At 47.1% G+C, this 143,120-nt stretch overlaps 2 protein-coding genes across 4 annotated transcripts; one reads left to right on the forward strand and one right to left on the reverse strand.

Annotated features, from left to right (window-relative positions):
- Positions 1–9,534: 9,534 nt before the first annotated feature.
- USP42 (ubiquitin specific peptidase 42) lies at positions 9,535–60,580 on the forward strand. 3 transcript variants are annotated; one of them, XM_032872702.1, is made up of 18 exons: positions 9,535–9,665; positions 14,013–14,262; positions 16,915–17,115; positions 39,686–39,796; positions 42,414–42,516; positions 43,357–43,424; positions 44,106–44,176; positions 45,062–45,144; positions 46,222–46,333; positions 47,128–47,268; positions 47,446–47,546; positions 48,619–48,772; positions 50,544–51,260; positions 51,403–51,497; positions 53,291–54,799; positions 55,820–56,121; positions 58,355–58,398; positions 59,569–60,580. In XM_032872702.1, exons 2-17 carry the CDS (start codon positions 14,022–14,024, stop codon positions 58,360–58,362), a joined length of 4,017 nt encoding a protein of 1,338 aa, XP_032728593.1. In that variant the 5' UTR covers positions 9,535–9,665; positions 14,013–14,021; the 3' UTR covers positions 58,363–58,398; positions 59,569–60,580. The 3 variants fall into 3 exon arrangements, with proteins under 3 accessions (XP_032728593.1, XP_032728595.1, XP_032728594.1); XM_032872704.1 differs by having other exon boundaries at positions 53,303–54,799; XM_032872703.1 differs by lacking the exon at positions 9,535–9,665 and adding an exon at positions 12,434–12,890 and having other exon boundaries at positions 14,008–14,262.
- Positions 60,581–62,366: 1,786 nt separating this feature from the next.
- On the reverse strand, positions 62,367–85,906 carry CYTH3 (cytohesin 3). Its single transcript, XM_032872728.1, has 13 exons — positions 85,870–85,906; positions 84,225–84,289; positions 83,630–83,696; positions 75,720–75,838; positions 70,124–70,204; positions 69,626–69,738; positions 69,398–69,546; positions 69,165–69,276; positions 64,303–64,379; positions 64,133–64,204; positions 63,899–64,053; positions 63,544–63,636; positions 62,367–62,612 (listed from the first exon to the last, which is right to left on the reverse strand). Exons 2-12 carry the CDS (start codon positions 84,260–84,262, stop codon positions 63,564–63,566), a joined length of 1,056 nt encoding a protein of 351 aa, XP_032728619.1. The 5' UTR covers positions 84,263–84,289; positions 85,870–85,906; the 3' UTR covers positions 62,367–62,612; positions 63,544–63,563.
- Positions 85,907–143,120: the final 57,214 nt, after the last annotated feature.

The following is a 143,120-nucleotide window of genomic DNA, read 5'->3' on the forward strand; positions in this document are numbered from 1 at the left end:
GCACCTGGGTGGCTCTGTGGGTTAAGTCTCTGCCTTGGCTCAGGTCATGGTCTCAGGGTCCTGGGATCGAGCCCCAAATTGGGCTCTCTGCTCGGCGGGAACCTGCTTCCCCCTCTCTCTCTGCCTGCCTCTCTGCCTACTTGTGATCACTCTCTCTCTGCCAAATAAATAAATAAAATCATTAAAAAAATAAAGAACTCTTACAACTCAACAATAAAAAGGCAAAAAACCCAATTTAAAAATTGGCAAACTTGGGACGCCTGGGTGGCTCAGTCAGTTAAGCGGCTGCCTTCAGCTCAGGTCATGATCCCAGCGTCCTGGGATCAAGTCCCACATCGGGCTCCTTGCTGTGTAGGGAGCCTGATTCTCCCTCTGCCTGCCACTCTGCCTGCCTGTGCTTTCTCTCTCTGACAAAAAAAAAAAAAAAAAAAAAGGAATTTAAAAACTGGCAAACTAGTTGAATAGAGATTTCTCCAAAAGGTGAATGGCTAATGAGCATGTGAAAAGATGCTCGAAACCATTAGTCATCAGGGAAACACAAAACCACAATGAGATATCACTTCACACTCACCAGGAAAAGGAAAAAGGAAATAATAGATGTTGGCAAGGATGTGAAGAAATTGGGATCCTCAACATTGCAGGTGGAAATGCAAAATGGTGGGAATGCAAAATGGAGCAGTCACTGGAAAATAGTACAGTGGTTGCTCAATTAAGTTAAACATACATTGACCATATGACCTAGCGATTCCACTCCTAGGTACCTACCTCTAAGAACTGAAAACAGGTAATCAAACTAAAACTTGTACAAAATGTTCATACTTTCTCTGTTCATCTGCTGCTCTGTTCAGCAAAATATTATCATAATATTACCCATAAAAGGGAATGAAATACCAGTCTATCCTACAATGTGGATAGATCTTGAAAGCGTGCTATGTGAAAAAAAGCCAGACATAAGACCATAAGACACCTCATGGCATGCAATTCTTTTATTTATTTTATTTTATTTTATTTTATTTTATTTTATTTTATTTTATTTTATTTATTTTTAACTTGACAGAGATCACAAGTAGGCAGAGAGGCAGTTACAGAAAGAGGAAGAAGCAGGCTCCCTGCTGAGCAGAGAGCCCAATGCGGGGCCCTATCTCAGGACCCTGAGATCATGACCTGAGCTGAAGGCAGAGGCTTTAACCCACTGAGACACCCAGGCATCCTATGTAATTCTTTTTAGATAAAATACCTAGAATAATTGAGTCCATAGATAGAGAAACCAGATTAATTATTGCCAGGGGCTGGTGGGCTGGTAGATTTCCACTATAGGGTAGTGAAAAAGTTCTGGAACTAGTTAGTGCTGATAGTTGCAGAAGATTGTGAATGTACTTAATGCTACTAAATTGCACACTTTGAGCGGCACTGGGCTGGCTCAGTCAGTAGGAGTATGCTACTCTTGATCTTGGGATTGTGAGTTCAAGACCCACATTGGGTAGAGAGATTACTTAAAAATTAAAAATGCTTAAAATGGTCAAAAAGAAATTTTATGTTGTGTTTTACTGCACTTAAAAGAAAAGGCAATGAGATAAAAATTGTTAGATATGTTCTATAAAGACCATGATAATCTTCAGTAGAAGGATCTCTAAGGAATTTCTGTGACGTAAGTTACTAAATACCATAGAAACTCAAAATGTCATGCTTAAAGAGTTTTGAGTTTTTAAAAAAGATTTATTCATTTATTTGAGGGAGAGAGAGTGAGCAGAGGGAGGGGCAGAAGGAGAAAGAGAGAATCCTGTAGCAGACTCCGCACTGAGTGTGGAGCCTGATGTGGGGGCTCAATCCCAGGACCCTGAGATCATGACCTGAACCGAAATCAAGGGTTGGACACTTAATTGACTGAGCCACCTGGTGCCCTTGGGTTTGTTTGTTTGTTTGTTCTTGTTTTTTTTTTTTTCTAAGATTTTATTTATTTATTTGACAGAGAGAGAGAGAGAGAGATCACAAGTAGGCAGAGAGGCAGGCAGAGGGAGAGGGGGGGAAGCAGACTCCCCGCTGAGCAGAGAGCCTGATGCAGGGCTCGATCCCAGAACCCTGAGATCATGACCTGAGCCAAAGGCAGAGGCTTAACCCACTGAGCCACCCAGGCACCCAGCTTTTTTTTTTTTTTTAAGATTTTATTTATTTATTTGACAGAGATCACCAGTAGGCAGAGAGGCAGGCAGAGAGAGAGGGGGAAGCAGGCACCCTGCTGAGCAGAGAGCCTGATGTGGGGCTCGATCCCAGGACCCTGGGACCATGAACCGAGCCAAAGGCAGAGGCCCCAACCCACTGAGCCACCCAGGCGTTCCCCCCCGACCTTTTTTTTAATGTGCTGTTCTGCCACTTGCTTTTATCACTCGATAATGTACTTTATGGAACTTTTGCCCCCAAGTAGATATAGAATAGTTTCTTCTCTGATGATTAGTATTCTACAGATCCTTATTATCCAATAGGCTAGTGGCAGGTGAGCGACCTTCTGTGTGGTTCGTACCACGTGTTTAAATTATAATATTTTGGGTATATTAGATTAAATCCAGAATATTATTAAGAGTTATCTCACTTTCAAAAAACCTTTTTTTTTTTAAAGATTTTATTTATTTATTTATTTGACAGACAGAGATCACAAGTAGGCAGAGAGGCGGGCAGAGAGAGAGGAGGAAGCAGGCTCTTTGCTGAGCAGACAGCCGGATGCGGGACTTGATCCCAAGATCCCGGGATCATGACCTGAGCTGAAGGCAGAGGCTTTAACCCACTGAGCCACTCAGGCGTCCCTACATTATATTTTTATTAGATGATATTACTAGAAACTGCTTATTCAGGACCTACAAGAGTTGGGTGAAGAACAGAAAAAATATCAGGGATCCCAGACATTGTGGGTCTGTATCATATGAAACACATATTGTCCCGAACCTCATCCCGGAGTTCAGATTTTGTAATTCTTACCAGATTTCTCCATATCCCACATTCGAGTTGTGTATATTTCATAGTTTGTCTTAGGCTTTCTCCCATTTGTTTCTTTCAATATTATAAACAATTCTACAGTGAACATCCTCTAATCAGAATAACTTAGAGCTTTGTGTCCAGTACAGTAGCCCCATGTGGACGTTTGAATGCAAATTAGTTAAAATTATATTTGAAACCTAGTTCTTCAGGCATACCATGCCACATTTCAAGGCGGAGACAGCTGCGTGTGACTCGTGCCTACTGTGTTAGCACAGGACTTTATCATCATTGCAGAAAGTTCTCCAGGACAGTGTTGACTTAGAGCTTTAAGAATATGGGTTCTGCCACTTACTAGCTGGTATGACCTTGCCCAGGTTAGTTAACGTCTCCTTGCCTCCGTTAACTCATCTGTAGAATGGAAATGCCCTATAGTGCCTACTTCCTGAGACTGTTGCAAGAACGTGTATAAATCTTTACAAGTAATGTCTGGCCCATAATAACCTCTAACCATTAACAATCACTAATATAGGGATGCCTGGGTGGCTCAGTTGGTTAAGCGGCTGCCTTTGGCTCAGGTCATGATCCCAGCGTCCTGGGATGGAGTCCCACATCGCGCTCCTTGCTCGGCGGGGAGCCTGCTTCTCCCTCTCCCTCTGCCTCTGCCTACCACTCTGCCTGCCTATGTTCTCTCTCTCTCTCTCCCTCTCTCTAACAAATAAATAAAATCTTTAAAAAATCACTAATACATTCTTAAAAACTGTCGAGACTTGAGTCTAATATCAGACATCGATTGTCACTCTGAGAAACTCTGAGCACTGAGGTAGCCTCTTCCTTTGGCATCCTTTGCTGTGTTCTGCCCTGTGCTGAGAAATTTTTCTGATACAGTTCTGATCAAGTTTCCTTCAGATACTCACCAAGGTGAATTACACATCGAGTTCTCCTTTCCTCTCTTGACTTGCTCTCCCCATCTCTGTTTCTGTGCTTCTTCACCTCCGAGGGGACCCTCCTAATTTCACCTTGCGCTTCGCTTCGCTACTCAGTCTGCAGGGTTCAGTTTCAGTGAGCCCACTGTGAAATTCCCCTCCTTTGGATCTGCCCCCTCCCATTATATTGTTTTCTCCCACACTTCCTTCCTGCAAAATTGGCTCTCAGGGCTCAACCGCTTCATGTAAACATCCTAAAAGCTCACTGAAGGCAGGCACTAACACATGAATTCTCTCCGTGACTTTCAGAGTAGATGCTAGGTGGGTATTTGCTCTATGAAAGTGTGAACTGTTTCAAGAGAAAGGAGCTATGTGTGGTTAAGCGTGGAGAGTATTAACGAATGGCTTTACTGCCCAGGGGAATATTCAAACATCTTAAGTGCCACAGGAGTCCTTTCAGGACTAACTGCGTTGCATTTGTAAATTTATTTTAATCTCCATACTATAGGCATTTTATTGAGTTCTGGAAAAAATTTCTTTGGGATCAGTTATAGTGTACTTAAAATCTTTACAAAGCAAAGTACAGGGGTGCCTGGGTGGCCCAATGGGTTAAGCCTCTGGCTTCAGCCCAGCTCATGATCTCAGGGTCCTGGGATCGAGCCCCGAATCTTAAAAAAAAAACAAAAAGGGAAGTATAATCCTTTATTCAGAAAAATCTTAAAAAAAAAAAAAAGAAAGTCCTTTTTAGGGCCCTTAGTTATGAGTTTTGGGCCCTGCACATTTTTTCAAATTTGTTACCTATTCCTTGTGTTTTGTTTTAATTCTTGTTATTGTTATTTTTCTAGTTAGATATTGCTAGCATATAGATCTCAATTGGCTTTACTGGTGTGTGATAAAATGTATATAAGACTAATTATTTTAACCATTTTCCAGTGTATAGTTTTATGGCATTAAATAAATTCACATTCAGTTGACTTTTTTATATTCATGTTTTAATCAGCCACTTACCTGAAAGCTCTTAACGGGTCTCACATATTTTCGTTTTTCAAATTGAGGTATACAGACGAAGATAAATTTTGTCCATTTTGGTAGAAATATCTTGTGCGGTTTTTGTGGGGGGTGGGGTGGCAGAGAGAGCAAACTTCCAGAGCCACGTTTAATCATTGTGTGGGTAGCATGCATTCATGTTCATGAATTGGACAGGTATTGATTTTCATTATAAATCTAGGAAGTGATATTTTTCCTTATAGTCTCAACCAGCCAGTTAGACCTCTCAGAGTTTCTCCTTTGAAACCCCAAGCCTGCTGAATCAAGTTACATGCTGAACTTTTTCCTTGCTATCAACAGTATTATCAGTGTTCATTTTTGCATATTTCCAAGGACAATAGAGTTCTAAGGGTGACAAGTTTACTTGCTTCCAAATAGCATTTGCTCCTGAAATCCTGGCTTCCTTTTCTTATCTTTTATTTGCCTAGAAAAAAATATTCTACTTCCTCCTCAAAGACCAATTTCAAGTGTCACCACCTTCATAAAACTTTTCCTTAATATCATCCACTGGGAGGGTTATTCCCAGCGCCTCCCAAGCTTTACCTTCTTGATTTGGAGCATTGTCATGATGTGGGGTAACTAATTGTGTAGAACTCTTTATTCTAAACAAAATGGTCTCTGGAAAATAGATACAGTATCTCCAATGCATGGTTTATTCTGGGTTTTATATTTTATTTTATTTAAAGATTTTATTTATTTATTTGACAGAGACAGCGAGAGAGGGAACACAAGCAGGGGGAGTGGGAGAGGGAGAAGCAGGGAGCCTGATTCGGGGCTCAATCCCAAGACCCTGGGACCAGGACCTGAGCCGAAGGCAGAACCTAACAACTGAGGCACCCCTATTCTTGGTTTTAAATTAATATCTTGGCAATACATAAAGGAGTGACTTGGGAGCTGTCACCTAAAAATAAACCAGGTCTAAGAATTGGTAAGCCATAGTCTCGGATTTCCTTCATTGGAGACAGTGATCCTCAGAAAAATCAAATGTATCTTTCCTTGAAAACGTTGGGGCTCTAATGTCTTATGTTGGATTGGGAAGAAGGGGGGGTGTTAATTATCCATTAGGATAAAGTTGACTTTGATAAATTAAACCTTTCATTTCACGAGAGTCCAAAGCAAGACCAAAGAATGCAATTAATAAATAAAAACCAGATTTATATCTAGTGTGTCTGTCCCCAGACAGCACTCTGTGATGACTGTGTCTCAGCCCAGGCTGCCAGGACAAGTCTATTGATGGTGTCATCTGAGCACTCTTAATAGTGAAAGATAGGTACTCTTTTTCTTTTCCCTTTTTTTTTCCCTTTGGTACTCTTTCTTTCTTCTTGTTTTGTGGCAAAATATGGTAGGCATCTCTTTCCAATATACTTTATGACTAATCCATTTTTTGGTGTTTCTGTGATTTCTTCTTTGTTCACAGTGATTCTGAGTAAAAGCTGTAAGTGATAAAGGGTCTGGTTTTGCTTGTTCTGAGGGGCTTACTTAGAGCAAGGATTGACTGAGGGATTCTAAGTACTACTCTGTTGTGGCTGTACTCTCAGGGACAGGGCAGACAGTGGTGGAATTAAGATGGTACTAGAGAAGTCCTTGATGGTTATGCTCACAGTAGTTGATCGTCACCCTCTCTGACCCATCCAGTGTTTTCAGGAGCCAGAACTGGTGAATTAAATCGGGATGCGATGGAGACCAATAGCCTTGCACCTTTTATAAGCATAAGGTACAACACTAATATTCTCAGCCATTCTAAGAGTGACTCTTTTGGCTCTTTTCCCCAATGTTCACAAGTACCAGAGAGATTGAATAAGCCAAAGGATGCCCTTCTACTCATTTCCCATCCCACTTTCCCCTGGGAGTCTTATAAAATGGCATGGAGACCAGTGCCTCCCACATCACCTGGGATCTTAGCATTAAAGACTGCTTCCTATGACCTTTTCTGATACCCATTGTCTTAAGCCAGGCTACCTAGAAGCAGGGCTTGAAACAGAATTCAGATGCCCATGCTATATATGCACTGTGCTCTGGGGAGAAAGGGAAGGGAGAAAGAGGACAGGGAAAGGCGTCAAGCCAGGATATCATGGAAGATGAACTTCTCTCTGATCCCACTGGAACTTTGGAGCCCTCGCTGTACCACAAGGCTGGTCACAAGTTGAGGCAAGGCCTTTCTGAACCCCTTTGTCAGTGGGTCACTGGTGTAGGCTGTAAGGAGGTGATAGGCATGGTTAACCTCCCTGTGAAGCAACTTGAGCCTTCCTTCAGCCAAGAACAGCTGTCAGGAGAAGGGGCAGCTGTGAGTTATTAGCAGCTAACACTCATAGCAGCTGGGAAGGGAATGGGGGCACAAGCCAGTAAAGGGGATCTGGTAAGGCATTTACAGCATCCGTTAGGGGCTCCATAAGAGTGTGGAGGTTCTCAGAAAATCTAACATCACTCTTAACACTTTTTGTTCTTTGTCTGTATTGGGAGGTAGGGCCCCTGGGGTGAGTTTGCCTTCAGCATAAAGGCAATGGGCTAAGTAATCTGTGGAGGTCACAAAATGTGTAAGAACAGAGGCAAACTAAAATCTCCAAACAGCATTCCCTTTGGATTAAGCGCCGGTCTGGAAGAAAAGAAGTTTCTGGGGCAAGCTGGCTTATCCCTTCAGCTAAAGCCCCAGCTGTTTGAAGTCGGGGACTTCCTAACATCCTTTGTAATTTCTCCACGTATGTTGTCAGTTTGTTAAAATAAGCAACACTGAGATTCTTTAGAGGAAAAGCCCCTCTGTGTGCTTTCAAGGCACAGAGTGGGGTGGAGGGGGTGAGTAATCCCGCCCCCAAGAGCCTGTTCTGGTGGAGAATGCTAAGGGATGGTTAAAAAACAAAACAAAGCAGAACAACTCCCAAACCCTCTTCCTACGTAAGTTGCTCAGGTGCTGTATTAAGAGGCAGACTGCGGGGGTACTTTGTTAATAGAATACTGAATGGAAAATGAAATTAGAAGGCAAACATCTAGTGTGGCTTCCAAGGGAAGCATTTTGAAAAACCACAAGACTCGGGTGAATATTAAGAATCTGGCTCTTCAGTTCCTTCTCATTTTCTAATCATCTCAAAGTTGTTTGGGGGAAAGGCAAGTAAATTACTGAGTCCATCCCTCTGGCCCTGCTGATCTCGAAGATCTCTTACTAGTGTTCTAAGGGCCACAAAGGTGAAATTCCATAACCATTCTTCATCCGGAAGTGAGTTGTGTTAATCCCAAAAGTGAGCACTGAATTTTGGAGGTTTGGAATTCACCTTTTCCCTCTTTGTTTTCTCAGAGTACTTCAACGTTGTGCTCCAAACCCACAACTGATATTGTAATCACACAGGTGATTCTTTCCCCATAACAATAGTGAAATGAGTGCCACCATAAAGATATGCGGTCTTGTAGGGGGAGTAGTAAGATTCTGATGGGGGATTCAAGCAGGGATCCATGAAGAAGAGGCACGGGCAGGGCTTCTATAAGCAGATGTTTTGGGGTGTTTGTACGAAAAAAAGCCTGTTATGGCTGGTGATACAAAGAAGAAGAAAGGGAGCTGAGGCTTCAATGTCAGGTGAAGGAGTTTAGACTATTCTGTGGACCACTAAGAGGCTGAAGGCTCCGAGGGGAGCAACGCTTGACCTGTGTTACCGAAAGATCAAGAAAACCAGGGAGATCACAGAAAAGTAAGGGTGGAACGGAAGTTGAGATTAGGAGAGCCTCAGAAAAGAGAATGAGGGAATGGATGTGGTGAGGAGATTGCCTCGGGGAGGGCCGGGCGTGACTTGGTGTTAGGGATTAGACGGCCGGAAGGGCTCAGGTTAGTGTAGCAGAGTGCGTTGTCCTTAAAGCAGAGAACCCATCAGGGAGGAGCAGGGTCGCGGAGGAGGGGAAATGCAGCGATGAACTAATTAGCTTTCGGCTCAGTCTCGCTGCGGAGACGTCCAGTAAGTGGCTGGGCGTGTGGATGTGACACTGGGGAGCCAGAGCTGGTCTAGTTGCCCTCAAAGACCGTGGAAGGCTTGGATCTCAGGTGCTATCATGACGAGTTGGACAGGGCCCTGCCCTCCTCGGGCGCCAGGTTTCAAATTCTCCCCTTCCCGTCGCGCAGTCTGTTAAGTCTGAGCGCGAGTTGGCGCCCCATGGCTCCGGCGTCCTTAAAGGCTGGGTCGCTAGGCCAAGGGACGAACGCCGCAGTCACAGTACCGCAGCGCGCGAGGGAGGCTCTCCCCGGAGTCGCGTCCGTTTGAGGGACGCAGTTCCGCCGCGTCCCGGTGCAGGCCGGTCGGGCGCGGCAAGGACGGCGAGGGCTTGGTTCGGGGCCGTACGGTCCGCTCCCGCCGACCGCCTGGAGGAAAGACCGCCCCGGCCCGCGCCGCGCGGCTCGGCTCCGCCAATCAGCGCGGCCTTTCCGCGGCGCCCCGGCGCTCCAGTGACGCGCGCGCTAGCTTGCGCCCGCGGCGCTTTGACGACGGCCCCTCCCGCGCTCGCCCGGCCCGTTAGCTGCGTGCCGCGCCTCTTGTGCGACGGCCCCTGGGCGGCGGCGCGTGCGGGCGCGGCCCTGGCGCGCCCCCTGGCGGCCCGGCGGGGCGCTGCGGGCGCGGCGCTGACCCGGAGGCGGCGGCGGCGGTGCCCGGATGGAGGCACGTCATTGTCCCCCGCCGGGCGGCTGGGCTGTGTGCGGCGGCGGCGGCGGCGGCGGCCGAGGGGGATGGAGCGAGCGCCGAGCCGGGTCAGGTAAGCTCCCGCCTCCTTCCCGCCCGCCGCTGGCCGGCGTGGGGCCCGCGGAGCGCCCCGCTCGCCTCGACCGCAGCTGGCCGGGCCGCCCCTGAGCCGGCGCGGCCCGCGGGGGACTGGCGCGGCCCCTCGCCCGCCGCCCCCTCCGCAGCCGCGGGCCGCCCGAGACCCCGCGGCGCCGGTGGCAGCGCCGCTACCGCCGGCCGGGCCAGGCCGCTGGGGAGGGGGCGGCGGCCGGGGCGGTAGGGCGCCCCGAGAGCCGGGCTGCGCGGGGAGGCCAGACCCCCCTGGTTGCCATGGACACTGCCCTCCCACCCCCACCCGGCCCCAGCCCGCCCCCTCGGCCCGTGGGCCGGGCCGGGCGGGCGGCTCCGGGGCGGCCTGGCCCGCACGGGTCTGCCAGCGGTGGGCGTGTGCCGGCCGCCGGCCGCGGAGTCCGGCGTCCCTGGCCCGCCCGCCGCCCCCCGCGTGGCTGCCACCTCCCGCCCCCAAGCGGCCCTCGGAGCCTGGGGCTCGCCTCCCCACCCCCACCGCACCCCCCAGAGAGACAAACTTTCCCACCCCGCCGCCCCTCCGCGGCACGCCGGTCCCCCTCGCGGGGCCGTCCACCTGGCTCCTCCGCCGAGTGTCCGGGTTCCCCACGCCGGCCGCTGGGGCGGAGCGGGCACCCTCGGGGGGGAGAGGAGGGGCCAGCCGGCCCCGGCGGCGCGTCCCCAAAAGCGTGTGCGCCTCGGTCCAGTTCTTTATCTTCCGGGCAGGAAGAGCCAACTTACCTGGAGGGGGTCGGGGGAGAGGGTGATCAGTTTCAGATGTTTGAAATGAAAATTTGACGGGACAGAAGTTTTACAATCTAGGACTTTAACCTTGTTCTAATGAATGCAGTTGAGATTACTTTTGTTGAATAGCGCTTTTATATTCAGGGAGGCCTTAGCGTTTACTTGTTTATGGGAAAACACGTTAGTTATTTGAAGTAAATATACTCAGATAACAGTAAAACGTGTTGAGAAACTGTTCAGTTAACACCTCTTTTTCAAGGTAGCAACAGTATTACAGGTTCTCATATGTTTTTGTGGCGTCTCAAAAATTTTTAAGAGTGCTAAATTTTAAAGATAATTTCACTCTTGGCTCATTCAAAGTGCATAGGGGATATGAATAATCAGTTTTACTTATTTGTTTTTATCTAAGTTTCACTTTCTTTTCCTATCATTGAATCAAGTCCGCACTGTTTGGTTTGTAAAGGTTTAAGGCTAGTCGTTTTCGTTTTATTTACTTAAAAATAATTGAAATCAAGGCTGTATCTTTTTAACGCTTGTGTGTTTTCCACTTAAACAAATGTTGCAAGAACATGGATTACATTGTTTATGAAGAAGCAGAGTGTATCAGCTTCTTTTCTACAGGCACTGATACTATTACCTTTATGTGCAGTGCCACAATGTTTAAAACAGCTATATGCTTATTTTTAAAATGAGAAAGAATAATGCATTCTGGTATTTGATAGAACTATAAGGGACTAAAAATCGTAAGACTTCTGAATAAAAGATTGCAGTTAAAGCAAACATTTGTGAAGTCCATTAGTCTCATTCCTCCACACACCTCCAGCCTTGATACATGTACTCATTTTTTTAAACATGTTTTTGTAACTTTTTGTGTATCATTAGAAGATGCTGAGAGAAATTTTAACTTTTCATTGAAGTAGTTGATTCAAAGCCAAATATAATCATAACTGTGATGTTTAGAAGCTTTACTAACAGTAAAGAACATGTAACTTAAGAATCTAAGGTCCTGTATAATGTTTGGCTTGTAGAAAGGGTATCTCTGTAGCCAATGCAATTTAGTTTGATCCTCAATGGTTTTAGGATAAGTAGTCATTGGCCAAATATACAAATGAAGATGAGTGGATGGTTTTGGTTTGTTTTCTTAGAAGTATAATATTATATGGCTATTGATTGAGTTGTATGCTTTCCTTAATTTTTTTTTTTTTCATTTAAAAGCCCCCCCCCCCCCCAGCAAATGGAACAACTGAAATGGTTTTATTTGGTTGGTTGTTAATGATTGTCCTGAAGAGATGTTTATCCTAGGAAAATTGAGGTTTTTGCTGTTAAATGTTATTGTAGATGAGGCCAAATTAACTTTTCCTGGGGTCTCTGTTTTGGCTTGCTTCTTCCTTTTGCTCCTTCTTCTCTCCCTCCTTCTCTTTTGTTTTCTTATTCTTGCTTACCTCCCCTGTGTTTCATGGTGCAGACTTTATTTGGATAAACAGCTCAAGCTTTCTTCTTGAATGAAGATCCTGTATCTTAAATTGACTTAAAATAGTTTTGTTTTTCCTATTTTATTAAGATCTAATGTCAACTTTTTTTTATTTCTGCATAAGATCCCCCCCAAATTCTCAAGGTTGTGTTTTCAGGGCAGGGGGCTATAATCATGCTGTAATTTAAAATTACAACAAAATTGTGGCTTTTAAAAGAAACTTACTGTGAGCAGACTTTATTATAACATTTGTTGAGGTGACACGAATGTTGGTATTTATTCTCTTACCTATCTGTATTGAATATTTTTTTATTTTTATTTTTCTAAGATTTTATTTATCTATTTGACAGAGAGACAGACAGCAAGAGAGGAAATACAAGCAGGGGCAGTGGGAGAGGGAGAAGCAGGCCTCCTGCTGAGCAGGGAGCCCGATGTGGGGCTCCATCCCAGGACCCTGGGATCATGACCTGAGCCAAAGGCAGTCGCTTAACACTGAGCCACTCAGGCGCCCCTGTATCGAATATTTTTTAAAGCAAGTTTTAAAGGCTGTTCCTACTTCAAAGTAGGAATGAGATACTGTATACAAATGAGATACTGTATATAAATCACTCAGCACAAGTCAGTGCTAAAAGCAAACCCTGGTTACTTCCTGTCTTCGGGATTCATTCATTTGTTCAGCACATGTGTGGCCAGCTTTCTGTGTGCCAGGTCCGGGCGTAGAAATACAAGTGTGCTGGAGAGCAACAAGTGAAACCGGCCGCGGAGTAGGTGCCCCAGCGCTACCATAGAAATCGGTGGCAGGGCGCTGTGGGAGCCTGCGGATGGGTTCTGACCTGGTCTTGGGGGAGGGATGTTGTCAAGGAAAGCGTCCCAGAGGAAATGAATTCTAAACTGAGAAGTGATAATTGTGACTGGCTGGAGGTGGAAGGCTGGAAGAGTGTGAGGTGAAAAAGAACAGCATGTGAAGAGCCCAGAGAGCTCAGGTAGGAACGGAAGCTGGGGAGTGTGTGAAGTGGTTCCTGGGCCAGGCCCTGCCAAGTCTGGGTGTTGAGAAGTTGTCCTGGGGGCAGTCGGGGCATGCCTGAGGGAAAGCTTATCTATAGAGTAGTGGCACATTAGCTTTGGTTTTCACTGGGCAGTTTACATTCCTAAAGGAACCCCGGTGACTAGGTCAGCAGCCAGAAGGAACTCTTGCTGGGAATATTGGGCCTGGTGACTGGTTCCAGTTGCTGACTAGTTTGGGTTATAATTGCTCCATTTTATAGACCCTGTGTATTCTATTCAATTTCTCATAGGTCTGTTAATGAAAATTAAGTAAATTAATCTATGTTCAGTGATTAACACAGTGCCCAGCATATAGAAAATGCTTAATTTTCATAATTAAGCATTTGAGAGAGAGTGATAGCCCCAAGATTTAAAAATAGGATTCTGAGAGAAAATTATAATTACTTTTTTAACACGTATTTATGTTCAAGTTTGGTATCAGTAATGTCTTACGGGCTTCATTTAAAAAATCATATATACCAAATAAATGAGCCTCTTCAGAAAAACTTTTGAAATGTGAGACTTCCTATTTTTTTTTTTAAACAGTCTATTTCAAACAAGTCATTTTGGACTTAAAGCTCAAAATTAAAGCTAGATTTTTCTCTTCATGTAGTTGAGACTTTTCCCTGATGAATTCTGTGTGAATTGAAAATTGAGTCAGATGTATTAGTGCGTTTCATATTCTAATTTTAAGTGATAGGGAGAAGAAAATATATGGGTTCTTCGTAAATGTTATAGAATTGGAAACTGAGGTCCCTGATTATAAACTGAAATATGAGACTTTTGGGGGCTTGGAATAGAATGACAGCATCCAGTCAAAAATTTTTATAATTGCAAGTTTTATAATTAAATATTGTTGACGTGTCAGGTGAGCGTAGTGCTAAATGTTCCAAGGACATGATTTCAAAGTTAAAAAATATGGCTGTTTTTATTTTACAGCAGCTTCTTTGACAGTAATTAAATATGGGTAGGATAATTTTCCAAGATCTAATGGTAGATTAAATAGATTACTTTTCTGAATTTATAAAACAACTGCATGTGTTTTGTCTTTTGCAGAGTTGAACAATGACCATAGTTGACAAACCTTCTGAGTCTTCAGACCCATCAGCCTATCAGAATCAGCCTGGCAGCTCCGAGGCGGTCTCACCTGGAGACATGGATGCAGGTCCTGCCAGCTGGGGAGCTGTGTCTTCGCTAAATGAGGTTTCAAATCACACACTTTCTTTAGGACCAGTACCTGGTGCTGTAGTTTATTCAAGTTCATCTGTACCTGATAAATCAAAACCATCACCACAAAAGGACCAAGGTACTACTTTTTAAAGTTCGAATCACTCCAAGAAACTCTTGTGTAAATGCTGTCAGCGGTTGGCAGTTTTGGGAGGGTGTCGTCTTTTGCGAGATCTATTGACACCCGAGGGACCAGCAGTGACGTTGCCCTGCAGGCTTCATTTTCCTGTGCTGCTTGGTCATGATTAACAAGTGTTATAACAGGGTGGATTACTTTTGGTTATTAAAATATTTGTAGTTTCATTTATTCTTAAGTTTTTGAGGGATGAACTTCATCTTGGTGAGATTTGAGATGGGCATTTGGTTAACTTGTCAGTTAACTGTAGTTCCCTAAGTAGAAGTCTGTCTTTGAAAATTTTGAAGATTCTTTTTTTAGTATTTCATGTGTTTATTTGACAGAGAGAGAGATCACAAGTAGGCAGAGAGGCAGGCAGGAAGCAGGCTCCCTGCCGAGCAGAGAGCCTGACGGGGCTCGATCCCGGGACCCCGAGATCATGACTTGAGCTGAAGGCAGATGCTTTAATCCACTGAGCCACCCAGGTGCCCCTTGAAGATGTTTTTAAAAAACGATTGCCTACGGGGCACCTGGGTGGCTCAGTGGGTTAAGCAACTGTCTTCAGCTCAGGTCATAATCCTGGAGACCAGGGATTGAGTCCCGCATCAGGCTCCCTGCTTGGCAGAGAGTCTGCTTCTCCCTCTGACCCTCCCCCATCTCATGTTCTCTCTCTCTCTCTCATTTTTTCTCTCAAATAAATAAATTATATATATATATCAACAAAAACAAAAACGATGGCCTTTTGACAAATGGCTCTACCCAACTGTGGGTTGTTTTTTTAGGTTTTGGGTTTTACACCAGTTAAAATCAACTGTGGTAATAAAGGTCTTTGAAAGACAGCAGATAATGTAAATGTTACATTTGTTAAAGCTGTGCAAATGTGGTTACATTTTGTTAACTCATCCGGTTAAATGAAACATTGACACTTGAGTTGGTACTTCTGAGATTTTTGGGTTTGAAAGCTTTGAAATGCAAAGAAAATAGATTAGTTCCTACTCAGAACGTCATTTGGCTTAGAATAGTTTGGCCCTCATATTGTTTTGCATCCTCACAGTAAATGTGATATTGTGGTGTGGTGGCAGGTGGTGTGATTCGCTGAAGGTGTTTTGGGTAGGAGGAAAGTTATATCACAAACAATTTAATTGAATGTTACACATGGAGTTTAAAGACCTTCACCACCAAGACTTTCCCACAGGACTTCTTTTCACTGACTCCAACTTCCCGTTACTTGCTGGGGTTCCTTTCTCTCTCCCAGGCCTTAACTCACATCACCCTGCCGTGCCCTTTTTGGAGCCCTTGTCCCATTCTCTGTGCACTCGTTTTTTTTTCCTAATTTTTCTTTCTGCTCCCACTGAGCTGAAGCCTACCTTTGCATACTTAAACCCATTAATTTCTGTTAAAATAGAGAACCATCCATTAAGGCATTTCCATCTCCAGCAGCACCAAGGAACTGGCAAACTTTTGAAAAGATAGTCTTCATATGGATGATTGAACTTTCCTACCTAAGTTGTTTTTGAGCTTCACCTGAGTTCTGTTAGCATAGCTATCATTAATAATCTGTTTATAAGTCTTGAAAATAGACATCTTTTTAGGCAACATAGAAATATGCTTATGAACATGGATAGTGGTGCCCAGCAGCCTGAGTTCAGAGCCGGTTTCCTTTCTGGAAAAATGGGGACCATGTCTCTGCCACCTCTTAGACTGAGACTGGCCGTTAATAAGGACTCTAGACGTGCAGTGCCAGTGAAGAGGGTGGTGAGTGTGGTGGTACTGAGTAGAAGCATCCACAGCAAATGTTCTAGAGAGTGGGCTCAGCCTGCATTTTCTGTAGATTGTGTTGAAAAGGTTTTAAGTAGGTATGAAAGAGTAGTTAGAATGAACTCACATGTAGTCATCAGTGAGCTTTATCGACTCAGAGCTGATTATGCCTTCACCCGGGACTCCCCTGTCCATCATTATAAAGTAAATCTAAGATTTTTTATTTCTTCTATACATATTTTAGTTTGTATAACTAAAAAAACTCTTTTCTAAAAATTTAAGCATCTTTATATTAAAATTCTAGTCAATGTTAAAATTTGTCCACTTGTCAAAAAAATTTTTTTAACAGTTGGTTTGTTGCAGTCAACATCCAGACAAGGTCTGTACTTTGCATTTGGTAGGTGTCTCTAAGTTTCCTTGAACACCCCCTTTGGTCATTGCAGTTTACTTACTGAAGAAACCAGATCTTTTCGATTTCCCACATTCTAGGATCTGTCCTTTAAAATTTCCCTTTCTTCCCTGTAGTTCTTTCTTTTCTTTTCTTTTTTTTTTTTTTTTAAGATTTTATTTATTTGACAGAGATCACAAGCAGGCAGAGAGGCAGGCGGGGGAGGGGGGGACGCAGGCTCCCTTCTGAGCAGAGAGCCTGATGCGGGGCTCCATCCCAGGACCCTGAGATCATGACCTGAGCCGAAGGCAGCAGCTTAACCCACTGAGCCACCCAGGCACCCCTCTTCCCTGTATTTCTGATTACCTGCTAAAAACCTAATTTTGATCAGATTCAGTTTGATGTGTTGCTGTTTATTGAGCTTGAGAAGCGTGCAAAGCTTTGTTTTTAAATATTTCTTGTTTTTCTAGCCCTAGGTGATGGCATTGCTCCTCCACAAAAAGTTCTTTTCCCATCTGAGAAGATTTGTCTTAAGTGGCAGCAAACTCACAGAGTTGGAGCTGGGCTCCAGAATTTGGGCAATACGTGTTTTGCCAACGCAGCACTGCAGTGTTTGACTTACACGCCACCTCTTGCCAATTACATGCTATCTCATGAACACTCCAAGACATGTAAGTGTTCTGCGTTACGTTAACTACTGTAGTGTGCTCTGTGCTAACCCTGCTCTCATTTTCTTTCTCTGCAATGAAGGTGAAGAATGAAGCCAAGAATTCTATGATCACTAGGAAATTGCTTTATTCTTTTAGAAACGATGGAGGAAGGCTCTTAAGATTTGTATTCGGGCTGCATAAAAATCATTTTGCACCTCATTTGACCTGTGAAGTTATTGAAAAAGAAACATATTTTATCAGCATTTGGCATTTCTGAACCCCCTGCTGGCTTTCTATACACTTGCTAAAAAAAAGTGACAGAAGTGTCTGCCGCCAACAGCTTGGGACAAGCAGAGTTAAGAAATCCTCTCTCTCCTGCTTCCATCTTGATTCATTTGCAGGCTTGTAAGTCTTAATGGAGAGGAACCTCTTGTTATGGCCTCTGACCTTCTGAAAATTCATATAGGACTTTCTTTTGAGTGTGTGTGAGCTCCCTTTTCAACCTAAAGGCCAGGAAATCAGTTAAAATATGTCTTTAATAGGTGACAGCCAGCTCAGTGGTTGACTAGTGAAATTCAGAATGCATCTAATTTTTGAGGTTTGAGCTTCTAAATATATTGTAAGTATCCTTCATCCTTATAAATGAAATCTCCCTGTTCTTTGATCTACAGTAACACTGAGGGGTGTATGTGTTTGTGTGTGTGTGTGTTGTGTGTGTGTTTGGGTGCTTTTCATTAATTATCAGGGTGAAAACTCCTTAGGCTTCTTCTTGAATTGTTCTTTACTTAATGGAGAAATTAAACTGGATCTTTTAAAACTGTCCCGTACCCCCTTGCCCACCGAAGAGCAAAATAATGCTTGTAAAGAATTTGGAAAGTACAGAAAAATTTTAAAGAAACCAAAGGAAAATCACCTAGAATCTCACTGTCCGAGGTGTTTGGTATGCCAAGGGCTTTTACATTACAGAATGAACATTTGTTTGCCTTCATTTCCCCCCTAAGTTCATAATTCATTCCCCATAGAAAGCCTTCCTATCACTTTTGTGCTTAATGTAAGTAGGGTGTGGGTGAAAACGCAGTACTGGCACCTGGGCTGTGAGACAAGGGACCAACACAAAAATTCAGAAGCTCCAGGTGCCCAGAATTAGGTATCTATCTTCTATGCTGTTTGTAGCTTTTGTACTTTCTATTTTTCCTTCATTTAGCTATATCAAGGCATAATCATTTATATATGTTAGGTCTCTTTATTATATGTGCGATTTTATATATGTACATAACTTAGGTATATTTCCCTTAGCTTTATTGAGGTATAATTGTTACATAATAAATTGCACATACTTAAAATGTGTGTTTGATGCATTTTGACATTTGTGTACTCCCATGAAACTACTACCACAATTAAGGTAATGAATATATTCATCTCCCCCAAAGTTTTCCAGTGGTCCTTTGAAACCACTTCCTTCTACCCCTCTTGCCCTTCATCTCCTCCACCCCAGACAACAACTGGTGTGCTTTCTGTCTACTATAGATTAGTTTGTATTTTTTAGAATGTCATATAGTGGGATTATACAGGCATATATTCTTATATTGCCTGGCTTCTTTGACTTAGTGCATTTATTTTAACATTATTCCATGTTGCATGTATCAGTAGTTAGGTTTTTGTTTTTGTTTTTTAAGATTTTATTTATTTGTCAGAGAGAGAGAGCACATGCATGAGCATGCACAAGCAGGCAGAGGCAGAGAGAAGCAGGCTCCGCGGGATTCGATCCCAGGACTCTGGGATCATGACCTGAGCTGAAGGCAGTGGCTTAATCAACTGAGCCATTCAGGTGTCCCTCAATAGTTAGTTTTTACTGTTAAGTAGTATTCCATTGTATGAATATACCACATTTTGTTTCTCCATTCACCCATCTATTGATGGACATTTGGGCTTTTCTCATTTGGGGCCATCATAGATGAAGCTACTATGATCATTTTTATATACGTGTTTATAAACAGGTCTTTGTAAGGACATGTATTCTTTTGGGTAAATACTTAAGAGTGGAATGGCTTGGTCCTGTAATACATGTGTGTAAAGTTTAAGGTAAACTTCCAGTCTGTTTCGCAGAGGGATTCTGGTATTTTACATTCCCAGCAGAAGTGACTGAAAGTTCCATTTGTTCCGTATCTCACCATAATGTTTGGTGTGGTCAGTCTTTCCAACTTAGCCATTCTAGTAGGTGTGTGGTATAGCAAGTACTACCCCACTGTGGTTTTAATTTGCAGTTCCCTAATGAGTAATGATGTTGAACATTTTTCCATGTGGTTAATTGCCATCTGTATACTCTCTTGGCTAAAGTGCCTGTTCAAAGCTTTTGCTTGATTTAAAATTGAGTAGTGTTCTTTTGTTTAGTTTTTGAGAGTTTTTATATATTCTGGGTACAAGACCTTTATTGGAGATGTAATTTGCAAATATTATCTTCCAGTCTGGGAAGAATATTCTTTTCACACTGTTTTTTGAAGAGCATGTTTTTAGTTTTGAAGAATTCCATGTTATTAATTTTTTTTAAAAGCTTTTATTTATTTCACAGAAAGAGGGGAGAGAGAGCACAAGCAGGGGGAGCAGTAGGCAGAGTAAGAGGGAGAATCAGGCTCTCCCCTGAGTAGAGAGCCTGATGTGGGGCTCAATCCCAGGACCCTAAGATCATGACCTGAGCTGAAGGCAGAGGCTTAACCCACTCAGCCACCCAGGCGCCCCAAGAATGGGTAAAATCTTTCAAAAAAAGAAAGAAAAGAAAAAGAAATCTTTGCTTCACCAGAAGTCATGAAGATTTTCTCTATATTCTTTTAGAAGTTTTATAGTTGTAGCTTTTATATTGGTCCATGATCCATTTTGAGTTAATTTTTATGTGTGGTGTGAAGAGTGAATTGAAGGTCAGATTTTTCAGCATGGGTATCCAGTTGATCCCGCTCCGTTTGTTCAAAGATAGTCCTTTCTCCACTTAATTGACTTTGTTTCTTTGTCAAAAATCAATTGACCATATCATATGGATCTGTTTCTGGACTCTGTTCTGTTGCACTGATCCATGGTCTATCTTGACACCATAACACAGCGTCTTGATTCCTATACATTAAAAAGTTTTTAAAATCAGGAAAGTCCTCCGGTGTTTCTGTCCTTTTTCAAAGTTGTTTTGGCCATTCTTGGTCTTTGGCATTTCCAAGTGAATGTTGGACTCAGTTTGTCAACATCTATAAAAAAGCTTGCTAGAATTTTGATTAGTATAGTGTTGAAACTATGAATTAATTTGGGATGATTGACATCTAAAGTGTTTTCTGTCCCCCAAACAAGGTACACATCTCCAGTTATTTAGGTTCTCTTTAGTTTTTCTTTGTAGTATTGCTTAATTCTCAAAGCTCTCATATTGTGCACATTTTTTATCAGATTTATCTCTGAGTATTTCCTGTCTTTGGAAGCTATCATAAATGGTAATATTTTTGAATTTGAATTTCTAATTGTTTGTTGCTGGGCTATAAAAATGCAACTGATTTTTGGATATTGATCTTGTATCCTGCAATCTTAGTAAATTTATTAATTCTGGTAGTTTTTTTTTTTTTTTAAGATTTCTTAAGATTTTATATGGAGTCAGTCATGTGATCTGTACATAAGGACAGTTTTACTTCTTCATTTCCAGTCTGCATGCTATTTCTTGCTGTGACACACTGGCCAGGACCTCCATTCTAGTGTTGGATGGATGCGGTGGAAGTAGATATGACAGCTGCGTCTCCTTCACCTGAGGGGGAAGGCATTTTAGTCTTTCACTTTTTTTTTTTTTTAAAGATTTTATTTATTTATTTGACAGACAGAGATCACAATTAGGCAGAGAGGCAGGCAGAGAGAGAGAGGAAGGAAAGCAGGCTCCCTGCTGAGCAGAGAGCCCAACGTGGGGCTCGATCCCAGAACCCTGGGATCATGACCTGAGTCATGGCTTTAACCCGTTGAGCCACCCAGGCTCCCCTAGTCTTTCACTTTTACGTACATTGTTAGCTGGAGAGTTTTCCGAGGTGCCTTTCACCCTGCCGAGTGTTTACTTGAATCCTAAGCCAAATTTGCATGCCAGAGATGAGCCCAGCCTGGTTATGATGCATTATAATTTCCATGTATCATTGGATTTGCTAAGAATTTTAAAAATTTTACGTTGATGACGAATATTAGTTTATAGTTCCTTATGCCTTTTTCTGATTTTGGCATCAGGGTTCATGGTGTCATTATGAACTATGGTGGGAACGATGTTGGGATTATTTTCTTCTATTTCCTGGAAGACCTTTTGTAGAATTGGTGTTATATCTTACTTAAATGTTTGGTAGATTTCAGTGAAGCCATCTGGCCCTTGAAGTTTTCTCATGGGTAGGTTTTTAACTACATATTTAATTTCTTTTTTTTTTTTCATAGGTATGTATATATATATATATATTTTTTAACATATTTAATTTTTTTAATAGATCTAGGCTTCTTCCGGTTCTCCATTTTTTTCATCAGAGCACTTTGGTAGTTTGTGTCTCTCAAGGAATTTGTCTTCCATGTCGAATGTACCAGCATAAAGTTGTTCATAATGTTCTGTTATCCCTTTTTATTCATCTTATTGATCTTCTCAGAAAATCAGCTCTTGGTATCCTTGTTACTTTGTTTTCTGTTTTACTGATGTTTCTTCTTCTTTTTACCACTCTTTTTCTCCTGCCTACTTTGGATTTAACGTGCCCTATTCTAGTTTCTTAAATGGGAAGTGTAGGTCATTTAATTTGAGATTTTCTTTTCCATTTTGTTTAATGCCATAAATTTCCCTTGAATGCTGCTTTACTTGTGTTCCAGACTTTTCAGTATTTCACATACTCATTTTTATTCAGGTCCAAATACTTTCTAATTGCCCTTGTGATTATTTAGAGGTGTGTTGTTTAGTTGCCAAATGTTCTGAGGGCTTTCCAGAAATTGTCCTGTTACTGATTTCTAATTTAATTCTCTTGTGGCCAGAGTCTATTTTTTATTGTTTGAATCCTTTTAAACTTGAGACTTGTGTTAGGCACCAGAACATGGGCTGGTTTGGTAAATGTCCCATGTGTACTTCATAAGGATGTGTGGTCTGCTCTGTGGTTTGGAGTTTCTGTAAATGCCGATGATAGTCAGGTTCTTCATGGCTAATTCTGTAACTAACTACCCAGGTAGTTGTCATTTCATTGAGGCTGTCTTCTGTGTCCTTACTGCTTTTCTCTCCACTTGTCCTATCAAATTTTGAGAGCGATCTGTTGAGATATATTTGTAATTTGTTTTTTCTTTATCAGTTTTGCCTTGTGTTTTGAAGCTCTGTCACGTAAGACTATTGTGATGACCTTATGAAATGACCTATTCATATTGATGAGATAACCCTCTTTATCCCAAATATGCTTTGTTCTGAAATCTACTTTGATATAAATGGAGCCCCTCCAATTTTCTTATGATTTTTTTTCCAGTTTTCTTATGATTAATGTTATCATGGTATATCTTTTTCCATCTTTTTACTTTTAACCTATTTGTGTCTGTACTTAAAGTGGATTTCTTGTATAGATGGCCCATAATGTAATTTTCTTTATTTCTTCTTCTTCTTTTTTTTTTTTTAACGGTCTCTGTGTTTTATTTTGGGGTGTAAGCCCATTTGTATTTAATGAGATTGATTAATTGATATGGTTGGGTTTAAACTTACCATCTTGCTGTTTGTTTTCCCTTTGTCCCATTTATTCCTTACTTCCTTTTTCATCTTTTTCTGCCTTTTTTTTTTTTTTAAGATTTTATTTATTTATTTGACAGAGATTACAAGTAAGCAGAGAGGCAGGCAGAGAGAGAGAAGAGGAAGTAGGCTCCCTGCCCAGCAGAGAGCCCAATGCAGGACTCGATCCCAGGACCCTGAGATCATGACCTGAGCCGAAGGCAGAGGCTTAACTCACTGAGCCACCCAGCGCCCTTCTGCCTTCTTTTGAAGTGAATAATTTTATGATAGTTAATCCTTTTGGCATATTTTCTGTAACTTTGTTTTCTCTTTTCTAATGGTGGCTTTAGGGTTTGGCATACATCTTTTTTTTTTTTTTTAAGATTTTATTTATTCGGCAGAGAGAGATACGGTGAGAGAGGGAACACAAACAGGAGGAATGGGAGAGGAAGAAGCAGGCTTCCCGTGTAGCAGGGAGCCCAATGCGGGGCTCGATCACAGGACCATGGGATCATGACCTGAGCCGAAGGCAGATGCTTAATGACTAAGCCACCCAGGTGCCCCTGGCTTACATCTTTAAATGATCAGTTTGCCTTCAAGTAATATTCCATTTGTGTATCGTATTGTAAGAACTTGGTGACAGTGTACTTTCATCTCCTCTCTCCTGGCATTTATTTGTGACATTGTCATCATCTACCTGTGTTACAATCACACAATATATTGTGTTATTTTTGCCTTAAACAAATTATAAAGGTTTTGCTTTAAATAGTTAAGGTGTGTTTAAAAATCTTTGTTATTTACCTGTTGAGTTATTTCCACTGCTTTCAATTCCTTTAGTGGATTTAGATTTCCATGTGCTCTTTTTCATGATGGCTAAGGGACTTCCCTTAACTTTGCTTGCTAGGGATGAACTCTGCTTTTTGTTTTATTCTCAGTCTGAGATGTCCTTGTTTTGCCTTTTTAAAAGTTAACATTTTGGGGGCGCCTGGGTGGCTAGTGGGTTAAAGCCTCTGCCTTCGGCTCTGGTCATGATCCCAGGGTTCCGGGATCAAGCCCCGCATCGGGCTCTCTGCTCTGCGGGGAGCCTGCTTCCCCTCTCTTTCTCTGCCTGCCTCTCTGCCTACTTGTGATCTCTGTCTGTCAAATAAATAAAATCTTTAAAAAAAATAAATAAAAAATAAAAGTTAACATTTTTGTTTTGAGGTAATCGTAGATTCATATGCGGTTGTAAGAATGACACACAGACCTCCTGTGTTCCTTACCCAGTTTCCCCAGTGGTAAGACTGGTTGTTGACATGAATACAGTCCGATTCAGAACTTTTTCATCATTACGGACTCCCTCATGTTCCCCTTTTATAGCCATGCCTACTTTCTTTGTGCCCTGATGTCCTCCTTTAACCCCTGGCAACCACTAATCTGTTTTTCATTTCTATAATTTTGTAATTTCAGGAATGTTATTTATATATATTAAGTTGTACAATGTGTAATGTTTTGGGATTAGCTTTTTCATTCAGCATAATTCTCTGAGCATTAATTCTCTGAAGATTCATTTAGGTTGTGTGTACTAATAATTTGTGGGCTTTTTTTTTTTTTTTAATTGTTGAGTAGTATTCCATGGTATGGATGGGATGTGCCATGACTTTTTTTAACCAGTCATCCACAGAAGGACATCTGGATTGTGTCCACTTCGGGGATACTCTGATTAGAGCTACTGTAAGCATGAGCGTGTACAACATATGTGTGAACATAATCTTTATTGCTTTGAAGTAAATGCCCAGGATTGCCATCACTGGGTCATATGGTAGTTGCTTTTATAAGAAACTGTCAGTTTTCCAGTATGGCTGACCATTTTACAATCTTACCATCAAGGTATGGGAGTTCTGGTTTTTCTGCATGTTTGCCAGCATTTGGTGTTGTCACTATTTTTCATTTTAACCATACTGATAGGTATATAATGATACCTTGTTGTGGTTTTAATTTTCATTTCCCTAATGCCTAAAGGTCTAGAACATCTTTCCATGTGCTTATTTGCCATCTGTATATCCCGTTTGGTAAAATACCTCTTTGCTATCTTTTGCTCATTCTCTATTGCATTCTTTGTTTTTATGCAGTTGAGTTTTGAGAGTTGTTTATATAGTTAGATAAGGTCTTTGTTGGATATGTAGGCTCTGAAGAATTTCTCCCACCCTGAGGCTTGTCTTTTTATTATTATTATTATTATTTTTTAAGATTTTGTTAGAAAGAGAATACGTGAGAGAGAACACGAGCAGGGGGAGCGGTAAAGGTAGAGGTAGAAGCAGACTCCCTGCTGAGCAGGGAGCCTTATGTGGGGCTGATCCCAGGACCCTGGGATGATGACCTGAGCTGAAGGCAGACGCTTAATCGAGTAAGCCACCCAGGTGCCCCGGGGTTTGTCTTTACATTCCCTTAACAAGGTCTTTCACAAAACAAAGTTTTTAATTTTGGTGAAGTCTGACTTTTCCTTTTATGGATTGTGCTTTTGGTGTCGAGTTTAAGATCTCTGCTTAGCTCTTGATCTTGGAGATTCTCTCGTATTGTTTTCTGAAAGTTTTATAGTTTTACAGTTTACACTTAGGTCTGTGATCCATTTTAATTTTTGTATAGTTTGAGATTTGGGTGAAGTCTGGTTTTTGTCTATAAATGCCTTTTGCTCCAGCACCATTTGTTGAAAAGGCTATCTTTCCTGGGGTGCCTGGGTGGCTCAGTGGGTTAAGCCTCTGCCTTCAGCTCAGGTCATGATCCCAGGGTCCTGGGATCGAGCCTGGCATCGGGCTCTCTGCTCAGTGGGAGGCCTGCTTCCCCCCTCTCTGACTGCCTCTGCCTATTTGTGATCTCTCTCTCTCTCTGTGTCAAATAAATAAATAAAATCTTTAAAAAACAAAAACAAAAAAAAAAAGGGAAGGCTATCTTTCCTGTATTGAATTGCTTTTATACTTTTATTAAAAAAAAAATCATTTGGGGGGCATCTGGGTGGCTCAGTGGGTTAAAGCCTCTGCCATGATCCCAGGGTCCTGAGATCGAGCCCCACATTGGGCTCTCTGCTCAGCGGGAGGCCTGCTTCCCCCTCTCTCTCTGCCTGCTTCTCTGCCTACTTGTGATCTCTGTCTGTCAAGTAAATAAATAAAATCTTTAAAAAAAAAAATCACTTAGGCATTCTTGTGCGCATCTCTTTCTGCATTTCCTGTTCTATTCTGTTGAGGTATGCGTTTGTCCCTCCACACAGTCTTGCTGTTGGTAGTTACGTAATAAGTCTTGATATCAGATAGAATGATTCCAGCCACTTACTGTCTTTCAAAATTATTTGAGCTATTCTTGTTTGTCTGTCTTTCCATATAAACCATAGAATAGTAGTATCAATACCTACAAAAAGTCTTTCTGGGATTTTGTGTTGTGTGAAACCTGAATTTCAGTTTGGAGAGGGAGAATCAATGCCTTTACTGAAGTTGACATTTTCAATCTGTGAACATGGTATGTCTCTCCATTTATTTAAATCTTCGTTATTTTTATCCCTGTTGTGTAATATCATGACGTTTTGTCTTGTTTTGTTAGGTTTACATGTAGTTTTGTTTTTTGAGGTATTGTAAGTGGCATTATATTTTTGATTTTGCTGTCCATATGTTTGTTGCTGGTTGTAAAGATACATTTTATTTTCATATGTTGATCTTATATCCTGTAACGTTGCCAAACTCAGTTATTAGTTGAAGGCTTTTTTTTTTTTTTGGTAGAATCCTTAGATTTTTCTAGTAGACAGTCATGTTATATGCAAGTATGGACAGTTTTACTTATTCCTTACTGATTGGTATGCTTATTTCCTATTCTTATTTCACTGGCTAGAACTTTAAGGAGAGTGGACATTTTTGCCTCATTTCTGGTATTAGGAAGAGGAGCATTCATTTGATATTAGTGGTAGGTTTTTCGGTATATGTTCTTAATAAGTTAAGTTAAAAGATTTAAAAGAGTTTCCTCTTTTTCTTAAGTTAAAAGAGTTTCCTCTATTTCTTTTATTCTGATTTTTGCTTTCTGTCATGAATGAGTGTTGGTTTTTGTTAAATGCCTTTTTGATGTCAAATTGATATGATCATGTGATATTTCTTTAGTCTGTTAATATGGTGGATTATACCGATAGTTTCCAGTACCAAGTCCTCTTTGTAAATTCCATTTGGACATAATGTGTAATTGTTATTTTAAGTTTTTATTTTAATCTGGTGCTCGTCATAACAGGTGCATTCCTTAATCCCCATCATCTGTTTCACATTGCCCCACTCAGCTCCCCTCAAGTAACCATCAGTTTGTTGTTTGTAGCTGAACAGTATTTCTTGGTTTGTGTCTCTCTTTTCCCTTTGGTTGCTCAAATTACACATGTGAGTAAAATCATATGGTGTTTGTCTTTATCTGACTGACTTTTTACACTTAGCATTATGCTCCCTAGGTCCATCCATGTTATTGCAAATGGCAAGATTTCATCCTTTTTTATGGCTGAATAATATTTCCAGTATATATACCACATCTTGTTTATCCATTCATCAACCAGTGGACACTTGGATTGCTTCCATATCCTGGGTATAGTAAATAATGCTGCTACAAACATAGGGGTGCATGTATCCCTTTAAATTAGTGTTTTTGTGTTCTTTGGTGGGTGAATACTCAGTAGTGCAATTGTGGGATTGTAGGGTAGTTCTATTTTTATCTTTTTGAAGAACCTTCATACTGTCTTACAGAGTCACTGTGCTAGTTTGCATTCCTATGAATAGTGCAAGAGGGTTCTTTTTTCTCCACATCCTTGCCAACCCTTGTTGTTCCTTGTGTTGATTTTAGCCATTCTGTGTGAGGTGATACCTCATTGTAGTTTTGATTTGCATTTCCCTGATGATGAGCATTTTTTCATGTGTCTGTTGGCCATCTGTATGTCTTCTTTGGAGAAGTGTCTGTTCATGTCTTCTGCCCATCTTTTAATTGGATTATTTGTTTCTTGGGTGTTGAGTTTTAGAAGTTTTTTGGTTTTTTTTTTTAAGATTTTATTTGTCAGAGAGAGAGAGTAAGAACAAGCAGGGGGAGAGTCAGGCAGAGAGAGAAGCAGGCTCCCCTCTGAGAAAGGAGCCTGATGTGAGACCCGATCCCAGGACTCTGGGATCATGACCCGAGCCAAAGGTAGATGCTTAACCGACTGAGCCACCCAAGCATCCCAAATTTTATAACTTCTTTATAGATTTTGGATTCTAGCCCCTTATTGGATATGTCATTTGCAAATATCTTCTCTCATCTGTAGGTTGGCTTTTAGTTTTGTTGGTTGTTTCCTTCACTGTACAGAAGCTTTTTATTTTGATGTAATCCCAATGGCTTATTTTTTGCTTTTGTTTCCCTTGCCTCAGGGTACCTGTCTAGAAAAAAAGTTGCTATCGCCAGTGTCAGAGAAATTACTACCTGTGTCCTCTTCTAGGATTTTTATGGTTTCAGGACTCATATTTAGGTCCTTTATACATTCTGAATTTATTATCACATATGGTATAAGGAAGTGGTCCAGTTTTATTCTTTTGCTTGTTGCAGTCATGTTTTCCCAATACCCATTTGTTGAAGAGACCATCTTTTTCCGTTCTTTCCTGCTTTGTCAAAGATTAATTGACCATATAGTTGAGGGTCCATTTCCGGGTTCTGCTGTTCCATTGATCTATATGTCTGTTTTTGTGATGGGACCATACTGTTTTAATTATTACAGTTTTGTAATGTAACTCGAAGCCTGGAACTGTGATGCCTCCAGCTTTGCTTTGCTTTTTCAAGACTGCTTTGGCAGTGTCTTCTGTGGTTGCATACGAATTTTGGGATTGTTGATTCTAAATTTGTGAAAAATGCTGTAGGTCTTTTTTTTTTTTTAAGATTTTACTTATTTATCTGACAGGATGAGAGAGATCAGATCACAAGTAATCAGAGAGGAGGTGGGGGGGCGATGCAGGGGAAGCAGGCCCCCTGCTGAGCAGAGACCTTGATGCCGGGCTCGATCCCAGGACCCTGAGCTCATGACCTGAGCCGAAGGCAGTGGCTCAACCCACTAAGCCACCCAGGTCCCCTTTTTTATAGGGATTGCATTAAATATGTAGATTGCTCTGGACAGTGTAGACATTTGAACATATTCGTTCTTCCATTCCATGAGCATGGAATGCCTTTCCATTTCTTTGTGTCCTCTTCAGTGTCTTTCATCAGAGTTTTATAGTTTTAAGAGTACAGGTCTTTTTTTTTTTTTTTTAAGATTTTATTTATTAATTTGACAGAGCGCACGAGCAGGGGGAGCAGGAGAGGAAGAAGCAGGCTCCCTGCTGAGCAGGGAGCCCGGTGCAGGGCTTGCTCCCAGGACCCCGAGATCATGACCTGAGCTGAAGACAGATGCTTGACCGACTGAGCCACAGAGGTGCCCCAGAGTACAGGTCTTTCACCTCTTTGGTTAGGTCTTTTTCCTAGGCATCTTGTGGTTTTTGGTGCAGTTGTAAATGGGTTTGTTTTCTTAATTTCTCTTTCTGCTGCTTCATTATTGGTGTGTAGAAATACAGCATGTTCCTGTAGATTGACTTTATGTCCTGCGGCTTTACTGAATTCATGTATCAGTCCTAGCAGTTTTTTGGTGGAGTCTTTTGGGTTTCCTATATATATAGTATCATGTCATCTGCAAATAGTGAATGTTTTACTTTTTCCTTACTGATTTGGATGCCTTTTATAAATTCTTTTTGTTGTCTGGTCGCTGTGGCTAGCACTTCTAGTACCGTGTTGAATGACAGTGTTGAGAGTGGACATCCCTGGCTTATTCCTGACCGTAGAGGAGAAACTCTCTTTTTCCCCATTAAGGATGGTATTAGCTGTGGGTTTTTCATATGTGGCCTTTATTATGTTGAGTTATGTTTCCTTTAAAGCTACTTTGTCAAAGTGCTTATCGTGAGTGGATGTTGTACTTTGTCAAATGCTTTTTCTGCCTCTATTGAAATGATCATGTGGTGTTCTCATCCTTTCTCTTATTGATGTGATAGGTCACATTGATTTGCAAATATTGAGCCACTCTTACAACCCAGGAATATAACCCACCTGACTGTGGTGAATGAGTCTTTTGATGTATTGTTGGATTTGGTTTTGCTAGTATTTTTTTGAGGATTTTTCCATCTGTGTTCATTAGAGATACTGGCCTGCCATTCTCTCTCTTAGTGGTGTCTTTATCTGGTTTTGGTATCAGGGTAATGCTGGCTTCATGGAAGGAAAACTTCCAACTTCATTCTTTTTCTATGTTTTTGGAATAATTTGAAAAGAATTGGGACTAACTCTTTAAATGTTGGGTAGAATTTGCCTGTGAAGCCATCTGGTCCTGGACTTTGGTTTGGGAGTTTTTCGATTGTAGATTCAATTTCTTTACTGGTAATAAGTCTGTTCAGCCTTTCTGTTTCTTCTTGATTCAGTTTTGGGAGGTTATTAATTCTAGGAACACATCCAGTTCTTCTAGGTTGTCCAATTTATTGGCAAATAGTTTTTCATAATGTTCTCTTATGATTGTTTATATGTCTGTGTTGTTTATTGTTTTTCCTCTGTCATTTGTGATTTTATTGATTTGGGTCCTTCTTTTCTTCTCGATAAGTCAAGCTTAGAGGTTTATCAGTTTTATTGATTTTTTTTTTTTTTCAAAGAAACAGCTTCTGGTTTCATCGATCTGTTTTATTATTAGTTTTAGTTTGTATATAATGTATTTCTGTTCTAATCTTTATTTTCCTTCCTTCTGCTGGTTTTAGGTTTTGGTGGTAGTTCTTTTTCTAATTCCTGTAGGTGCAAGGATAGGTTGTTTGAGATTTTTCTTGCTTGAAGTAGGTCTTTATTGCTAGAATTTTCCCTCTTAGAACTGCTTTTTCTGTATCCCAGAAGTCTTGAACCATCTTTTTTCATTTTCATTCATTTCTGTTATTTTTAAACTTTTTCTTTTATTTCCTTGATGACCCATTCATTTTTAGTAGCATATCATTTACCCTCCATGTATTTGTGGTCTTTTCAGATTTTTTCTTGTGGTTGACTTTACTTGCACAGTGTTGTGGTCATGGTGTAACTTTGGTCTGTTTAAGTTTGCTGAGGCTTATTTTGTGGGCTAATATGTGATCTGTTCCATGTGTTCCATGTGTATTTTGTGTTTCATGTGTTTTCATGTGTTTCATGTATTTTGTTTTAGGATGGAATGTTCTGAATATATCTATTAAATCCATTTATTCCAGTGTGTCATTCAAAGACATTATTTCGCGTTGGTGGTATAGTGGTGAGCATGGATGCCTTCCAAAGACATTGTTTCCTTGTTGATCTTCTGTTTAAATGATCTGTTCATTGATGTAAGTGGGGTGTTAAAGTCTCCTACAATTACTGCTTTATGTTTATTATTGCTTTATGTTTATTATTCTGTTTTATATATTTGGGTGCGCCCATGTTGGGTGTGTAAATATTTACAATTACTATATCTTCTTGTTGGATTGTCCGCTTTATTATTATGTAGCTTATATGTAGCTTCTTTGTCTCTTTTTACAGTCCTTGTTTTAACATCCATTTTGTCTGATATAAATATTGCTACTCTGGCTTTCTTTTGACATCCATTTGCATGATAAATATTTCTCCATCCCCCCATTTTCAATCTTTAGGTGTCTTTAGGTCTAAAATGAGTCTTTTGTAGGCAGCATAAGATGAGTCTTGTTTTTTTATCCATTTTGTCACCCTCTGTTTTTTGATTCAAGTGTTTAGTCCCTTTACATTCAAAGTCATTATTGATAGGTGTGTGTCAATTTTATTGCTTGTTGTTTCTGAAGACTTTTCCTGATTCTTTCTTGTCTTTCTCTCTTTCCTAGTTTTCTGGTTTTCTTTAGTGATATATTTGGATTTTTTTTCTTTATTCTTTGCATAATTATTAGTGGTTTTTGATTTATGATTACATTTAGGTTTGTATATAATGTCTTCTACATATAGCATTCTATATTAAGTGGGTGATTGTTTAAGTTTAAACCCATTCTTACCCCTCCCCATGTTTTAGGTGTATGGTGTCATATTTTACATCCTTTGTTTTGTTAGATCTTTGACTGATTTTTTTAATAGAAATATTCATTTTTGCTGCTTTTATGTTTCCTAACTTCATATTGTCATTTTTGGTCTTTCTTTTCCACTCAAAAAGTCCCCTTTCAATATTTCTTGCAGGACTGGTTTAGTGGCCACAAACTCCTTTAGTTTTTGTTGGGGAAACTCTTTGTTTCTCCTATTCTGAATGATATCCTTGCTGGATAGAGTATTCTCGGCCGCAGGTTTTTCCCGTTCAACGCTTTGAATATATTATGCCGCCCTTTTCCAGCTTGAAAAATTTCTGCTGAAAAATCTGCTGATAACCTTAAGGGGTTTCCTTTGTATGTAACTGTCTTCTTTTGTCTTGCTGCTTGTAATGTTTTTTCTTTATGACTATATTTTGCCATTTTAATTATAATATGTTTTGGTATGTATCTGCTTTTGTGGGTTTTTTGGGGGGCTCTATGTGCCTCCTAGATCTCTCTATCTGTTTACTTCCCCAGATTAGGGAAGTGTTCAGCTATTATTTCTTCATATAAATTCTCTGCCCCCTTTTCTCTCTCTCCTTCTTCTGGGATCCCTATAAATATGAAAGTTACTATGTTTGATGGAGTCACTGAGTTCTCCAAGTCTATTCTTGTTTTGGATAATTCTTTTTTCTCTCTTTTGTTCAGCTTGATTACTTTCCATTACTCTGTCTTCTAGGCCATTAATTTGTTCGTCTGCTTCTTCTAGCTTGCTATTCATTCCATTGAGTGTGTTTCTCATTTCATTTATTGAGTCCTTTATCTCTGCTTTTATTCCTTATCTCTATGTTAATGGTCTCACTGATGTCCCCCACTCTTTTTTCAAATCCAGTCAGTATCCTTAAGATCATTGCTTTAAATTCTCCATCAGCCATGTTACTTAGAACTGTTTTGCCTAGATCTCTGGCCTGTGGCCTTCCTCTTCTTTCATAGGCTATAAATTCCTCTGTCTTCTCATTTGTCTAAGTCTCTGTGCCTGTTTCTGTGTATTAGGAAAGTCACTTATGGCTCCCGGTTCCAGAGGGTAAGCTTTATGAAGAAGAGGTCTTGTAGTGCCTGTGCCCTGCAGTGTAGTGTCTTTTGGTCCCCAAGGCCCGGTGCTTCTGGGATATATCCAGTGCGTGCTACGTGCACTCTGCTGTTGTACTTTGGTTCCTTTTTTTTCATCCAATTGTCTGCAGAGGCTCTCTTTGCCTGTGTTGGGCAGTGTTTGGTCCTGGCTGGACTGTGGCGACTTTTAACTAGCTGTGCTCTGGTCTGCTAGTAAAGTGAGACCTGTTACTGCTGACACATGGAACCAAGGCCTCGCAGAACACCCTGTGGGGAGACAGGTGTTGTCAGGGGTTTGGGGCCAATCTTCTTGGGGAAGGACCTGCTGTAGTGGGACTGAGGCAAGTGTGACTGGGAATGGTGGTTCCAGAGCACAGGGGAGCTTGGCGTTGTCGGTGCTGCACTGGTTCTCGCAGGTAGCTCTGTGTTTATGCTGAGGTTGGGAGAGGGAAATGGCACCAGCCAGTTCCTTTGTTTCTCGGGGGGGCGGGGGGGGTCTCTCCGTGAATGCTGTTTCTCTGGAACACTCTTCGAGATGAGCAGCTAACCTCCCCATTGTGTGCCCTAGCTCCTCTTCAGATGACTGTTTCCATGCTGTGTGTCTGGAGGCTGTTTGCCCTGCGGTTTTTCCAAGAGCAACACCAGTGTCTTCTGAGCTCTACCAGAGCCAAACTCTCCGACCTTTAAAACTTCAGGCTTTAAGTATTCCTGATTGTGAGAACTCATGAAACTTGGACCCTTTCACTTTCCAAGCCAGTTGCTACAGGGATTCATCTTCCCTGTGCGCTGGCCTGTGTGCTAGTTTGTCTTGAACCCTTTTCTGTGACTGCAGCTCCCTCCCCACTGCAGTTGCCACATTTTCTCTTCCAGTCTGTATCTGTGCACTTCCTGTTGCCTTCATTTGGCCTCTTCTGTACCTTCAGTTGTGGAGTTTGTTATGCCAGTCCTCAGATCGATTCTAGGATACTTAGGATGATTTGATAGTTACCTTCTTGTATTCAAGGAACGAGGTGAGCCTAGGCCCCTCCTGCTTGGCCACCATCTTTTCTTCTCTCCTCTAATGTGTAATTATTTTTGTATTTTGTTGAGTTTTATTTGAATATTTATTAAAGGTTTTTGCATATCCACGAGAGATGTTTGTCTATAATTTTCTGGTTTTATACCATTTTTGTTTGGTATCAGGGTAATACTAGTTTTACAAAATGAATTTGGGATATATTAATTCCTTTTCTGTGTTTTTGAAGAGATTGTATAGTATTGATGAAAATTCTTATTTAAAAATTTGGTAGACTTTATCAGTGAAACTATATTGGCCTAGAGATTTCTTTTTTGTGAGTTTTTAAATTACAAATTCAATTTTTGGTATCTGCAGGGTCTGTATTGTTATCCTTGGTTTTGTTTCTGATATTGATAATTGCTGTAAATTTCTCTTTCAGCACTTTTTTAGCTGTGTCTTCACATTTTTAATATGTTGTCTTTTCATTTTCATTCAGTTCAGTGCATTTTTTAATTTCCCTTGAGACTTATTCTTTGATCCGTGGATTATATAGAAGCATGTTACTTAGTTTCCAGGTGTTTATTGTTTTTCTTGTTATCTCTCTCTAATCTCCAGTATGATTCCAGTGTGGCAGAAAACACACCTTTTATTATTTCAATTCTCTTAAATTTTTTGACGTTTGTTTTGTGGGCCAGGATATGGTCTGTCTTAGTGTATGTTCCACAAATGTCTGAAATGAATTTGTATTCCACTGTTGTGTGAAGTGTTCTATAAACTGCCCATATCCCATGGGCTGATGATACTGCTCAGTTTTATACCCTTGTTGATTTTCTAGTTCTTCATTTATTGACAGAAGGATGTTGAGGTTCCCAGCTTGTGATTGTGGATTTCTCTGTCTGTTTTTAGTTCTGTTAGAATTTGGTTTATGTATATTGCAGCTTGGTTGTTTGGTACAAACACATTTAGTATCGCTACACACATACACACACACACACACGTACATCATGGATATGTAAAAACCCTTAATAATTATTACAAATAAAACTCAACAAAATATAAAAATAATTACACATCAGAGGAGAGAAGAAAAGATGGCGGCCAAGTAGGAGGGGCCTAGGCTTGCCTCATTCCTTGAATACAGCAAGATAACTATCAATATCTATATATGGATTTTTGATAATGTCCCTATGTCTTGTAGCTGTCTTTCTTCTGAAGTGTGCTTTATCTGCTATTAGTGGAGCTGTTTTTACTTTCTTTGAATTAATGTTTGCATGACATATCTTTTCTCATCCTTCTTTCAGCCTGCTTATACTGTTAACATTTGCAGTGAGTTTCTTGTAGATATCATATGGTTGAGTCATGTTTTCAATCTACATTGTTAATATGGGTTTTTAATTGGTGTATTAGAAAATTCAGCAGATCAGGACTTAAGTCTGGTTTCTTTTCTTTTCTTTCTTTCTTTCTTTCTTTTTTTTTTAAGATTTTATTTACTTACTTTATAGAGTACAAGTGGGGAGAGGGAGAGGGGTGAGCAGACTCCACACTAGTGTGGAGCCTGATGTGGGGCTCAATCCCACGACCCCAAAATCACAACCTGAGTTAAAACTAAGAGTGATGCTCAACTGATTGAGCCACTCAGGTCCCCCTTTTCTTCCTTTTCAGTGTTCTAGGGTTTCTTTCTTTTTTTCTTTCTTTCTTTCTTTTTTTTTTTTTTTAAGATTTTATTTATTTATTTGAAAGAGTCAGACAGTGAGAGAGGGAACACAAGCAAGGGAAGTGTGAGAGAGAGAAGCAGGCTTCCTGCCGAGCAGGGAGCCTGATGCAGGATTCAATCCCAGGATCCCGGGATCATGCCCTGAGCTGAAGGCAGGTGCCTAACTGACTGAGCCACCCAGGTGCCCCTAGGGTTTCTTTTTAAAACAAATCATTTCCTTCTTGTTGAGAGAACTTCCCTTAGTCATTCTTTTAGGGTATGTCTCCTGGTGACAGATTTTCCTAGTTTTGCTTCATCTGAGGAGGTCTTGATTTTGCTTTCATTCCTGAAGAGTATTTCCACTGTGCATAGGATTCTGGCTTCAGTCTTTTTCTTTCAGACCTTGAAAATTGTTTTGCCACTTCCTCTGGCCTCCATGGTTTTTGATCTGAAATCTCTCGTTTTTTCTTTTCTTTATTTCATTCACTTTCTTCATATCTTCTAATACTTTTTCAGCCTAGCTTAGTCTCTCCTTTCCTTCTGGGACTCTGCTGACAGGTGTGCTAGATGTTTTGTTAGAGTCCCATAGGTCCCTGGTGCCCTGTTCATTTTCCCTCTGTTTTCTGTCTGTTCAGAGTACGTAATTTCTGTTGTTCTGTCTTCATGTTTATTGCGCCTTTCTTCTGTAATCTCTATTCTTCTGTCTAGCTTATGCACTGAGCTTATTTTGATTATTGTATTTTTTATTTCTAGTGTTCCCATTTGGTTCTTTTTATCTCCTGTTTCTTTGTTGAGTCTCTCTGTTTTTCATTTGTTTCTAGTGTGTTCATAACTATCTGTTGAGCCATTTTTATCACGGTTTTTAAAAATTCTTTGTTAGATAATGCTAACATCTCTGTCATCTTAGTGTTGGCCTCTCTCTCTATATATATATTTTTTAAAGATTTTATTTATTTGACAGAGATCACAAGGAGAGAGGCAGGCAGAGAGAGAGAGGGGGAAGCAGGCTCCCCGTTGAGCAGAGAGGCTGATGTGGGGCTCGATCCCAGGACCCCGAGATCATGACCTGAGCCAACCGCAGAGGCTTAACCCACTGAACCACCCAAGCACCCCTTTTGTTGCCCTTTATTTATTGTCTTTTTTTTTTACCCAGTTGAGAAGTTCTTGGTGTGATGAGTGATTTTTCAGTTGAAACCTGGATATTTTAGTGTTAGAAATTTTATGTGGCTATTATCTAATGATTGTTTCAGCTGGCTTTCTATGATACCGCTCTGGCAGAGGAAATTGTATTAGATTGAGGTAGAAGTCCAGCTTCCCTCCTCAGTCTCCATTGACACTCATGGATGAGGCAGGGGATTGGGGCTCCTCATTCCTGCTCTCCATCTGGTCTCCACTGACACTGCAGTGGCTTTGTACTACAGGGTGATGGTGAGAGTCTTGATTCTGAAATTACCCCAGTGGAGAATTGGGGGAATTCATCCTTACTACCAGGCGGTGGGGTAGAAGTCCAGGCTCCTGACTTGATCTTGACTGTGGGATGGGGTGTGTGGTTTGTTACCACCCAGCGTGGATGAAAGTCCCACCTCCTAATCCATCTTCTCTAACACTGCTCTAGTGGGTGGCTTGGTATGCCTCATTACAGCCTGGCAAGTGGAAGTTTAGGCTACCCGGTTGGCCTTTGCTGACCTAGGGGTCAGTGGGGGTGGGTCATAGTTTTTCTGAAGCTTATAGCCAGTGGTATAGAGAATTACTATCTAAAAGTTTTCTGTCTCGCCATGTTCCCTTTTCTTGGTCTTTTGGCTAGCAAGAGCAGGCTTTTCACTGGGGCTTTGTTCTGTTTGGTGTTTACAGGTTCCTGGCTTCTTTGGCTCTGGACTATATGAGGCGCAAAGAAAACCCAGGGAATTCACCACAGTGTCATCCCTTGGGTTCCAGAGTTGTTGGGTTGTCTTTTACGCTTATCTTGCACAGCGTTCTTATGTTTGCTTTATATATGGTGTCCAGGGCTTTTTTACTTAGTGGAAGGAATAAGGAAAGGAACTTCTACATCATCTTCCCAGAAGTGAAAGTCTTGTCTTTGTTTTCGAAAGATGTTTTTATGGGGTATGGAACTCTGTGTTGACATTTTTATTCTAATACCCCAAAGATGTGACTGCATTGTCTTGTGTTGTTTCTGACAAGAAGTCTGTTGTCAGTTTTACCTTTGTTTCTATGTATATGTTTTTATTACTGCTTTTTTTTAAGATTTTATTTATTTATTTGACAGATCACAAGCAGGCAGAGAGGCAGGCAGGCAGAGAGAGAGAGAGAGGAGGAAGCAGGCTCCCTGCCGAGCAGAGAGCCCGATGTGGGACTTGATCCCAGGACCCTGAGATCATGACCTGAGCCAAAGGCAGAGGCTTAACCCACTGAGCCACCCAGGCGCCCTTACTTACTGGTTTTATGATGCTCTCTTTATCACTGTTCTCAGCAGTCTGACTGCGTGATTCTTTGTGTAGTTGTTGCTTGTCTTCTGTTTGGGATTTGTTGAGGTTCTTAAATCTGTAAATATACTGTTTCAAATTTATGTGGCTTCTAGTCATTAAAAAAACTTTTATGTTTGTAACTGGAGCACCATTATTAACATTTTCTGGTGTATAGTTCTATGAATTTTAACAGTCTAGATGCATGCACACCACCACCTCCTCAGGACAAAAAACTGTAGAATCACTCTAAAGTCTCCCTTGTGCGCTCTGTACACAGTCACTATTCCTGACGTATTTGTTGTGTCCCTTCGGACTCCAATTCCGTGTGTGTTTAGGGACTACCTTGGAGTCCTGCTGCTCACTGCTAAGCATACCTGTTGTTGTTGTTGTTGTTTTGAGTTTGTGTGTGTATGATTCATTATGGAAGATTTCTGTTGCTAAGTCTTCAAGTTCACTGATCTTCCCTCCCCTCCTGTCTAATCCATTGTTAATCTTGCCTGGTGTGTTTTTCATCTCAGAGATTCTACTTTTCACCTGTAAAATACGTTTGCCTCTGTTTCCATGACTCTCCCTAACATGCTCTTGTTCTCTTCTACCTCCTTAAAAATGTGATTGATTATATGTACAATGTCACTGTCTTTTGATTCTATTATTTGCGCCATCTCTGGGTCTGTTTCTATTTATTTTCTCCTTGTTGTTGGTTATTCCTGCGTCTTTGTGTGCCTTGTGGTCTTTGATGAGAACTTTATGTTTTGGGGATGCTGGAGGCTTTTTTTTAACCCCTATAAATATTTTTGAGCTTTATTCTGGGACACAGTTATATCATTTGGAAATGGTTTGAGCTTTTCAATGCTTTTAAAGCTTTGTTAGGCAGGTTCTGAGTGGCCTTTATTTTAAAGCAGAGTTTCTCAATCTCAGCACTATTGATGTTCAGAGCCAGATAATGCTTTGTTGTGGGGGCCTGGCCTGGGCTGCTTGTAGGATGTTTAGTGGCATTTGTGGCCTCTGCTCACAGGATACCAGTAGAACCAGTTAGTCATGAGCTAAGAATGGTTTTCACATTTTTCTAAAGTTGTAAAAAGGAAGAAGAAAAGAAGAAGAATATGCAGCAGAGACCCCATATGTGGCCAACAAGACCAGAATATATATGGAGAGGCTTTCGGACTCTTGTAGAGTGACTTTTTTTTTTTTTTTTTTTTAACATTTGAGACACATGCTAGTATAAGAGAAAACTTCTTTTTCCAGTATAAAGAGTAGTTAAGAGCACAGGCTTTGAATATGAAGGAAATATTTGAGTCCAGGATGTGTCTTCCACTTAGTGCTATTTGACATTGGGCAAAATTTTAACTCTCTGAGCCTCAGTTTATTCTCTTATAAAATTGAACCAGTACATACTTATCACTTGGGTTTGTTAGGGAATTAAATGAGAATGAATGAAAGTATGTAGCTCAAGGTGTGGCCTGCAGTAGCTGTTATTACTTCACTTCAGGCGTGGGGCCCGTATTTAAAATATTCTGTGATATCTGTGTGGAGTCCTATTTTGCTAATTTGGTGGGTTGTGGTCTTATCTTTCAGGTCATGCAGAAGGATTTTGTATGATGTGTACAATGCAAGCACATATCACCCAGGCACTCAGTAATCCTGGGGATGTTATTAAGCCAATGTTCGTCATTAATGAGATGCGGCGTAAGTATCATCTGTAGTAGTTTATGTTAGTATTTATTAGGTAATTGGTCTTAATGGCCTAACTGATAAAAGATGAGCTCCTAGTATATTATGGAAAACAAACGTGTTTTATCATACCTGGGTACGGGTTTAATTAGTAACAAGTCTTTAGTAAAACATTTAGTATAGAAACACACTTTGAAACCACAAAAGATAACAGTGTAATAAGGTATTCAGTTTAATATAAGCAAATTAATTTTTTTTTTTAAAGTAGGCTCCACGCCCAGCGTGGAGCCCAACATGGGGCTTCAAACTCACAACTGTGAGAGCAAGACCTGAGCCAAGATCGGGAGTCAGATATTCAACTGACAGAGCACCCAGGCGCCCCACAAATTTAAAAATTTTAAAAACTCACTTTGTTAATAAAATCATTGATAAGTTTTACAGTGATTTCCACCCCCCAGATATTTGGATTACTATGCTGAGTAATATTACAATATTGTCCCACAGGTTTTGGTTTTTGTTTTTTTTTTAAGATTTTATCTATTTGACAGAGACAGAGATCACAAGTAGGCAGAGAGGCAGGCATCGAGAGACGAAGGGAAGCAGGCTCCCTGCTGACCAGAGAGCCCGATGTGGGGCTTGATCCCAGGACCCCGATATCATGACATGGGCCGAAGGCAGAGGCTTAACCCACTGAGCCACCAGGCGCCTGTGTCCCACAGGTTTCTTTAAATAGTTTTGAATTGGTTTTAATTCAGTGAATGAGTATTATGCTATGTATAGCATCAGATATTATCAAACTAAAATTAATTATACTCTTAAAGCAACATTTAAACTCATAGCAACAAATTTGTGGATAAATTTCACTTTTTCTATTTCATTTTTAAATGACTTGAAAATTTTCTTTTGCATTATAATGACCCCGATAGGGTATGTGAACTGCTTTAATGCACTCTCTGTGTTTTTGTAATAAACTTTTACATCATCTTAATTGAGTTAGAAGGAAAAAATGTGTGCAAATAAAAAAGAGACCCTAACTGTTAATCTGGAATCTAGCGGGGTAATTACAGGGCTGGATAATTATACAGCAACAATCTATAATCCCTTTGCCTAAAAAGCTGCTGAAGTTTAAGAGGTGTTCTATTGGCCCTCAGCAGTATTAACAGGTTGGAGGAGACAACACACACATTTTTTTTTTTTTTTTAAGATTTTATTTATTTGTCGGAGAGAGAGAGAGAACAAGCACAAGCAGGGGGAGCAGCAGGCAGAGAGAGAAGCAGGCTCCCCGATGAGCAGGAAGCCTGATGTGGAACTCTATCCCAGGGCTCTGGGATCATGATCTGAGCCGAAGGCAGACTCCTAACCGACTGAGCCGCCCGGGCTTCCCAATGCAAACTTTTTTTTTTTTTAAGATTTTATTTATTTATCTGACAGAGATCACAAGTAGGCAGAGAGGCAGGCAGAGAGAGAGGAGGAAGCAGACTCCCTGCTGAGCAGAGAGCCCGACTCGGGGCTCAATCCCAGGACCCTGAGATCATGACCTGAGCCGAAGGCAGAGGCTTAACCCACTGAGCCACCCAGGCGCCCCTCAACACAAACATTTTTTTAAACAGTTTTGGATCCTGGCAGAATTTCAGCCAGGGGAAATTTTGTTTGTTTAATTTTGTATATATAAAGAATGATTAATTATTTTTAAACCTAGCCTTTAAGAAAAGGTCATTGCTGTTTGTGTGCATGTATATTCTCAAGCTCACATAACCCCCGCACACGTGGCGGGAGCACGAGATTGCCATTTTTGTAGGCAGAACTGCAGAATACTGGCAGTTTCGTACGGCTCAAGCTAATATATGTTTCTGTATATTCATGTATAGAAATTGGTCTATTCATGTTTTAGTGTGACATTGTCTAGGCACTTGTTTTTTATTCTCATTTTGTTTTGTAACCATTTAGTCCATTAGAAACAAGGCTGCTGGGCACCTGGGTGGCTCAGCTGGTTAAGCGACTGCCTTGGGCTCAGGTCATGATCCCGGAGTCCCGGGATCAAGTCCTGCATCAGGCTCCCAGCTTCATGGGGAGTCTGCTTGTCCCTCTGACCTCCTCCCCTCTCGTGCTTTCTCTCTGTCTCTGTCTCAAATAAATAAATAAAATCTCTTAAAAAAAAAAAAAAAAAGAAAGAAACAAGGCTGGAGAGATTCTGGGGACACAGTGTGTTCTGTGGGTTGTTAAGACAGAACCAAGATGCATTCAGACATTTATGTTTGCTGTGGGGTCTCTTAGGGAGACCTGGCACTGAATTTAAGATTGTGTGCACCAACATCTCATCTCAAACAAACGTTAACGTTTTGAACAAAGTTTTGAGACAGTGCAGCTGAAGTTGAATTTATTCAAGTATAGTTTTGTTAGCTGCAGACCTGGAGCCTCTGGGCTCTCAGCAGCTCTAGGCCACGTGGACTTGTAGTGGTCTACGGGGCATGGGCCTTGCTGTTCTCAGGGAAGTGTGTGTGAGTGCTGCGTCCTCATAAAACAGTCCCCTGCTTCCTAGCTGACAGATGGCCATTAGGTGGAATGTCTGGGGGGTATAGCTGGGGCGTATCCTGTGTGAAGATAAAACTTTGTCTTTGCTGAAATTTCACAGGTATAGCTAGGCACTTCCGCTTTGGAAACCAAGAAGATGCCCACGAATTCCTTCAGTACACTGTTGATGCTATGCAAAAAGCATGCTTGAATGGCAGCAATAAGTGAGTACAGCAGAGCATGGGTCCCTTCTTCCCTTGGCATCACTGGCTTACTGGAGTTCAGTTGTGCCTTTTACATGAACGTACCGAGCTCTGTGTTTGCTTCCCTTTGACTTTGCACTGATGGAAAAATTCTGAGGGTATGCTTACTATAACAATGTGGATTTAATGACGGAAGTCAGGAATTGGGGGTCGATTTTGCCATTACTCAGTTTCTCAGCATCAGCATCCCTTTGCAGATCTAAAACTATCCACTTTTCCTTTCTGGTTGTGCCCAGCATGTTTTCTGCTCCTCTCCAGCCTCTGAACTCTTTGTGTGTTCCCTGCATCTTTCTTACTCTGGTCAGTTACCAATTCTTACATTTTCTTCCTTAAAATCTAAATGTAGACTCAAGAGGAAGATTGCAGGTACAACTAGATACCAAATCCCAATCCACTTGCATTTCCCAAACACACCTGGTAGATCTCCTGTTCGGCTCCCACTGTTGCTGTCCCTTGGCTGGGCTCTGCTCACTTGAATGAAAGACCCCAGGGCAGAGGAGAACGCCTCGCGCTCCCTGCCTTCAGCAGCTGGTCCCCACGTCCAGTGTCACGGCCTTGCTGCTCGCTTCCTGGCCAAATTCCTGCTTCAGTGTCCGTTCCCTTCTCAGTACTGTCCTTTCTCTTTCTGCCTCTCCCCAAACCCTCACTGTGCTTTGGTCCAGGTGAGATGACTCTCTGGTGCCAAGCATACTGGTGTCTTTTATTTCGTGGCTTCCGATTTGAATTCTTGTTCTTTTAGAGATGTCACAGCATCTGTAATTATTGTAGAACTCTTGTCTCATGTCACCGTTTATTTTTCAGATTAGACAGACACACCCAGGCTACCACCCTCGTTTGTCAGATATTTGGAGGATACCTAAGATCGAGAGGTAAAGTTTTATTTAAGGTTGATAAAGAGGTACATGCATGTGGTTAAAGAAGTGCAGTAGGAAAGGGTTAGCAATGGACAGTGTGTCTCCCTTCCCCCCAGTTTAGAGTATAGCCTTCCAGTACTTTCCTATGCACGAGCAGACTGAGAGTGTGTTAGATGGATCTCTTCCGTTTTTCTCTTAACATGAGAAATCTTTTTACATCTCGGTACATGCAGGTAACACAGTCTCTCACGGCTGAAGTAGAATTCCATTCATTTAAGTCCCCTAACAATGGATATTGAAGCTGTTTGTAATTCTTCGGTGTTACTACCATTAGTCATTCATGGAACATCCTTCTACAATGCCTTTCTGTTCACGGAGAAGTGTCTTAAGTAGGATGAGTTCTTAGTTATTAGAGTTTCTGCATTGAAGGGTGGTGTGTGTATTTTAAATTCTGATACTCCAGATCGTTCTTCCAAGAGGCTATCCCTGTTCACATTCCAGCCAGTAGCACCCGTGGGCCGCACTCACGACACCTTGGCTCGCACTGTGGGTCATATTAACACTCTTGTGCAATCTGAAAAATGTACTTTAAGTTTTTTATTTGCAAATAATATTTTTGTGTTCTTTTGTGTCAGTAGTTGATATCGCCATAAGAGTTACACTTTGCTTATTCTTTGCATTTTATTTTCATTTCAGTCAAGTGTTTAAATTGCAAAGGTGTCTCGGATACGTTCGACCCATATCTCGATATAACGTTGGAGATAAAGGTACGTTTGCTAGTTGTGGCAGTGAGGTTAGAAAAAAAAAGACTTTGTGTGATTTTATCTGTGGTTCATTTATAACTTCACTACACTTGCTAGAGAATACGAATTGAAACTGTTCACATGCCGAGACTGTATTTAAAGGAAATAATGTAACATTTGTAGCAGTGAGCGTAGAGACTTTTCTTGCCCTTTGACTTTTCACTTAATTGTGATAAAATCAGAATCTGTTGCCTGCATTAGCTTAATTTAGATGATTGTCACTGTTTAGAAACTCTCTTGTTTCTTGCGTTCTCTAAGCTCCTATTTTCTGTTAAGCTCTTGCTTTTCCGATTACAAATGTAATACGTGCTTAGGATGGGAATGAGGCACGTTGCAGATGTCTAGAGGGTCCCGTCCCTCAGGATGAACCTTTTAACAATCTGATATAAACTGTTCCAGAACCTGTTATTTACCGACTCTAACAACGCGATTACACCTTAGGCCTGTTCGGCCACTGGCCACCTTCACGTACTTCCGCTCGGCGGCCTCTCCGAGGGCATGTGCCTCGGGGGTGCTGCGGCCCCCTGAGCACGGGCACCACCAGGCACAGGCCCTCTTCCTTGCTGGTGTGTGTTGGTTTTTTTTTTTTTTTTTTTCCCCGTTTTATGCTCTTCGGAATAACGCTGCAGCAAGCAGCTTCTTTACACGTCGTTCACTTTGATGTGCGCGGCGTTTAACGAAGGGAAAGTCATGGGATGGGCACACGTGTAAAAGTCAGTGTCTAATAAAAGAGCAATTTCTTCATAAAAATTCACATTGGCTTTTTAGACCTTTGAGTCGTGTTGTTTCTCTCTTCTGTCGAGTGGCGGAGAGCGGTCCCGTGTGCTAATGCTGTTCTTCTCTTCCCAGGCCGCTCAGAGTGTGAACAAGGCATTGGAGCAGTTTGTGAAGCCGGAGCAGCTCGACGGGGAGAACTCTTACAAGTGCAGCAAGTACGCGGGTGTGGCGGCGGGGCGGCTTGCGGTGCGGATGGGGGAGCCCTGTGAGCTTCCGTGCTGTCGGGGAGGACGTCGGGTCTCCGTGCTCTCAGGGCCGGAGCGCTCGGTGTCTGCCTGCACCTCTGGCCCTGGGAGGGTCCGTGCCCCATGACTGGGCGGGTTTGCGGGGGGCCATCCACGGTAGCTGCTCGGCCTGGTGCGGCCCTGCTGACGCGTCTGTGGTGAGCGGCGTTTTCGTGGACTCCCTGTTAGAGGCGCCGATGGAGTGGGGCTCGCCTTCTCTGAGAGCAGTTAAGGCTCTTGCTCTCTCCTCTGCTTCTCACCCAGGATTCAGGGTGGTAACTGCTGGAAACGTCCAGCGTTGATGATTCATTGCTGTGTTGCCCTGTGAAGTCAAGAGAGCCTCTATTTGAAGAAAGTCCTGTTTCACGTGTTTCAGTAGATTTTCATTTTTTTAGAAGCTGGTACTATGGGGTGATCGTTACCAAACACTCATGTCTTGGGGGAAAAGCTCCCCACAGCCACAGGCACCTCTCCTATTCTAAGTTCCACGGATGTTCAGTTTGAGTTGAGAGAATTCTGTATTTAACCTAATTTTAAAATTATCAGTGACTCTGGGACTTCTCAGAATCTGTCCTAGCTTCCTTTTTTCTTTCATGCTAATTGAGCATTCTCCCCCTGTCGTAAATTTTAGTGGTTTTTTTGTTTTTGTTTTTGTTTTTTAAAGATTTTTTTAATTTATTTGACAGAGATCACAAGTAGGCAGAGAGGCAGGCAGAGGGAGAGGAGGAAGCAGGCTCCCTGCTGAGCAGAGAGCCGGATGCGGGACTCAATCCCAAGACCCTGAGATCATGACCTGAGCGGAAGGCAGAGGCTTAACCTGCTGAGCCACCCAGGCGCCCCAAATTTTAGTGTTTTCACTGTTGGTTGAGAGGAGGGGTGGTGTTTTTTACTAGTAGCTTTCTTTTGGTTTGGTGGGAAATGTTTCAGAAAAATAACAAGGGAAAGACTTAAAAAATACATATATACTTACATACATCTTCTTAATCCTTTGTTTCTGTTTATTTCAAGGTGTAAAAAGATGGTTCCAGCTTCAAAGAGGTTCACTATACACAGATCCTCTAATGTTCTTACACTTTCTCTGAAACGTTTTGCAAATTTTACTGGTGGAAAAATTGCTAAGGTAGGTGGATAGTATTAATAACCTTTTATGTGGTCTTTCTCAAGGCTTATGTGTCAGTAACTATCAAGGGTTATATGCGACTTAACTGAACAGTCTGTTACCTTGATTTCCTGGGTTGTTCTAGTACTTAGTGGGGAGAAACTTGTGCGAGCATTGAGCTGGTGTAGTGTGCCGTGTGCGTTCCTGAGTGCAGTTTCTCTGTCCTTTAGCTGGTTGGACTCTTCTGATGACAGAATTGGTAACTGTGGTCTGCACTTGGGCATCGTGGTCAGGGAAAGCGGGGAGACACAGGGAGAGCTGGTGTCATTCGCAATCCAAAGAGGGCGGCCCTGCTGGATCTCACACTCTTTTGTCAGAGTTGGCTCTCTTTGTCGAGGTTTTCTCAGGGTAGCACACTGAATTTTCATATTTTCTTTCCACTTCCTGAAGACTGGATGTATCAGAAATCAGTAGTATGCAAGAGATCTAAACGGTCCCTTCCCAAAGTAGTAAAGCCATGTGCGACCGACGTCCAGAATTAGCGTTCCAGCCCGTGGCCAATTCAGAGGGTTTGCTTAATGCAGAGCCTTGTCTGCTTCAGGGAAATCAGGAAGGGTGGGAGCGCACAAAGGACGTGCGGGCTCAGGGTGGCTCCAGGCTGATTGTGCCTTTTGAAGTGTGGTTTAGCGTGCTGGGTTTCTGCTGGGACATCCGAGGGCACAGAGCCCGGTGGCGCGCGGGCCTCCGTGGGGATATGCGGAATGATCTGGGCCTTCAGAAGCGACATTCCTAATCCTCTCCCCGTTTCTGTGTAGGATGTGAAATATCCTGAATATCTTGATATCCGACCGTACATGTCTCAGCCGAATGGAGAACCGATTATCTATGTTCTGTACGCAGTGCTGGTGCACACAGGCTTTAACTGCCACGCCGGCCACTACTTCTGCTACATCAAAGTAAGCCGTGCAGGTTTTGCTGTCTTAAAATAGCCTCTATGGTAGCACTGGCTCTTGGGCGGCAAGGTGGGGCTTTGCCAGTGAAAATACGAAGGCCCATTTTTCTTACTTTCCTGTTTGGTGTTCCATCTTCATCCGATAGTATCTAATTCCTCCTTTGTTGCCTTTCTCTTGCAGGCGAGCAATGGCCTCTGGTACCAAATGAATGACTCCATCGTATCTACCAGTGATATTAGATCGGTACTCAGTCAGCAAGCTTACGTTCTCTTTTATATCAGGTACCAGCAGGAAAACGGATTTTCACATTTTCTGTTATGTCCTTTCTCTTCATCTCAGCGGCATATTTAAATTCCGTATTCGGTTATTGAAACATCAGCTTACTGGGGCCAGCAGAGTAAGGGAGGTAGTTTTTGGGTTTGGATTAGGAGTTGGATTTAGCTTCCAGCCCCGTGGCCAGCTGACAGGGAAGCACGCAGAGAAAGCGCCCAGTGGTGGTGGAGGAGGGTGGGCTGCTGAAGGCAGCACATGGTAGGGGCCTGGGGCCGGGGAGGCAGGGTGTGGAGGCCTCAGGAAGGGGCCTCTGAGGACCTGGGTGTGGTTACCTCTCAACCACTGAGCATAGGCAACTAGTCACGTTCCTGGCCGGGCCTGGCTGGGCACCGGCTCACCGCTCCCTGTTGCTGCTGCGTGCTCCGACTCGCTAATTCCATTTCTGGAAATGCGTGGTCTTAGAGAAACTCTGATGTGTGCTCTAAGGTGTTCATTTATAGTAGCTGAAAATTAAGAACAAATTAAGGAGAATGAGTGTGTACCTTGTAGCATATCCATGTGTTGGACTATGATGCAGCTGTTAAAAATGATTTTTAGGACGAGCTTTTTTTTCCCTAAATGATACAAGAGAGTCTTCTATATATATGGAGAAAAAGCAGTTTGAAATCTTTCACAGTGGAATTGAAAAAAAACAGTACAGGCTAAAGCCTGGAGGATATTCCAGTAAATCGGAACAGTAGAAGCCTCTCATGGGTGCGATGAGGCATAGTGTTTGTGTGTTTAACTTCTGGATACAGACTTTCTATAAGAGCATGTACTTACATTTAGAAAAATAAAAGTAAACAGAAAAGAATTGCTTTCAGGTAGTGGCATCTCTGGAACATACAATCAAAAATACCACTTGCACGGTTACCTTTGTGCCTCCCCGTGGGGGCACCTGCCACTAACCTTGACCCAGAGGGGATCCTGTGCGAAGCTCCATGCACTAGAGCTTCTCCTTCTGGTCCCTGGGGGGCTCCAGATGAATCTCTCCTAAGGACGTGCCCTGTGAAGCCTTAACTGCTGTCACTCTGTCCCCAGGTCCCACGATGTGAAAAATGGAGGTGAACTCACTCATTCCACTCACAGCCCCGGCCAGTCCTCACCCCGACCTGTGATCAGCCAGCGCGTTGTCAACAACAAACAGGCTGCGTCAGGGTTTATCGGACCACAGCTCCCCTCTCACATGATAAAGGTAACATTCCAGAGGTGGGATGTAATCTCTGTGGTAACTTGGGTATTGTTCAGAGCCTCTGGTTAGCACAGCAGGAGCCACCATGTCCTCGTACAACTGAGTGCCTTGTCAAAAAAGTTTATACAAGCCATTAATTATAAAATATTTCAAATATACAGAATATCTCAGGGTATGACTGTAACGAACAAGAAAAAGGTCTGGGTATGGGTGTATATTTAAACGCAAGAGCATAAGTGAGAGAGCACAAGAGCACAGGAAGAGAGAGAAGCAGATTGCCCGCTGAGCAGGGAGCCCGACGTGGGCCTTGAGCCGAGGACCCCAGGTCATGATGTGAGCTGAAAGCAGCTGCTTAACTGACTGAGACACCCAGGCGCCCCAACACTAGAGATTTTAGCTCTCACTTTGGACTTTCATTCAGAGTGGACTTAATATTTGGGGATTCTTTTGTTGTTGTTGTTTTTTTTTTTTTTTTAAGATTTCATTTATTTGACAGAGCAAACACGAGAGGGAATACAAATAGCAGGAGTGGGAGAGGGAGAAGCAGGCTTCCCGCCGAGCAGGGAGCCTGATGTGGGGCTCAATCCCAGGACCCTGGGATCATGACCTGAGCTGAAGGCAGATGCTTAATGACTGAGCCATCCAGACGCCCCAATATTTGGGGATTCTTGATGAATGCTAGAAACAGGAAAGTGACTCACAAAAAGTTTATTTTCAGTGTATCCGTGTAGCCCTTTCAGGAGTGTGGTGTGTCCTATCTGCCGTCCAGCGGCTCAGACACACCCCCTGGTGGTCAATGCCTATGTCACGTGACACACAGACCTTCAGGAGGGAAGGCCTGGCGTTTGCTGGCCTGATGCAGTGATTATGGTCACCGTCTGTGTGTGGAAGCAAACCCCCCCCATACCATAGTGCTGTGACAGCCTTTCCATTTGAGTGTGATTTGTTTGAATCAGCAGATGGTCTAGTTGTGTACTGTATTTTATGGACATTGGATAGTGTTTGGATTGTAGCCGGAGTCACAAATCCAGTGCCTCTGGGAGCTGGGCAGGGGCTGGGCTCCTGCCTTGGCTCTGCTTAATAGTGACACCAGCACCCTGGTCAGCTAGAACACGTGTGCTGGGTGGAAGGGTGGCGAATACTGATTTTTTTCAAAGTTTTTTGTTTTCCTTCATGTGAAACCTTCAAATGTTAAGATAGCAACTAATTCAGGTATTTGACAAAACTCTGTGAAGGCCACGCAGAACACTTCTTGAATTGCGGTCTCACCCACGGCCACCAGTTTGCCCCCCTAGGATAGAGCAGCATAGGGGGAGTATGGAGCAGAACAGCTCAAGAGTAGGACTCAGAGGGGACATGGAGGGAGGGGACGGTGCCCCAAGCCGTTCTCTGTGTCTGTCCATGCCACCCATCTCCCTGCTAGCTGGCACTTCCTTCTCCCTGTATGGCAGCGGGCTTCCAGGAAACCCAGCCAAGGGAAGCATGCATGACTCTGTGCCCAAAGGGGCTTCTTCATTTCCGTCAGATTGGAGCAGAAAGAACTGGGGCTGGGGTTTGTTCTGGACAGAAATAGTTGTTGATTACTTACCAGAAAACAGGGACCCATGGAAGGTTTATGGTCAAAGCAGACAGGAGGAGGAGGTGATTCCAGGTGTGGGAAACTTGATATTCTAATAAAGAAGATGAAGAGCAGAAAGGGAAGGGCCTCTAGCCAGACTGGATTCTTTGTGACCCTTCCTGGGGCTCTCACCGCCTGGGGTCTTCTTTCTTCCAGAATCCACCTCACTTAAATGGGACCGGGCCACTGAAGGAAGCACCGAGCAGTTCCATGTCGAGTCCCAGTGGAAATTCCAGTGTCAGCCGGGCTGGTTCTGTTAATGCTTCGACTTCTGTTCAAAACTGGTCTGTTAACAGGCCATCCGTGATTCCAGAACACCCCAAGAAACAAAAAATCACGATCAGTATTCACAACAAGTTACCTGTTCGCCAAGGCCAGTCTCAGCCCAGCCTTCACAGCGGTTCTTTGGAGAACCCAACCAAGCCTGCTCCCTCTTCTACTATTACCAATTCTTCTGCAATACAGCCTACCTCGAGCGCGCCGACGACGGCGGTTGCTAGTAAAGTCACAAAGCAGATGACCCCGAGCGAGTCCTGTTCTCAGCCCGTGATGAACGGCAAGTCCAAGCTGAGCTCCAGTGTCCTGGTGCCCTATGGCGCCGAGTCGTCCGAAGAATCTGACGAGGAGGCAAAGGGCCTAGGCAAGGAGAACGGTCTCGGTGTGATCGAGAGCTCGAACTCTTCTGTGCAGGATGCAGAAGATGACGAGGCCTCTCCACTCGAGCTTCGAGAGTCCCTTGCTCTAAATGGTGCTGATAGTACGGACAGCGACCTGAAGGAAAACGGTCTGCCTTGTGATGGTGCCAGTTGCCAAGTCCCGCCTACTCTACACTCAGAAAATCCCTTTTCTAAGGCGAATGGTCTGCCGGGAAAGGTGAGCGTCTTGGGGTGACCCGTGGGGTAGGGAGGGGGGCTTTGCTTCGATTCTCACGTCCAGCCGCTCACTGGCTGCAGGTCAGAGATCGGGAGGCGCCCGGTGGCAGTAAGGGCTGAAAGAGCTTTGTGTTTTATCGTAGTTGACGCCGGCTCCTCTGCCGCCTCTCCCAGAAGACAAAATCTTAGAGACCTTCAAACTCAGCAGCAAGGTGAAAGGTTCGACAGAAGAAACCAGGTAAGATGATGACGGGTGAGGAGACCGCGATGGTGTCCATGTGCCGTGCGCCGCTGTCAGCTGCGCACGTCTCATCGTGAACCTCTTGAGTCCCGTGAATCTATTTGTGAGCTAGAGAAGTTGTTAAGTGCCTCTTAGAAAAGGAAAGAAAAAACTTACCAGACGAATTGCCATTTTTCTGTGAAAACGACGTCCTTGAGCTAACGCTTTGTTCAGCCTAGCCCCATCTCTGGCTTAGGGACGCTACGGGCTGCTTCCAGGTCTGACACCTAGCCTTCCAGCAACAAACGTGAAGACTCGATAAGGTTGTAGGGCAGGGCTTCTCAACTCCCATCAAGTTACAGATATTCTGCTCCTTCTAGAATCCTGAAATTTCATTCATAGATAAGACAATCTATCTCCACATTGAATGCTTTGTTTGCTTTTTTAAATCGGTACAGTTCCTGAGTGTAATGTAACGGGAGTGAAAGGAGGAATATACCAGCTGGTGGCCTTTTGGTTTGCCCACGAGTGCACGACGACGCCCCAAGTGGGTTTGCTGTGAGCCTTGCCATGTGGGACGTGGCCTGGTGTCCTGAGCGCAGTCCCACGCACACATTTCACCATTAGGGGTGTGATGTCCTCATAAGGGACAACTTTTGGTGACATTCTGGTTGTCTCTGGATTTACACAGTAGTTGTATCCCTGGAAAATGTCACGTCCATGAAGATGGCCAATAATCTCATAGCCGGGGTGTTCGCCCACATGGACGTCGGCTTGTGGGACGTGGGACCCTTCCTTACTCCCTGCATGCCACTGCCTGCCTTGTCCCTGGGCTCCCCCATCTCTGTGACAACCAGAATGCACCCCGCATTTCCGAGTGGCCCCGGACAGGGGTCTGCCCTTATCGAACAGTGGTCTGGAAGGTTTAATTATTAAAATGGAGTGGAGCCAATCTGTAGGCAAAGAACACTCCCTTCAGATTACCTTCAAGAGGGGATGGCGTGACTCCCCAGTCACTCTGTAATGGCTTTCTTTTATCCCTTCCCCAGTCTAGCTTAGTTTCTCCTCAAATGTCACATGTGTGAGGATGACCATAGACGGTTATGTAGACAGAACCACGCATGTGTTGTGACCCAGTGGGTGTTGCTCTCACATGCTGGCACGAGACTCTCGGCCGTGCCCGAGGTGACTTGTCTGCACTGATCTCATCTGTGCTCTCTCCCCCAGGGATTTTCCCACTAAAAAGTGGGGCCCCTGGAGGGTTGTTAATGTTGGCTGGCAGTTTTCATTAACCTCAAGCAGACCTTGGGGACCCTGTAGCAGACAAGGGCAGACAGAATTCATGTCCTCCAGGAAGGTTTTCTAAAGCCTCACTGTTCCTACTAGAGCCTCCCGGTTCCTACATTCTGAAGGGGCTGTTGGCTGGGTTTGGAGGCAGGGATTCTGTTGGAGGCTCGGGAGAAACGTGGAGGAAAAGTTAGAGCCTCTGGTCACCAATCTGACTTTTCTGATCATTCACAGTTATTAAGAATTAGAAGTATATCTGAAAACAGAAAGAGCCTACGACTGCGGGATTATTGTAGCTGAAAAATGGGATAGTAGATACTAAGCCTGATAGAGAATTTCATGTTTTTGTTTAATGAGGGAAAGAGAATGTTAGAGTTTCCAAAAATGATAAACCCAGTATTCAGCTCCACCCAGAAATGTTAAAGGCACAGATTATTTAAAGTAAAGGAATGTTTTGAAGTTTTTGTCCTTGTGAGCCATAATGCGATCAAGCCACTGACTGATTTATTGATTTCTTTGTTTTGATGGGGCTGCAGTGCTCCTGGAACAGAGGAAGGTCCTGCAGAGGATCCTGGCGCGGAGCTGGAGGCCGGCAGTCCCTCTCCCGAGTCCCATGAGAAACCGGAGACCCTCATGAGCCTTAGCAGCAAGTTAAAGAAGGCTTTGCCACCCTTAGACCCCAGCATCATATCTACCAAAGAAGAAGTCTCCGAAAACATTTTAGCAAAACCCGAGGAGTCTTTGCCCAGTGCCAACACCCTTTGCAGCAGCACTAAGAATACCGTGGGCGATGATCCACTCCCTAAACTGTGCAGCCCTGGGGACTTAACAGATGACCAGAGCAGACCACCCCAGGCCGTATCGGGGGCGTTACTAGAGAGCCCCCGGGCCTCGGCCGCAGTGGAGGCTGCGGGGAGTTCCAGCCCGAGTGCCCCGGTACACTCCGAGGGTGCCTGTGAGCACGAACTCTTAGTCTACATCAGTCGAGACACGTGCTCGGACTTGGAGGACCCTCCTCGGAGCGCAGGCACAGTGGCCGAGGGCTTGCCCTCTCCTCAAGCAGACAAGATCACAGAAAATCATTCAGAAGGGGGCCCCGAACAAAGTAGCGGGGAGAAATGTGAAGAAAACACGGTTGGACAAAAAGTTCCAGATCATTCTCCAGTTAAGGAAAAAATCAGTATCCTCAGAAAAGTTGATCGAGGACATTATCGCAACCGAAGAGATCGTTCCTCCAGCGGAGAGCGTGCGCGGGAGAGCAGGAGCAAAACCGAGGAGCGCTACCACAAAAAGCGGCGCTCGTCTGTGCGGGAGCGGGGCCCCAAGCAGGACCGCTACAGGACGGAGCACAGCAGCGGGGGCCAGCACCACCCCTGTCACGGCGAGAGGCTCAGCCCTGGCGAGCACCGCTCCCTGGGCAGGTACGGCCACCACCACTCCCGCGGCAGAGGTGGCTCGGACCAGGAGTGGAGCAGGTACCACCACCCCGAAAGCGAGCACTCCTGGGCCCGGGAGAAGTACTACCCCGACAGACTGCGGTGGGACAAGTGCAGGCATTACCACGACAGGTACGCCCTGTACGCGGCCCGGGAGGTGCGCGAGTGGAGGCCCTTCCCCGGCGCCCGCGAGTACGCCAAGGCGGGCCCGTCCAGCGGCCGGCCCTACAAGGACTACTACAGGGGGCGGAAGGGCCACGAGCTGCTCGCCAAGGGGAAGGACCGGCACCGCTTCGGCAGCCCCCGGGCAGGCCCGCCGCACGCCCTCCTCCCGTACCCCGACAAGTACCCCCATGAGAAAATTGCACTTGTAGCCGAAGACACCAATTGTAACCTCGCCGATCGCTTCCGCGAACACGAGAATGCCAAGTCCCGGAAACGGAGATACGACAGCATGGAGAACAGTGACGGTCACGTCGAGAGAAAGGCCTGGAGGGGCTTCCAGAAGGATCCCTTGGAAGAGCCTAAAGTGAAGAAGCACAAAAAATCAAAGAAGAAAAAGAAATCCAAAGACAAACACCGAGGCCGAGATTCCAGGTGAGGGTGAGGCCCAGTTCCGGTTCCGTGCCCGGGAGCCGGGTCTGGCCCCCCACCCCAGCGCGGGGCTGGCCGCGGCGCTGACGGCTGGATTCTTGCGGCCCGCTCTACGGTGCATGAGCCGCTGTTGCGGTCGATTTCCGAACCGCAGCTCCGAGCCGCCGCTCCGGCGCTCTTCATGGTGCCGCAGAGCGGCAAGTGCCGCCGCAGAACCCCGCGCTGCAGGACGGTGATGCCGCTGCGGCCCGTGCTGCGGGATCTCTGGGAGCGTGTGTGCCACGGCCCGTACTGAGAACTCGAGTTCTGGACTGTGTAACTGGTGTTCTTCCTCTCCCTCGTCAGATGTGGTTATGTTTTCGTGCCTGTTTGTGTTTTCTTGCACCTCAGGGCCCGCTGGCGGGCGGGCACGGGGAGGCCGCCGTCCCTGTGCTGCTGGCCGGCCCGCCGGTGGCGCGGGTCCGAGACGACCACGGGTTGCCTCAGCCTTGTCTGTTCCTCTGGCTCCATTTCCCAGTTTGAGATCTAGTGGGGAAGTTTGTTTTTGTATTTCTAAAAAGCTAAATTGGGCAGAAATCGATTATCTTGAAAATGACTTCTCCACGATGAGGTGCCTGACATCTGACATGTCTTGAGATGGAAACCCTGGGGAACGGTTACAAAAGCCGATGGGACACAGACACGGTTACCCGAGGGGGAACCTCCTTCCCTCCCGTGTTCCTGAGTCTCCTGGCGAAAGCATTCTGTCCCTCAGCCCCTCATTTTCCTTCTTCTGGACGTGGGGCCAGCAGTCTTCGCTCCCGAGCTCTGGAGTGGCGGGGCGGGGGGGGGGGTCCAAGTGGGTGACCTCACACCCTGGACCCAGGCACCTCCTCCGGCGAGCACGTGCACTGGCGCCCAGGTGGGGCCTTCCCAGGCGCGTGCGAGCTGAGTGTCTGCCGGGGGGGGTGGAAGCCGAGGACCAGGCCGCTCGGAGGCGAGTTTGGTTTGTTGGTGGTTTGAGTTCTGGCTTCTTCTCCGCAGGCATCAGCAGGACTCCGATCTTTCAGTAGCATGCTCTGATGCTGATCTCCACAGACACAAAAAAAAGAAGAAGAAAAAGAAGAGGCACTCCAGGAAGTCCGAGGACTTTGTTAAAGACTCAGAGCCGCACCTGCCCAAGGCCGTCAGCCATGAGACTGTTGACCGTTTCCGGAGAACGGACGGCGCTTTCCCCCTCACCGATGGCCTGCCTCTGGAAGGTGCTGGGCCTTTCCGTGAGAAGAGAAAACACTTAAGGATGGGAAGCAGGGATGACAGGGGTCCTCTGTCTGAGTGTGGCCAGGGTAAGAGGAGACACTTGGAATTAAGACTATAGAAATGATTCTTGTTAACACCGGGGAAGAAACCCTCACTTGGCGTCGAAGGGGGTGCGTGATCGCGGGAGCCCGTGCGCCCCGTCAGCTCCAGCCTCGGCTCCCAGGTGTGGCGCGGGCTTCAGCTGCCTGGTGGGGCGCTGCAGGCCGCCCCCGTGCACGTGTGTGAAACCGCAGGGACTCAGACCTGGGCTCCGCAGAGCCTCTGTGGCGAGACCTGTGGTCTGGGGCCCTGGCTGTGTGTGAGTCTCCTGAAGGACGGGGGCTTTTATTCTTAAGCCATTTCTGATTGAAGTACTTAACACAGCGTGTGCTTTCCCTCCGGAGTCGTTCTCTGGCGTTCTGAGTGGAAGCTGAAGCTCCATGGGCGGGATGTCCCCTGTCGGCCCCTGGCCGGGCCGAGGCCTTGCGGGCACCTGTGTTATGGGGCCTTGGCTCCCGCTGAGCGAACCCCTCCAGGCTGGGGGGTGGGGGCTTGGATTCTTACCCACTTGGCACCGCTGTCTTCCCATGTCACCTTTTAGCCCTTTCTGCTCTGACTGCACTTGAAGCAGCCCCTTGGCGCCGTCTGCTCTTCGCCCGGGCCGCAGAGTGCGGGCCTGGAGCGGGGTGGCGGGAGCGGGGTGGCGGGCTCGGCAGCCTCTGTGCCCGGTGGGGTCAGCCTGCTGCAGCCCGCGGGTGTCGCCCGTCTCCACCGGGCCTGCCGGTGAAGAAGGCCAAGGCCTTCGCGGGTTTGAAATGGCTGGTGGAGCCCGAAGGAGATGTCGCGGCCGGTGAGACTCGCCCGCGTCCGGAGCCGTGCACGGGGTGAGCCCAGCCTTCCCGCTTGCATGGCGCCGCGCTGCCCTGGCGAGTCGGTGCCGAGAGCCTGCGTGGCCCCACAGAGGGACGGGGTGGTCCTCTGGCCTTTCGCACGACGAACTCGCTGAGCCCTGCCCTAGATGCCCGAGGGGCGCTTTTGTGACTTGGATACGGCATCTTGGTTGCCCACAGGCCCTTTGTGTCGTGAACTTGGGGGAGACGCACATGTTTTGGGGGCAGGCCAGTCCGCCTCGTGGCCCGCTGTCAGCGCGGCTGTGGACGGAGGAGGGCCGGACGGGCCCGAAGCATAGGCATTAGAGGAGCAGACGCCGTGAGGGAGGCGCTGTCCCGGCGGGTGGGGCCGTGCAGTGTGACGCGCTCTGGGGAGCCCGGGTGGCACAGGGTAGAGGACGAGGGTGGCCGTGGCCGGCTGGAAAGTGACATTGGCTGTTGTCTGCTCTGGGTTTTTTAGATTAACCATGTGAATCTTTGGTCTGTTTCCCACGAGCATTTTGGTGATTTAGGGAAGGGCTTGGCTTGGTGCGGATCGAGTCCCTTCTCCCTCTGCTTGGTGCTTGGGAGGAAGCAGTGGGCAGCATCGGAGGGGATTCTGCTCTGTTGCTAGAATGTTCCCCGCCCGGCTGCAGTCCCATAAGGAGCACCCTCAGAGGCAGCCAGAGCACAGTGGAGGGCAGCTCCCCCACAAACGCGGCTCTGGAGGGAAAGCAGGCTGCCGTGACCCTCGGTGGTTGGCCTGTGGGGGCCCAGACACGTGCCTCTAAGGGCCGCAGTCAGGCTTTGGGTCGAGCGGTGGCCATTGTCTGTCCTGTCCGATTGTGCTCGATGAGTGGTGTGCAGCCGGCGTTGCCGAGGGGAGCAGGTTGAGGAACCCGTGTGTCTGTACCCTCCTGTCCTCGAGGACAAGGGGCCACCTGCTTAGGCTTCCGTGCTAAGCCCCCCTATCTTCTTGCTAAGGATGCCAGACCCCTTTGCCTGCCTGCCACATGTCCCCTATTTCTGATGCCTTGACCACTCACCTCTGAGACTCCTGTCCTCTGGCTGCATGAGACCCTCACATCAGTGTCTTTGGCTTGAGTTCTGTTCTGTCCTGCTGTTAAAATGCTGATCAGTTTGATGGGCTGGGAGCGAACTGTTCCCGCAGGCTATGGCTTTTCGCTGTGTCGCAGGCATCGCATAAAGTCTTGTTTTCAGTCAGACGCTGGGAGCGATCGCCGTGCGACAGGGTACACGTGCCCAGTCTGTGCGGGACGGGTTTCAGGCCGCGAGCATCCGGCCAAGAACGGGTCCTAAGTGTAATCACGCGATGCCCATGCACAGCACAGGCATGAAAAATGCTGCAAAACTATCATTAAAATTTCTTTCCTGATTCTTTGCTTTCTAGGTGATTGAAAACTTGGCCTCAAAACAAAAATTTCACTAGTTATGGTAAGCAGTTTTCCTATCTGTATGTTTCATACTCGTCCATAGAGGCACCGAGGGGACCCAGATGAAGGAGTTTGGGGCCTCGGGGAGACAGGCGGTGCTGCGGGGAGCCAGGTGTGGGAGGCCCCCCGGCAAGGGTGGCAGACTCCCTCCTCCTCCGTTCTGGCTTGGGCACATGGTGGCCCTTACTTCAGGCGTCGCCACCCTGCTCCCTCCCCTCCCCTTCTTATAAGAAGGGGAGGGAAAGCTGCAGGCCCCAGACACGGCCAGGACTCACACAGAAGGAAAAGCCCCTTTCCTCCACCCAGACCTACCCAACTGGCCTAGGAGAGGAGCCCCCGGCAGTCCCATTCCCACACACAGCCACGGGTCCCCACGCTGGGAGAACAAGGGGTTCACGTGCCCCAGGCCTGACCGGTTCACCTGCAGGCCTGGCGGCCAGGCCGGGAGCCCCGGGTCCCTGTGCAGCCCTAGAGAACACATCGACTTCTACTTCTGACAGAAAGGACTCGGCCTTCCTGGAATGAGGTGTGGGTGCCTTAGGGCAGATCCCGACTTTGACGGAGTCTGGTGACTTACTGCTGGCATTTGCTCCCGTGGCCCTGGAGCTAGTGCCTCACGTTTGGGGCCCGCGTTTGCCGAGGTAGACAGGAGAGTGTGCCGTCGTGGTCTTGAAGGGACTTGTGTCCAGTGTGTGACTTGTAGGCAGCCGGGGGGATTTGAAACGGATTTCCCCGAATTGTCTGCGGAAGGTTAACGTGCAGCTAACTAACCTTTCTCGGTGTGTCTTAAGGAAAACTCCGAAGCCTAAGTAAGGACTTAGATTCTCTAGCGAAAGGGAATTAAAGGATTGAGCCGATTAGCAGCGGCCGGCCCGAGCTGGCGGCCCGCGCCCAGCAGGTGGCCCCCTCCGCACACGCGGCCTGCCTGGCGGAGCAAGCAGCCCCTTCCTTTCCTGCCCTTCCGGAAGGCAGAGTGATCGCAAAGGGACCTTTGTAAGGAAGAAGAGCTGCCCCCAGAGATCGGGTGGAACCGTGCCGAAAGGAAGTCCACGACTGATTTGTCGATGTTAGGGACGGCCAGGCCCCGCCTGGGGCCCCCCAGCCCAGCGGCGCCCACTTGCCTGCCTCGGGAGGTACTAATGCCTGCTGCTTGCTGCCTCTTGTCTTTCAGATTCAACGTGTTCAACAGAAGCCATCCCCAACCCAGCTTAAATTATAAATCTAGAAAATAACTTTGTTCAAATCTGCGTGGTGCTTCTTTAGTAAATACTGTACAGATTTTACCATGGAGAACTTTTTTTTAGTTTTTACCTTTTCTTAATTACCCTTATTCCAAATGGACGAACACTTTCTACAACTGCTGACCATTGTAAAACACCGTGTATATAAATCCCACGGACAGTGACGCCCTGGACTGGAACATCTCAAATGCTGCTTAATCAGACTCAGGTGGACCGCTCGCATTCCATGGGAAGCTCCTCCACGGCAGACATCCGGTGCAAGACCCGCCGGGAAACCATGGAATTATTAAAAGTACAAACAAAACTGACAGTATGTATATTTAATTTAAAGACTTATTTAAAGATTCACGAGCTCTCAACTAGACTTGAGAGCAGTCTGTTTTCTGTAATGTCTGATACTAGAAACTAATTTGCTTCATATTTTAGTTGTATTCAAGATTTGAAAATGTATTTTATAGACAAGTTCTGTTTTTGAACTTTGTGGAACTATTCCAATCAATTTACCAGTTATGATGAGTATTTACATTATGAATGTATAATCCAAACATTATTTGTAAAGCCTACAGTATGTTTTTATTACTTAACACTTTTTTATACAGTGTCTCTTGTCTTGACTATGATATTGGAGTCTGAGTTGTCAGCTTGGTCCCTTAAAGTTTCTAGTTACAGACAAAATCATACTGTGATTTTATTTTTAATATGGATATGCTATCAAACTGTGATACACTTATAATTCACTGGTCCTGCATCAGGAGATGGAGTGGGGAAAACTGTATTTAATACAGTTTGTATCTGAATAATCTGTATGGTTTATACAGTTTGTGTTGTTCAGAGATGTCTAAAGTTTGATCTTTGTTTTTTTAAAGATTAAAAAAGCACTTGCCCCACTGTAAATATACAGCATGTAAAATTTATATAGTATATAAATGGCAGCAAATTAAATGTTTTGTGTCTTATTCTTTACTGCTGGTTTTCTCCCTTTGCTTACCAGACCTTTCTCACCAACTTCTTCGTGCTGCCTTCACCGTCTTAGAATCTGCGAAAGCCCAAGCCACAGGCTCCCCTTCGGCCCGGAGGTTGAGCCTGGGACCGGGGAGGGACAGGGAGCAAGTTCCTGGACACGACAATCTATTTTAAAGAACCACGTCCTAGACAATCTTCTTTGAACAATGCATTTTTTTATTTTGTGAACACAGTTATTTGCAATTTGATGGCCATACACCTTCCAATTTTGCTATTCATTTTAACAACAAAATATCAATAGATAATAGGATATTTCTTCATGCAGCTCGTGGGAGTATATACAGTGAATAACAAACACTCCAGAAATCTCTTTGTACATTATTTACATATTAACTATATTTGCTGTAAATAGAAATGTCTAAGAAAAAATAAGAAAATGTGAAATCACAACATGTGGTTTCGGGTCTACAACAGACCTAACTTCTCAGCAAAGCACATCTATGTAGATAATATGCATTTTAACTTTTAAAAATATGCATTGCTTTATATGAAGCATTAAATGCTGCTTCATCTATAAATAGCTCCTATCTTGATTCAGTTTGGTACCACATTAAACTGTTGAAAGTTGCTCCGTGATCCTGAAGACACTGTTGCCTGCCTGGGTCCAGGGTCGTCCAATTAAACCTCAAGTGTTAAGTGAGGCTGGCAGGGCCGGGGCCGCCCGCCCAACGCAGCCCTCCCGTTGCCTCCTGCCATTGGCCTCCAAAGGAAAGCTTGTCTTTGGCCAGAGTTGGGACTAAATTCAAGCACTGAGTGCAGATGGGGCGCCGGGGGGTCGGGGGAGGAGGAACATGGCCGTGTTGAGGTCCAGGCAGGGCTGGGCCTCCCGGACAGGCCGGCCTGAGGTGGAGCGGGGGTGACGGCGCGTGCGCCCGTCGTGTTAATACTGTCACAACAAAACCTGGAATTAGAAGATCTCACAGAACACGGACAGCAGGTTACAGAGTCTAAGCACCACGGCCTCTACCTCGCTCCAGGGAAATAGCCAGCACGGGAGGCGCCTTCGCCCACAGAAACCACTCCTGCGGGGCCTGCCCTAAGCTCGCTTCTCCCGACCCCACTGAGGCCAAACCCCAACAACCAAAAGCCCGGGCTCCCCAGGGGCCTACCTGGGGCAGACAAAGGAGAGAGGGAAGGTCCCCCCGTGTGCGACACGGACGTGGCGGGCGCTGCGGGGGTGCTCGGGCGCAGTGCTGGGCTGCGGACTCCGGGCGCCCTCTGCTCGTGGAAGACTGGAGGCCAGAGTTGCATATATACCAGCCGGGCATTTTGCGAATGCCGACTTGCCTTTCTCAAAAACTAAAAGTTTCGATTTTGAGGTATCAATACAGTAACAAAGCCTAAAAGCTTGGGAATGAAACAAAAACTCAGTTTGATGCAAGGTGGAGAGCCCTGGGCTCAGACCCCTTTGCATCTAGCGTGACTTAAAGCTACGTCAAGGTCAGCGGTGCTGAGGCCAGGGGCCCGCAGCCGGTCAGTTCCAGCACCAAGGCAACTCACAGGAACAGTCACTTGTACTTAACATCTTCACACAGGTGCCGACGCTCTGAAGCCTGCTTTCTGGGACTTTCCTCTTGCAGGGGACAGTCTGTGACCTCCAAAGGCCGCAGAGGCAGGGCGCGCCCACGCAGTGTGGGAGAGGGTCCGTCCCGGCAGCCTCCGTTCCCAGGGCCCGTCCTGAAGAACCAGCAGCAACGACCCAACACACAGCACCCCAGCCTCGGCCCGCGGCAGCCCTGTGCTGCCCTGAGAGCCATCCTCCCTCCGGCAGACGTCCTGAGCACCTACTATTAGATCAACAGCAACCTGACAGCCGCCCGGTGGGGGATCGTCTCAGGGTCCACCACCTGCACGTATCCGGGGCTTTACACTATTTACAGGAAACCCTAAGTGCCCGGCGCCTCCATCCCACAGCGCGCGCTCTCCCTGCTCACGGCGAGAGAGTAAGTCTCTGAAAACATGGAATGAGATCTGTTCTAGTTACTGGTCTATGTGTTACGTCAAGAGATTGGGTCCAACTACCATCAGGTCAGCAAAAGAAACACTGGTTTTCCAACAGGTTTGAAAGAGCGAGGACTGGTCGGAAGCCTGGTTCCGCTGAACCACATGGAACTGCCGCTTGGGGTCCGCACAGGCCAACAGCAGCCGTTTCATGGGGCTCCACCCCCAGACGGTGCCGGGACCACAGGTACAAGAGAAACACCCAGAACTGTCGCTTGTATTTTAACGATCTGCCTTTTTAGAAAGTTATCTGAGCTGAAGAGCAGCCCTAGGGGACCTGGCCACCTGGAGCCTGGCCCTGCCCAGGGAAGCGGGGGACTCTGCGGCACACCCGCACCCCCTGCCACCGGCGCCGCCCACCGCCCCCATTTGGTGTTGCGCGTGTCTTGTAGACAGAATTTTTCTTCAGTGCACAGTAGAGACTTGTGTCCGGGAGTTATTTATAGCTGCCATTCTAAAAATACTACTGTTAGAAAGTATCTTTCATTATAATTTCAGAATATAAAAAGGCATATAAAAGCTATAATCCTATATATCTGAGAAAAAACTCTGAATAAAAAAGTGGTAGCTTTTCCTTCCTCATTCTGATAGAAAACAGCGGCTTCTAGGACGGTGAACGCAGCCCCCGGTGAGCACGTGCGGCACGACGGGCCCAAGGTCCCCTTGGCCACGACAGCAGGTGCAGCCGGGCCGGAGCCGGGAAGAGGGCATTGGGACACCAGCGGCGGGGCCTCAGCGACCACCTCCCAAAGGCGCCAAGCGGCCAGGGCGAGGCAGGCACTGCCTCCTCCGGGGAGGCGGCGGGAGAGCGAGGCGGGGCCCAGGGTGTCGGGGAGGCTCCCAGTCACTTTCTGCTGTGGGGTTTTGGTTTCTACTGTCACCTGTTGAGGCCGGGAGAGATCTATTTCTTATTGGCAATCCTCCTCTTCCTCGTGGCCAGCATGTCATAGAAAGGATCCCTGCTGATGCTCGCTCTGCGGAGAGAGGACAAGTCTGAGGTCCGGCGGCACCTGCATTGCCCCCAAGCAGAGAGCTTAGGGCCTGTCTCCGCAGCCAGGGGCGGGTCCCGCACGCAGAAGTGCGCCTGAGCTCAGGTGCTGTCAGGTGCACGCATTCCCCCACGTGCAGGTGCGCACGCTCGCACGCACGCGCCCTCCCGCAGCGGCACGCACTCCCACGCACGCGCACAGGGAGGCCCCGGGGCCCTCAGGGCTCCGAGCCGGGGCTGGGGCGCACCTGATGGACTTCATCCACTCCTCCTTCTCCTCGGGGCTCGGGGCGGAGATGCGGTACACCACGTGGTTCCCCTCCACCACCCGGCCGTCTGCCTCTGTTTTGCAGGCCTTGATGACCTGGCCCTTGTGGCTCGGGTTATAAAGCTCGAAACAGTTCTGGCAGAGACAGACAGACATCCGTCACCGGGCGCGGCGGCCGCCGGAGGGCAGGGGCGGCGAGAAGGGGCCAGCTTACCGGTTTGCGCGGGTCCTCCACCTCCCTGATGCTCAGGTTCTCCAAGGGGATGATCCCCCTGGGCTCCTTGTCCTGCGAGAGGAGCGCACGGCCAGCCTGGCTGGGGCCCGCAGTCCCCGCCCCCCCAACCCCCAGGGGCCCTGCGCTCCCCGAAGCCCCGCCGCCCTTACTGTCGTGTACTCGAAGTAGTAGAGGCAGTTGTCGGTGAGGATGAACCAGCGGCGCTTCCAGGTCTTCACCCGCCCTCCTGGAAGCAGAAGAGCTCATGAGTCCGCGCCCGCATGCGCTGGGAACCCGCGGCCCGGAAGGGGGGGCCGGGACCGACAGAAATGACTATTTTCAGAAATGCCACCAGGAGCCAAGCTCGGCCTTAAGCTCCCTTCCTCTTGGAAAGGTGGGACATTCTGCCCACACTGAGCCAAGTCCCCGCCGAGCCCTGGGGCCTGGCGCCTGGCCCCGAGTGGGCGCAGGGTGCTGCCAGGGGGCCCCCCATGCACCCCCACCCGGGCCGGCACCGGCGCCCCCGCCACGGCCGCCTGGGCCGCCTACTGAATTCCACCTTTCTGGAAATGTTAGTCGTGATGAATGGGCTTAATCCCCCCCCACCATGGAAATGACCACAGGATGAAGTCAGTGCCGATCCCCGGCCTGTCCGCCACCTAATCCTGTCACCGCAGGGCTCCGCGTGGCCCTGCGATCCGTCACCATCAATCACTCCTGGGTCCGGGAATTACTCAATTGAATTAATCTCTTAATAAGATCAGGGACACACATATAAACACACACATGCACACACACAGCTCATCTGCGTCTCCTTTCACTACAGAAAAGGAAATCTTTTACCCTTAGCTATTCAGCACAAATGGGCTTCAACTTCCCGCCTTTGCTTCTGACATGAAGTTTAAAAAAAAACAGAATCAAGCAATCCGTGGCCACAAGCAGCAGCTGGCCCTGCTCTGTCACTCCCCGACATGACATTCGGGGCGGAGCTCACCCGCCTGGCTCTAAGACACGGAGGGACCAGGGTGTGGGAGGAAAGGTCGTGGGAGTCACGTGGGGGCAGGGGTCACGGAGGGACAGAAAGGCACGCTCCCCGGCGTCCCATGTCCCCCTGGGACTGAGGTAAGAGGGCCACCCGGCAGGGAGTCTGCAGGAGTCCAGGCAAGGAAGACATCCCACTTCCGGGGGAGAGTCACAACCACTGGGATTCGGAGCCACCGGCCAGGTCCTCAGGTGACCCCGCTGGGACCCCTCACCCTGCCTCACTGATCACACATCGGACCTCCTTCGGGTGGCCTTGGGCCGGCCCAAATGCAACTGGAGAGGCTGGTGTGCAGGCTCGCCGGGCACTAAGAAGGGGGCCTCAGCTGTGCGGAGAAGGTCCAGCTACGTCTCCCTCCTCCCTGACAGACACCCCCGGCTCCATGCACCTCACTTCTGGTCCCTGTCCGAGGGGTCTGACCGTGTGCCTCCCCGATTCCTGCTGCCCTCTCTGCGGCCCACAGACCGCACATCCGTCCCCAGGGGTCTTTGGGCCTAGAGCCGCATCCCCCCCGCCCCCATCTCTCCCCACTCCCATGCAGCCTCCCCCACTGGAACTGTCCGTTCCCTCTGGACGGGGGCCTCACTGGTTCCTTGGAAGACCAGGCACAGGGCCGAGCACCAGGAGCCCTGCTCATGCCCGGACCTCCACTGCGGCGTCCTGGGGAAGCCCACGTTCACAGGGAGGGGACCCGGGAGACCCTTGTCCCCAAGTCCTCCAGTGATGGGACAGCACAGATTCTCTCCAGGTACATCCTCATGGCCAGTTCACTCTACCGCCCTCCACCAGGTCTATCTCAGGCTGCACTGGTGCTGGGCTGGGGCGCCAACCGCCCCCACCCATGCCAGCCTCCCTGCCCCCGACTCTCCTCTGAACAGCAGCCACGGGCAAGCCTCGAAGACGTAAGTTCATCCCGGCTTTCCATGCCCGAAGCTCGCAAAGGCTCACACCGTCAGCCGAGGACCCAACCCCTCAGTGGCCTCCAGGGCCTCCCCAGGGCTCCCCTCACGGCCCTGGCCCTTCCTTCTTGCCACCACACCGCCTGAGCGTTGACCCTCCTGCCAGCACCTTCCCTCCCCTCAGCCCCGCAGGCAGGTTCTCAAGAGAATCGTCCCGGGAGCCCACACGCGCTCCGGCTGCAGCCCAGGCTCTGCTCACCCGCAGCCCCATCGCCGACCCTGCCCCACCCCGCACCAGAAGCGCCGGGTTAGCCAGGAAGGCTTCTCAGCGTTTAGCCCCTGGGGGCTCCTGAGTTCAGTGGCGCATCTTGGGGACCCTAATCCCTGGGCTGGTGGTCATGGCCAAAGGCCTCCCAGCCCAGCCCGAGGTACCCTTCCAGCTTTGGGGCCAGGCCCAGCAGGGGAGAAGGGGGGAGCAGGGGTCCCACCTTTGGTGTTGGAGCCACCACAGGTCTCGCTGCAGGGGAACAGATGGGCTCTGCCTACACAGGCTCCTGGCTGAGCCTCATGAGCCAGGGAGGGACAGACAGACAGATATGGACGGACGGACGGACACACACACACACACACAGCACTCACGCCTGTGGAAAGCAGCCTGGCTTCTCCACTCTGAACCTGCTGCTAGTTCACGGCTGCTGCTAGTTCACGGCTGCTCCCAGGCACACCGTGCCCACACCCCCTGCGACACCCACCTCCTCCTGCAGGACAGCTCGACTCTGACCCACGGGCCTGCCTGTTCTTAGCACATCTGACCCACTCTCAAAGCACAGCGGCTGTAAGGCACTTCTCCTTGATGATCCCGAAGCAACACAACACTCCTGTGCTCTCGCAAAGCGCCCAGGCCTTCTGGAAGCACCACCTGGCCCGAGACTAAGTTTACGATGAAACACGAGGGAGCAAGGTCACATGGTGACCTCCTTTGTTTAAGTGGGTGCGCAAAACACACGTCGTCTCCTATGCTTGTGTTGTAGGCCCCTGGCCAAGCACCTCCGTGTGCAGGCCTGTGTCTGCCCTGTGCTAGAGAAGGGCCCGGAGCTAACCCAGGCCCAGCTAACACATCTCTAGCCTCAGCTTCCAGTAGATTTACTGCCTTCTTGGCCCTTGGAGCCCGACGCCAACCAGCTGTCCCTAGGGGCCAGGCCAGCGTCAAGACTCCTGGGAGGCTGCCTGTGGGCAGGACTGTGTCCAGGCCCAGCAGCTGTGGAGAGCGGACCTGCCTGCTGGAAACCCACTCTCTGGATGGCCACAGCTGTGTGCAGAGAAGGTACGGAGGCGGCCTGGGCAGTCACCCGGCTGGCTGGTAGGCCCAAGGTCTGAGTGCCACCATCACCACTAGCTTTGTGACAGCTACCGGGAATGCCAGCGCGGCAACTTGCCCTCTCACACCTGTACATGTGGCGGCGGAGCATGGAAGGAGCTGACCCTGGGCCGCCCACTGTGCCGAGGCCCTGACTGACTGCTGGGGGCCCTCAGGCACCCACTCAGTACCCCACCAGCTCTGTAGCTCCTCGGGGTGCTCTGGGCACGGCTTACATGTGGGGGAACACAAGCCCCACTCAGCATTTGTCTCCCTCATCTCATTCCTGCTTTAGAAGCAGGTGTGTCTCCCGCCGGAGCCAAGGCCACACTGGCTGCCAGGCAGGCCTACACAGTCATTGTCACACGAGGGGCCCTCCTTGGCAATGCAAGGACAGGAGGGGCCCAGGTACTGCTGCTGGAGTGTCAGACACGTCCACCCTCTGCCCTGACCCCAGGGCCAGAGGTCTGAGGTGACCTGAGAGATGCATCTCCAATTCCACAGCTATGGCTCTGGGTTTCTAGACAAAGATCTATAACATTCCCAAACCTCAGCTAAGCCAGAAAAAAACAGAGGAAGCCCGCAAATCAGAACGGCCGAGTCCTGGCACACATCTTCACACCTGCCTCTTACCCTCCCCCTGATTAAGAACACAGAGCCGTAGGGACTCACTCAGGCCTGGTGTCTTACAGTATGTTCTACAGTGACCACACCTGGTTGGAACACATGGTCCCATGTCACAGGCTCTCATGTCCCAGGAATGCAGAAATCCCCCGCCCCCCAGATGAAAACAAGACAAAAAAAAAAAACAAAAAAAAAAACCACCCTATCAATTCTTGTAATTGCCCAAAAAATACCAACGCTACTCCACTCGTCTGTGGTTAGGAAGCCCGCTGAACGTTCCCGCGCTCCGTCCGGGGGGGCAGACATGCGCTGTTGGGTTGGTATGAGAGGCGACCGGGGATGTACGGGGATGGAGCAGGCGACCGGCAGTCCCGAGGCTGCTCGGGCCCGAGGACACGCAGGGCAAGCTGGTTCCCACACGGCCTTCCCATGCGCTCTGGGCGCAGAGAGGCTGGCGTCCCGGCCACGCCTCGCCCGGCCCCGCGGGAGCAGGTGTCCCGTTCACTGCGCCCTACATGAAGCTAACCCGGCGCGTCCAAAGCCACATGGTCGGATGAATGGCAGCCACGAATCAGAGCTTCACACAGACCAACGGGGGAGAGAGACGGAGAGAGGAACGAGCGGCTGGGGGAGAGGCAGGAAGCCGCTGGGTACGTACCTCCTAACGCAGACAAGCAGGGACAGCCCGTCACAGAACAGAAAGGTGGGAGCCACGGGCAGAAGGGAAACAACAAGAAGGCACATTTAAACCACGCGTCAGAAATCAGCCGCACCAAACCAAGAGAAAGGCACGCAGGTTCTCGCAGTAAATGCACCTGCCTCCGGTACAGAAAACTGCCTTGGGTCTATCAGGACGCTAACTGAGCAGTTTTCTGAGACGCTCGTGCAGCCCGGGCGTCCTTCTCTGCCGTGGACACGGACGGGGCGGCCTCGCTCGCACAGGGCAGGGCTCAAAGCAGCAGCCATCGAGCCGGGGGCGTGCGGCCGGCTACCGCGGGCAGACGCGGCCCAACGGCCTTCGCTTCTAGCGGTTCTGCCTCTGGTCGGGGGCCTTGGCTGCCGAGGGCTGGGGGCTCCGAGCGCGGGGCCCGCCCGCCGGCCGCCACTCACCCAGCTTCAGGAGCCAGCCCTCGCGGTCGGGGTTGAAGAACGTGTGCGTCAGGTCGTTGCCGTCGTCCTCGGGGATCTTGAACGGCTCGTTCTTGATGCTCTCGTACAGGTTCTGCGAGCAGCACAGGCGACGGCGCGCTCAGGGACCCGGCCGGGGGCCACAGGGCCCGTCCGCTCTGCGTCCCCGAGGGCCCCCACAGGTGCCTGGCGGGCCCCAAGGCCGAGAGGCTCACCCGCAGCAGCTCTTCCGGGAGGTCCCCCCCCTCGTTGATGCCGCGGTTCATGGTGACGAAGCGCTCGGCCGTGGGCTTGTCCCGCACGTTGTGGTTGTGGAGGCTGGTGTTGAGCATGATGATGGCGAAGGACAGCACGTAGCAGGTGTCTGCGGGAGGCCAGCGGGTGCGGGGCCGTCAGCCGCCCGCCCGCCTGCACAGAGGCTCTCAGCCCCCGCCCTCACCCACCTGTGGACTGGAAGACGCCGGGGTTGCACAGGCAGTAGCGGGACGCGAACGCCTCCATCATGCGGTCGATCTTCTGCGCCTCCCCGGGGAGCCGGAAGCTCCACAAGAACTGCCTGTGGAGAAACAAGCACCGGGGGACGAGGGCGGCCCTGGGGTCCGGGGCGCAGGGACGCCGGGCTTTCCCCGGACAAGGCAGGGACTCGGGGACAGACTCTGCCTGTGAGCTGTGCCCATGTCCCCTGGCCCACACCGGGGTGTCTGCGAGGCTGGCGTCTGCGGCCAGAGGCCGGGGAGAGGGGCTCAGCCTCGAAGCAGGAGGACAGCCCAGACCCAAGGGCCAAGTCCTGGGTGGGGAAACAACACATGCCCCACGGTCCACGAACGCCTCTCCGGGCCTGTCTGCAGCTCCAGGGGACGGCGGCCCGGGAACCCCAGAGGGGGAAGGGCCTGTCTCCTGCTCCCACACTTCCCGCGGCCAGCCCGGGCTCCAACACTTACCTTAAGGCTTGCACGAGGTTCAGATCAGCAAACTCATGGAGTTCGACAAATGCTTGAAGAACTTTAATATTAAAGTCATCCCTGGAAAAGAAAGCAAGTGAGGTCCAAGGCCACTGCGCAGAACATCTGTCATTTCAAAAGAAAGACCTTTACTACGTAGACCAAGGGTCTGGTTTCTCGTCTTGCACAACTAGAAGTTAAGATCTACTGCGCTGCACGCTCGTTTTCAGGCTTAGGACAAAGGAGACTCAGTAGGATGTTAGGAATTTACTTCACAGTTGGTGCCGATCAGGGTACAGGGGCCATCGGAAGCCTCCAGATGGCCGCCATGGCTGGGTACAAGCCACGCAGTCCCGCAGGGTCCTGAGCGCCAGGCGCACGCTCTCCCTCCGCTCTCCCAACCAGCGGCCGCTGACAGCGCTCCCCCTTCGCAGGCGGGACTCGGGAGCCCGGTGCTGGGGCAGAAACCCGGTAGTGCACGAGAGTTTTAAAACCAAACTACACAGAAGAAGATCATCAAAGGCCTCAACTTCTACATCATGTGAAAGAGGACAACAGGCTTCACTGGGGTTTCTCTCCTTGCTCTTTCCCCCAGGTCCTGGCCACAAGGGACAGTAAGGACAGCCCAAGACAGCGAAACGCTGCTGTCACCACAGGTGCAGGCCAGGACGCAAAAGTTCCCCTTCCCCTAGGCGACGGTGGTCCCTTGGTCTTCCCTGGACCACAGAGCAGACCAGACCTTGCTGAAGACAAGGGTGCTGCTGCCCCACAGGCACATGCCCGCCACTGTCAACCGTGAGGAATGGCCATGGCCCAGGGGCACCTGCAATGGGACACCCACCAGCTGCCCGTGGGGCTGCAAGGATGACCACGGCCTCAGGAAGGGGCCCGGGCACAGCACATGCGGCAACGTTCCCCTCCTTTCTCTGGGGCAAGCGGCTGTCTGAGGCCTTGGGGTTACTGGGGGGACCGGCCCCGGAGGCGGCGAGCACCCGCTCATCGTAGGCAGGCAGCAGTGAGGACCGGGGAGCGGGCCCCCACCGGACTGAGCGCCCACACAGGGCAGCGCCCACCAAGTCAGAGCCATGGGGGTCGGCATTGAAGGCGCGTGCCCACCGTCCCAGCTCCAGCGCTGCTGAGTGCGGGGTGCAGAGCTGGGGGACCGCACGTCCCTGGGGGAGGAGCTGGCCCCCTCTTGGGCTCAGGTGCACAGGTGTGAAGACCCCAAGGCGGGACCTGAGAGGCCAAGTGATCTGAGGGGCGGCTGCGCCCCCACTCCTGCTGTAGCCAGTCCTCCCTCGAGGGTGGCCTCTGAGGCTTGGTCCTCAGTCCATGGGTCCTTTATCGCCACACTCCCCGCGATGTGAACAGTACCTGCGAGCCTCCCACTCTCGGGTTCCTGCCTGCCGGGCCCCTCTCTGAACCTACACACCGGGATGCACCCCCCTAATTCCCCACAGCTTTGAGCTGTGAATCAGACCACGTCCTTCCTGGACTGGGAACCTCCCCCCACCCCAAGCAAGGGGCAGAGGGGGCCGTCATCACCCTAAGAACCTCTGCCACCCTTCCTCTCCCTCTGCTCTAGCCACACGGCCCCGAACGCTGACCCTCTGCCTGTCCTGCTCTCCCCCAACACCTGCCTGCAGTACACCCCCCGTCCCCTTCATGGCCTGGCACAAACGTCACCTTCTCAACAGGACAAGCCTGACCAGCCGGCCTAACTGCCAACCGCAGCCCACCCGATGCCCTTACGTGCTTCTGCTCCTCCTCGGCCCCAGCACCTTCTAGCAGACGGGAGAAGTGGTTTTCACCTGTATCGTCCCAACAGAAGATTGCTCACGAGTGGATGAGTCCATCTTTTTTTTTTTAAAAACAACACAACCCATGTGCCTAAAATAGAGCCTGGCACAGATTCGGAACTTGGCATTTTCTGGAACTCAAAACCTGCAGGCACGCACTACACGCCAACAGCAGGAGCCGCCAGCCAGCGTATCCCACAACCGTCCTCGTTCGTCTCAGGCACCTGCCACAGTGATGGTGACCTCAGACGCTGGCCCTCGTGGCATAGACGAGTAGGTACTGCAGCCCTGGGCCGCTGCTCAGTTTCTTGTGGGTTTTCTTTCTTTTTTTTTTTTTTTTTTAGCTTTGTTCAAACATAATCCACATTCCATACAACTGTCCTATTTCAAGCATACCATTCAATGGCTTTTAATATATTTACAGATCTGTGCGACTGTCACCACGATCGATTTCTGAACAGTTTTGCTGCCCCCAAAAGAAAGCCCATCGCCCCATCTGCCAGGCCCAGGCGAACACGAGTCTGCTGTCTCCCTCCCTAAGTTCGCCTGCCGAGCGCTCTGCATAAAGGGAATCGCAGACCCGCGGCAGCAAGCACCCGCACTCTGCTGCTCTCCCTGCCGCTCTCCCTGCCGCCCAGCAGCAGCCCACCACCCGGATGAACCGCATCTCATCCACCCACCAGCCGAGGGACACCCGAGCTCATGGACATCGGAACCGCTTCCCGCTTCTGCCGACCGAGAGCCACACGGCCACAAGCACTCGTGCGTGTTTGGGCAGATGGACGTTTCTGCTTCTCTTGGGTGAACACCTGGGAGTAGAACGAGCAGGTCGCACGGAGACGGGAGTATTTTGAAGAACTGCCAACTGCTTCCCATGGCCCTGGGAATGGGACCAGCAGCGTGTGAAGGCTCAGGTTTTCCCACATCCTGGGCGGTGCATGTCTTATTATTACAGACATCCTCGTGGGTGGGAAGTGGTAGCTCCCTGATGGGGGCTGAGGATGCTGAACATGCTGCCGTGTGCTGACTGGCCTTATCACGTAGTCACGTATCTTCTTTGGAGACATGTTCATTCAGATGCTTTGCTCATTTTATAATTAAGCTGCCGTATTATTGAGTCGTAGGAGTTCTTCATGTATTCTAGATAGAAGTCCTTATCAGGGGGCGCCTGGGTGGCTCAGTTGGTTAAGCAACTGCCTTTGGCCCAGGTCATGATCCTGAAGTCCTGGGATCGAGTCCCGCCTTGGGCTCCCTGCTCAGTGGGGAGTCTGCTTCTTCCTCTGACCTCTCCCCTTTCATGCTCTCTCTTTTTCTCTCTCAAATAAATAAATAAATAAAATCTTTTTTTAAAAAAAGAAGTCCTTATCAGATTTATACGTAGCTTATAAAAATTTCTCCTATTCTGTGGATTGCCTCTCCACCTTCTCGATGGATGTCCTTTCCAACACAAAAATTTTCAATTTTGATGATGTCCCATTTACCCCCATTTTTCTTTTGCTATTTATGTTTTTGGGTCACATCTAAGAAACTCGTGTCTAATCCAAGGTCACAAAGACCTACCCCTATGTTTCCTTCTAAGTGTTTTATAGTTTTCCTTCTCACATGTAGTTCTTTGATTCAGTTTAATTTTTGCATAACCTGAATGGTCCAATGGTACTCTTTTGCATGTGGATATCCAGGTGTCCCAGACCATTCATTGAAAGACTGTTCTTTCAACCACGGAACTGTCCTGACACCCTTGTCAAAAATCACGTGACAAAAAAATTTAAGGGTTTATTTCTAAATTCTCAATTCTATTCCATGACCTAGAAGTGTATCCTTATACCAGTACCACACCATCTTCATTACTGTAGCTTTAGTCTGTCTTATAGTCAGAAAATGTTAAGTTCTGCAACTTTGTTCTTCTTTTCCAAGGTTGTGGCAATTTTGGGTCCCATGATGTTCTACATTAATTTTAGATGAGTAGGTCAACTTCTACAAAGAAGTTAGCTGGGATTTTAATAGGAAATGAGTAAAATCTCTAGCTCAAATTTCCAATCCATGAACATGGGATATCTTTCTATTTACGTAGGTCTTCATTTTTTTTTAAAGTTTTCTAGTTAAGACTAAATACTTTGTACCTCTTTTGTTAAATTTATTCCCAAGTATTTTATTTCTTTTAATGCTATTATAAAATGCTATTATAAAATGGAGCTGTTTTTCTTAGTATCTTTTCCAGGCTTGCTCATTGCTACCATTTAGAACTATAACTGGATTTTACATATTGTTCTTGTATCTTGCAGCCTTACCAAACTTGTTTCTTAGTTCTAATGCTTTTAATGATTCCTCAGGATTTTCTACAGACACAGTTCTGTCTTCTGTAAACAAAGTTTTATTTCTTCCTTTCCAAAGCAGATGCTTTTAATTTCATTTTCTTGCTTAACTAGAACTGCCAGTACCACATTGAAGAGAAGTGGCAAGGGCAGTCAACCGTATCTTGTTCTCACTCTTAGAAGAAAGCATGAAGTCAGCCTGTGGGTTTCACAGGTGCCTGCATCATACTGAGGAAGTTCCCTTCTTTTCCTGGTTTGTTGAACACCTTTGTCTTAAAGCAGTGAATGTTGTCAAAAGCCTCTCTAGCATCTATTGCGATGGTCATGTGGGTTTGCTCTTTAGTCTACTGATCCTGTATATCACCTTGACTTGTGTATGCTGAATCAACCTTGCATTCCTGGGGTAACGAAGGCATGCATGCGATGAACGTATTGGTGTATAACCACTTGTCTGTACCGCTAGATTTACTGAGAGTTAGTGGACGTTTTTTGCTTCAGTAGTCATAAGAGATACTTCTCTGTAGGGCTTTCATTTTGTTTTGTTTTGTTTTTGTGCTATTTCTGGTTTTGGTCCCTAGTACTACTGGCCACACAGAATGAGATAGGAAGTGTTCTGCTTTCCACCTTGATCAACTATTTTTAATAAAAAGCTAGAAACAGAAACCACTCTAGGTAAGCAACTCTTGGGCTCCTGTTTAAAAACACTTTTGTTTGGTTTTTGACTCAGGGATGCGCTGCCTTAGATGCCCTCCCCAACCTCTGCTACACACAGCCAATGGACCCTTAATTAAAGAAGGCCGGGGCTATAAACCCAACCAGCAGCAATCCGTTTAAAAAATTAATAGCTTCACACCTTCACTCCTACCCCAAGCAACAGGGGGAAGAAAACCCCTGGTCTATTTCTGAGCAAATCTGGTCTATTTCTGAGCAAATCATGAAAGATTAAGATGAGAGAATTCTGGTCTGTTTCTGAGCAAATCATAAAAGAAGATTAAGATGCTTTCTGAGGGGGTGTCTGGGGGGGCTCAGTTAGTTGAGCATCCAACTCAGTTTCAGCTCAGGTCATGATCACGGAGTCATGGGATCGAGCCCTGCGTCAGGCTCTGTGCTCGGTGGAGAGTCTGCTTGGGAGTCTCACTTCCTCTGCCCCCTCTGCCCCGCCCACATGCTCACACACACATGTTCATGCTCTCTCTCAAATAATCTTTAAAAAAAAAAAAAGATGCTTTCTGAGGTATGGAGAAGGGGCAGCCCAGTTTCAATGCTGCCATGGTTCCCTGAGTAAGGGCTTCTAGAGATCACAGCCCCCGCCTGGCCCCAGAGCACCCACACCTCTCTCCCCACAAAGGCAGGGAGAGGCTGTAACGGCACTGGGTCAGCGCGGGAGCAGGGAGTAGCACGTGTGCCCCAATGCCCACAGGTAACTGACAGACCCTGACGTGGAGGGCGGGCACTGGTTGGGCTGCTGGTTCTCCTTCAACTTACCTTTCTCCCAGATAGTCCCCAATGACAGTCTTATTTAGGCCTTCTCCTTTATACAGGAACTGGGCTACGTCTTCTGGGGAGTTCTGCAGCAGGTCATTTTCTATTAGAAACTGAATTCCCTGAAGAGGGACATAAGAAAGGAAGCTCTGGTTAGGAGGGTCGCCCAGACTCATCTTTCAAAGACACAAGTACATCTACAGTAATGATCTCACTGGCTGGGACACGGCAAAAATACCAGGACGATCTCATTCTCACACCCCAGACTACATTTTGTCCATCAGAGAAAAGCAAATTCACTCCTTCCTGGCAATTAAATGGGCTAAAAGACAAATAAAGGGGTTACGGAACAAAGCATCAAAAGGGGGTGCCTGGGTGGCTCAGTTGTTAAGCGTCTGCCTTCAGTTCAGGGAATGATCCCAGGGTCTTGGTATCGAGCCCGGCACTGGGCTCCCTACTTGGCGGGAGCCTGCTTCTCCCTCTGCCCCTCCCCCTGCTTGCATTCCCTCTCTCGCTGCATCTGTCAAATAAAATCTTTAAAAAATATCACAAAGAAGATATTAGAGATTATAAAGGCAGAGGTACTCATGATACCCGATTTCCCAAGTTCGGGAGAATGATCTGCTTTGTGTATGAGAGGAACATGTTGTATATAGTTGGCCAACCACGCCCTTCCCAAACTCCCCTTTTTCCTTGCCATTCCTTGCTAAATAATCATGTTCCTGGTCAGAAAGAAGTCCGGACAGAGGACCCGGGGAAGCTATTACTTTCTTGATCAAAAGGGACTCGTGAGCAGCTCCCTCTCCCTCCTTCCTGCCTGGAATGCAGACATGACGACCGGAACCCTCACGGCCAGTGGATGAGGGAAAGGCCCGGATGAACACAGGGCTGGGGGGGCACAGGGGAGGAGGGTCCTGTCACGTGGGAGCCACTGGACTCCCTGTGGCCACGTCTGCTGTGTGAGAAGATAGTCCGCTGTGAAGCGGCACTGATGAGATCTGTGGGCTGTGGCTGAGCACGGTAACGGGTCTGTGCCACGGAGCTGAAGCCGTGCAAATCCACACCCACGAAGGCCCTCAAGGGCTCAGGTGACAACTTCGAAATGAAAGGCTGCAGAGGCGCCTCCCTGGCCCGAATCAGCTGTGCTCCTCTCCTGAGAAGCCCTAAGAAGGGCGACCTCTGAGCCAGCCTGTGAGCTGGATTCCGAACACAGGCTGCAAAGCTGGAAGGGGATTCCGCCCTCCATCTGCCTCTGTTTCCACGAATTCCAGAGAAGACTGTCCAGCCACCACGCTCTGTGCCCAGGACCTGAGCTCCCTTACACCGCCGGGTCCCTCCGAGAGTCCTTGTTATTTTTTTTTCAAACACGTGAATGTCCACAGCAGCCTTATTTAGAATTTCCCCAAATGGGAAAACAACCCAACAACATCTGACCAACGAGAGAGAGAAATCTTTCCAGCAGATTCCACACGAGGGAACACGATGCAGCAACGAGAGAGGATAAATGCAGCAGAACATCGACGCGTCCGACAGACGTGACACGGCGTGAAGGACCGCATGGAATGCACCGTAATTCTACACTGTTCTATGCAGCGTGGAACCTGTTCGCCAGGTGGAGACACCAGAAAGACACTCCTGATGCTGACACCGCATCTTGCTCTGGGTTATGCAAGGACTTTAATGTGTAAAAATTCGTCAGGCTGTGCATTCAAAGTTTGTGCACCATATGCTGTTCTTCAAAAAGTTTACCAAGGAAATCAGTGTGTCTGATGATCCTAAATTAACTCTCTATTTCTGGTGGGAGCGCACGTGAGTCCGGGCCTCCCGGGGATCGTCTTGTTCGTGAGAGGACGTGCATGCACCATAAGGAAGCACTCCGACCCCAAGGACATGCCTGTCCAGCAAGGCCCCAGAAACAAGGCGCTGTGGGCACCCAGCTCTCAGGGTGAGTGAGGCAGGGCTCTGTGCGGGAGGGGAGCTCTGGGCAGGGGTAGACGGTTATAGTCTCACCTAACATCCCTGGCCAAGAGGTAAGAGGCCAAAGCAGCCCTGGTCTGCCTCTCTCGACTCCGAGTCCCAAGGACTCACAGACCGGTTGCAGGTGGAACCGGTAGACCCTGCTGTCCGCCCCTCCCCACCAAACTGCAAGGGACAGGAGAAAGAGCATCCAAAGCAGCCCAAGGTCCTGGGGCCAAGGGCCAGTAGAAGCAGGTGCTCCCTGGGGGATGGGTGCCTGGCTGACAACTGGGGTGATCTCCCCGGCTCATACTGGCCGGCCGGGGATGGGGGGATGCCGAGCAGTGGAGAACCCCAGCAGCAGGCTGTCCCGCGGTCAGGTCCCCGTGCCTCCTCCTGCCTGCTGACGGGACTCTGCTGTGCACCGTCGGGGGGGGGGAGGGGGGGGGGGCTTTGACAGAGGCTTTCATCCATCCTGCCCTGTGCTCTTTCCAGCCTCACAGCGGTCCCCAGAGTCCTGAGGCCTGGCAATTCCCACAGTCACAAGGTACCAGGAACTCCAACAGCCTAGGCCCAGCCCAGAACTGAACGAGCCTGGGGATGAGGCTCTCCCAAGCTCTGGATGCTCACGACCTGCTCTAAAATTCAAACACTCGGGAGCTCCCTGGGGAGGCTATGCAACAGCCTGAGAAACCAGGATTTGAGAAGACCAAGTAGGCCCAGCCCAAGGTCACCTCTTCCGTGCTTCAAGGTTACAGAATGCAGCCAGAGGAGCCCCAAGCCAAGCTCAGCTCGGCGGAGTCTGCTTCTCCCTCTCCCTCTGCTGCTCCCCTTGCTTGTGCTCGCTCTCTCAAATAAATAAAGTCTTTAAAAATATATCATTTAGAAAAGCAAACGTAGAATCTACTGGAGGGGGGCACCATTCAACCCATTACACCTCGTGTATCTTTTCCTACTTCCTTGTTCTCAAGCTCCGTGTCTGCTCCGTGTGTGTGTCTCAGTCAGAAGACAACCGCATTTCACTGCTGCTTCCTCAACCTAACATGAAGGTGCTTTTAAAAGGTAACTGAGCCCAATCAAGTTGACGGCGATTACCGGTTTGTCGCCACTCCTTTTCCGAGCCTTCACATATGCTAGGTATTTCTCATGTCTTTTCAGCCTTCTGTTGAATTAAGTTTTCTTTATGCAATTTTTCCTAGTAATTTAAATCCTATCTTATCCCTATTTTTAGTGGTTGCTCTTGAAATTTTAACACTTAGGGGCACCTGGGCGGCTTGGTCAGTTAAGCCTCTGCCTTCGGCTCAGGTCATGATCCCGGAGTCCTGGGATCGAGCCCTGCATTGGGCTCCCTGCTCAGCTGGGAGCCTGCTTCTCCCTCTGCTTATTGTTCCCCCTGCTTGTGCTCACTTTCTCTCTGACAAATAAATAAGTCTTTAAAAAAATAAATAAAATTTTAATATTTAAAGTACACTCATCCAAGAACATCTACAAAACCTTAGCCAACCTTGACCTGCTTCCCTTCTCCCTTGCTACTTACAAACAGCTGACCCTTGAACAACGCAGGGGGTATGGGGGTATAGGTCCTCATACCCACCCCCCGTCGAAAATCTGCATTTAACTTTTGACTCCCCCAAAACCTAACTAATAGCCCACTACGGACCGGAAGCCTGGCACATTACCTGAGCAGTCAATTAACACGTTTCATATGTTATATACTGTATTCTTATAATAGTATCACAATATTAGAGTAACATTCTTACAACAGTCAGCTGGAGAAAAGAAAACGTTACTAAGAAAATCTAAGGAAGAGAAAATACATTTCCAGTGCTGTACTGTATGTACTGAAAAAAAAAAAAAAATTCCACGGGTAAGTGGACTCTTCCAGCTCAAACCCAGCGCTGCTCCAGGGTCAACTGTACTGAGGTAATCTGGGACTTTAATTTTTTTTAAAGATTTTATTTATTTATTTGAGAGAGAGAATGACAACACAAGAAGGAGGAGGGCCAGAGGGAGACGCTCCACGGGGAGCCTGATGCAGGACTTGATCTTGGCACTTCAGGATCATGATGGGAGCTGAAGGCAGATGCTTAACTGACTGAGCCACCCAGGCATCTCTGGGACTTTAACTTTTAAAACATTCTTTCAACAATCAAGCTCTCCTTTAGACTTGACTGTCGTTCCAGTGGTTTAATCCTGCATCCTGGATTCCTGTCCTGTTTACAGATGCCCTGCTCCAAACACGATTTCTAGAGCTCAGGGAACCTGTCAGCTGCTCCTTCTGTGAGTCCTTGCACATCTGTAATGTCCTCACTTGCCTCCTCACACAGGTGACAGCTGTGATTCAGAATGCTGGCTTTTATTATTTTATTTGGTTTTTTGCACGTCTACACCAGCCTCTCCAGAACTCTAGGTTTTAAATCACGTTTCCTTAGACCTTGGAAAACAGTTCCCTTTGCATTTGATCCAGTGTTCCTGCTGTGATCCTGGTTTCTTCTTAGGTAATCTGTCTTTCCTCCCTGGAAAGTCAATGAATTTCTCTTTATCCGTAAGTTTTCTGGTATTTTCCTGGATATTTCTATGGATCAGTGTCTGAAAATTTTATCCTGGTTGGCATTTGGTGAACCCTTTGATTTTGAGGATTTTGTCTTCATCTAGCTCTGAAATACTCCAGAATTTCACCCTCCACTCTGTCTTCTATTCTCTCTTCCTGGGACTTTTGTTCGATGAACTCTGGCCAGACCTGCCTCCCGCCGTCTCATGGTTCTCCGCAGAGCAACAGAGAACAGGAGAGCCTGCCCTGCCTGTGTGCCCATCCCAGACCGGAGCGGTGGGTTTTCACAGGGAGCTGGCTCTTCGCTTCCGAGGGTCTTTTCCACAACTCCCCTTCCCTGCACCAAGGATAAGCCTCCACCCCATCATCTCTGATGAGCTTTATAATATACAAAACATACTTTCAATGATTCCTCCTGTGTTAGCTCTGTGGCATTTCACGTCTCTTTCACAGGGTCAAGCAGCTCATACATTTGGTGATTCCTGGTTGGGTGATTACCTTTGTATTTCCAATTCTCTGGTAGCCCAACTGAACCCCGTTTGCTTCTGGAGTTGCTCAGAAGCTGGGTTGCTCAGAAGCTGGTCTCTGGGAGTGGGTGTTTCTCTTCCTCCTCCTCCTCCTCAGTGAGGCCAGCAGAGAAGAGACACCTGCGTCTCCCACCTGGGGGCACACACAGCTGCTCGGCACAAGCTCAGCCAAGGGTAAACAGTCTGGATGTCCCCTCTGCGGTCCCACGCCCCACACGTGCTGCCCGAGGGAGCGGAGCCCCTGACGTGGCTGTCCCTTCCAGAGTAAATCTTTCCTGAGTGTCCTTTGGGCCACCATTCATCTTTTGTCTTCCAGGATTCCCTCAATTTCTAGTCAAGTGGGTGAACTCCTGCTTGTTACAGAGTCGTATGTTATATTTTTTAAGGCATTTCTAGGAAACTAGGAATGAAAGAGAGAGGCTGTAGGATGTTTCCAGCTTCCCTGAATCAACCTTTCCTCTTCCTCATTTATACCCCCAAGTGCTGCCCGTGTATCTCATGTACCTACAGAAACAGAAGCTCCCGTCCAGAATGTCACCACTCTGTGACTTCAAATATTTCCTGCTGGCCTGAAAGTCTCTGATGTGAGCCCGTTTCGCACCGCACGTGAGAACGCCCTGTGCTGTTTTGGACTGAATGTGTCTCCCAAAGATCTCTATCTGGAAGCTCTAACCCCCAGTGTGACAGTGTAAGAAGTTGGGCCCTGGGAGGCAGTTAGGGTCAGATGGGGCCATTGGGCGGGGCCGCGATCTCATGGAACCAGGGCCCTTTTAAAAAGAGACACTAGGGGGCGCTCTCCTGCCTCTTCTCTGCCAGTTGGGGACTCTGTGAGGAGGAGGCCGTAAGTTGGAAAGAGAGCACTCCCCAGAACCCAGCCATGCTGGCAGCCTGAGCTTGGACTTCCAGCCTCCAGAACGATCGAAAAGTCAATGTCTAGTGCTTAAGCCACCAGTCTATGGTATTTTGTTACAGCGGCCAGAGTGTCATCATCATCTAGAAGACGAGGGAATTCTCATTATTTGTCCCCAGCAAAGGGCCATGTGCAGGCTAAATTTGTAAATAATTACCAATAAATTGTTGGGTAGAACCAATAATCAGTATCTTAAAAACCTCTCAGGTGGAGGGGTATACAGGCAGAACAAAGCCCGAGGAGCAGCCGGCCACAGCCCAGGCAAGGCAGGTAACTCAGCTGCTGTGGTGGAGAGATCCCGCAGGGCTGGACTCCTGAGGGCTGGACTCCTGGGGGCTGGACTCCTGGGGGTGCTGCCAAACCAGCCCCAGGGCCCCACAGGAGCCCAGCGAAGTGCGGTGGTCACAAGCCCGAGTCTGAGGCGGATTCCTCGCTCAGGACACTGGGCACGTCTGAGAGGTTCTGTGCCCCAGGCATGAAAACGGAGCCCACCCAGTGAGGTCAGGTGTGTCGAATCCAGGCCTTCGTCAGCGCTTGCTGACACGTGGCAAGTTCTCAAAAAGCGTGAGGCGGCCCTGCCGACTACACTGCACGGCAGACACCCGGTGAGTGCAGAACCAGAGGACAGGCTGGCACCGGGCGGAGGAGGGCATCCCTGAAACACCAGGGTGTCTGCACGCTGCGTGGGGAGGCCGTGGACGCTCCCAAGGTGCTATCCTGCACTGCACCATATAACTGAAGATCCGATTTTCAAAACAGTCGTCCCCCCACCCCCACCCCGCGAAGCGCCTCTTGAGACGCCGCCAGTGCCTATCCGATCTGCTGATTAAGCCAACTCTGTCAACTCAGCTCCTCCAGAAAGGAAAAACAACAACAAAACGCTTCTCACTCCAAACCTCATCATTACCAAATGCACAGATCCTTCTGGAGCGCGCCGCATTCCAATCTGGGGCTGCGGATGCCCCGACGCAGAGTCAGGAAGCGATGGGAAACTGCGCAGAGCCGGGAGGACACCGGCTGAACAAAGCCCGGCCTCCGGCGCGATGAGGCCTAGGAGCAGGCATGCTGGCAAGCCATTTCTTTACGTACCATTTGCAACCGCGCTTGCACCTGGAAGTGCAAGTGTGCAGACCTCACACCTTGCACAGTGCAGTCCTTGCAATCGACATTTGCTGAACGAACAAATCTTAATTAGCACAGAGGCTCAATGCCAAAAATAAATAAGTAAAATGCCAAGGAAGGTGTGTGATGTGACTGCCACCTCGAGATCATGGCGGAATGAAGTCAGCTGCTCGGGGACATGGTGCTCCTCTCCGGGACACGAGCCCTGGTGGCTGGCCCGGCTCCACTCTTCTGTCTCAGAACCAAATGGTCCTGCGGCCGAGCCCAGCATTCCAGAAAGCGTTTACGGGCTCTGCTGAGTCTTCTGCTTCAACCTCAAAGACACGCCCCTATGTGTTGCAGGTTTCATTATTTTCGGGCATTTTGCTAGAAAATCCAACTCAAGGGAAGACCTGGTGCTGGCTTCAATCAGGAGAGCTCCCCGGCCCTTCACGCGGACATCTGCTCTCGAAGGTGAACGGAAGGAGCAAAGTCCCCGGACTTGGACCACTGAACCCCCGAGCAGACGCACAGGGTACAGCCCTGCCCGCCGGTCCCCAGGGCCGCACTGCAGCGGGAAGACACGCGGCTCAGCCTGGCCCCACCGAGGGCCTCCCCACGCCCGCTGCTGCCGCGGCCTGGCCTCACCCGGAGCCTCACACCCAAAGAATGGCCTTCGGGTCCAGGGACGAGGGCGACGGATGCCTGTGCTTCACCCCACTCACCGACAGCCCCTACATGACACCAGCGTAGCTCCCACTCTCAGTACCTACGAGGGGGCGTGACCACCTCCGTCCAGAGTGAGAGCCGATCAAACCGGTGACTCACGCAACCTCTCGCAGGCCAGAATACTGGCAGGTCCACTTACCTTTTTGGGATCCATGTTGAATTTCTTCCTCCCCATAGCGATCTGCTTGTTCCTCTGGGTAGTTTTGCTACACATTTCAAACAGTTAAGAAATTGTTAGCGAACGAACATTTGCACTGAGGGCAGGGGGGCACGCAGCCTCCCCGGCCAGGCCCTCAGTGCAGAAGACCACCCGGGCTCCCCCGCCCCGCCGCCCCCCATCCCCGCCCCCACACCCCCCACCGCAGAGGCGGCACGCGTGGCTGCCAGGCTCTTCCCTATGCTTGATTCCTGCTTCAGAAAAAGCTGACAATGACAAAGAGCGGTTTAAGGAGAGCACCGTCCCCTGCTGTACAGAGCGGCGCTTCTTCCCAGGCTAACTCAGAGGGGCCTGTGCTTCCAGGGAAGGGAGAGGAGACCCACGGCCCCCGGGGCAGCACCCGACTCCTCCGCAGAGAGCAGGAAGGGGTGAGGGGTGGAGAGCCGAGGCACCAGCAGCCCCCCGACGGCCACCCCACTTCGCGATCCCCACTGTCCTGCCCCCGCTGTGGTCAGCCGGCAGCTGAGGCAGGGAGAGAAGAGGTTAGTAGCTCAGCAGTGTGGCGCCGACTGTTTACCTCTCCTCCACTGAAGTCAGATTGTCAATCTCAGTCATCACTTCAGCGATTTCATATTTCAGCCTCTGCCAAAAAAAGCAGATCGACAATTGCGGAGGGGCTCTCTACCGCCCCCCTCCGAGACTCAGAGAAAGTTCAGTCTCCCAGACGCGAGCTTTCCCTGATGCCTCACGTGGACGTCCCGGGGACAGAAACACCAGTACTTTCCATCTGGTCGGAGTGGCCCCAACCCAGGAGAAAGCACAATTCTCATCTGTCCGCCTGTCACCAGAACAAGCTCGGACGGGTCACCGGGGCAGGTTCTAGACTCTGTGTAAAACACAACCGCAAAGGGAAGCAGGGAGCCCTCAGCTAGCTCACTGAGGCTGCTCAGTCCCTCCTCCCCCGGCCCCGGCCACCCCCCTAACCCCCGCCTTCTTCACAGCCATGGTCTCCCTCTCCTCTGGGGAAAGACCAGGGCCAAGGTGCTGAGACCAGTGTCAGGTCCCAAGCCACCAGTCTGTGCCCGAGACTGAGCACCATGGACAGAGCCCAGGAGGCCTGTCGAGGACACCTGCCGAGGACACCAGAAGGGACAGGCTCCCACGTCCCCACACGTGGATCCACCACTCACTACCTGAGAGACCTTCAGCAACCCTTTTAACCCCTCTGGGCCTCAGTGTTCTCAACTCAAAGACGCGGTCACTAGGGTGACCTGGGCCTCCACAGGTGCTCTTCTTGCTAATGTCCAACTAGGACCATGAGCCTTAAAATACATCCTTACTCTTCAAGCAAAACGCCCATTCTGGGGAACAGTGATTTTTACACGAATGAAGGGTAACCTTACAAGAAAAAGTCCCACAAATTATCTTTCAAGCACAAGGAAATGTGTACTTGGGACACTTATTTGGTTCACCAAGGAAGCTGAGACCTCAGATGCGGGCTGAGGAGGGACGAGTCTTGCTCCAGCAGCATGTGGCTGCGGGGCCGCATTCACTCTGGCCTGACGAAGCTGAGGGCGCTTCCCGAGGGGGAGCCACACACCCGACTCACGCACCCACAGAAGCCTCACGTGCAAGCAGGCCTAGTCTCTTGAGTCCCTCCTGCCACGGTCACAGACACTGTGACCCTGAGGGGTGGTGTGGTGTGGCGCCGCTGCTTCTCTGGTGAGGCCCTGACACCACTGGCTCCGAGGACATAGACACTGGCAAGCATGGCGTTTGCCCACGCCCCATCATCCTGCTCCCACCAGCCCGGGGGTGCGCAGGGGCCTGGCCAGATCCCAAGACAAGTCTGTAAGTTCATTCAGGGCCTATCCGCGCACCAGAAGTGCAATGGGCTCTAGTGCCTGGGATTTTGGCAAACGAATGGGGACTGATTCAACCTGAGAGAACACATGTTTGGGGACTGCAGACATTGTCTACACGTGCCCTTTGTGACCCTGGAGTCACGCGTCGCTTACCACAGACTCCAGCTCCGTGGCCTCTCGACGTACACCCACACTGCCCGGCGAGGCCCATCTGCTTTACCAACGTGGGGAAACACTCTCACTCCCTTCACGCGTTAGCGCACAGACATAGGAGATGCCTAGTCTTCTCCTTTTCATGAAGCTACCTGATTATTTTACCTAAAACCTAAAACTAAGGGGAGTTTTCGGTTTGTTTACCTCAATGTCATCAATAAGTTCTTTTTTTCTTCGACGAATGTCTAAGAGTTCTTCTCTCTCTTCTAAGGAGAGGTCTTCGGGCACTGGAAGAAAAAAAATCAAAATCAAACAGACTAGTACCGGTGTGGAGCTCAGGTTGGCAACAGCGAGTGAGGATGGAGACGGGCATACCCCAGGCCAGTAGGTCCGGAGCCATCGAGCCCCACAGGAGCCCCAGCATGTAGACCCCGTGTAACATGCTCATAGCAGCCTTGTTTGTATCCAAGTATCAATCAACCACCCAAATATCCACAAATAATGAATACATTGCGGGATACTTCTAAAACAGAATCCCGCGCAGTAACAAAAAATGGTGAACTCCGTCTATCCACGCAGGCGAGCCTCCCAGAACAGGGATGGGTAACGCAGAGCTGAGAGCACGGCTCACAGACGGGCTGACACGTGCTGCGCGACATACGTCCATTATCCTTGGGCACAAACTGAAGCCAAATCCCCGTTTATCATCACACATGCTTCCAACCAGCTTCAAGTGGAACAAAGGCTTAAATGCAAAGGCCACACCACAATTTTTTAGACTAGGGGAGAACGTGTATCCAGCTTCAGAGTAGGAAAGGATTTCTTAAATAATATAGAAAAAATGTAAATCACAAATAAAGATATCAATAAATTCACCATTAAAACTAAAACCCTTTGGTCACCAAAATTCCACACCATGAAGTAAAGAGCTAAGCCAAACACCATCAAAGGGTTGGTATCCAGAATACAGAACTCTGACAAAGAAGGGGCAGAGAATTTAAAACCAAGAGTAGTAAATGGGCAAAAGACCTGAACAGCCACAAAATCGAAAGGGGATCAACGGACGTGTGAAAAGATATCGGCTCTCTTAATCCTCGGGGAAATGCAAATTCAAATCTCAGGGAGAGACCTCTATTAAGAGCTCTCCTATGGCGGCAGAGCTCCCTGGAACCACAGGAAGGCGATTTCTTAAAACTCAAAAACCCATAAGGACAAAGATAATGGGGAAACCAAAACAACATGTTTTGAAGCTAGTGACCAGCAGTGACTTGCTTAACCCAGGTGAGCAAGAAGAATCTGAAGCCAGGGGTGGAGACAGAGCCGACCAAGGCATCACCTGACTCCTCAGTGTCCAAGGGCTTGGGAACTGGAGCCAGCAGGTCAGGCTGGGGGCGGGCTGAGAAGAGGAGTGAGCTTCGGAGAGGACCGGATAGGGCCGTGTGAGAGCTGTGGGACCCCTTCATCTCCTGCAGCTCCACAGAAGACTGCTCATCTCAGAGTCAGTCAGAAGACCCATGGGTCACCCCACACATGAGAGCACACCATGCTCACTCGCGTCCCTGCTCGTTGGCTGGCTGACGCCCCCGTCCCCACCACCACCTGTCTTCTCCCCACGAGACCCCCAGACTACTAGCAACCACCCTGACCCACCTGCACCATCCCGGACTGGAGACAGGAGGCTGTTCTTTGCAGAATCAGACCAGCTTTAGATGCAAAGAGACTAATGGTTTGAGGGGGTGGTCCACCAACAACCAGCACCCCTAGATCACCCCACAGAGAAACTGGCCAACAAGGACCCCTGACACACTCAGAGCTCCCAGTAATCTCCAGCCCCGCACTCTCCTGGGGTCAGCCTCCAACATGCAGGACAGATACCAGAACAGACACACAGAGGTCACAGTGGTTACACCTTGGGGAGCAAGACATGTGGGAAGCCAGGGTGACACTCATCTCCCCCGATGGCGGCCCTGCGGAGCCAATGACTGATTCGTACATGACTGAGAAATGTAAAAACCTGAAAAAACACATGCATGTTCCAATCACCCAACCGTGGGGGTGGGGAGAGAAAGGGGGAGGGAGAGGGAGAGACGAGAAGTCTGCTCAGAGTGGAAACTGGCATGACCACTTTGGAAAACCATTTGGTGCTGTCTGTCCCTTCCAAAGACGGCCCATGCAATGGGCCAGTGCTCGTCTTACCCCTGGGTGTGTATATACTACATTCTCGGTTGCTGCAACAGGAGATACTTATGGTAATGTCGAAGAAGCACTCTCTGTAGAAGAGAGAAGATGGAAAGATACGTTGTACATTCAGGCAAGAGACTCCTGAACCTTGGTAAAAACACATCACACACAAGCACAAACAGATCATCTCAGGAAAATAATATGGAGATGAACGCTATCAATTTCAGAAACAAAAAAAAATTAAACAATATGTTGTTTGGGAATACAAATATATACACAGTGATGGACTAAAGGCAATCGCTGGAAAAATAAATATGGAATTCAAAGCAGTATGACTTCTTAGGAGGCAAGAAAGGGATACACGGGACACTTCGAAAGGAGCAGTATATGCTCCAAAGGAATGCTCTTTTGAGAACAAATACTCATCTTGCTCTCAAATAAAAATTTAATTTTTAAATCTTTAATGAAAACATTTTGTAAAAAGCAGCCAGGCAAAGCTCTTGGCCCTTGAGTGACCATCCAGACTCCATTCTTCCACCAAGTAGTTACGACACAGCCCTGAGGATTAAAGCAGAGAAAGATCTTTTTCTTCTTTTTTTTAAATTTTTATTTATTTGACAGAGAGAGACACAGCGAGAGAGGGAATACAAGCAGGGGAAGTGGGAGAGGGAGAAGCAGGCTTCCTGCCAAGCGGGAATCGTACCTCGATCCCAGGACCCTGGGATCATGATCTGAGCCTAAGGCAGAGGCTTAACCCACTGAGCCACCCAGGCCCTGGGGAAAGATCTTTTCTTATGCAGGATGACACCTAGGGTATTTCAGCTCAGAAGACGCAATGCTGTTTAGTCATTAAAACCAACGGTCGGGGCGCCTGGGTGGCTCAGTGGGTTAAAGCCTCTGCCTTCGGCTCAGGACATGACCTCAGGATCCTGGGATCGAGCCCCACATCGGGCTGTCTGCTCGGCGGGGAGCCTGCTTCCCTCTCTCTCTCTCTCTGCCTGCCTCTCCGCCTGCTTGTGATCTCTGTCAAATAAATAAATAAAATCTTTAAAAAAACAAAACAAAAACAACCGTCAAAGGCAAAGAAGCAAAACCGCTGGCCAGATCCCCCTCCCTCAATAAGCCACAGAGAATTCTTATCTTCGGTTTTCTTCTGCTCAGCTCTCCATGCAGGGAGAGGAAAAGAAGACTGCAAGGTGAGGGCGGTCACGCCATCCTCAACAGACATTTTCCTTTCTTTTCAGAGAGTCCACCGCCGGCCCCGAGGATGAGGAGGGCTGGCTGAGAGCACACCAGGATGACCTGACACTAGACCCTCAAGCTTGTACCCACACCCTTCAACTCTCCACTGACACGCACCTTCTCCTGTCCCGGTAAGGCCCCAAGGGGTTAAACAGATCAAGTACTGCCCATCTACTCTACCAGCACTTCCGACCAGATTTTGCTGGTCTTAAAAGAAAGAAACGTTTTGTAGTTTTGTACGGTGGGATGAAATGTAGAATAAGGTTTTTATTCTCAAGCTTCACGCTGTTCCACTTAAGGGCTGTAATGATACTATGTACTTTAAATACTTCTGCCAAAAAAAAAAAAAAAAAAAGAATTGAGCAAATGACAACAATCCTCAAGCCTGTTTGACGGACGGACGGGTATCCATCATCTGTTTCGTCTTCTAAGGGTTTGAGGTCCATCACAGCAGAGAGTAAAAAAGAAAGTTCTGGTATTCACTGGCCAGTAGCATCTCTTACAGTCCCTGGCTACTGGGGCATTCGGCTGAAGTATGAACAGGAAAGCGTGGAATGCTCCCTCGTGCATTACCAAGAATCAAGAAGTAAGAGGAATAGAAATACGTGATAAAATACTAGACTGATCTCTGCCCAGGTCCTGTCACTTAACTACCTCACTATCCTACGCCTTCTCCTGACACCCAAGATGTGCAGTGAAAACTGACATTCGGCTCTGGCTCTGGCTGTCGGGGGGAACTTCCAGCAGCATCTCTCTGCATCCAAAATAACTCCGCAGCCACAGAATCTGCTGACACACAGGTGCTCTCCCGCCGGCGGGCAGTGCGCACAGCAGGCGTCCTTGGTTACCGCAGCACCCGGGGCGGCGGAAGAGTTTGCATCCGCTGCCTGACGTCACCATCATTTTGTCCTGCTGACACCACCATCATTTTGTCCTGCTGACACCGTTAGGTAGGATCAAACAGAAAAGTCTCATGGTTGATTTTTATTTTTTTCCCCTCCTCAAAAAGCTGGTCCTATTGAACTGAAAACCTAATACGTGGATAGTCACACACACACACACACACACACACACACACGGACATATGATAAAACATTTTCCCTTCCAGCCTCAATAAAACCCGTCTCTTAAAAAAATAAAAAAATAAGCAAATTAGGGGTGCCTTCAGTTGGTTAGGCATAGGGTTCTGGGATTGAGTCCTGCATTGGGCTCCCTGCTCAGGGGGGAGCCTGCTTCTCCCTCTCCCTGCTGCTCCCCGTTTGTTCTCTCTCTCTCTGACAAATAAATAGTCTTTAAAAAAAAAAAAAAAAGGCAAATTGGGGCGGCACCTGGGTGGCTCAGTCGTTAGGTGTCTACCTTCAGCTCAGGTCATGATCCCACTATCCTGGGATCGAGCCCCACATTGGGCTCTCTGCTACCCGGAAAGCCTGCTTCTCCCTCTCCCATTCCCCCTGCTTGTGTTCCCTCTCTCGCTGTGTCTCTGTCAAATAAATAAAATTTTTTTAAAAAGGCAAATTAACTGGAAATTACTGTCAAAATTCAGTGAGGTCACTTTACAGTTGAATGTGCCTATCATGAGCTTCCAAATGGAATCCCGACTTCCCAGAGACAGAGCAAGGCCCTTCACCACCCGGGCTTCAGTTCCCCACCCGCAGAATGCCAGGGAGGCTGGAAGAACTCCAGTACTGGATCATCACTGCAAGCTCCAAAGCAGAAGGAGTCTTTTAGCCACGGAGGAGCAGGTGTGGTTTCAGCAAATGTAAGTATTTTCACAAAGGAAAAGCTATGGGAAAAGGCAAAAATTCCCCATCTTAGTACAAAAATGCTCCAGTGACGTTTCCTCCGGAGCATCAGGGGCAAATTCAGGGAATTCGGGGTAGGTTCTGGCCTGTCTCCTGCTCTAGTCTACACAGACGGATATCAGCAAAACCACAGGTGGTGAGCTGTATGTTCTGGGTTCAGGACTGTCTGAATTTAACTGAAGTAGGAAAGTGAGATCTTCCGCTTCCAGCCAAGATAGAGTAATAGGGACTAGATTTACCTCCTGCCTAAAATGGCTCTGCAAAGAACCCAGACCCAATTCTACACCCTGCAGAATATCTTTCAGAAATGATGGGGAGGAGTCCCTGGGTGGCTCAGTCAGTTAAGTGTCCGGCTCTTGATTTCAGCTCTGGTGATGATCTCATGGCTGTGAGATCAAGCCCTGACTGGAATCTGCTCTGGGTGTGGAACCTGCTTAAGATTCTCTCTCTGGGACATCTGGGTGGGCCAGTTTAGGCAGCCGGCTCCGCTCTCGACTTCAGCTTGGGTCATGATCTCAGGATTCTGCGATTGAGCCCGCTGTCAGGCTCCACACTCAGTGCGGAGTCTGCTTAGGATTCTCTGTCTCCCTCTGACCCCTTCCCCCACTCATGCTCTCTCTCTAAAAATAAGAAAAATTTTTCCCCAAAGATTTTATTTGTTTGACAGAGATCACAGTAGGCAGAGTCAGGCAGAGAGAGAGGAAGGGAAACAGGCTTCCTGCCAAGCAGAGAGTCCGATGCGGGGCTCGGTCCCAGGACCCCAGGATCACGACCTGAGCCGAAGGCAGAGGCTTTAACCCACTGAGCCACCCAGGCGCCTAAAAATAAGTAAATTTAAAAAAAAATATTCTCTCTCTCCCTCTCCCTTTGCCCTTCCTGCTTCCCTCACTATTAAAAAAAAGGAGGGGAGGGCAACAAACACATTTTCAGACATAAAAACTTGAAAGAATTCAAGAAATGTGAAAGTCCTTCAGGCAGGGAAAAAAAAGAAAACTATAGCAGATGAAAATCTGTATCTCCATAAAAGAGCAGAGTACTATTAATGGTAACTATGTGAGTAAACACTGTTCCCTCATGATGTGAGTGAGTCTCTTTAAAAGATTTATTGTTACTGTTAAAAGCAAAAATAATGACAAATGTGTTAGGTTAATTTCTCCCTGGGAGGGAAGAAATCAAAGTACAGTGATTTAAGGTCCTCATCATAGATGTAAAGTGGCATAGTATCATTTCAGGGTAGACTGATAAATTAAAGCTATATGATATCTTAAAACCACCACTATTTAAAAACTATGAAAATAATCCACTGAAATAGAGTAAGCAGTATTACATCAAGAAATTCAGAATTACCAAATTTAATAACATCAAAGACCTCATCGAGTATAAGATAAATCCTCCATTTCAGAGATGTTAAAATGTGGAAAATTTGGGCGCCTGGTGGCTCAGTGGGTTAAAGCCTCTGCTTTTGGCTCAGGTCATGATCCCAGGGTCCTGGGATGAAGGCCCGCATCGGGCTCTCTGCTCAGCAGGGAGACTGCTTCCCCTTCTCTCTCTGCCTGCCTCTCTGCCTACCTGTGATCTCTGTCTGTCAAATAAATAAAATCTTTAAAAAAAAAATGTGGAAAATTTACAAATCAGAATCAATGAAAAATGGAAGGTTATCACACTAAAATGGAAGATTATCACATTAAAATATAAGCAGATGGTATTCTAAAATTAAGTATTTTCTAATTTTCAAATATATATTATTTGATATATATATCAATATATATATTATATATATTTGATGTATATAAATATATATATTTATATTTTTATTTATATTTATTTTTTATATATTTTTATATTTATATATAAATATATATATGATATATATAAATATATATCTGATATATATAAATATATATCAAATATATATTAATAATCCACTTATCTAACATTCCAATCTAAGAATCCACAATTTGGTTTACTGCTATAAATATCTAAGGACTCTTTTTTTTTTTTTTTTTTTTTTTTTTATTTGACAGAGCAAGAGAGATCACAAGTAGGCAAAGAGGCAGGCAGAGAGAGAGGAGGAAGCAGGCTCCCTGCTGAGCAGAGAGCCGACGCAGGGCTTGATCACAGGACTCTAAGACCATGACCTGAGCTGAAGGCAGAGGCTTAACCTACTGAGCCACCCAGGTGCCCCATATCTAAGGACTCTTGCAAACCTGATACACACACACACACACACTCAATCTCTCTCTCTCTCTCTCTCTTCCTTAAAGTGCATCAGTGGCTCTCCAACTTCTTCCAGGCAACAAGAATGGTCCCCAAGTATGAACCACAGGCAGAAACCCTCATTATGTTTTAGTCACAATATGTCCAATGTGGTATCTAATAAATTACCCATTGCACCAAAATTTGATAAAAAGTTAATAAAATAGAATTCAAATAATCACATGCAGCTAACTCACAACCCCCCATTTTTGGCTACCCGGGCCTCACTGAAAGTGATGTCACTTACCCTTAAATTTTACTGTGATTACTAATCAATACTAACTTTTTTTTTCCTCATTTGGCTTTTTCGTTGTTTTGGTTTTGCTCTTGTGTTTTAGAGTTTTGGTCCGCTCAGAGATGGACCAGCTCCATGGGGCACACAGGACACTGGCAGAGCCTGGGCTTGGCAACTGGTCCTGCTGACTCATTCCACAGGAATTCTGTACAAGCTGTGGTTTAACCCACATAGAAATAATACCTACCTTGTAACACTAAAAGAACAGGTTAAATTAGCTTGAGTTCCTAGCTACTACTGAAGTGTTGAGATCATACAAAGAAAAGAAACGAAGACTGTGGGCTCCCAGCTGAAACTACAGGCATGGACCCAGACTAGAGATGGCCGTCAACCACCAGGCCAACTCACAGAATAGGGGCACAAAACAGACCAGTGTTTGTTTTAAGCCATTTACTTTGGAATACTTTGTTATGTTATGCATAATAAATAACTGATATATTTACAATATACATAAATGGAAAAAAGGACCAAGTTTAAAAACACAGACTCAGAAAAACCCAAGTATATGTTCTCTACAAGAGGCACACGCAGAACAGAATCTGTAATGACTGAAGGTGTGAGGACAGGGCAGCCAGACAAACCCTAACCAAAGTTAAGTTGCTTCCACTACAGTAACATAGGAAATCGAAGACAGTCACTAGATAATGACACGTGGTTCATTTAATTACATGACTAACAAGACTGAATTTGTATGCCACTAACAAAACAGGCTCAAAATACATAAAGCAGATATTGACATATATGTAAACATTGCATTTTTCCCAAAAAATAAAAAAAAGGAAATACACAGATTTGACTAACACAATTCACAGGCTTGCACTAATGGACATAATGTATTTCAACAATTTTAAGATGCACTTTTTTTCACATTTTAACATCTTCAAAATCAACTATGACATATATAGGTCACCGCCTTCTTATCTGTGAATATGCTTCTTATTGCTAGAAGCATAATTGAACTTGACGTTTCTGTCACACACACAATTTAAGAACCATCTGATGAAAGGTTATTGCTTGGTTATTGCTTCAAACCTTTCATTGATACCTTCTGGTAGGATCACCAAAGTCACAGCATAAAAACTTCCAGAATTTGAAAAATCCCAAAGGCGACAAAGAAGCCCTCTTCTGAGAAGCGCTGCGTCACCCGTGCCTTCAGTGGCACAGAGCACAAGGCTTTGCAGAAAAGCATAAATACTCTCTCTAGAGTAATTCTGAAGAGTGGGACTCTGAAGAAGTTTTGGAAATACCCTGACCAACTTATTTCGGTCATATTTTACTTTTTATATGGATGCACAATGGAAAAGTTTATTTTAAAAAGTTGAAATAAGTTTAAAGCACTCAATCAGTATAAATGAAAAATTCTAAGTGATGAGAAATCATGAAGTCTGGTTCAATTGGCAGCTTTTTTATTCTTAGTGGTACAGAAAACAATGAAGCCCCTTACAAGTGAGGGGGACGGAGATTCAATCAGATCCCTGTACCTGACGGCTGGGGGACGCACACTTTTCGAGGGCACGTGGCACATTCAAGCCAAGTGACTGCGCACTGCGTCAGAACAAGTCAGTACACCTCCCAGCACTGGTAGGATGAGTCCAACCTCCGCAGGTGCCCTTCTCTGAAAACTGGACATCACATTCCCAGACTCCTTTACATTTAGGCTGCTAAGGATGAATGGGGCTGAACCCAGACGCTCAGGAGCTCCTCCTCCCACCTTATTCCTGCCTGGCCAGCAAGGACGTGAACACTGAGGGTTTTCTGGAACAGCATTCTCAAGCTCAGGCTCCAGCACCCTGGGAACTGAGAAAGCTGCGGGAGCAGCGGCTTCCTGATTCAGCTTCTGGGGGACCATCGCAGCTGGGGACATACCCAGAACCAGTGGTTCCAGGGGTCACCAGGGAGGCATTCCTTTGGTGACTGCATTCTGGAGACCAAGGCCAGACCCAAGCCAGAGCCCAGGGCTATGGCAAGCACCCAGTTCTCTGGATTACGCTCTCCCCTCCTGCTCCAAATACTCGGCGTGCTTTAGGCTCCCTGCACGGAACTCTTACTGGAAAAAATTGGTATTGTGACGAGCACATTCTCTGACCACAGAATAATTCCGATAGAAAGAGTAATCAGTGACTAGAAAAAATTTTTTTTTGTTTGGAAACTGAGAAGCACCATTCTAAAGAATGCATTGGTCCAAGAAGATATGAATTGACAAAATTCTGAGGTGAGAATAATGAAGAAAATATCAGTGCCTGTATGCTAGGAAACCCCGGAGTCACAACTGAAAATGCTTACTTTAGAAAAAAAGCTGAAAACAAGCTAAGCATTCACCCCCCTGAGACTGGAAAAATCACAAGTGTTTAAACCCAAAGGAGAAAATAATACAGAGAAGAAACTCATTCAAAACATGCCTTGAAGCCACTTCAGCAACTCTTCAAAAATAAAACAAAACAAAAAAACCCACGAAGTTCACACACAACCCTACAGCCCCTCTCCTGGGTTTTTACCAAGAGAACCGGGGCACAGGTGCACACAGAGTGGAATGTGGATGTTCACAGCAGCACTGGGCACAACAGCCACAGAGCAGCAACAACCCAGATGTCCATCTCGAGATGAATGGACCAGCCCAGTGTGGACCACCGACACACGGAGTAGTATTCAGCCGCAAAAAGGAACGAAGCATGGGTCCATGCTTGAAAACATTACGCCGAGTAAAAGCAGCCAGCCACAAGCGACTATACTTCGTATGACTCCACTGATGTGTCCAGAACCGGCCAAGAACAGACAAATCCATCTGCGGTGACAGAAATCGGGAGAACGGTTACTCTGGAAAGCAGAGGAAGGTCCTGAATGGGGAAGGGCATAGAAGAGCCTTGTGTGTCACTGCAAACGTTCTAGATTTTGATCCGGGTGGCAGTTACACAAGGGTCTACACACATGTACGTGTAAAACACCTTGACTTCTATGCACACTTAAAATGTGAGCACTGTATTTATTGCCCCTGGAAATCTACTTATGGATAAGTAATCCCTTTTTTTTTTTTTTAATTTTGAAAGATTTTATTTCAGAGAGAGTGTGGGTGAATGAGAGCAGGGGGAGAAGCAGAGGGAGAAGGAGAGAACACGTCTCAAGCAGACTCCCCATGGAGCATGGAGCCCAACGCGATGTGGGGCTCCATCCCTGGACCCTGAGATCACGACCTGATAAAATCAAAAGTCAGACACTTAACCAACTGAGCCACTCAGGAGCCCCAAGCAGTCCCTTTTAATCCTCAATAAAGGGAAGGAAGAATACATTTCCTGCAAAGGACACAAAAATGACATTCTAGGAACTGCCACTGGCTCCCCGAACTGATGCGCGCGCACCTACAATGACCTGAGGGACACACAGGCCCCAGATGGGCTCACTGCCGTGCCTGCCTTGTGTCCTGCGGCTGTTCTTCCCAGATCCCCGGCCACCTTGGATCTGCACGTCCATCACTGGACAAGGCAGGGCAGGACATCTGCACAATACAAAGGTCACAGATAAAATCAGCCACGTGCTGAGACCAGGGCGCTCCAGGCAAGTTCCTACGGCGAACTGCTTTGTCTTGCATCACACGGGTCAGCGCCCCCCACCGATGCCTCTGTCCTCATACAGAAACCCCCTCTGACGACCACTATGCCAACCACCGCTGTCACTGTTTGCTGACCCCCAAGGACGGACGGCAGTGGTTAGGGACAGTTCATTCCCTGACCCCACCCAGCAAGACCACACTGAAGAGCGGGCAACTTGGCCAGCTCTCGGGGTTCCTTATCTGAAACCGGGGACTCCAGCTCGTCCTCCAGCACAGTTCCCCACATGTGGTCTGCCGGCCTCGCCCGTCAGCAGCTCCTGGAGGGGTCTAAGTTAGGGTTCCGATCACATGTCTATTGGATCAGAACCTCTGGGTATGAGTCCTAGGGCTCTCCATTTTTAACAAGCTTCCCGAAAGATTCTGTTGGATGCTGGAATTTGAGAAGCCCTGCTATAAAGATGGCTACAGACATGTCAGGTCTGAACTCAAATCACGAACACAACACCGTATACAGAGGCAACCTGAAAGAGTCCTCAGGAGCCTGACTACCCGTTTCAAAGCTGGTCCCTGTCTCTCACCAGCTGCGACCACGACAGACAACTCACCTAGCCTCTCTGAGCTTCAGTTTCCTTGCCTATAAATAGGATAATATTTATCACTATGCAAAAAAGCTAATCAAAATCAAATTCTCTTCTTGAATGTTACGTGAAATTTGCAAATAAATACTGAATCTTAAACAAGCATTTAGATTTCTTACCTCGATCATGAAATATTAATAATGAACAATGAGATTTTCTCTCCTGCATAACTGAATGATAGAGCAAAATACACATTGGGATGTCAAGCCTGTTTAATTGTTGTTGTTTTTCCCCACAGCCAGAAGGTGCAGTGCACGGTAGAAGGTCGGGGAGGGATCGGGGTGGGGGGGCAGCTTCACAAAGAGGCACGTATCAAAATCGCGTGAGGACAGATTGGTAGTTCTGCAGAGCTACACAGTCTCATAACTGCCATCGCAATCCCAGGGATTCACCCAAACCCTGCACACCCATGTTTCCAGAAGTTTTATTCACAGCTGCCAAAACCGAGACACAAACAAGAGGTCCTTCAGCAGGTGACGAGGTAAGCTGTGGTACAACAGACAGGAGAATACTACTTGGCACTAAAGAGAATATCGAGCCAAGAAAAGATGCGGAGGAGTCTGAATGCATGTTAGTAGGTGAAAGAAGCCGGTCTGGAAAGGCTGCATCACCTACGATTCCAACTACATGATGTTCTAGGAAAGGCAAAACCATGGAGCCCAGAAAAGGAGCAACGGTGGCTAGGGCCAGGGAGACAAGGGAAGGGACAAACAGGTGAGCGCAGGGATTTTAGGGTGGTGACTGTATCGTGTATGACACCGTCATGGTGCATACATGTCATTATGCATTCGGCAAAACCCACAGAACTACACATGACAGAGGAACGAAGACAGGACGAAGAGTAGAGCCCTACTGTAAACTATGGGCTTTAGGTAATAAGCATGTGTCAATACCGGCTCATCAGTCGTTACAAATGTTACAAATGTAACTAACGTGTGATGTTAACAGTAGGGAAACCTGATATGGAGGGGAGCTTAGATGTACTGCTTTCTTCTTATCTAACCTGAAGTATGTGAAAGGTTGATAAGACTTCCCACAGTCATTTCCAATTACCACTAATAAAACTGATTCCATCCCCATGTAGGCTACTGCTAACCTTTGCTTTGGGAAGCTCTGTGCTTTCTTGCCACTACAGGCAAGAGCTGCCCACTCATACCATTAGTACAGAGAAAACAGTATTTTATCTTGATTTTTTAATTTTTTTATTTTTTAAAGATTTTATTTATTTATTTGACAGAGAGAGAGATTGCAAGTAGGCAAAGAGACAGGCAGGGAGAGAGGGGGAAGCAGGCTCCCTGCTGAGCAGAGAGCCCGATACGGGGCTCAATCTCAGGAACCTGAGATCATGACTTGAGCTGAAGGCAGAGGCTTAACGCACTGAGCCACCCAGGCGCCCCTATCTTGATTTTTTTTAAAAGATTTTATTTATTTGTAAGAGAGAGAGAGAGAGCACAGGCAGGCAGAGGGAGAAGCAGGCTCCCAGCAGAGCAAGGGATGCTGAGATCATGACCCGAGCTGAAGGCAGCCGCTTAACCGACTGAGCCACCCAGGTGTCGCTTATCTTGATTTTAAAAAAAAATTTTTTAGTAATCTACACCGAACGTAGGGCTTGAACTTACAACCCCAAGATCAAGAGTCGCATGCTCCACGGACTGAGCCAGCCAGGTGCCCCCTTTGTCTTTATTTTGATCAGCTTTGGACCGAAGAGTGAATTTCTTTCAGGAAAGTAATTTTGGGAAAAACCAGAAGAAAATATCTAAACAAAACCAATCCTATACAAAACTAGAGTCACTTTGCCTGTGAAGAAAGTGGGATAGGATGCCCCCTCTTCCTTTGAGGGGAATTATATCTGTTACTTCCCAAGTGTTTTGGAAAGAGTAATGATAGGGTTTTAGAGACACCACTTTCAATGTGGGGCACCTGAGTCATCAAAGAAAATCCCAGAGGGATGAACATGACCAGAAAGTTCTCCGTGAACTCTAATGAGCCAAGAGCAGAAGACGCTCCACACTTGAAGGGGCATTCAACAGTCAAGAAGGCAACAAAGAATTTCCCTGAAACAAATGAGGACAAAGAGGACATGCTGGAAAAAGTCTTTTTTTAAGTGACTGACAACATCCCAAATTTGCCAAAAAACAAAAACAAAACCACACACGAAAACCCCCAAATTCAAGAAGGTGAGCAAACTCCAAATAACATAAACCCAGAGACCTATGCCAAATCATTATCATCCATGTGCGCTTTTTTTTTTTAAAAATATTTTATTTATTTATTTGACAGAGAGAGACAGAGCAAGAGAGGGAACACAGCAGGGGGAGTCAGAGAGGGAGAAGCAGGCTTCCCACCGTGCAGGAGCCCTATGCGGGGCTCGATCCCAAGACCCTAGGATCATGACCTGAACTGAAGGCAGACGCTTAACAACTGAGCCACCCTGGTGCCCCTTTCCGCATGCCTTTGAAAGAGAAAAAAGTGTGAAATCAGCCAGAGAAAATGACACCTTTCCTATAGGACAAGAACAGCTGGAATGACTGGATTTCTCATCAGAAGCCATGATGAGGAGGGGAGATACTGCAACAATTTTAGTGAAGAAAGAACAGTCAACTCTCAATTCTGTACCTGGTGAAGGTACATTCTAAAGGAACATTCTAAGGGAAGGAAAACTGAATCTGTCACCAGCAAACCTGTCCTAAAAGAATGGCTAAAGTTCTCTACACAGAAAGGAGATGATGAAGGAAGGAATCCTGTAATACAGAAAAGAAGGGAGACCAGCAGGAAGAGCAAAAATGTGGGCAAGTACAATAAACTTTCCTTCTCGGATTTCCTAAATTATGGTTGAGACAAAAATTAGAACTCTGATGTAGTACGTAGAAAAAATAGTTAAGCGATATAAAGGGAGGTACAGTTTCTTTAGTTCATTTGAACTAGAAAAAATGACACCAGTATGCTATAATTATATAAATATGTAATTACAGGGGTGCCTGGGTGGCTTAGTCAGTTAAGTGTCTGTCTTTGGTTCAGGTCATGATCCCAGGGTCCTTGGATCGAGTCCTGCATCAGGGCTCCCTGCTCAGTGTGGAGCCTGCTTCTCCCTTTCTTTCTGTCTCTTCCCTGGATCCCGTGCACTCACTCTGTCTCAAATAAATAAATAAGCAAAATGTTTTTTAAAAACTATATAATTTAAAAAAATTAAAAAAAAACTATATAATTAGGTATTTCATATATCTAGCTTATACACATACACGCATACACACACATCTTGAGCATCCACAGAAAACGCTCTATGAAGAGATACACTAAAAGACAGTATGTCTATGCTAAACTGGAATTCTAAAGAAAAGGTCCAAGTAACTCACAGGAAAAAATTCAGAGGAATGAAAAAAGGAGAACATGAAAAAAGAGACATGACAACATAAGCCCTGATACATCAGTAATCACCTTAAATATAAAAGGTCTAAATATATCAGCTAAAAGACACAGATGGGAAGATTTTTTTTTTAAATGGCCAAACTATATGCTGGCTACAAGAAACCCACAAAATATGACAATATATGTCGGTTGAAAGCAAAAGGATGAAAAAGATTGTGCAAACCTTATTCAAAAGAAAACAGAAGGGGCACCTGGGTGGCTCAGTGGTTTAAGCCTCTGCCTTCAGCTCAGGTCATGATCTCAGGGTCCTGGGATCGAGCCCCGCATCGGGCTCTCTGCTCAGCAGGGAGCTTGCTTCCCCCTCTCTCTGCCTGCCTCTGGGCCTACTTGTGATCTCTATCAAATAAAAAAAAAAGAAAAGAAGAGAAAACAGAAGTGGCTATACACATCTACCTTGACTTACGATGTATTTACATCCCAGTACACCGACAGTAAGCTGCAAATATCCTAAGTCGAAAACACATTTGATACACCTAACCTACCTTCAATGTTCTCAGAACACTTACATTAGTCTACAGTTGGGCAAAATCATCTAACATGAAGCCTATTCTATAACGAAGTGTTGACTACCTCAGGTAATATAGAGAATACTCCACCGAGAGTGGAAAAACAGGATGGTTACGAGCGTACAGAAGGATTCTCACTATTCTGGTGGTTTACTCTTGGGATCGCATGGCCGCCACTGCCCAGCACTGTAACAGAATATCATACCACCTATTACTAGCCTGGGAAAAGGTCAAATTTCAAAATTTTGAAGTATGTTTTCTCCTGAACGAGTATCACTTTCACATTTTCACAAACTAAGAAAGCACGTCTGACCACTGTCTGCATCAGTATCAGACATCATGGACTTGAGACCAAAGACAATGCCCAGAAACAGAGACATCATATAACGATAAAAGGGTCGATCCAAGGTTAGTTTGGTTTGTGGAGAAGGGGCACTAAACGCCACCATGAGTGTCCTTCCCTAAGGCAACCAGGGGAGATCTGACCCAGAGAAGGCGATGGGATGACAGAAGCAAGATGCCAGCCAGGCTGCTGGCTTCACAGATGGAGAAAGGGCACGAACCCGAGTTGGAAGAAAGAAAGAAAATGGATGTTTCCAAAGGGGGCCCAGCCCTGCTGACACCTTTATTCAGCTCAGTGAAATGGATTTCAGACTACGGACCGCCAGAAGCACACAAGAACAAAGGTCTGTTGCTTTAGGCCACCAGGTCTGTTAGATCAGCTATAGAAAAGAAATACAGATTTCAGTGCCTGCAAGTAGGGCACTATTGCACCAGAAGCCTCCCAGTGTAGGAGGAACTTCTGACCTGGATCATCGAAAAGGCCTGGACTGCCTGAAACAGGCTGGTAGAAATGCGGGCGTTACAGATCCAGCCACGGAGGACTGAGGAGGAAGTGAGAAGCAGAGCAGAAAGTCTGAATCGTCGGAGGATGCCTCGATCGTCAAACACCGTTGGGAGAAAGAGGACACGTACCGTACCACACTAGTGAGGGCTCGGCGAGAAAGGAGGTACCAGTGTCTGGAATCTGTTATAGACTAGGGCAAAGCCCAGCAAATCCGCACCTGTGACTGCGTGGGAAGCAGAGCCCGTGAGCAATGAACTTGGATGTTTAACTGAGGTGATTTCCAAGCAAACTGTCAGAGGCATGGCCCGGTTTCTTCCTGCTGCTTCCAGTAAAACGCAAGGGGGAAGAGAGAAACTGAGGAAAACACTAGGAGGCAAAAAGGAACCAGGACATGATGGTTTGGGGATTGTGCTCTGAAAGGAAAACCAAGGATGTAGCCAGCTCACGTCTCACTAGGGCTCTCGGAAGAAATCAAAGGACAGAAGGAGGCTCTTTGGAGAGAGTAAGCCTGTCACTCATAGATCCTTTTGCCCAACTCAGCAGAGGCCAGGAACAGAGACGGGATCATACAGGAACGATCCACAGAGGGCCCTGGCATCTACTGGAGTCAGTCCCTGTGACACGTGACAGGAGACCCACAGGTTTCTGAGAAATTTTTTTTTAAAGATTTATTTATTTGACAGATCACAAGTAGGCAGAGAGGCAGGCAGAGAGAGGGGGAAGGAACCAGGCTCCCCACTGAGCAGAGAGCCAGATTCGGGGCCGATCCCAGGACCCTGGGATCATGACATGAGCCGAAGGCAGAGGCTTTAACCCACTGAGCCACCCAGGTGCCCCAGTTTCTGAGAATGTTATACCAGTAGAAAAACTGCCAACTTGGAATGAAAAAGGAGTGAGAGAATTCGAGAAAGCTGTCAGGCTCCCCCATTTCTGCAGACAGAAGCCAGGCTGCTCCGACCACTCCACGCTAACACACGCTGCCTTCAAGCGAAAGACGACACGGAGCACAAAGCCTTGGGGTTGCAGGGTGGGACCTCAAGCCACAGAGGATGACTCCTGGGCCAGGAAACCTCACGGAGCTTGCCGAGGTGGATTTTGAACCTGCTGGAAACCAGTGACTTTCCCTCCTCCTTTCTTCCTTCTTCCCCTCCTTCTCTCCTTCTCTCCCTCTCAATCATTCTTCTCCTTTTTGGAATGGGTTTATGTGTAAGTGCTATCCTATGCCTGCCCAGCACTCTATTTGGGGAACAGGTAAGTTGGTTTTAACTTTACAGACCCACAGATAGAGAGGAAATTTGCCTCAGGATAGATCATACCAGAGTCTTACCCACACCTGGTTGAGATGATGAGATTTGGGACTTTTTTTTTTTTTTTTTTTTTGAGCAGAGTTCAGGACTCTGCTTTTTTGTTTTAAAGATTTTATTTATGGGGCACCTGGGTGGCTCAGTGGGTTAAGGCCTCTGCCTTCGGCTCAGGTCATGATCCCGGGGTCCTGGGATCGAGCCCCGCATCGGGCTCTCTGTTCAGCGGGGAGCTTGCTTCCTCCTCTCTCTCTGCCTGCCTCTCTGCCTACTTGTGATCTCTGTCAAATAAATAAATAAAATCTTTAAAAAAAATTTAAAATAAAGATTTTATTTATTTATTTGACAGAGAGAGATCACAAGTAGGCAGAAAGGCAGGCAGAGTGTTGGGGGAAAGCAGGCTCCCTGCTGAGCAGAAAGTCGGATGTGGGGCTTGATCCCAGGACCCCAAGATCACGACCTGAGCTGAAGGCAGAGCCTTTAACTCACTGAGCCACCCAGGTGCCCCGAGATTTGGGACTTTTGAGTTGATGATATTTAGACGAGACTTTGAACTTTGATTTGATGCTGTAATGGGCTGAGACTTCGGGTGATGTTGGGTGTGGGATGAATGTATTTTACATGTGAGACAGATCTTTGGTAGGATGAAAAACATCCCCTCCCCCACATCCAGAACCTAATCTACTATAAATTAAACAAACACACATAGTAAGATAGACCATATGCCGGTGCATAAAACAAACCTTAAACTTAACAGAACTGAAATCACAGTATTCTCTAATGACAATGGAATCAAAGCAGGAATCAGTAACAGAAAGATAACAGGAAGGTCTCCCAATACCAGGAAACTAAATACACTTCTAATTAATCCATGGGATAAACAGGAAATCCCAAGGGAAATTAAAAAAAAAATAATACACTGAACTGAGTGAGGATGAAAATCTAATACATGAGAGGTTGTGGCATCACTAAAGCAGTGCTGAGAGGGAAATTTATAGCAATAAAATTTTTACACTAGGAGAGAGAAAAGGGATCAAATGGATAATCTAAGTTCCCATCTCAAAAACCAAAAAAGGGAAAACAAAACACACCAAAATCAAGCAGAAAGAGAAAAATAATAAACAACGGAAGTCAATGAACTTGAAAACAGAAAATAGCAGGTTTAATTTAATTCCTGTCAAAATCCCAGCTAGATGGGGCGCCTGGGTGGCTCAGTCGTTAAGCGTCTCCCTTTGGCTCAGGTCATGATCCGGGGGTCCTGGGATCGAGCCCTGTGTCAGGCTCCAGGCTCAGTGAGGAGCCTGCTTCTCCCTCTCCCTCTGCTGCTCCCCTTACTCGTGCTCTCTAATAATACGTAATCTTAAAAAAAAAATCCCAGCAAGATTTTCCATAGACACATATAGTGAAAATTATTCTAAAACTTACATGCCAAGTTGAAGAAATCAGAATAGGCAGAACAATTTTGAAAAAGATTAAACTGGAATAACACTCAGTGAACCCTCTGAGGAGCCACACGTGCAGCCAGCTGATTTTTGACAAAAGTACCACAGTAGTTCCACAGAGGATGACGGGCTTTGCGACAAACGGGGCTGAAGTAACTACATCTTCATGGGCAAAACAATGAACCATGACCTAACCTTCACACTTTATATAAAAATCAACTCAAAACAGATCACAGATTTTTTTTCGAAGATTTTATTTATTTATTTGACAGAGATCACAAGGAGGCAGAGAGGCAGGCAGAGAGAGAGGGGGAAGCAGGCTCCCCGCTGAGCAGAGAGCCCGATGCAGGGCTCGATCCCAGGACCCCTGGATCATGACCTGAGCCGAAGGCAGAGGCTTTAACCCACTGAGCCACCCAGGCGCCCCGGGATCCCAGACTTAACTGGCAAATATAGAAGTATAAACCTTTCTGAAGGAGATCTAAGAAAATCTTCAAGGAGCTAGAGCTCAGTGAAGAGTTCTTAGACATGACCAGGAGCTCTAACCATACAAGAGAGTCAGTAAACCAAACCTCATCAAAACTAAAAAAAACCTTCGCTCTGCAGGAGCCGCTGTTAAGAGGATGATGAGGCAGGAGACAAAGTGGGAGAAGTGTCTGTAAGTCACACACCCCTTGAAGGACTCAGATCTAGGACGCAATAAGGACTCTCAAAACTCAACGGTCAAAGGCAAACAAGCCAGTTAGAAAACGGGCAGAGCAGAAAAAGAAACATTTCATCGAAGATGATCTACAGATGGCAAATAAGCACCTGAAAAGACGTTCAGCATCACCAGGCATTAGAAAAATGCAAATCGGGAGCACAATGAGCTATTATTACACAGCTACTACCACGGTTGACCTGAAGAGCAGCAAGGGAGAATCTGGAGAACTCAGATCTCACACAAATTGCTAATGGGGTTGCAGAATGGTGAAAACTCTCTGGAAAACTGGGGCAGCTTCTTACAAATGTAAGCACACACCTACTAAATGACCCAGCAATATCACTCCCAGACATTAACCCCAGGGAAACTTAAAAAAAAATGTCCACACGAAAACCCGTATGCAAATGTTCCTCACAGTTTTACTTATAATATCCCCAAAGTGGAAACAACCCAGGTATTGTGCAGCGGGTGAGGGAATGAACACACTGCGGCCCGACCACACCTTGGGATGGGACTTTGCAGTAAAAGTGACACAGGCAATAACTGGATGGGTCTTAAGGGCATTATGTTGAGTGAAGGGGAAAAAAAAAAAAAAAAGCCCAACCTCAAAAGGTTACAGACTGTATGATTCCACTGACCTGGCACTCTTGAAATGACAGAACGATAGAGATGGCAGACAGATTAGTCGCTGCCTGGCTTTCAGGACGGTCTGGGAGGAAGGACAGCAGGGGCGACGGTAAGTGGGTTAGCAGGACATAGATGGAGATCTTCGTGGTGACGGAACATTGCTGGGTCTTGACTGCGGTCCTGGTTACAGGAGTCTACGGGAATGGTAAAATGATACACAACTACACACACACACACACACACTGTCCTGATTTTGATACTGTATTACAATTACACAAGACGCAACCAATGAGAGGCGATGGGTGACGGGCAAGACCTTTCTGCACAACTTTCTTTGCAACAACCTTCTATGAATCTGTCATTCAAAATTTACCATTTCTGAAAAGCAGTCATATCACCTAAGGAAAAAAGACACCACCTAAGTGTCTTCTACACTGTGATGACCAGAAAAAAATGAACTGGGACGCTCAGATCTCCAGTCACGCAGGCCCTGGGAGCCACCCCAAGGAGAGGGAGCATGGGGGTAGGGAGAAGATGCGGTCAGGGGCGAAGAGATGTGGTCCCTCCTGCCAGTGGGGACATCACAGCCTGGGGGTGGGAGGCAGGGGATGGGACCAGACAGGGTGCGAATGAAACACCACCTAGACTTTCAGGGTCGAGAAATGTCAAGGTCCATCTATACCAGGTGAATAACAGGGTTGACTCATTCTAGAAACGTAGCACCAAATTCGAACAGGGAGATAACACCCAACCACCGTCTCTGTGCTGAACATGGCCAAGTGCTTCGCTTTCCTCAGCGACATCCCTGTCATCCACAGACCTGGAGGATTCACGTGACATTTTAACATCTACGGAGACAGCAGCCCCGGCAACAGTACTATGAAGTGCCTATTTTTCTTTTTTTTAAAGATTTTATTTGACAGAGAGAGACACTGAGAGAGGGAACACAAGCAGGGCGAGTGGGAGAGGGAGAAGGAGACTTCCCGCCGGGCAGGAAGCCAGATGCGGGGCTCAAACCCAGAACCCTGGGATCATGACCTGAGCCAAAAGCAGACGCTTAACAACCGAGCCACCCACGCGCACCCCCCCCCTTTTTTTTAAAACGAACAGCTTACCTGAGCCAATTCATTATAGGTTATACTGCTCATTATAATAAGGGAATATTCCACATTTCCAGTAATGGTTCTTTTTTACTGGACAACACAGCTAATATGACAAAAGAACATTTTTTAAAAGTTCCCCAGGGTACACCTGGGTGGCTCAGTCAGTGAAGTGTCACATATGCAAAATCAGACAAGAAAGGGAAAGAGCGCAAAACACTTGTTGAATGGGGTGGGATGACTGATGGTCTCTGATGCCTCAGGCAAGGGGGGGCCGGGTTGTACCAGTGTGCCTTGGTCCCATTTAGTGCCCCTTGTTTTCTTATCATTAGCAGCTCACTCTTCTCTTGACCACACAAACTAGGACTTCATAAAACAACATTCTACCCTTTTAAAAAAAAAGAAAACCCACACAACTCTGTAGAGATATGTAATGAATAAAAACAAAATATAAGTCTCAAATATCACAGGACTGAGACATGGCTTTTATTTCAGTAGGTCAGAATTTAATCTCAATCCTTCTTAGTTTATTTTAAATCAAAACTCACTCCCAAAGGGAAAAGAATACACTCATTAATGCCAAAATTAATCTCAACAGCAAGATCGAACAGAGAAAGAATGACAAGCTTTCGTCCATCTACTTATTTTAAATGCCAGTTTCCAAGCCATACTTGGTGTACAAAAACCAAAGTTGTGTTCATGTTGTTTTGCAGAACTGTAGTTTTAGCTTAACTGGGAGTGACAGTCTGTACAGCGTCAGGTAAAGGTGGGCAACTTTCACCACATACAAGCCTGTGTCCTTACCTTTCATTCCTCTTCCAAAACCTTGCCCCTAAGCCACAGCCTCTCTCTTTGATCTTCAACTTTTCTCTTTCCAACCAGCTTCTTTTAAGCAATCTGTAAACATGTGCAAATCTGTCCCTTCCCATCTACTTTGTATGACCATTCTGAAGGAATATGGGTGCAGTCTCTTTTTTTTTTCCACATAAATTACTAGAAAGAGTAGTCTGTACTTATACTCTGTTTCTTAAATATAGAGATGTTCTGAACACATTAATAAGCTTAAGTCTATACTTACTGAAGTATAGACTAAAATGTATTAAAGCGCTAAAAACAACAGTGTGGTACGTACTGGTACAAAAATAGGTTAAAAGATCAGTGGAACAGAATATAGAGCCTACTCTGCTCAGCAGGCAGCCTTCTTCCCCCTCTCTCTCTGCCTGCCTCTCTGCCTACCTGTGATCTGTCTGTCAAATAAATAAATAAAATCTTTAAAAAAAAAAAGAATTAAAAAAAAGAATATAGAGCCTAAAAACAGAGCCACATAAAAAGAAATATTTAAAAGAATGGCCTCTTCAACAAAGAGTGCTAGAACAACTGGATATCCTCACACAGAAGAATGAAGTTGAACTCCTACCTCACACCATATAGAAAAATTAAGCCTGGGGTGCCTGGGTGGCACAGTCAGTTGAGCATCCAACTCTTGGTTCCAACTTAGGTCGTGATCTCAAGGTCATGAGATTGAGCCCTCCATTGGGCTCTGAGCTCAGCGTGGAGTCTGCTTAGGATTCTTTCTTCCTCTCCCTCTGCCTCCCTGCTCATGCAGGAGTTCTTGCACATGCTCTAATAAGTAAACAAGTCTTTTTTAAGAAATTAACTCCAAATGGATCAATGAGCTAAATGTAAGAGCTAAAGCCATAAAAGTCTAGAAGAAAACACAGGGGTTCATCTCTATGACCTTGGATTTGGCAATGCACTCTGAAATAGGACACCCAAAGCACAAACAACAAAAGAAAAAAGTAAATAAACTGGGCTTCATCAAAATTAAGAACTTTTGCAAAAAAGAACATTATCAAGAAAGTGAAAGGATGACAGGAGAGAAAATGCTTGCAAATCATATATCTGATAAGGGTCTAGTATCCAAAATACAGAAAGAACTCCTACAACTCAACAGGAGACAACCTGATTAAAAAATTTAAAGCACCTCAACATTTTCCCAAAGATATGCAAACATCCAACAACACATGAAAAGATTCTCAACATTATTAGTCATTAGGAAATCCCATTCAAAACCACAACGAAATTGTACTTCATACCAACCAGGCCGGCTACGGTAATTTTTAAACGAAAGATATTGATTGACAAGTGTTGGCGAGGGTGTGGAGAAACTAGAACCTTCATTCACTGTGGGCAGGAAAGTGAAATGGTTCCGCTGGCCTGGAAAATGGTTTAGTTATCTCAAAAAGTTAAACACAGAATTACCAAAGGACCCAGGAAGTCTCATAGGTATGTAGCCCAAAGAACTGAAAACAGGTATTCAAACAAATATTTGTCCACAAATGTTCGCAGGAGCACTGATTTACAACAGATAAGAGGCGGACACAGATGTCCATCAATGGATGAGCAGGGTGTGGTGTGTGCACAAAATGGAATATTATTTAGGAAAAAAAAAAGAACTACTAATACCTACTACCACATATGCAAATCTTGAAAATATGATGCTAAGTCAAAGAAGCCAGATGGAAAAGACCACGTATTATATGTTCCCACGGATGCTAAATGTCCGGAAAAGGCGAATGTCTAGGCAGAAAGCAGAGTAGTGTTGGTTGGGCCTGGTGCAAGGATGGACTGTCACCAGTAACAGGGGATCTCCCTGATGTGATGGAAAGATTCTAAAATTGGGTGATGATTGCACAACTCTGTAAATTTAACCAAAGTCACTGAACTATACACTTTATTCTTTTTTTTTTTTGAATTATACATTTTTTAAAAGATTTTATTTATTTATTTGACAGAGATCACAAGTAGGCAGAGAGGCAGGCAGAGAGAGAGGAAGGGAAGCAGGCTCCCCGCAGAGCAGAGAGCGTGATGCAGGGCTCGATCCCAGGACCCTGGGATCATGACCTGAGCCAAAGGCAGAGGCTTTAACCCACTGAGCCACCCGGTGCCCCTGAACTATACATTTTAAATGGGTGAGCTTTGGGGTGCCTGGCTGGCTCAGTTGGAGGAACACGTGATTCTTGATCTCAGGGTTGTGAGCTGGAGCCCCACGTGGAGGGTAGAGATTACTTAAAATTTTAAAAATTATAAATCCCTGACTTTTATGGGGATGTAAACTGTGTCTCAATAAAGCTATTAGGGAAAACATAAGGTTTTTGGTGAGTCTTCCTGTGGTGGGATCCTGTTGGGATCCAGGCTCCTTGGTTCCCTACGCTGCCTGTTCATCATCTGCACTTTTGATGCAGCCCAACAGAAGGAGAAAGTCTAGAACACGCGGCCCACAATGGCGGGCCTCAAAACAAATTCTAAACTAATGTATTTTGTATGTTGAATTATGTTGTATGTTGTTGTATGTTGAATTAAATGCCTAATGTTGGTAAAGCCTGAATTATAAGCTAAATCCAGACAATACGGTATTACTTAGGTCATATTGTCCAGTGAGATTCATATATATTCTCTGGCACATATCCAATGAGGTGTTCACAGAGATTGCTCTGGGTACAAAGGTCAAGCTATGGGATAAACATTGTCCAAACACGGCCTATGTTACTATGAAGCTTGCAAAAATTAAAGGTGGAGAAAGTTTATGCTGAGAAAAAAAAAATTTTTTTTTTTTAATTTTTTTAAAGAAGGGGGGTGGGCACTTGGGTGGCTCAGCTGGTGAAGCATCTGACTCTTGGTTTCAGCTCGGGTTGTGATCTCAGGGTCGTGAGGTCAAGCCCCGCATCAGGCTTCACACACAACACAGAGTCTATTTCTGATTCTCCCTCCCTCTCCCTCGGCCCTTCCCGCTCATGCACACACTCGCTCACTCTCTTTCTCAAATAAATCTTTGTAAAATAAATAAGGGGGAGAAGGAAGGTCATTTTGACTCTAAAGAAAGAAAACCCAATTTGAAATGTTCCTTACGGGTGGCCCAGAAAAACATCGACCTGCGTCACTAGCCTGGAAAACCCCACCCCAGGCAAAGACGGCATACTTTCAACAGGCGATGTATCGGGGTGCCTGGGGGACTCAGTCGGTTAAGCATCTGCCTTCAGCTCAGGTCATGTCCCCAGGGTCCGGGGACTGAGCCCCGCATTGGGCTCCCTGCTCAGCGGGAAGCCTGCTTCTCCCTCTCCCACTCCTCCTGCTTGTGTTCCCTCTCTTGCTATGTCTTTCTGTCAAATAAATGAAAATCTTTAAAAAAAAACAAAAGAAAGAAAGGAAGAAAGAAAGAAAGAAGGCGATGCATCTGTGCTTGGCTTCTGCTTCAAGCTGGAAGAATGGGACAGGTCTCTATCTAAAGACCCAGAGCTCCTCCCACACCTACCATACACCCACACCTACAGACAACATTCCCCAATGACCTCGCTTGGAAAGCAACGCGGAAACGTCCTGACTCCTTGCCGGGAAGTGTGAACCACAGCTCGGGTCTTAAGCAGACTGGATATAGCGGTACAACAGCTGGCATTCCGCTTCCCATTCACAAACATCTGGAAGGTGGAATGCTTGAGGAATTTCACAGTGAATGGGGGTGGGGAAGTGGGAAATGCTATTTTAAGGCAAAGCAGGGTGGAATCCATGTGGTTTCTATCTCACAGTCCAGGAAGGACAGTGCGGTCAGTGGTTCGGGCTGGAACCCCACCGGGGAGGCCTGCAGTTACTCCATGGCTCAGGTCCTAGGAAACTTCCAGTTTTCTCCTGAAATTTCAGGCGGAGTGGTCAGGCTCTATAATGCAACTCCAAGCTCGGAGTCGCAGTCAGGATCTCCAGGTAAAGCAACAAGACACCTAGAAGGTCACAAGACCACATCAGTTCCCGGGCAGAAGCTGCACAAGGAAGGCTGGGGGTTGGAGCGTCCCTGAGCCTGGCAGACCCGGCACGTGGGTGTGCTCTCACTCGCCCCAAAACCCTGGGACTGGCAGGAGAGGCTTTCACATCAGTCAACCAATAAATCATTAACTGCCTAGAAAAGCGGAAATCGTTACCAAAAAGAGCAGAGAGGAACAGAGTGAAGGAGAAATCAAGTCCAGGGAAAAACACATACAGTATTCCTACTGCGAAGTTGGTGACTCGAAAGGGTCCTAAAAGCCTGGAGTAAGGTGGGCATGCTGTGTGCAAATGGTTTAAAAATAAAAATCGGGGTGCCTGGGTGGCTCAGTGGATTAAGCTGCTGCCTTCAGCCCAGGGCATGATCTCAGGGTCCTGGGATCGAGCCCCGCATCGGGCTCTCTGCTCAGCAGGGAGTCTGCTTCCTCCTCTCTCTCTGCCTGCCTCTCTGCCTGCTTGTGATCTCTCTCTGTCAAATAAATAAATAAAATCTTTAAAAAATAATAAAATAAAAAATAAAAATAAAAAGTCAAAGGGGATAGAAAGGCTCATAATGAAAACCATATGACCATCTCAAGAGATGGGAAGATAGCATTTGATAAAATTCAACAGCCTTTCCTGATTAAAAAAAAAAAAAAAATCCAGTAAACTAAGAATGGAAGCTTAACCTAAGTGAAGGATCTCTTGCAGAAACCGCCAGCAAGCATCAGACTTGGAAGCATTCCCACTCAAGACGGGACCGAAAGGCAGATGCCCCTATCCCAGGCGCTGTTTTGTGCAGACGGCTTGGCACGTGCTCCAAATCTGGGTCGGGGCTCTGGTTAGGAAACCAAAGGGAAGCATTTACATCAGCTAGGCTGGTAATAATTTGCATATCTGCATTTCTCAGCCCAAATGGGCTGTCAAATTCTTCGTCTATCTTCCAAATCAGTAAGACCTCAGGAAACTTCATTGAAAACACCCAGAAAATGTCCTGAAGACTTCTCTCTCAAGTAGAATATTCTTACTGTGAATGAAAACAAACAACCGTACCGGACCTCAGACAAAGCACAAGCCCCAACTTTCTGGAGAATGCATTAACAGCCCCTGATCTTCGGTCTGGGTCTGCTTCTTTTCATCACGAGCGTGTGGTAGGTAGATGAGATTTCCACCACCAGCAGGCAACAACCACTCAGGGGCGTTCTGAGTCAGGTTCTCCTACAGGAAAACTTTGTTAATAAGGAACGCGAGAGTGTGAAGCTTTCCCTCATTTGATATCCCAGTGTAAGTGCTTCACTCCGCTAACCCGAGGCTCACAAGAAGAACGGTCTAAGAAACCGGATTTTCTCCATTCTCTAGTCCTTCTCATGATCGCAGCCACGGCTGATCACCTTCTCTCCAGCGGCAGACAGGCATGTCAAAGAGGACAGACCCCACGATGCAGCACGTTCCTAAGGGGAAAGAGCGTGTCCCCGGCGTAGAGGGACATTTCCTGTTTTATATACATTTGCATTACGTCATACTTTGCCATATCCATGGGGCAGAAGAACGTTCTTAACAAGCCCTGAAGCCAGGCTCTGCTCAAAATACTTAGCTCCAAATATGGAGTATTTTGGAGGGAGGGCAGGGGTTGGAAAGAAGTCTTTGTAAGAAAAGAATCAAGTTCTCCAGTTCGTGTGGGAGGGTAAGATTCAGGGGTCAGGCCACACTCAAAGAGCAAAGCTGGTAGCAAAGAGGCTCCCCCCAGATGACCTTAAAAAAAAAAAAAAAAAAAGAGTTTTAAAGCCAGTAGAGGAGGCGGGAGAACTTCTTATCTGCATCCAAACCATGCTCAACTTTAACATTTAGCTTCTGGAAATCCGGGCTGCTCCCCTCTGACAAGTGCCCTCCCACCATCCAGATCACAACAGGGTTCTCTCACACTTGAGAACACACTCTCTGAGAATGTCACACCCGCCAGTTTCTCTATAGATGTCCTGCTTGTGCTCTGTCTTCTCTTCTTTTCCTTCGTTCCTGTGGGGGGCAAAGTACCTGATCTTGTTAGACGTCTTTGCTGGTAGCGGGTGACTTGCTGGGGACACGGCGTCGGGAGAACACAGGGCAGTGCCGAGGGAGCCCCTCGGTTCTGAAGGCTCCTGAGCACACACAAGCAGGATACGGAGGGCCGCTGTCCGCGCCCACAGCAACCGCACGTCCTCAGAGCGGACAGGAACAGATGCTGTCCAGCAACAGGGCAGGACAGAGGAACAGAAGGTGAAGCTGGGATCCGCCAGGGCATGGGGAGGGAAACCCAGGGACAGAACACACAGTCATGCCAGTGAGCCCGGGCCCCAGCCTACCCTGCCGGGCTTGCTTCTTCCAGGCACTGCCGCCGACAGCCAAAGAAATAAAATCAGTTACATCTTCATTTTAAACACATTCTAAAAAAGGATAAAACATTTCTGCTTCTCCTTTTAAAATATAATGTTGCCAAGGGAACTCCACCCTTGCAAACCTCCAGCAAGTTATTTTATCTCGTTAAGCCTCAGTTTCTCATCTGTGCGGTGGGGCTGGGGACAGCCACCTCAAGGTTTCCTGCAAGAATGACGAGTGAGCTAACGCTCTAGACGCGAAGTGCCCAGCGTGGCCCCTGCACCTGGCAGAGGCTGAGTAAGTGTAACCACGGGTCCTGGACTGCCGTTGCCATCAGGGTAAGTTATCACTCTTAACTTCTTCACCCAGAAGCTTAAAAGCAGTTTCTCCTTCTTAAAGTGGAGCTTCAGGCCCTGAAAGCTAAAATTACCCATTCTCCTCATTGAGGGGTGGGGGGGCAGAAGAAGGAACTTTTTTGGGGTCTTTTTGGCTCCGTGGTCAATATCCGACAACTAACGCGAACCCTCAGAGAGACAGAACTGGTCACAAAAGCTTGGAACCACAATTCCCAGCCTCCTCTAGGAGGCTCCAGACTGAAGGAAAGCCCCGTATCTTGGAAGACAGACGTTAGGACAGAAGTGGGCTCCTCACCACACCATCCTCTCAGCACAAAGCGGGTCCGAGCCCAAGTGTTCCCGGGACACAGGGCGTGAGCTCAGGCCACGCAGCACCGCACGGCCACTCAGCGCCCACGGACATGAGCGAAGAGGGCCGGGGACCAGGTCATAAGCACACGGAATCTGTCTGTGTTTCGAAAAATATACTCATTCACTCACAGGAAAGAGGAGTTTCACGACCCAAAATGTGAAAACAGTAGAATTACAGGTGATTTTTACCTATTTGCCATTTTCTGAAAAATTCTGGAAGCTTGTACTCTTAACCATCAGAAAAAAAAAAAAAATCAATAATGCTATTTCCATCCTGAACTAAGCACCGTGTGGCCAGGGAAGTGAGAGCACATGGCCAACAGCTTCTCTTGCAAGCTTCCTGCGAGGGTTTCCACGTTTCCCTTCAGGTGCCCAGGACAGCCCTGGGGTCCTCTCAGCCTTTCCCCCTCCCAACTGGGCCAACCACACCCTGGACTTTCTTTCATTTACCAAACACTGCTGAACCCCTGCTTGGTGACAGGCTCTGTGCCCTGTGATGCAGGGGGAGCAAAACCAGGCTTTTTGTCCAGGAAAAGGGAAAGGCCACGTTCCCACATACACGCATGCATACATTCTTACAAAATGCCCAGAAGTTCTAGGAGGGGAAAGAGAGGATGACAGGAAACTCTGATTGGGGGTCTGGGAAGGCTAAGGAGACCGCATTCACACGGAGACCTGAGGCTGAAAGGGAGTCAGCACACCACAAACAGGATCAGAGCGAATGAAGGGGATCCCGGGCAAGAGGAACCGTGTGAGTGCAAAGACACGGGGGTCTGCAGGAGGTCAGAAACCCGCTGGCACCCCGTGTGCCATCATGACCACGGTTCTTGGGGAGCACAGTCTCCCAAGGAGCCTCACTGCCTGCGGGCCTCTGCAAGGCCAGAAGCCGGACTTAAGACGCTCATGTGCTCGGAGCAGATCCATCTCTCAGGCCCTCACACACATTAATCACGCGCGAGAACTTTCTGTTGCAGAGCAGCATGGTCGTTTATCAATTTACAGTAAGAAACACAACCGCCAAGCAAACGCGAGCCCCGGAGCACCCACTCCCCGCGTTCTCTCAGTGCTAACGGACCAGTTCACAGAGATAAATATAAACCTGTCATGGGTAACAGAAGACTAGAAATTCACATGACCCTCTCACTAGCTCCCAAGCGGGAAGCCCATTTATAACTGGAAAATTGCCGTGGAATTAAACCCAGAGGGAAGAGCTCGAACAACAGTTTAAGGGCATCGGGATCCTGGCCTGATCCCCCATCTGCACAGATGGTAGCTAAGCAGCAGCCGTGGGCAACCTAGACCACACCGTTCACGTGGCCCGACTGTGCCTGTGGTTCCCACTGCCCAGCTTCCTTTGGCTGCGGTCAGTTTCCTGGCTCCCCAGACTTCCCGTAGGTTCTGTGACTTCCCCTGTATACTTCCCATGATTTCCTTATATACTGAAATAAGCAAGTCACTTTCTGTGATGTGCAATCAAAACCCGCAGGTGCTACGTCCACTTTTGGGCAGCACGCGTTTACGGTCATGTCCGGCGTTCCCTACGCTCTGCCCACCTCCCTGTGGCACTCCACCTCTCTGGTTCCGTGAAACCACTGCCCCGTGTCTCTCACTTCTCTCACCCATTCTGTCTCCGTCTCCTGGTACCCAGGAGTCCGCCTGCTTCCCAACTCCCGTAAATACTGCTGCTCCCTGAAACCCATTGCTCGGTCATCCCCTCTCCCCCTCTCACACTGTGAGGGGTTATCTCCATGCTGTGACCGCCTCACCACCGAGCCGCTGATCCCTCCAGCATATTCTGCCTGCCGGACACCTACCCCTGGCGATCCCACGCATGCATCAACGTGCCCCAAACTAACCCATCAGCTTACCACCCCCCACATTCTGTTTGTTCTACTGCATGCCTTAACCCAAGCCTTTACTAGAAACCACATTGGACAAGCTTCAGATCTGCTCGGTCCTACATCCAAGAGGTCACCAAATCCCAATTCTGCGTCAATAAGAAGTCTGTTTTGTCTGACATCGTGTATCTGTGTCTATCCTCAGTCAAGACCTTACCCCAATCCAGTCATTAATACACAGCTACCTTCCTCCGCAGAGGGCTGACAGAGCCACCTCCTGGCGCACAGAGCCCCAGGCAGCAGCCTCTGCCAGCCAGAGCAGGAGCCTGGTGAGACAGTGCTGCCACGTTCTAGAAGTCCCCAGGGATCCCTGTTAACAAGGAGGTCCTGCAAGCTGGCCCTCTACTAGCCAGCAATTATCGGGCCAGCAGGAACCCACAGCTCTGGAAGAAGAGCTCAAGGACGTGCCAGGTTCTGGCCAAGGGCTGCCCTCCCAGTAACTCAAAACCTACCTGTCAAATGTGCTTCCAGGCTGAGGAATCTCTAGGACGAAAAGGAGAGAGACCCTCATTCTTTCCTCATACAAGTTCAAAGGAAATCTGACACACTGTATGTCCCCAACTGAGGTCTGCTGGCAAGCAAGGACACCAGAACCCTCAAGAGGATGTCACCACAGGAAACTCGGGCTCAGTGTCAAGGCCTCGATGCTCACACCAAGAGCTAGGTTTCAGTACTACTCGTGCCCACCACCAGAAGCCCCTGGGGACCGAGGGAGCCTACCAGGCAGCTGGGCTTAGCGAAAAGAGCGGAGAGCGTGAGTACCGACTATGGAGTACACGTCGGAGCTGTGACTCTAGGGTCCTCAGCTCTCACCGCACGTGGCTGAACTGACCCTTGTGATTTAAGGGATCCATGGAGCTCTACAGGACAATTCCTAGGTCGAGAAGAGTCATCCTGAAACAGGCAGTGGACTTCCTAGTTATCAGTAATGAGAGGGCTTATGTGATTTGTTGAAAAAATAAATAAAATATAAATAAATAAGGAACGTGGCCCAAGCTGATGAGGAAGGTCACCGCATCGTCAGTGGCTCCTCCCCCACTGACTCAGCCAAAGATTGAGAACCTCGGGTGCATCATTCCAGCATCCCTCATCCAGGCCTAGAGGTTTCCAGTCTCTGCTCCCACCAAATGGCAGCCACACCGAGGGCTCGCTCCCTGAGTACGTCTTGCTTCTCTGCCACACATGTCCCCGCCCTGTAAACAACCTCTCACCCTCTGGGGCTCCACGTCCAGTGTGGCCAGCTTCTCCACATACCATCCGCTTGGCACCTGCTGCCCTGCGCCCACGTCTCGCTAGTCATCTCTGCGCACCCCCCGCACTGAGCCGCCGGAGAGCCCCGCATCAGTGTCATTCGTGGTTCTCAGACACCTACCACAGGAGCCTTCTCATCCATGGTAGCCACTGCAGAGGCACTCTCAGATGCAAAACAAAATGCCACGAGTCAGTCAAGTAACCCCACAGCTGAGAGCTAACTTACATAGCTGCTGCTTCTCTGGAAATCCGGCAGAGCAGTCTGGGAGAACAGCCCCACTCAGGCACAAAGTTTCCTGTGTGTTCTCTTTACCACTCTATACCACCGAATGATAAAGCCTCCCATTACGGAAAGCCAGTCAAGGTCGGGATTTACAAATATACCACTGTTTAAAGGAATTCTCAAGCGTTTATATAGATGGGATTAGCTGTTGCTTAAAAATCAAACCTGCCCAGCCAGCTGAGGACCTCACAAGCAAATATCCCTCCAGCGACTAAGAGCTTCAGCAAACCTGACTTCCTGGTACTTTGGGGGGCGGCGGGGGGTGGGGGGCTATAGACCAGCAGGCCAATTTAACGGTCTTTTTTCAACTTACTACTCTAGGATTACCTCCCAAGCATGAATCCTAAGCTTTGAAATCTTAACCAACCATGCCATGCAGACACAGACAGGGATTTAGAAATTCTGGAGATTATATGAATCGCAAATAACCATTTCGTATGATTAACTTGGCAGCCCCCATTCTTCTGAGAGCTTACTTACATCCACCTGCCGCTGGACACGATTTCAAAGAGATTATTGAAACTTCTGAATTTCCCAACTACTGTCCTAAAAAAGAAGTCTTTCTTCTCTTTAACACAAACAAATAAAGCTTCCTATGAAAGCCAACTTCGTCAGAACAATCGCCTCAAGGTCAGCCGTCAATAAGCCTGGCTGGACCAGCTTCTATCTGGGTGGGGGCGGCGGGAATGGCATGTTTCTTCACTCAACAGCTCTGAGAAGGCTTGTGTCCAAGCAGACGAAGGCTGGGTGAGAAGCGGCTCAGCTAAGTCCTGATCCCAGGAGCCACGTGTGGTGCGGGAGCGGAACGGCCAGCACCCTTGGGCGTGCTACAGCAAGCGCTGCCTCTATGGCCCACGGGAGAGGAGGCTGGAAGCGTGCGGCCCACTAGGGACTGGAGACACAGGCGCAGCCAGATTCTGCAGAGCACGGCTGCCTGGTGCCATCTGAGCTCTAGCCCGTGCTCAGACAGCTCATGGCCCCACTCACGAGGCTCGGCAAACCAATGGCCTCGTCGATGCAGTTCATTACTGAGAAGCAGCACCCACCTCTCGTCCATCTTGCTCTCTGGTTTCCACCAAAAACACAGATTTTATTCTCACGAGAGCTCCTGCTGATCAGAAAGGTCCACTTACATGCTGATGCAGTAACTGGACTAGTTACTTTCTCCCTATAGTCTCCTAACTCTGCCAGCTGCTAGGGATGGCAAGAATGGCGAACCCGAGAGAGAAGCAGAGACTGACCTCCACTCTGGAGAGCGTGTGTCACGTTGCTAGAACATGAGCCTGCATATCAGTTTGCCTGCCCTGCTAGGCCATGAGTACAGGGTCCTCTGGGAGGCAAAGCCACCGGTTTTCATTCATTCCAACACTCTAATGGAGTAAGAACGAGCTATTCATATTTTAAGACTTGGTTGTATCCTTTTTAAATGAATTGCTTTTTAAGTTCAAGTCCGTGAAAATCCGGAAAACATTATGAATCTTCCTATCCGTTTAACTGCTTCATTTGTAACCAAAAGAACCACCCTCAGGCTCCCATTCAAACATGTCTCCTCCCCACAGGTGACTGTTCCAACAATTTCCACTGAAGAAATTCTTCTCTTTCAAAAAGAATGGAGGACCGAGGAGAGGAACATGGAAAGATTTAAGAAATGACTGCTGATCAACAAGATGAGGTTCAGTAAAGACTAAGCAAAGTGGCACGCACAGCGAGGAAACAGGAGCGAGGAGATGAAACACTGACCGCGCGGTAAGCAGGCTGAGCTGGCAGGAGGGCTTCAAGAAGAAAGCCTCCCAGAGAAACTATCCTGTCCGACACTCTAATGATGGACACGCGTCACCTTACATCCGTCCAAAGCCACTGAATGTACGACTCCAAGAGCGAAGCCTAAATGTAACCTGTGGGCTTTGCGTCATCGGGACGCATCACTGGAAGCTCATGGAAGGAACCTTTACAAGGGTACCACTCCCATGAGGGAGGTCCACAGCGCGGGGACAAGAGGAGGCAGTGGGTAGACTGACAGATCTGTGCACTTTCTGCGCAATCCTGCTGTGAAGCTAAAATAGGAGGTCTGTTTTAAAGGCGGGGAGGGGCAGCCCTTCTTCCATTCTCCTCTGGGGCTTCTGACTGTCGTCAACCACACATCACCATGGTGCCCTCTTCAGCTCCGTGCCCTTTCCCTGCTGCCCTTTCTCCTTTAAGAAACATATATGCTCCCAGTTTAAGCACCATCTTTATAGTCAATGGCTTCCAAATCTGATTTTGCCCTATTATCTCTCTCCCAAGAGACAAGCCTACATCTCCATATGAAGGGCTCACTAAAATCGCAAAATGAACATTTTCCAAACAGAACTCACCAGCCAGCACAATTGAGACAAGAGACTAAAATCGTGAAAACAAAACCTGGAAAGGAGGAGATAAAGTTATCACTTGTCAAGGAAATGACCATATCAGTGGAAAACCCAAGAGAACCAACTGAAAATCTATGTTCCTACAAACAACAATTCGATAAGCTAGTGAGATATAAAATTAATGTACAAAAACCAAAACCTTTCATAAATTCAAATAACCAGTTAGATAATCAATAGGAAAGAGTACCTTCATGACAACAGCAATAAGACAGCAGATATCCAGAAAGATTTTTTTAAAAGATTTTATTTATTTGACAGAGAGAGAGGGAGAGAGCGTGTGCACAAGCAGAAGGAACAGCAAGGGGAGAAGTAGGCCCCCTGATACAGAGCTCGATCCCAGGACATGACCTGAGCTGAAGGAAGATGCTTAACTGACTGAGCCCCCAGGCACCCCCAGAAACAGATTTAAAGTAAGTGCACAAAACATATGGAAGTGGAAAGAAAATGCAAACATGCTCTTGAAGGACATAACAGGTTTGAACAAATGAAAAGGCATACCATGTTCTTGGATAAAAAGATGCACTATCAGAAAGAGGTCCTTCTCCCCAAGGTCATCTGTAAATTTAATGCGACTCAGCGCAGCACCTGTTTTAAATTCTGTTGGTAGACTAGCAGACTCTAAGGGTCATAAATTAAAACAAGCACACAAGAATAGCCAGGAAAATTCTGAAAAGGAAGAAAAATGAGGGGGGAAAAAACTAATCCTAAGGGTTATCAAAATACCATCTGCCAGGACACCTGGGTGGCTCAGTCGGTTAAGTGTCCAATCCTGGGTTTCAGCTCAGGTCATGATCGCAGGGTCCTGAGATCAACTCCCAATGTCCCCTGCTGGGCAGGGGCCTGCTTAAGATTCTCTCTCCCCTGCTCCCTCTGCCCCTCTCCCCGCCCACCAAAAAGTTTTTAAATATTTTTTAAAAATAAAAATATCATCTCCCTCATAAGGAAAAGAGACAGTCACTGGTCTAACAAAAGACAGACGAAGGGAGCAGAAGAATAAGTCCAGAAAGGCTCAAAGCGGCTGGAAATTCAGTATATGATAAAGGCAGTGAAGACAAGACAGACTTTTTAATAAATGGTGTTGAGAAAAAAAGATGAAGTTGTATCTCTACTTTACACCACACGCCAGGATAAACTCCAAATCTCCAGAGATTAACTATAAAATAAAACAGACAACATGGGCAAATTCCTTTATCATCTTGGAGTGGGGCAGTCCTTCCTAAGTATGACTCCAGATGCAGACACCACCAAAGAAAAAAATGAGTATATCTGACTGCATAGAAAAGCAAGGTGGTCTTCATGGCAAAACAAAATAAAAACAATGAAGCCAATGAAAAGGCATTAAGTAAAATCACAAGAGAAATGGCACATCAGGAAATAACATTTGCAAACCATGGGAACTAATTACTCTAACACAGACCTTCTAGAAGCTGGAAAGACCAGTAGCCTGCTAGATAAATGGCCAGATGATGACAAAAGCCAATGAGAGCCTGAGAGGCTAGTTCTGACCCATCAGGTTCTAAGTCCAGAAGCTGGCCCGCATTCCCTGGCCATGAGGCTGTGGGCGACCAGCAGTCTCCCAGATTGCTGGTGGGAGGTAAAAATAGTAATAAAGGGGTGTGGAGCCAAGTCTGGTAGTGTCTACCAACATTGCAAATCCATTTTCCTTTTGGCTTAGGAATACCACCGCTGGAAACTCCTCTCTCAGATAAATTTACAAAAAAAGTGGCATATCCACAAGGCTACTCACTAAAATTTAATATCAAAAGATCAGAACAAACCAAACGTCCATCCATCAATACGGTGCTGGTTAAACAAACTGGCCCATCCGCACAGTAGAATATTCTATAGCTGTTTTTTTCAAAAGTGAGAGGAAAAAGGGGAAAAAAATTGGGATTAAGGCCATGATTACAAGGGACAGGGAAAAAGAAGAAAAAAAAAATTAAGAAGTGAGAGAGATCTCCAGGTACCAATAATGAAGGACTTCCAGGAAATTAAATGAAAAAGGCACGGTGAAGAGAAAGCATCAGTAAGAATTTACATATATTTTAAGCAACGCGGGCTTGAACTCATGACCCTGAGGCCCAGACTCACACGCTCTACCAACAGAGACAGCCAGGAGCCCCTATGATTTTTATTAAATTGCATAAATAAAGGTTGTATGGACAAACAAAGAACCTCTAAGAAGCAGGATGGGGGAGAAAACAGGTTCGTATTTGTTCACTCAAGTGCAATAAACAAGCTTTCTTCAAAGGAAGGAAGGGAATGCAACACGACCATTTTCCTACACACAAATAAAGCACCCAGAGCCCAGGCTTGTTGGCGTCCAAAAAACATAGCCCAAAGGGGGTGAGCTCAAGAACAGGGCAAGGAGCTCTGATTAACAGAAACTTTGGTCACGCTACATTGCCACCGTGCCCACTGCCTCCCACCTCCTTCCCGACCCTACTGCTCCAAGAGGCTCTGCTTCCGGCTACCACACTGTCATTCCAGACGGGACCCAGGGCGCCAATCCAGCCTCCAAGCTGCCAAGACAACTGGGTTCCTGTGAGGGAGACCTGCGCTCACACAGGCTCCACTCCTCCCATCCCCGAGCCCTCCCAAGGCAGATGGGCTGCAGAGATGCAAGCCTTGCCCACCACTAACTCTAGGGGCTCCAAAACAGCTTCTCCACCCCCATCAAAAGTGCCACGCCAGCCGCTCTCTGCCCCCCGATCTGGATGGAGAAACTAATGGAACTAGAGCAAGAGAGTAGGGATAACACCTACAGATGAGAGAAAGCAAGCTGGCTTGAGGTGGGACTGGACCCTTGTCGCTGCGAGGAGCCAGCTCTGAAAGGGCAGCACCTGGCCGAGCCTGGGTTGGCTCTGCTGTCTGGCCACCTGCAGCCATCAGTGAGGGAGGAACAGGCTCCAGCATCCCGCGCACTGGCCAGGCCCCAGAGGCGTGTCCCCTCCTCACCAGTCTGTGCACTTGAACCTCCAGCAAGCTGGACTGGGTTAGGACCACTCTTCCCACTCTGCCTTCTCCTCTCCCCCTGGCAGGGGAGGGCATTCTCAAGATCCACGGGGAGGCCGATCTAGGAATACATTTAGTTTGGGATCCTTGGGATATATTTATGTGTTTTCCAGCCACTTCTGAGTACAATTACAGGCAGCCAACCCACAGAGACGGATGACCTCCGGGAAGTCTCCCTCTGCCCTCAGTACCTACTTACCTGACGATGTGAGGCAGCAGGAGGCGGTCAGGGGCCATGGTCCCATATGACCAGGTCTTCCAGTGCCCAGCACCAGAAAGGAAGGTGGTAGAGGACAAATCAGGATTGAACCAGACAGAGTCACAAGGTCATGGCAAATTTTTCCCATCATCGGGTAAATTTTCAAACAGAAGATGGGATTCTCACCAAAGTCTTCTCAAAATGCAAATTCTGTCAGGAACCTACTACCTGATGATGTAACATTTAACGGAACATCTTTTTCTTCTTCAATGTTAATTGTGACAGATTTAGGAGAATTCCCACACTTGTAGGTTTTAAAGCCGCAGTCCCAAACTAGCAAGCCTGTCTGCAGCTGCACACTCGATCAGCCCAATAATCAGAGCATCTCATCCTGACGACATCTGGCAGTCCCAGACTTTACAGATTAACGGACACACAAAACCGCCATCAGAGCAACAGGACAGCCTGAAAAAAACCCATTTCAGGTGACAGAATTCCCAAACTGACTCATCTACAAGTCATGATTGAAAATGTGTAACCCAGGGGTATCTGGGGTGGCTCGGTCACTTGAGCATCTGCCTCTGGCCCGGGTCATGATCCCGGGGTCCTGGGGTCAAGCCCCGAGTCAGGCTCCCTGCTTGGTGGGGAGTCGGCTTCTGCCTCTCCCTCAGGTCATGCTTTCTCAAATAAATAAAATCTTTAAAAGTTTTAAAATGTGTAACCCAAATGCAACATAGAGGCAATTTTAAAATACATTCCAATGACATTTTTTAATCTGTATAATTTCCGGATAATTCTATTTTTCAGAATGATTTATCGCTCAAAAATTCAAACATGGGGGCACCTGGGTGGCTCAGTGGGTTAAGCCACTGCCTTTGGCTCGGGTCATGATCTCAGGGTCCTGGGATCGAGCCTCGCATTGGGCTCTGCTCAGCAGGGAGCCTGCTTCCACCCTCCCCCGCCCCCTCTCTGCCTGCCTCTCTGCTTACCTGTGATCTATCAAATAAATAAAATCTTTTAAAAATTTTTTTTAAAAATTTCAAACATAATGGGAAGGAAGAATCCAAGCTAAAATATCATGATTTATAAAAAATGTATTATTGGGTCACTTAGTTGACTAAAATCTTGCTGATAGTCCTGGTCTTCATCCATGGTTCCTAAAAACGCATCAGAGCCATAAGGTGAAATGAGTGTCTTGTTATTAATGAAGGTGACTCTTAGACCTCACCAAGGCCACAGGCTGGTTGCCAGGAGACTGTGTGATCAGAGGGTTGGAAGTTTCCAGTCCCCACTCCTTATTACCTCCAGGGAGGGGGGTGAAGGTTGACACAGCCAATGGCCAATGACTTAGTCAATGATGATCATATAATGGAGCCTCCATAAAAATCAAGAGCTTCTTGGTCCTCTTCGGAGAGCTTCCATGCTTGGGGACTCAGAATGCTTCCATGTGTGACCAAGCCACACCCAACCTCCACAAGCACAGAAGCTCCTTGGCTGGGGACATCACCCTTTATCTGGCTGTTGAGTCCTTTACATGTCCTTTAACAAGCTGGTGAACCTAAAGTGAGTGTCTCCTGAGTTCTGTGAGCCACTAGCAAATCAGTGGGACCTAAGGAGGGGGTGATGGGAAACTCCAAGCAGCAGTGGCTGGGTGAGAAGCACAGGTGACAGCCTGGCACCTTCCAACAGCCTCTGAAGGGGAGGGGTGAGGAGCAGTCCTGTAGGACCAAACCCTTAACCTGTGGGATGCCATGCTGTCTCCTGGTGGACAGTGTCAGAACTGAGCTGAATTCCCAAACACCCCACTGGTGTCTGAAAATTACTTGGTGTGTGAGGGATGCCCATCCCACGTTATAATTGGGTCCAGGAACTCAAAAAACTGCTAAAATCCAAAACGAGAAAAAAAAGACAGGGGAAATCTTCAAAATGTTAAAAAAAAAAAGTTTTTATTACAATGGAAACTTAAAACTGATGACAAATTTTTTGTAAAGATTTATTCATTTGAGAGAGAGCACCCGTGTGAGGGTGTGGGGGAGGGGAAGGCAGGAGGAGAGAGGATCCTGAACCAGGCTCCTCAGCTAAGCGCAGATCCCAACTCGGGCTCAATGCCAGGACCCTGAGGTCAAGACCTGAGCCAAAACCAAGAGCCGGCCTTAATCCACTGAGCCACCCAGGTGCCCTTATGACTGAAATCTTAAAGAAACTTTCCTAAATTATCAATAATTTAAAAAAAAAATTCATTCAACCATCCTAGAGGAAAGACTGGATGATCTTTCTTTCCCTTTACAACAAAGTATGTTCCAAGAGTTCTGTTATGGGAAGAGATATCAATTAGCCAGAATGGGCAACCCTAAACATAGGGGGAAAGTACTATAAAGTTGTGCCAAGAATAGAAAGGGACTGTAGGGGGCGCCTGGGTGGCTCAGTGGGTTAAGCCTCTGCCTTTAGCCCAGGGTCCTGGGATCGAGCCCCACATTGGGCTCTCTGCTCCGCAGGGAGCCTGCTTCCTTCTCTCTCTCTGCCTGCCTCTTTGCCTACTTGTGATCTCTGTCAAATAAATAAATAACATCTTTAAAAAAAAGGGGGGGGATTGTAGGATTTTTCTGGGTTTTGACTTCTTTGGGTTTTTAAAACCTATAAGCTATTGTGACTTTTCCTTCCTAAGTAAATTTTCACTTCAATAGCCAATTTTGTATTATTTTTCTTAAAGAGGACATTCCAATTTTTAAGAGTTTCAGGGCCCAGCAAGCCGGCTCCTCCCAGTTGACCAGAGGTGCCCCACTGGGCAATCCGGGGCTTTCTCCACCTCCTTCTCTTCAGCCTGCCTTGCCCTTGGAAGGTTCACCTTTGAGGAAAGGGACAGGGGAAGTGGCCACCATGCCAGATTCCCCCTTACCTTATCTCCTGACACACTGCCACCCATCCCAAGGCTTTCCACCTCAAAGACCTTCCTGAAGGTCTCCCCCAAAATACTTCAAAACAGTATGGGGATGAGTCACAGAGAACCCAAATTTTTGAACAAATACACTTTGCAAAATGGACCATTTCCCACCAGCCCAACCCTCCAAAAGGCATTTGTTTCTTAAAGATTTTCCAAAATGTGGATCCAAGATTTTAAGTAGGTAACTGTACTCTAAACAAAGTTTAAAACCCAATGAAGAGGGGAGCCTGGGTGGCTCAGTCAGTTAAGCAGCTGCCTTTTGGCTCAGGTCATGATCCCAGGGTCCTGGGATCAAGCCCACATGGGGCTCCCTGTTCAGCAGGAAGCCTGCTTCTCCTTCTCTCTGCCTTGCTCTCTGCCTACTTGTGCTCCCTCTCTCTCTCTCTGTCAAATAAATAAATAAAGATTTTTTTTAAATGAAGAACACATAACCAGGCTGAGGTACTTTTATCTGACATGACCTTATCCCATGATCAAATTTAAGGTTTTTCTCCTTCTCATGATGTGGAATGTGAACATTCTACTTTTAAGATTTTTAGCGGTTACCTTTATTTTTATTTATTTTAAAATTTTATTGAGAGAGCCAGAGAGAGTGAGTGTGCACAAAGAGGGGGAGGGAGAAGCAGACTCCTGCCAAGACGGGAGCCTGACACGGGACTCGATCCCAGGACTTCCGGGATCATGACCTGAGCTGAAGGTAGACGCATAACTGACTGAGCCACCCAGGCACCCACTCTCCCCCCCTTTTCTCCCCGCAAAACACACTGCTACCAGCATTATTCTTATTGTCAATGTCAAGAATAAAACAGGATATGATTGCCCTGCATTGTAAGAAGGAAAGGTACGGCTTTTACTCTCCCCCCAACCCCCCACCACGCCCACCACCCACTTCTCAGCTTCATTTGCAGAACCTGAATCCAGACTTACTATTCGTGGCAGTGTTACTGAATAACTGGGTGTTTGTTTTTTTTTTAATTTTCACTACATATGTTCCCTTTTGAGAATCACTGGAGTTTTTATCTGCAACCAAATTTATAACTATTTAGACTTATTTACATTTGAATGATTTCAGGGCAGCATTGGTTATTTTCTATCATGGCCTTTCCCTTCCTGAGTTATTCCCAGTAACCTTTTAGCAGATCAGAATATACCTTTGAAAAAGTTTTATTCAAGAAAAAGTCACTGATGTTCTATCAGGAAAATTTCAACTTACAGGTTGCGGGGTGGGGGGCGCGCAGGGAGGTTCAAATGGCCTCCAGCAGTAAAGAAACGTCATGGCTCAATGACGTCCAAAGGCAGAGCGCGCTCCCATGGAAGGCAACATGCGGATCCGACTCTGTACCGTCAGAGAACCGCTTTCTGTTACCTTCACATAGTAACACCACGAAGAGTGATGGCTTCATTTCTGGTTACAACCATTTACCCCCGAACTCTCTATCTTCCCTCCACTGTCTTCCAGCAATGTTACAGGAGAGCCTGAAACCATCCAGAAGTTTCCTCCTTTGCAGTATGCTTCCCCCCCACCCCCTTCTGTTTGTAGGTCACTATATTCTCAACGTTAAAAATGGCGCCAGCAAACCCTTGCCCTTTTCCCCTCTTTTCACCTAATACAAAATGATGAGCCTTTCTGTCCGGTGGTTGTGGCTGGTGTCCTTCCCCAGCTCAGAGAGAGGTTTTCCCGAGAGATGTTTTCTGTAGCTTCTACAAGAGCAACGCTTCCTGAGATCACAGCCCTCATTTAACCTTCTATGTTGTAAACGTTGCTGAGATCACAGCCCTCATTTAACCTTCTATGTTGTAAACGTTGCTCTTTGTGGATTCTAACGAGAGTCTTACAATTTCTGCAGATCAGGGAGCCTGCGTGGCTCAACCGGTTAAGCATCTGACTCCTGATCTCAGCTCATGTCCTGATCTCAGGTTCATGAGATCGAGCCCTGCATCAGGTTCCACACAGAGTGTGGAGTCTGGTTGAGATTCTGTCTCTCCCTTGCCCAACAGTCTATCCCTATATAAAGTTTGTTTGAAAAATTAAAATAAAGCCCTTTCCCTACATTTAAAATACAGTAAAATAAAGGAAAGGGAAACTCCTGTGGGTGCAGCATTTAGTACCATTAGTTTCTTCTTCTCCGCTCAGGTATCTTGCTTCATCTGCCTCCCAACCAGCTAGTTTTCAGTTTGGTCGACTGCCTCATCTCCTGTGTCACTCACTCATATCAGAGTCTGTCTTGAGTTTTATCAAAAACAGCACAAAGCAGATTCAACGTGAAATTTACTTCTAGTTTCTGTAATTAACCTTTCTCAAAATTATATTTTCCTCTACCTCAAAAAGTATGTTCCTGCCACTCCCCTCCCCTCAATACCACACCACTCATTTTATTTTGGCGACAGGTTGTTTGGGTTGTTTGGGTTTTTTTTTTTTTTAATTTAAACAGTGATACCCAGGCCCAACCGCCCTCCAGAACACAACAGCTGGTTCTCTGTAGGACGCCGTTGAGTCTGGTGGTTTTTCCCGCTCTAAGCTTGCAAGGAGGGGGCTGAGACATTACAAAGGCATCCCCATTTGCGGTGGGAACCTCATCCCTGCAAGTCTGCTTCTCCGTGAGGCAATTGGGTCAGTTCTGGGATCTCGTGTCTGTATGAGATTCTCTGTCTGGCAAGACTTCTGCTCCAGACAGATGGGGTGCTGCCCACTGTGCCAGGGAGGATGGCTGCAGAGCCCGGGAGAAGCCCTGCCGAGCCCGAGCACGTGGAGGCCACACGTGTCCTCCGGCTGCCGGTCCGGCTGCGCCCAGACGCTGTTGCTGCAACGGCGGCCTGTGGCCCCAGCAGGCCGCACCCACCCTCTGCTCCCCCAGATCTGTAGAGCCCACAGCGGGTCCCCCTCCTTCACACTGCTCGCAACCCTGCCCTCAGGAGATGGTGATGACTCAGCCCCATTCAGTGTTCCCGGATTTCTTCTGCTCCGTCACCTGCGTGGGGACCCCCAGCTGGAGGGAGGAGCAGAGGGAGGAGCCCTCAGGCTCCACCGCACCCGCCCTGCAGGTCCGGACCAGCACATTTTACTGTTCTATTTCAGAATTCCCATTCTTCGGGGATCAGCCGTTCCTTCTATAAAAAGTGTTGCATTCAGTTTTCTCCCTCATGCTGCTGAGTTTCTTCCCTTCTGTCTGGAGCTTCTTGTGGTCTGTGCATGTTTAAAAATGAGATGCAGCCAGTCACGTGGCTTCCTCCAGTGCCATAGAAGGTTCCTTTTCTCATGCGATTACTTCCTGAACGGGAAGGGACATTAAGTTCTCTGCCCCAAGAGCAAAGCCTGGCCACTGGCAGGCTTCACTCCAGAATGAAAAGTCAGCAAAATTGCCTGCAGGCTGAAAAGCCTCCAGGAGACACAAAGGGAAAAAGCTTTACTTGGGGTGAAGGCACATGCCCGGGGAGCCCCAATTCTCCCCAGGCAGAAAACATGATCTCTGGAAAGAAATATTCCCCTGAGGGTAGAATGCTATCAACTGCCTGCATCCAAAGAAGGGAGAGGAGGCCAGACGGAGAGAACCCTGGGGCACAGCGGGGCCCCACGAGTGCGAATTCTCCGTGTCTGCAGCACCGTCCACCCTCACCCACCCTCGGAGCCACTGCCCTGAGCACAGCCCACCCCACTGACTCCACACCACATTCTGCTCTCTGCCGGCAGGCTTCCAATTCCCCGTTTCTTCTCCACGTCTACACAACACTGCTCTACCGACGGTCATCTCCCAGGGTGCTCCGGCATGTCCCATGACTTCCTGTCCTATCATCTGCTGGGCTTTTGGGAGGCCTGGGGGACCGAGGAGAGCGTGCTCTCCTACATCCACTCCTGGGGTCACTCAGGGCAAAGCCTCACCAAATCCGAGAAGTAGATCCTTCAGGCTTCGTTAACGGATTTCGGTACAGCTCCCTGTGAAACTGTTTCTTGAACCTACAAGACGGGTCTTCAGAGGGTAGAATCTGTCTGCAGACGGCACGGTTCTGCTTTGGAAGCAACCACGCACTGCGATAAACTCAGTGCTCAGCACACCAGGACGCAGCTCGGCCCTTCTGCAAGTAATAAGGCTGAAAATCCACTTGGACTTTCTCAGTGGGAAGAGAACACGTGCACACCTGAAAACCCTCACAGTGGCATTCAAGCCACAGATTTGACCACATGACAGGGAAGCGCCATCTCTCTGACCACCGCCATCAGGAAAACGGACCCACGTCTCAGGGCCACTCCCAAGACAGTTACAGGCACTTTATCCTGCAACATGTTAAAACACGGGCAAACCCGGAAAACGGAATCAGGCTACAACAGGGATGAGCTTACTAAGCCAAAGAAGCCAGACACAAAAGGCCACGTACTGTACGGTTCCATTTACATGGGAATGTCAGAGCAGGCACACACACACACAATAGATTCTTGGTGGCGAGGGGCCAGGGACAATGACTGCAATTGGCAGACAGGGTTTCCCTCCGAGGTAATAAAAATGTCCCCGGGGTGCTTGGCTGGCTCAGTCAATAGAGCATGTGACTCTTGATCTTGGGGTTGTGAGCTCGAGCCCCATGTTGGATTGGAGATTACTTAAAAGTAAAATCTTAAGGGGCGCCTGGGTGGCTCAGTGGGTTAAAGCCTCTGCCTTCGGCTCGGGTAATGATCTCAGGGTCCTGGGATCTAGGCCCACATGGGGCTCTCTGCTCAGTGGGGAGCCTGCTTCCTCCTCTCTCTCTGCCTGCCTCTCTGCCTACTTGTGATCTCTTTGTCAAACAAATAAATTAATTAAATCTTTAAAAAAAAAAAAAAGAATGACTTATTAAAAAAAAAAGAAAAGTAAAATCTTAAAAAAATTCAGGGGCACCTGGACGGCTCAGATGGTTAAGCGTCCGACTCTTGGTTTCGGCTCAGGTCATGATCTCAGGGTCCTGGGATCAAGTCCCATGTTGGCACAGTCATTTCATCCCTCTCCCTTCCCCTCTGCTCCTCCCCCCTCCTTGGGTGGGTGGGTGTGTGCGTGCATGCTCTCTCAAGTCAATAAAATCTTTTCTAAAAAATTCTAAAATTAGGTAGTGGTGGTGGCTGCACGACATTGAGAATATACTAAACCCCACCACTTTAAAAGGGAGACAACCAGATTATGTGAATTACAGTTCAATTTTTAACCAAAGGTTAAGTACTTTATCATCAAATCAGTCCCAAGGGTCATGATCCCGGACTCCTGTAATACCTTTGTTGGATCAAACATTACTTCCAGAACGTAAGAGCCTCTGATACTATATAGAGCAGCAAGCAAAAACATTTCTAAATCTAAGAAACCAGGCTATTCTCAAATTAAAAAAAAAAAAAAGGCTTTGAGTAAAAATGAGGCAGGAGAGAGAGAGCAGTACAGAAACCTTCTTGAATGGTTACAAAAATGTGTCTTTCAGTGGGAGGCAGAAAAGAGTAATTTGTGAGAAACCAGGAGACTGAGCCCACCTAGTGTAAAATGGGCGAGGATTCCTCAAAATGTGGTTCATGCTGGTACTGACACAGTAACGACCTGAGAAAGAGAACACTGGTCCTCGCTGATTCCCTCCACTCGAGTGGCACTGGCTTATATTTTTTTCCTACAAAGTTTCAGTAGCCTTAGGACACCGAACAATATTTTTGTGCTGAATAATAAGTCAGTTTTATTGTGGATGCCCAGAACCACAGAAATGCAAAGAGACCATCTAAAAATAGAGCGTGGCATTTCAAGGAAACCTGTTCACAAAACCAAATCTCCAAAGACCAAGTCGGAAGACTGCCACAGGGCTGCCCAATTTCTTCACAGGCAGCCCTGGTCTCAAATAGCCCCCAAACAGGATGTCTGGCTACAATTAGAAGCAATCTGAGAAATCTGACCTCCTTCACGTAAAAAAAACGAAAACAAAATGTTGGGAGACACACAAGTATGTGAAAATCACTGCTCTTATGATGATTATATTGATCACAAAAGCTGTTCTGAAGCATACCATCCATCTTCAGCAACAGAGTGATGATCCGTACTTGGTCCTCCCAGGACAAAGCTGATCAAAGCTGCAGAGCTTTTAGAGTAAAGGCATCCAAGCGGACCTGCAAGTTTGAAACTGAATTTGACCAAACTGCTGATGCGCACCTCTCTGCTCCCTGGTGAATGCCCTCATAGGCGAATACGGAATGGACGTGAGGAGGGAGAGCTGGGCTCCCTTCTCGGGACTACTGCCACCTCTCCACCAGTCAGCACAGTGTTGTGACACGTCCCTGCCCCGTGTGCCACGGGGGGGTTTCAGTCTGAGGGTTCTCACAGCTCCTGCTTTCTGCCTCCCACTGAAAACAGGACTCGGCCTTGCATATATGTGCTCTGGTTACACGGCTGTATACGTAATCCGATAAAGAGGGAAGAATTAAAATGCCTACTGGGCAAGTCACAAACAAATGAGCACTTCGGGTGGAATCCAAACCAGCCGTCTGAAAAGGAGACTCCCAGATCCTGTCGCTGGAGCTTGAATACTTCTATAGAGTGTCACTTTCTTTCCCACCCTGCCCTTTTCCTTTACTGAATTTTCATACAATGAGTTTGCTGTGGCCATCACCGGATATACTAACAACAACAAAAAAAGTTACAGCTGGTTCCTGTATTGGTCTCAGCTGCAGCTAAAGTTAAAAATGTTTAAGGCCTATAGGAAAGGGGGGAGGGAGGGGGGAGAAGGGGGGGAAAAGAGGGATGAAGGAGGAGGGAAGAAAAGTGGGGGGCGAGGAGGGAGGGGAGGAAGGAGAAGACTCATTCCTAAGAGATTTCAGGTCTGTTCTTTATTCAAGGACCTGGCAGCAAAAGCTGCTCTTCTGTATTATGTAAAGAAAGTCTGTCTTACTAAATTTTCCAATTCTGAAGCTCGTTTCTTTATAAAGCCGTGGCCACATATTAAAATAAAATTCTTAATCACCTCCATATGAGGGTAGGTCTAACAAACCACTGTGTATGTTTATTCCAAGTTCACCCACGCATATATTCCATTGATATCTGAACCAATGAGTAACTCCTTTTTGTTACAGGTCTAATCCGCACTTACCAAGGAACAAGAAAAACGAATATGACTTTGACCTTGAATCGAGGAGACGACTTTCACATATCTATAATTTCAAGAAATGACATTAAAGAAACCAAAGCACTCCTCTCTTCTGTTTACACATGTAACCTAGATTACAGGGTGCAAGTAAACGATAGGAGGCAACCGGCCTGGTCACTTGGAAAAAGTCACCATCAGCCCCCAACAGACAATTGCTTTAAAGGAGAGACGTAACTGAATACAAGGTGTAAACCTGATTAGAGGCTAGGTAAGAAAAACAGAAAAGACATTTGGGGGAAAGCAGAACTGGGACTGCGCGGGGAAGGAGAGTACAGAACTATGCCACTGTCTTCAGTCTGGCAGGGCTGGGGTCAGGAGCAGATTGTCTTTAGCCGATGAATGCTGAAGGGTTTAGGGATAGTTATGACGTCTGTAACTTACTTTGAGATGATCCGCGCCCCACCCGCCGAAACAAACTACAGTTTATACACACGTGGAGATAAAGCAAATACGGCAACATTTTAGCACTTGGTGAATTAAGATGACAAACAGACGGGGATATTCTTTCAACTTTACTGTAGATTTGAAAATTTTCAAAAGACAAAGCTGAGGGAGGAAAGACAGCATCACCGTACTGGCAATGATCAGTTACTCCTAAATCTGAATGCAGCAGCCCCTCCAGTTCCGTCGGCTCGGCACGTAAAGGTGGGCGTTGTAAATGCCTACACGCGGTCTGGGATTTCGGACAGATTCTTCGCTCAGTGATTTCACTTGGGTTTCTTCTTCCCTGTCCATGTCACAAACCAGAAGACTGAAGCCTAAGGAGATTATCCGCACAGGCTCAAGCTGGATGTACTGGACCCGCGTATATTTACTTAAGAAATATGTCAACAACAGTCAGTTCTACCAGTTAAACAAACTTCTGCAAGCGTACACAGAGTAGAGACACAAATTCTCAGAATCCAGCATTAATATTACAGCTGCCTGTTCTCTGCCCTGAAATATCCTCCAGCGGCGGAGCTGACAAAGCAAACGGAGAGAAATTCTGCAAGCTTCATTCCCTTAATTAATGAGACCACAGGGGGAAGGGGGCCCTCCAGTCGCACAGGACTGAGATTATCCGGAAAGGGACGGCTCCATGATTCATCCCAACAGAGTCAGCCACAGAAAAGTATAGCCGAGAACAGGGGGGCTGCCCACCACAGCCAAGATCCTACAGTTCCAGATTCTGATAAATGGAAAGTAACGGTGTCTGGATGGAGGGAGGGAGGGACGGATATTAGCAAAAAAAAAAAAAAAAGAAAAAAGAAAAAGAAAAGCTTCGGTAAACCATGCAGAAACAGTCTTATAAAATTAAGGGTTTATTTAAAAGCCAGTCTCCCCTCTCAAGCATTTGGGGAAGAGGTTCAGGTTGATATTACCGCCTAGGCTGGGCCATTAATCTTTTTTTTTTTTTTCCAGATTTTATTTATTTCTTTGACAGACAGAAATCACAAATAGGCAGAGAGGCAGGCAGAGAGAGAGAGGAGGAAGCAGGCTCCCCGCCGAGCAGAGAACCCAATGCGGGGCTCGATCCCAGGACTCTGGGATCATGACTTGAGCTGAAGGCAGAGGCTTTTTAACCCACTGAGCCACCCAGGCGCCCCCGGGCCATTAATCTTTTTAACCAGTGAAAGTCATTAACTTAAGAACTCTTTAAGGAAAATGGCTCTCCTGTCACATCTGTCCCTCAAATTCCTAGTCAAAATCGGTGTTCTTTGATTGCTGGGACTGTGAAGATAAAACCACGGAAGCCAAGCTACTGTGATTAGAGAACTCCTAAGATGGTCTCCCCAAGGGAACACCCTGGTCAAGGGTTCGGCCACGGCCACAGCTCCAGGACTTGGAACTCCTGGGCAGGCTGGAAGGACTAGCATAGCAGGCTTCAATGTCGAGAGCGAAACTGGTTTTCACCCTACCCCAAACCTTCACAGATAAAATGGAAGAGGGAGATAGTTTCTAACATAGAAGCAGCCTGGACGCTTCCGAAATAGTCTTCATTATCTTGACACAGGATAGTCCATTCTTCACCAGGATCTTAATACTTGATGGGAAAGACAAAAAGAGAAGGCCCCAGGCTCCTCTTCCGTGGCACAAAAAGGATGAAGGCAGGGTGGGAGGCAGGAAACACTTGAATCCTGAAACCTCATGTCTAAGCACGATGAGCAGCAGAACCCAGGGGAGTATCTCAGCTTATGTTCTTTCCAGATTAAAAAAAAAAAAAATTAGTCATGTTCTGCATGTCCAGCCAAATTACTGGGCATCTGGGAGGCAGAACCGCCATGGGGGTGCAGAGCGAGCGTGGGAGACACCCGTCCACGCTGCCTCTGTCCGCACGCCCCCGGGGTTTGGCACTTGGAGACCAAGGCGACCACAGGAAGGACAGCAAGAGACATCAGAGTTTCTTTCGGAAAAATAAAAATGCCACGGTAACCATTCAACTAGTATACAGCTTGGCCACTATTTTAAATGAGAAAGTGAATTTAGAAACATGTTACTTTGGGGATCCACAACAGAAGCTCTGCGAGTCCCGAGAACATGTCACATTTTGGAAGAACACTTATCCAATATGAAGATTCCTTCTGCGTGGGCAATGAAAGACACCATTTTATTCTCAGGACACTGTGCGCTCTCAGAAGTGCAGTCATAGACTGAGAAAGTCTGCAACCACTTGTCCCTCCCACACTTGGGAAATACAGCCTCACCGTGTGAACAGGCCAAATGCTTCAAAGTCCCTGAAATCCTCCAATATTCCCATACTCTAACACAAACAAAAATGAATTCATTTGTCTGTCTCAATTGAAAAAAATTTTAATTTAATTACTGAAACTTGGAAAAGGACATTCTCGATCATTTGATTTCCTCTCTGCTAAGAACTAAAAGGAAGTCGTCTTCTGATGGACCAGTCAACAGCCAACGCCCGCCACTTTCGACTGCTGCGTGTTTCAAAATGTTCATGTTACAATAAATGGAATCGTAAGGAATTGCCAAATGAAACTATGAACCGGTGGGTAAGCTTATGAAAATATATTTTGTTTTATTAAAAGCATTCATCTCAAAGAGAAATATAACCTCGCTCGGTCCTTAAAGTGGTAAATACATCTGCTTGATGAGTACGCATGTTAGAAAAGAGGGGACGAGGTCCCGGCTGAGCGGAGGACACGCCGGGCCTGCCTCTGTGACAGCCAGGGTCTGGCAAGATGCCTGCGTTCCCTACAGAACGCCTCTCGACCATGTAAACAAGAAGGGCATTTATCGTCCCGCATGACAGGAAGTGTGGACACAGGGAGGATCCGGGTGGGTGACATTCAGCAACTCAATCACGTCCTCGGGGATCCAGCTGGTTGTCCTGCGCGTCCGGATGGCTGTGAGGGATGTCACGAATATAAGTAAGCTGGCCACCCGAGCAGGCCAACAAAGTCCATCCAAAGACAGGGAACTGTTTCTTATTTTTCTAAGAACAAAGAAACCTTCCCAAGAAGATCCCCCTGCGAACCGCCCTTCACAGCTCCTTGGCCAGACTTGGATGACATTCCCCTCCTCCAATCAATCAGTGATAAAGGAAAAGTGATTTCCTTCCCTGGTTTATACCTTTTAAGATTCATTTTCTAGTGGTGTGGTTTTGTAGTGGTGATAAGATCTACTCCCTTCCCTAGGAGTAGATCACTGAACACATGAGGGTCCTTTACAAGGAAGAAAGGGAGGATGGATCTGAGGTAGGGGACCCGCAGTGCCCCAGGCCCAAGTACGCCCGTGCCCACCAACACCAGCTGAATAGCAATGGGCAACAGAGAAATGGGCAGCTTGAATGTTCCTTCCCCTGCTCCTCAAAAATACCTAGATCCGATTTTATGGTTTAAAATCAAGGGCTGTTACTTAAAAGTTACATTTTATAAAAAGGAAATACTTATTAATTTTTTTTAAATCTATCAACCATCCTAACACTTAAATCAATTATAAAAATAGCTAAATAGTTACCGTTTTAATGAACCCTCCTATTATCAAATTGCGGTTTCCAGGAACCTCGAGAATGTAAAATAATAAATGCAACCCAGATGTTCACTGAAAAATGAAAACAAAATTGTTTTTACTTCATAGCAACCAGTAGGTCAACCCATTTCCTCCTTCAGAGAATTCTCAGAGGACCACAAACTCCACTCGAAGACCATGTGTTTCATATGTATCTGTCCACAGAAAAAGGAAACTCTGCTGTCCAAAATAAACGGAGAATATTATATGTTCCCATGAAAGTGAATTAGAAAACTGCAGTAAGGCTGGGTTTACAGGCTGCCAAACATCTGGATGAAAACTGGAAAAAAAAAAAATCACTAATTACCTAGATATTGGGAAATGCTTCTCAATCATCATCCAAACGGTCGTTTTATAGCCAATTGCTCCTTTTATATATTAATTACAGAAATAAATTTTTCAAAAAGGAGAGTACAGTAATTAAAAATAACCCTGTTGAGAGTTTGAGACGGAACTGATTTTCTACTATTTGAAGGGTGCTCCCGCTGACTTACTGAAAACTAAGTCAGCGCAAAGAGTAAATTTGCTCTGTGAAAGCAAATTACCAAATCTTCTTCGATGACTAAACTGACTTAGGTGAGTCTAATATTTACTTAATAGTCTATTTATCCATAAATAAATGCTTGCAGAATTATCTCCAGCCACATTATAGAACCCTGCAGAATCCGGTGTCTGACCTATCATGTCAATGGGGGAGCTGACTACAAGATGTTGGTAAGTTTGATCAACTTCAAAAGGAAGAATGAGGACCCATGTACCTTCTACTCTCATTTAAATGATTTACTCTTCTCCCACAGCTCCAAAAGCGATTCTATTTTAAGCTGTTTTGGGGCTACTTTGGCAAAACTGATCTTTCCATGTGACACGTTTCAGTGGTCCCACCTCGCCACAAACTGATACACCTGCTTCCTAGAGGATCTATCTGCCAGTAACTTTTTAAACCTAATCAGTCTCTCCCAAAGTTGTTCACTCTAAGAGCGTGACCGTGACCATGCCAACAGCAACGCTGTGCTAACTCACCTGGTACAAATTACTTTTGGTCCTCTATCAAAATGATCTACTGAAGAAACATTTCAAGGCAAAACATACAAGACTTTGCCTCTCAGAGTCCCACCCCTGTGGCCTTCCTGCCATTCTCATCGTGGAGGCAAACATCCACTCGCAGGCGTGGGCCAGGCTCTTCCTAAAGCAAGCAAACATCTTTCCAGGTTCCTCCTCAGCCTGCTCCCGACCTTTCCCCTGATCCAGAAGACCCTTCTCTAGCCTCGTGTCAGCGCACCTCTCCAGAAAACCCAGGATGGCTGACCATCCTCCCTTCTGAAAACACAGTTCCTCCCTTAAGTTCTGCACCAACCACAACCCCCGAGGGGCCCCAGACATCACTGACTACCCTTTCCCGGTCTCCTTTACTGGGCTGTCCCCAGCCCTGGGGCTTTCCCCTTTCTCTGGACTCTCTCCCCTAATTGATCTCATTCACCCAGTCCCATGAACTTCCCAATGCTCATCTCCCACCCAGTCAGGCCTTCTAAGCCACCGAATCCCACAGCCGCCTGCCTTCCTACCATCCCCACCCGGATGTCTCACAAACTAGTCCAAAGTTAAATACCAAAACTGAACTCCTTAGATGCTGCTTCCAGTAAAAGCTGACTAGTTTGGGACAGACTAACCCATCCGCCAAGAACAATGAAAAGAGCTGAACAAATTACAAGAAACAACTGTGTGAAGGTTATTGGGGAGCTACCGATGCAGGGCAAACGGGAGGCTGGGGTCCCAGACGCAAGTACAGAGAGGTGAGCCCACAAGCGAAGCCACTTTTCTCCTTGAGACGTTTGCCAATTCACTGCAGAGGCCGAGAGGCCAAAAAGCGAAGCAGACACATGGTGTTGAATCTGAGTAGGCCGGCAGAGCCTCCAGCAGTCTTCGGGGACTGGGGGAAGCTTGTGGGCTACCAGATAGAAGGAGCCTAGCAGACACCCCAGGCTTTCAGCTGGGACCCCCAGAGAGCTACCCCAAGAGGGGTCCGACCAAAAGCAGACTGCTGCTCACAACTCTGAAGTGGGGTCTCCCCCAGCTTCGCTGCCTGCCAGAAGCCTCCCCTGGGGAGAACTGCCTGAACCCCAACTTATCTCTGCAATTTTCCGTACTCGTTGTCTACAGGATAATTAACAGGTCCATCCAGAGTCAGGACCCCATGACTGAAAACCAAGGGTAGGACAGACGGCAGAATCCACTCACAAGCTATCCAAATACTGACATGATCAGACATGGACTTTAGGAAAACCATGATTACTAGAACAAGGAAATTAGTTTACAAGATGAAAATTAAAAGTTTCATCAGAAAGTTGGAATCTAAAAAAATCAAAGCTGCAGGCAGCAGTAACTGAAATTCAGAACTCAGAACATGGGTCTCATCGCAGGCCGGAGACGAAGAAAGGAGGAGTTCACTGCAACACGGGTCAGAAGGAAATATTCAGAGCGAAGCGCGGACAGATAACGAGGAAGAAGAATGCAGGGCAGAGTCTGAGAGACACACAGGACATGAAGACAAGGTGACAAGGTGGAGTCCCAGAAGGACAGCCAGGGAGTGCAGCCAAAGGAGCCAATCAAGAGATAATGAGCAACAATTCTCCAAACCCAACGTAAGATTAAGTCTTGTCACGGCACCGCCAAAAAGGCAGAACCACCGCCGCCAATCCCGAAAACCACATCTGGACACACCACAGGAACAACTGAAAATGAAAGGCAAAGAGAAGAATCTTAAAAGCAGCCAAAGGTGGGGAAGGTGGGGGAGGCAACATCACCTTCCAGAGCAGAAGACAAACAGCAGACTTCTCAACGGAATCAATGGAAGCCAGAGGCAATGAAACAACAATGAAATGACTCAGTAACCTACAAATGTAGACCCGGTGAAACTATCCTTCAAAAGTGACTGCAAAATAATGACATTTTTAACCCCCCCCGCCAAAAAAATTCCTCCAAATGGCTTTCTGCCAGCCCCACCTCCCCAGACTTGCCGTTCTCAGGCAGCCATACCAGCATCAGCGTCTTGTCACCCGAGCCAAACCTGGAAGTCCTCTCTGATTCCCGCACTTCCTGCACCTCTGGCCTCCCAGCTGTCGGCACGTCCATCTGATTCTCCAGAATACACCTCATCACCGGCGAAGCAACACGTCGTCTCTTACTCGGGAGACAGGCCAGCGTTTGGGAGTCTGATGACCGTCCAGAGATGAGGAGCACATCCCCAGTGAGAAAGCCATCTGGCAGCAGGTAAGGAAACCGAAAGCCTGCCCACACCTGCACATGCAATTCCAGGGTCACCCTCCAGAAACACTCCCCACGTCTGCAAAAGCTGACAAGCCCAGGAGGTCAGCTGGGTATGGAACAACAGGAAGTCTACTTCGAAGTCCAACCCAGGACAAGAGGAATCATAAAATGTGACCGTTCTGTGAAGTAAATAGGGTCTACATGGTAACACGGATAATCTCCCAGCAGCTTGCAGAACATGCCGGACAGTGTGGCGCCATTTTTATAATTTTAAACAGACCAAGAAGAGCTCTCCACCTTGTCTGTAGGTGCACACATCAATATTAAAGTATAAAAACCATACAACCCAAGCAAATTCATGTGTGCCCTTAGGAAATACACAAGGGAGAGGGGAGTAGGACCAGGAATCACTCAACGAGTCACCTCAACTTTGACATCTGTTCACAGATACTCCCTGGAGGCCCGCCAGGAGCCGTGTTCCAGGTCTTGGAGCACAGTCATGGGTAAAGGCAGACAACATTCCCGCTTTCATGGAACCTACCGCCTCAGAGAGAAGAGACAATGTACAGATACGCAATACGTACGGGACGGTGTTAGGAAGCGGGGACAGGGTGACACTGGGGGGCCGTTTTAGCCGGGCTGGTGAAGGAAGCAGATACGCGACAGAAAGCTGGATGAAGCCAGCAAGTGCACAGCAAATACTCAGGGGCCGGTGGGGGGGGGGGGGGCGGTGCCGGGCACGTTCACGGAAGAGCAAGGAGACCAGCGTGGTAGCGAAGATGGGAGGAAACGTCACAGAGAGCAGAGGATGAGAACAGGGGCCAAGGACAGTCCCAAGGGGAGAATGATTTTTATGTTTTTAAAGGGTTAGTTAAAAAAAAAAAAAAATTGTAATGGGATGTGGCATACAAAGCCGAAACTACTTCCTACCCTGGCCTCTTACGGAGAAAGCTCACAGCCCCCAGCCTAGAGCACTCAGAACCTGCGCTGACAGCTCCTGGGGCCACGGTACAGTGTGCAGAGAGGGTTCCAGGTGGAGAACGGTGCAGACTCAGACAGGGGGAGACAATGATCTGGTCTAAAGGGATCACTCTAGCTGCTATGCAGACAAGGAGGACAACAGGGAAAACACCAGAAGGCTAAGGCAAAGGAAGCGAATGAAGGCATCAAAATTTTCTCCAGAGCAACAACACTGCCATATGCAGAGACAGAGACCCACCTGTAATACTTGAATGGTTTTTTTTTTTTATGAAAGACCTAAAACAATGTCACAAAACATGAGCAGCTCTTCTATTAA

The sequence above is a fragment of the Lontra canadensis genome, unplaced genomic scaffold (assembly GCF_010015895.1).
Source record: "Lontra canadensis isolate GAN:19392208 unplaced genomic scaffold, GSC_riverotter_1.0 scaffold45, whole genome shotgun sequence".
Lineage (NCBI taxonomy): Eukaryota > Metazoa > Chordata > Mammalia > Carnivora > Mustelidae > Lontra > Lontra canadensis.

What these genes read in the sequence shown, in the direction of transcription:
- USP42 (XM_032872702.1), top strand. Translation starts at nt 14,022, where the DNA reads ATGACCATAGTTGACAAACCTTCTGAGTCTTCAGACCCATCAGCCTAT. An exon ending in AACTCTTACAAGTGCAGCAA is followed by an intron (nt 45,145 to 46,221) that starts GTACGCGGGTGT and finishes GTTTATTTCAAG; the next exon opens with GTGTAAAAAGATGGTTCCAG. An exon ending in CGAATGGTCTGCCGGGAAAG is followed by an intron (nt 51,261 to 51,402) that starts GTGAGCGTCTTG and finishes GTTTTATCGTAG; the next exon opens with TTGACGCCGGCTCCTCTGCC.
- CYTH3 (XM_032872728.1), bottom strand. Translation starts at nt 84,262, where the DNA reads ATGACTGAGATTGACAATCTGACTTCAGTGGAGGAGAG. An exon ending in ACTACTTCGAGTACACGACA is followed by an intron (nt 64,205 to 64,302) that starts GTAAGGGCGGCG and finishes CTCCTCTCGCAG; the next exon opens with GACAAGGAGCCCAGGGGGAT. An exon ending in TGGAGGACCCGCGCAAACCG is followed by an intron (nt 64,054 to 64,132) that starts GTAAGCTGGCCC and finishes TGTCTCTGCCAG; the next exon opens with AACTGTTTCGAGCTTTATAA.